Raw genomic sequence first — 127,079 nt, 5'->3', positions numbered from 1 at the left:
TGCATGCACACTTCTTAGGATACACTGAAACAGAAGTCACCAGACCCTTATATATAGGGGGAGGGTGGGGTGGGGTTTTTCTCACGAGGGTAGTAGGATATGTTTGATTGACTCAATGGTTATGGTAAACCTGTTGACGACTGATAATGACTGCAAATAGTTATTAGGTAATTAGTATGATAAACAGGTTTACCATACCCAGTGATCACTGCAGGTGGTGACAGCAGTTACGAAATTAACAGACGCCTGCTTCTTGGGAGAAAAGCAATGACAAACCTAGACAGCATCTTAAAAAGCAGAGACATCACCTTGCCAACAAAGGTCCGTATAGTTAAAACTATGGTTTTCCCAGTAGTGATGTATGGAAGTGAGAGCTGGACCATAAAGAAGGCTGATCGCCGAAGAATTGATGCTTTTGAATTATGGTGCTGGAGGAGACTCCTGAGAGTCCCATGGACTTCAAGAAGATCAAACCTCTCCATTCTTAAAGAAATCAGCCCTGAGTGCTCACTGGAAGGACAGATCCTGAAGCTGAGGCTCCAATACTTTGGCCACCTCATGAGAAGAGAAGACTCCCTGGAAAAGACCCTGATGTTTGGGAAAGATGGAGGGCACAAGGAGAAGGGGACAACAGAGGACGAGATGGTTGGACAGTGTTCTCGAAGCTACTAACATGAGTTTGACCAAACTGCGGGAGGCAGTGGAAGACAGGAGTGCCGGGTGTGCCCTGTTCCATGGGGTCACGAAGAGTCGGACATAACTAAACAACAACAACAAGGTGCTACTGGACAATTTTTTAAATATGTTTCGACTGCATCAGACCACAGCGACCTACCTGGGTTAAACATCGACAAGGAACGCTGAAGTTCTAAATAACTTGCACAGCTTTTTTTAATAATCAAAAAAGTGCACTATGTGGTCTCGGGGCAGTAATTGTGTGTCAGGTTCTGATCCCGCCATCTGCAAAATGGGAATTCTAGGTATACATTATGCATGGGGTCATTATCGAGATGAATAATTTACGCATACAAGCCCCTCAGTCCTTTCATTTGGAAACCGTGGTGTCAGAGTCTGCTTCGGAGTCTGGTTTCAAACAATTCGCTGGGTCCCCTGTACAGGGAAGGTCGTGTAAGGTCAATAACTTTTGATGACTACCCTGATGACTACGCTCGCTCCCGGCGTGTTCTCATTTTAGGTATGGTACTTTTTCAGTGCAGGGTATTTGTGTGCAGAAAAGATTTCAAGGGCAAACTCAGCCAGGAGATGGTTTGTATGAAAGCTGAATGAAAGAAGTTAATAACACTACACACAGAGAGAATTGCATTATATACTGTTTTGTTCTTCTGGATTATATAGATAACACAATTAGGTAAATCTAACCAATGGGGCTGCCTGATTGGTGAAAGTGTGTATCACAGCACCCCATTTTAGGAATATCAGAGAGAGAGAAAATACTAAGGCTTAAACTTGTTTCGACTCTTTTAGATATATTCTTGATGGAAAGATGGAAAAAACACATAATTACAAGTGCACAAAGCACATGAGTACTATTTCTTTTCTTTTTGTGTCTTAAACTGTGTTTCGACTCTGACGGCTTGTCAAAACTACGAGCTAAGAAGTGTTTGAGGAAACATGTTTTTGTGGAAAGCCCACCAGTCACCATTTCGTAGTGCTGTTTCAAAACTGCAACTCCCAGGGTTTTTGGGAGGGAGTCGACTGTGAAAATGCTTTCAGACTCCTCCTCGGTTGTAGTGAAGTTGTGCTCCCGAGTTCTGTTGTGCCCAAGTTATTTAGGACTTGGATCATAGTACAGTACAGATGTTGAAAGACTTGTGTGTGATGTATAGGAGGGGTAGACCACACTGCTGTGCTTTCAGGAGCTTCCAAGGAGATGTGAAATCAGTTCCACACTTGGGAAGTGAAAGAAAAGCAGTTTTGTTACTCTGCTAGCATCTCTTAAAAAAAAAAAATCACATCTGTTTTGCTGTTCTCCATAAACCACATTTGCCTCATTACATTTGTGTTGTCGCAGTGCTTGTGTAGTCCTGCTTTAAGTGTTTTGGTGATGCTTGCCATGGCAGCAGAGGTCTTCTCTAGGGCTGCAGTAGGGGCATTGGTGAACCCATCCCAAGCCCAAAAGAAATGCTGAAACTTGGAGTGGTGGGAAAATAAAGTTGAGGAAGCCACCGAAAAGACCTCTGCTTCCATTGAATGGCATGAAAGAAAGGAATGAATGGGTACAAGTGGGAGCAGTGAAATGTTGGATCCATTCATGCATCGGTGTGTTGGTTTCAGCATCAGGGGGAAACTGATACGGCTTTATTTGGTTCAATTTTTCATGGATTCCAAAGGAATCCCTGTTCCACACAGAGGGCATTTAAAATAGTCTCTCTCTGCTTGTTTCTTTAAGATCTCGTTGGATGTAGCTCAGTGGTAAGAGCATCTGTTTGCATGCAGGTTAAATCCCAGGCATGTCCAGGAAGGCCTGAAATCCTTCTGAGTTAAATGGACCAGTGGCCTGGGATGGGATAAAGGGATTTCCTGTGTTCCTATTTGTGTTCTGTTGCTTATGTTTGAATGATTTCATTCTTGCTTGGTTTATGCCTTGTGGCAGAAACAACGAATGAGAGTGTTGGTAACTGTCATAACACTGGTCCTGAGAGATTTGTATTGGCTCCCAGTACGTTTCCGAGCACAATTCAAAGTGTTGGTGTTGACCTTTAAAGCCCTCAACGGCCTTGGTCCAGGATACCCGAAGGAGCGTCTCCACCCTCATCATCCAGCCCGGACACTGAGGTTGAGCGCCGAGGGCCTTCTGGTGTCAAGGAAATAAGCAGCTATCTTCTCTTTAAAAGACATCTGAAGGCAGCCCTGTTTAGGGAAGTTTTTAATATTTAATGCTGTATTGTTTTTAACACTCAATTGGAAGCCGCCCTAGTGGCTACGGAAACTCAGCGAGATGGGCGGGATATAAATAATAAATTATTATTATTATTATTTATTAGTATGAAGGCATGAACTTGGCGGTAAACATGCAACTTAAAAAATAAAAAAAGTAAGAGTTGGTGAAAGGCTCTACTGCAACCTGCAGAAATGGATTTAGAAAGGTGTAAAAGCTGATTGGTCATAAGGATCTTCATATATAGAAAGAGGGGGGGTGGAGGAGTCTTAATTTAATTTAATTTTTTTTTTAAAAAAAGCCCAGCCACATTAAACCCATTCACACATTTTAACATCACTGCTGGTTTTCCATACGGGGGCAAGAAGGGAGATTTCATTCCAGCCCCCAAATAACCCCCAGAGGGGGACATCTGTGGCGAACTGTGAAGGTTGCCGATGGCCAAAGCATCTCTTGGGAGAGCCCCTTTAAACTAGTAAGATATGCAAGACACACCTATCGTAGGCTATACCAAATATATATTCAGATCATGTTCGGATTTGCTTATTCTTTTTGCTGCTCAGTCATCAGACAGTAATCCTCCCTATAAGAAGTGTGTGGATATATATAGGCTAACATGAAGAATGCACAATGATTTTCAAAGGCGCATATCGGGTGTTAGACTCATTACAATGGATTACTGTCAGACTCTTTTGACATCACAAGGTAAACAAGTGTTGTCACAACGAATGAAGGCCTGTTAAGACGAGGCTTGGGGAATAAACCTACAAGCTCTTTTGGCCTTGAAAAGAAGGTAGAGCAATATCTCCAACACATTTTCCAATCAGCTCGGTTGCATGCCGTTGTCATCCTATAGATGTATTCCATACTCTTTTTTTTTGCCGGTAGCCTTTAATTAGCATGTCAATCACAACTGCAGTTTAAGAATCTTTTTTCCCCTGATAGCATAAAGCAAGGCTCAGTAGCATAAAGTTGTGGGAAATGGCAAACTACTTTTAATGTGATGGAAAACTTTCCTCCTAGCTCATTATTACCATTAAGAAGCTACCTCCTAACAGGTCAAACTGTTTGCCCATCTAGTTCTACTCAAGACTGGCAGTGGCTCTCCAGATATCTTGAGCAGAGATCTTTCACATTGCCTGATCCTTTTGACTGGAAATGTACTGCACCTGAGATTTCTGTGCGCAAAACTTATTGGACGTTCGGCAGCAAGAATCATTCAGTTTGTAACTTTAGGGTCAACTCTGTTATCCGTCAGGCAGCTAGCCATGAGGAGGAGGAAGGGAGGTGTTGCTTAGCAACCAGTGAAGGTGGCATGATCTTTCGTGATGAAAAGCCTACTTCTGTTCAATTTCCCGGGGCAATAATACCTTTATTGTCAATGTACAACCTGTGTACAATGAAATTGCAAGGGGCAAGGCTGGTGTATTTGACAAATAGGGCACTGCCCTGCTAACCTCAGTTTGCCCTCAGCTAGTCCCAGACTGCCCCTTTTCTGCTTAAAAACCCGCTCCTCAGTCTTGGTGTAGTCATTGCAAAACTCAGCATTGCAAAACGTCATTGCAAAACTTGGTGCAGTCATTGCAAAACTCATTGTAAAAACTCAGCAGGGAGAATGGGGGCAAAACTCGCATTCGTTAGATCTGGCACCACCTAGTGTTTACCTCCCTGCTTTCCACTCCAGCACTTTTATGTCGGGCGGCTTTTGAAGACTTGCTGTTTGCTGGTAGCTGTTCGTGGTTTCTTGTATTGCTTTTTATGATTTAGGGGTTAGTTTGACAGCTTTCTAATGACTAGTTTCCTATTGGTGTATTGGTTCCTTTTGGAAGCTGGCTCTGATGAGACAGAGTTATGTGTTTTAATAAAATAATAAATAAATAGAGCGGGTTCCGTTTCTTTTCTAAACATGATTCTCAGTAAACTAATTATTGTGTTAATTATGGGAATGGGTTTTATAATCACAGCAGCTCCTGCAGCAATCATAGAGTGGCCTGCAGAGCCGCAAACTTCACTAGTAATTATTTTGCGGGAGCGCATTAAATGCAATGCTGAACAAATCTGCATACATTAGTAATTCCATCTCCCGCCCCATGTTTCTCGTATGACTTCTATTTCAATGACTATGTTAACTGACAGCCGGAAGTAATGGAGAAGAAATTGCATGCACTCTTTAAGCTGCATGTACTTCCATTTAAATTGACAGTGTTTATTTATCTTTTTTGTTGTTTTTGAATTGGCAGCAGAATTAAGCATTCTAAGCTATGTTCATTTCCCATAGGGGCACGCGAACCGCAGCAAGACTTTGGTCTAGATAGGCATCAAATGCAACTCTTAGTTACCGAAGGAGCGCTTGACACCTCTTGCTTAGAATGTCAGGTGAGCAGAGTGAGGTTATTCCATTTACGGAAGCATCGCCTCTAGAAAACTAGCTTATGCCGATTTGTAGGGCCTGCCCACCCATTAGGCAAGGCAAGGTGACTGCCTCCAGGCGGCAGGAGCCACAGATACAGTATTCCTCCTCTACATTGGCCTCTTTGTGACTGTGCTGCTGGTCTTCTCCCACCCTTGTTCCTGATTGTAGATAGTCACTTACCCCTTCTTGCCTGGCAATGCCATTTTGTGGTTTGCCTCAGGTGCCAAAATGTCTTGGGTCATCCCTGCTGATCTGTCCCTACACCAGTGTGGTGTAGTGGTTAAGAGCGGTAGACTCGTAATCTGGTGAACCGGGTTCGCTTCCCCGCTCCTCCACATGCATCTGCTGGGTGACCTTGGGCCAGTCACACTTCTCTGAAGTCTCTCAGCCCCACTCACCTCACAGAGTGTTTGTTGTGGGGCAGGAAGGGAAAGGAGAATGTTAGCTGCTTTGAGACGCCTTAGGGTAGTGATAAGGTGGGATATCAAATCCAAACTCCTCTTCTTCTTCCCTTCTACAAGTGCTTTGTTGAATGGAGGCCAGAGGCTATTAACTTTCCATTTGCTGAGTTTTTCCATCTCTTAACTCCTCCTCTGTATCGCTCATTTACAGCGAGAACAAAACGCAGAGGAAACAACTTATAAAATGACTTTCCCGTTGTCCTGTCACCCACTGTTAATTTGGGCTTGCATGAACTTAGCAAATCGATATTGCCCCTGTGACCCTGTGCAAACAGGTTCTGCACTCACCAAAGGTTTAAAGAAATGCCAAAGCATTTGCAAGAAGGAGGAAGAAATGAAGTCGCATTCACGGGTGAGAAAAACTTTTTGAGAACTGGGGGAAGGGGGCAGATATTGGCACAGCGTAGGAAGAAGAGCTTCAGGGAACTGGGTATAGTCTTCCTCTCTCAGCCTGAGTAGTTGTTGCTGAGAAAATCAGGAAAATTGGGTGCCATAGCCCCTTACATAGCTCCTGTATTTACTGCAAAATGGCTCAGTGAGATTAAGCAACGAAAGCTTTGATTGAGACTGGGCAGAGGGGTGGAGAGCATTGATTGTAATAGCCTTCTAATAGACTTCTGAATTATCGTTGCATGATCATCTCTTTACCTGCACTCAGCTACATTAATCAGCCAAATCTCTCTTATGTTAAGTGATAAAAGCAAACTAATTGAGGACGCAACTATGTTTCGGAGGTGTTGGCTATTACAGAAATGGGATTAAAAAGCAGCTACAGTGGTACCTCAGGTTAGGAACTTAATGCGTTCTGGAGGTCCGTTCTTAACCTGAAACTGTTCTTAACCTGAAGCACCACTTTAGCTAATGGGGCCTCCTGCTGCCGCCGCACTGCCGGAGCACGATTTCTGTTCTCATCCTGAAGCAAAGTTCTTAACCCGAGGTACTATGTCCTGGTTAGCGGAGTCTGTAACTTGAAGCGTCTGTAACCTGAAGCGTCTGTAACCAGAGGTACCACTGTACTAACATTTCCTTATTATAATGAGCACTGTCACTGTTTATTAAATTCGGAATCCCCTTAACTTTTTCTTCCACACAAGATGCTACGCTGAGACTTTAGAGGTGTGAACATAGGAGCCAACTACTAGGGGCTGAGGGCCTCCCCAGTCCTTGGCCTCCCCAGTAAAATATTTGGGCATTCCCATTCAAATGGTGTGTGTGCACTGCGCCATGTGGTTGATTATGCAGGGTGGGGCTTACCTGCCCTGCCCCCCACATTTTATTTAAGTTGCCAGCCCTCGGTGTGGATATGCAATGTTAAGAGAGATGATTCATCCACTATGCTCTGCAGCGTTGCTGGGGAACCTCCCAGATGTGGCCTCCCAGATGTTGTTGGACTTGCCCTCCCATCTTCCCTAGCCTGTGGCCACGGTGGCTGAATTTGATGGGAGTTGGGAGTCTAGCAAGGCCACAGATTTTAAGTGACTTCCTCCACAGAAATCAGTTGTCGAGACTGGTTTTAATTTTCTTGCTGCTGAGCAAAATTGCTGTATTTTTCCGTTTCATCTTAATAGTATTCCTGCTTAATTATTTTCAAGTAACAAAATTAGTGCAGCGGGTAATTTAACATTTGAAGCAAAAGGATCTAATTTTGCACGTCTTGGTTTAATATTTTTTTTTTTTTTAAAAAAAAACTATTTCCCTACGTTACACAATGCATTTGCCAACCAGAACAGCTTCAAGTTCATCCAACCTGCAATTAGCGTGTTTAATCATGACATAGTGAATTTGTGTGCAATTACATTATTTGTACAATTACAATGTTTCAGCATGTAGTAATAACATTTTTGCATAGGATAGTGGCCAACCTGCAGGTGTAAATAAATAGAGTGGATACTTTCCAGGCACTTGACAACCTGCCTGGATTTGCTGACAAAATTAAGGAATAAGATTATTTCAGATCCACAGCGATAAGTAAGAAGGGAAAAGAATTTGGCCAGCTGGAGCAGTTGCAACGACACATTGTGTGCTAATTCAGAAATAAAAATTGAATGTAGCATAAGCTTATTATCCAAGCTGCCAATGAGAGACCAAAGCAGTTTGGTTTCTCAGCCATTCTAATTTTTTTTTAACTCCTGCTCATGACAGAATCCTCTACGGGTGGCACTGTGGTCTAAACCACTGAGCCTCTTGGGCTTACTGCTCAGAAGGTTGGCGGTTTGAATCCCCGCGACGGGGTGAGCTCCCAATCCTCGGTCCCAGCTCCTGCCAACCTAGCAGTTCGAAAGCACGCCAGTGCAAGTAGATAAATAGGTACCACTGCAGTGGGAAGGTAAATGGTGTTTCTGTGTGCTCTGGTTTCCGTCACCGTGTTCCGTTTTGCCAGAAGTGGTTTAGTCATGCTAGCCACATGACCCAGAAAGCTGTCTGTGGACAAACGCCGGCTCCCTCGGCCTGAAAGCGAGATGAGCATAGCAACCCCATTGTCACCTTTGACTGGACGTAACCGTCCAGTGGTCCTTTACCTTTTAAGCTACACATCATTTCCTTGCTCATGTTGGTGGGTTAAAGTCTGGCAACAGAAAGGGCAGCAAAAGCAGGCATAGCAATTCCTGGAAGCACGCAAGATCTGAACTGTGGGTATAGAGCATCCATGCTTGTCCGTAAGGACTGTTCCAGACATTTAAATGGGGGTACAACCAAGGGGTGAAGAATGCACTCTCTCCCCTGCAGTGAATGACGGAAAGCCAGCTGACAAAGGGACTGAGCAGAATTTGTTGATATATTTCCATCCCACCTTTCCTGCGAGGAGCTCAAGGTGGAAAACATGGTCTTCCATCTCCCCGTTTTATCATCACAACAACTCATTGAGCTTCCTGTCTGAGTGGGGACTACAAAACAAGACAACAAAATAGCTTCTGAGTAGGTAAGTGAGAACAGTAGGCTCACCACCAGCACCCCAGGGCAGTATATATAAATTGATTTAATAATTAAATGGTAAGAAGGGGTCCATCAGAAGGAAACTTCCCCCGGGGCTTACTCAGGCCTAAAACTAGTTATGGGAAGCTGAGAAATATGTGAGGTCCCTCATTAACAAGTATCCAAGCTCAATTTTTATTTTTTAAAAAAGAAGAAATAGTCTGGATTGGTTTTTAAGAGTTATCAATGCCTTTTTATTCAAAGATTCAACTAAGAACACACATATTTTGCACATAATGTGCTGCTACAAAAAGCACTTCTAGACGATTTGTTACGCACTATACGTATCATCACATAGATCTCACAGAAGAAGGTAAAATACAGATCTCTAATAAATTAATCATTACACCATGCCTGCAAATATAGCAAAACTTCTACATACAGCAATGGAAGAACAAGACCATGAATTACAAAGCAATTGGTTAAAACACACTGTAATAAACAAATTAAATAGAATGGATTAAACCTAGTATGGGTCTTTTCAGCTTCACAAAAAGTATTTTACTGTAAAACTATGTCTCTAAATATTATGGACAAATTTCAACTTATTACACACCTATATTATTTTTTTTAGTGTAATCCCTCCAGTTATACTCTGCTCAAGTGAAATTTGATAGTTTTTACATCTTTAGAAACACACCAGTGGATGAATCAATACAGTAATCCTTACCTTAAATAGCCACACAGCATAAAAAAATACAACTCTAGGAGATATATACACACACATACACATGTGGAATTTATTTAACTTCAATAGGCCTCTAAAATGCTTAAGAAATACCTCGCTGATGTTTTAGCAGTAGAAATTTAATACAAACTGTCTTAGAAACTGTGTACAATCCCTCTGACCCAAGATAAAAAGAGAAAAGAATGACGTGTAAATTACAATAGGATGGATTCAGGCTAAATCACACTTGATGAACTTAGATCCCATTGAAATCATCATCCACTTTCCCCTCCATTTTAATGGTACCTAAGTAAAGTTAACTTAGTCCATTCACTTTAACTAATTTATAACAATATATGTTAGCAGTTAATGGGGGCCCATTTTTAGCATTCAGTTATCAGCCAATGACATATCAATGTTAGACACAAAATGTCTAGTTTTGAAAAGCACCGGCTCTTTATTACAAGCAAGGCTACAAAGAATTGACCACCACTTCTCCAGGCGTTCCTGGCAGTGGCTTCAGCCAGCTGGGCATTTATCTATGGATTACATGGTCTAATACCATTCATGTTGCAAACATTCTTACAGTACAACCCTAGACATGTCTACTCAAAGGTCAGTCCCCTAGAGTTCAAGGAGGCTTACTCCCAGAAAACTGGGTAGGGGGGTGGCTAACCTTTGGCCTTCCAGATATTGTCGGACCCCATCTCTCACCAGCCCCGGTCAGCATGGCCGATTGTCATGGATTATGGGAGTTGTAGTCCAGCAACATTTTGGAAGGCCACAGGTTGGGCGACAATGCCGTAAACTCTGCACAACTAAGGAAAGCCTAGCACTGTGAAGCATCAACTACAAGTCTTTGCCTAGTGAGTCAATCTCGTCGAGCAGGAAGTCCATGTCCTCTCGGCTCACCTGGGGGCTGATAATGACCTGGCGGAAGAAGTTGACTTTGCCACGATGCGGCTGGTAGCCCAACATCATGCTGCCTTTCTTCATCAATCTCTCTTTAATGATGGGTGCAACCTGAAGGGAGGAAGGAAGGAAGGGAGTCATATATTAAGAAGAAGAGAAGAGTTTGGATTTGATATCCCGCTTTATCACTACCCGAAGGAGTCTCAAAGCGGCTCACAATCTCCTTTTCCCTTCCTCCCCCACAACAAACACTCTGTGAGGTGAGTGGGGCCGAGAGACTTCAGAGAAGTGTGACTGGCCCAAGGTCACCCAGCAGCTGCATGTGGAGGAGCGGAGACGCGAACCCGGTTCCCCAGATTACGAGTCCACCGCTCTTAACCACTACACCACACTGGCTCTCCTGCAAAGTAGTACAAAGCAACAGTCTGTAAAGGGGCTCAAGTAGGCAAGAAAGAGTCGAAATCCTTTAAAAGAAATGAAATAAGGGGGAGAATTAATAATAATAATAATAGTAATAATAGAATTGATATACTTCCCTATACCCAGAGGTCTCAGGGTGGTTCACAGGGAAGAATCCACATGTATGTATCAAACCTTACATATGCTTGGTTTGATAAGAACCTGCAAGTTTGTACTGGCCTCCTTAAAATCTTAGGCTCTGCTTGTTTGCTCAACCAAATCTCCCCCTTCCACATTGCTTCTACATATGGAATTCTGTCCCACAAACACATCCTGGCTGGCTGGCGAACCCAGAAACTGACCTCCCTCCCACACACAGGGAGATTTGTGCACAACATCACATTGGCAGGATCATGCCTCATATCAGTTAGCAGAATTAAAAACTATGGTTTAGATAAAGGGAGAGGGGGGAAGTGCAACAAAGCAGCTAAAATTAACATTATATAACAAGCGCAATAAAATATACATGGTGCCCCTTTATGGGTGGTAGCATACATGTTCAAAAGCAAGAGGTGCTCACTGTTTAATACCCAACCCATTACGTTACAAAACTCAAAATAGTTCACTGTGGATCTGCATTGTCACTGGCAGAAAACGACAATTTTGCAACAAGCAGCTAGAACCTTATTGGCACCAAGGTGGAGAACAAGTCTAGTTCCCACCAAGGAAGGATGGCAGTGTAAAATGCTTGAATATGCTGAAGTGGCTAAGTCTGATGAACAGGGTAAGAGAAAACAAAGATAAGGAATATAAGGAGGAAGGGATAATATTTATTGAATATTTTAAGAACCAGTGTAGACAAATACATAGCTTAGCGAGTCTCGAGTAAATCCACCAGAGTTGAAATAGATGGAGTATTTAATAGATAACAAACTGGATGATTAAAAAGATGTGGATTATGCGGAGTAGTAGAAAAGCAAAGGAATCAGGGAAAGTGTGGAAGGGAAGTCATATGGTATGTGTATACATGCTGTATTTGGTATGAAGTTGTAAGTGGGACGGGGAGGGAAGGGTATGGGGGTTAAATATGCTCTGTTCCTGTTTTTGAAAATGCAAAAAAAATAAAAAATAGAATAACAAAATTTCTGGCGCACTGCTTATTTTATTACCTTTGGTTTTTTTCAGTCAAAAGAATACACACAAGTTACTCAATTAGTTAATGTATCGAGAAAGAAATGTTGGATTAAAACATATCACTTGAAAATGAGAACTACAAGGGTTAGATTCTGCTCCCTGATACAATCTCTCTTCAAAACAAGCAATGCTGCTTTAGATTTATGTGCGCATGTCAATGAAAAAGAACAACTGGCCTTACAAGAAGTGTAGTTTTGGGAGTGGGGTGTCGTATCTAATGGAATGGGACATTCCATAAGGGAGTCACCAATTTGGGGGGGTCCCATCTCTGCAATACGCGGAGTATAATGCCTCCTGGAGCACTGTACAGCTAAAGGCTGCCTCAGCTGAGGACAGCTGGTCCAATTTGTAATGTCTGGTAAAGGTGGAAGATGACGACCAGGTGGCTGCCCTACAAATGTCCAACATGCGCCAGAATGTGAGATGGACGGGGTAATTTAAGGGACTCGTTAAGCCATGGAAATATAGGCCTTAATCCACCTACCTAAGGTTGCTTTGGAAACTTTAACCCCTAATGTAGACAGTGAAAGGATACAAATAAAGAGTCCGTTTTCCTCCATGGCGGCCATTAAAACGGCAAAGATGCACGCACATAAACACACAGCCTCTGATTTTCACCAAATAAACACTCAACTCCTTTTGTCACACCGTGGACCGGGAGGAGGATTATAGAAATTCAGACCCAAAAGTCTCCGTTTGCCACTCCGTGGACCAGAAGAATAGGGGGCAAAAGCCTCGTGCCAAACCACTCAACTCCAATTGCCACACCGTGGACCAGGAGTGGGGGGAAACAGAAGCTAGACGCACACTCCCTGTCACACCAGGAGGGTAAGGATGAGGGCAGGCACTCCGTCAGCGCCAAAGCGAACCAGGAGGCACTCAGTCAGGGCTCAATTTCAAAGGCAAATGTAATAGGAACGCTCATTCCGTTGCCCGTGTTAAAACAGCGAACCGGGATTAGGTGGCCAAGTCGTTTTTAAATCAGAGCAAGAGAATGCGAATGCCACACCAGCAGTCACACAAGTAGCACACACACCAAAACGAAATAAATAAATACAGTTGTGACCCCAGAAAAATGGTGGCAGCCGTTGAGGGAAAGAAAAAGAGCGCGCCAGCAGAGGGCTGGCGCTCCTGAAGGCGGGAACGGCTGTTGGCACTGCGGCAAGGGCACCGGTTCTGGAGAATTGATCAATGGAAGTAAACAACTAAGGAATAAAAGAAGGGTGGCAAATAAGCAGAACGACCAAACGTAGAGAGCAAATGAAGGGGTTTGTTTGTTTGTGGGGGGAAATACAACACGCAGACGAAGAACTGTAAAACTAAAACGGGAATAAGGGAAATCTAAAGAAAAAAAAGGAGGGTTCAGAAACTAGTAAAAAAACTTAGGTGAGTCAGGAGAGCTGGGAGGAATGGACTGTCTGCATCTAGATAGGAGGAAAAACTGAGGGTTTAGCCTATTTCCCACAAGTCTTTGTTCCTGTCTAGTGTCTTGCGACATGGTGAACACCCATTCCACTGGATACGACGCCCCACAAACTAAAACTAGTATATAACTCAACCTCTCCCTTGTTCTTCACCACATTTACACACACAACCCAATTCACTTTACGAAGGCAACAAGCTGGTGGTAAATTCTTCTGATACACTCAAACCTTTCTCTCTTCGTGGCACAACTTTCAGATATAAATATTTCTGATAAGGAGGAAGGATTTCATGAAAGGAGAGGACACAGCCTCTTCCATTTTGCAAATTAAGTCCAAAATGACACGTAGCGCCATCTTCCACATGTTCAGGTTTACTCAGAGGATACTGAGTTTGTTGGGAACACTTCCAAGTGAGTGTGCTTTTAGGATTGCAGCTTCAGCATGTGATCTCAGGCATGTTGTTGATAACACAGGTGTTCCACAAATAATCATAGCACAGAAGTTCACCCAAGAGTAGCCACATCTAGGTCTTCCCAGACTATGCTGGAAATCTTGGCCTGACAAGTACTTATTTAGAAAATAAATACATGCCATATAACCCTAAAAAATACAGCCTCCATTCAACCTGCGCTGGGCTCCTTCCTATGAGCAAATATACTGCGTTCTGATTTTGAAACTCATTTGCTCAACCTCAAAAAGGCAGTGTCAGAATCTGCCGATCAATCGATACGATAAATATGATGATGCCTACCTTTACTTAATAGCATTCTTTCTCCTGCAACAAAGATACACTTCACTTGATAAAGCCCAGGTAATTAATTTTAATATAAATGTCAGAAAATTACTCAATATATTTCCCAACCTATCATATTGTACACACATCCCTCGCTATTTTAATATCTAATGTGCAAGTGAATGTTGGCTTGAAATCAATGTTAGATTCAAAAGATGGCATGTTTTCACCTGAACCTGCCTCTGCTCATTTCGATTTGCTTGTGCGGTAAGTCCTGCTTTTTTTTATTATAGGCCAACCACCTCTCTGGATATTAATTACACATCACAACATGACACAAGCACGAATCAATGAACACAAAACACAGAATGTGATACACGGCCCGAATATTCATTTCAATTTCAAAAGTAAGGAAAAATACGAGAGAGAGAGAAAGCAGATATTGTTAATAAGACGTGTGTTGCAAAAGAACTAGGGATAAATTTGGAAAATATATGGACAAGTGAAAATGATAATTAGAATTGTTGATACCTAATGGAATTCCTTTCGCCCCCTTAACCAGCCTTGTAGAAAAATTCACTAGACTGGAAAAAGAATTTTCCTACCATTTTTCTGTGCAGCCAGATGTGTCACTGGGCTGTTTGAAGTGGTAAGTTACACCTCTAAAAGGAATAAGAATAGCTATAACATTCTCTCTTCAGATGATGAATGTAACCTAAACCTTGTTTTTGTGTTTTATCCCAGACATGTTCATAATATTGCTGCTCAGTTCATAATCTCAACAATAGCTTGCTTTCTTCGTAAAAGATGTTCCTATACAGAAGAATGGGGATTTGCATAAAGCAATGTTGTTGCACAACCTAAATACTACAGTACTTTAAATAAAACCCATGTAAAAATTGAAGTGGCTTAGCTAAGTTTCTTTCCCGTGTCCTTGTTTTGAAATTTATAGGAACTTGGCCTAGTGACCTACTTGACCTAGGTCCAGGAACAGTAATTTATTCCTTACCTATTTTGGAGCAGAAGCTTAAATTAATTTGAATTTGGGGACATTTCGCTGGCCTACATGCCAATATTCAGTCTAGTGCTTGAGGACAACCCTGTGGCATTGTGAGATTCTCAGGAATAGATAAATGCTCATCTTGTAGGATGTGCTCTGGAACTTTGCAAACTGAAAAGATGGAAATGTTTGGGAGATTGCCAGTATTTATTTATTTTTTTACATAAGAGCAATTAAAAGGTATTACTTGGCTTTCCTCAGCCTTATGCTTTGCCCCCCCCCCCCCATGTCATTTGTATATCACAAAAATAGCAAAATAAATGTGGATAAATATCTACAACATACCGTATTTTTCGCTTTATAGGACGTACTTTTCCCCCTCCAAAAATGAAGGGGAAATGCGTGTGCGTCCTATGGAGCGAATGCAGGCTCCTTGGCTTCGCGGCGACGCGCCTGTCCTGGAAGCTGGAGGAGGAACAGAAGGGTCTCCTTCTGTTCCTTCTCCAGCTTCGCTGAAGGGTGCTGTGCCTTCTCCCTCTCTGCGCAGCACCTTTCCTGTGGAGGAGGGGCGCTGTACAGAGAGAGAGAAGGCGCAGTGCCCCTTCAGCGACGCGTCTGTCCTGGCTTCTGCTTTAGCCCTGCGCAGCCTCTTTGGGCAGGGGGAGCCTTCATCCCACTGCCCTGAAGAGGCTTGGCAGGGTTACCCCAGAAGCCAGAACAGCCACACGGTATCCCAGAAGCCAGATCCCTCTTGCTGTTCTGGCTTCTGGGGTTCAGAATAAGTTTTTCTTGTTTTCCGCCTCCCAAAACTAGGTGCGCCCTATGGTCCGGTGCGCCCTATGGTGCGAAAAATACGGTATGTTTCATTATTAGTGGTCAGTGTATGAGTTCTTGGTTTATGAATTGGTTTAAACAAGTAGGAAGAAGAAAAAAGGAAGAAGAGGGGGAGTGGCAGGGGGGTCTGGTGGTTATGCTTCTACTATTCTACTTAGTGTGTGTCAGTGTTACTTGTATGGGTTCTCGTACTATTCACTTGTTGCATGCATTGGGTTTTCTCTCTCAATATATATATCACTAATGTGATTCAAAAATTGTTCGCTCTGTAACATGATTTTTAAACATTGTGTTTGAGAGCTTACAAGTTCTGGAGGCTGTCACTTCAATACCCAAGTCTCTGACCCAGGCTTCCTCCACCTCGGCCCTCCAGATGTTTTTGGCCTACAACTCCCATGATCCCTAGCTAGCAGGGCCAGTGGTCGGGGATGCTGGGAATTGTAGTCTCAAAACATCTGGAGGGTCAAGGTTGAGGAAGCCTGCTCTTAACTCACATGGAAGAAAGAGCAAGCTTGTTTTCTCCTGCTCTAGAAGGTAGGACTTCAAACCAATGGCTTCAAGCTCCAAGAAAGGAGATTCTGACTAAACATCAGGTAAAACCTTCTGACGGTAAGAGCTGTTGGACAGTGGAACGATCTCCCTCTGGAGGTGTGGGCTCTCCTTCCTCGGAGGTTTTTAAGCAGAGGTTGGATGGCCATCTGTCATGGGTGCTTTAGATGAGATTCCTGCCTTGCAAGGTGTCAGATAATCCTTGCTGTCCCTTCCAACTCTACAATTCTAGGATCTCATAGCAGACTTTGCAGTTGTGAAACGGACTGTGGAGAGATGCCAATCATAAGGACATTTCCAACACAAAAACACCGAAACAAATCCTGTAGTAAATGGGTCAGTGAAATTCGCAAATGATTTCTTGCATTTACTGAGCTTTCCTTGACCTCTGAGAGTCTGTAAAAAAAAAGAAAAGAAGGCATCCTCTTTCGATTTCTGGACTGTGCCTTTCTCAGGATGTCTTCATGAAAGTGATATTACCATATATTACACAGCACAATTCAAAGTGTTGGCGCTGACCTTTAAAGCCCTAAACGGCCTCGGTCCTGTATACCTGAAGGAGCGTTTCCACCCCCATCGTTCAGCCCAGACACTGAGGTCCAGCTCCAAGGGCCTTCTGGCGGTTCCCTCATTGTGAGAAGTGAGGTTACAGAGAACCAGAGGGCCTTCTTGGTGGTGGCGCCCGCCCTGTGGAATGCCCTCCCATCAGGTGTCAAGGAAATAAACAACTATCAGACTTTTAGAAGACATCTGAAGGCAGCCCTGCTTAGGGAAGTTTTAAATATTTAATGCTGTTTTGTTTTTAACACTCGACTTGGAGCCACCCAGAGTGGCTGGGGAAACTCAGCCAGATGGGCGGGGTATAAATAATAAATTATTATTATTAGTAGTAGTAATAGTAGTAGTAGTAGATATTTGTGCTTTGCTTGCATTGTGTCTTTCAGTGTGTGAGAATGTAACTGAAATGTGGCGAGTGACACTGCTAAACCATGGCAACCTCATGCCCTCTAGCTGGCAGGGGGCATGATGGGAGTTGTAGTTCAAAACATCCACACATTTTGATTGAGGAAGGCGGGTTTAGTGTTGCATGTCCGTGCAGACATTGGCTTCCTAGACGTAATGACCTTTTCCATGATTAGCACTGCCATTCTGTGGAGAATTCTGACTTTGTATAGTATACTCTGTGGATAACGTGGCTGGACTCTGGTCACCCTCAGCCAGCGCGGCCAAGTGGCAGGGATGATGGGACTTGGGAGTCTAGCCACATCTGGAGGGCCACAGGTTCCCCATCTCCGCTGCACATTCTGCAAATCAATCATATTTGGGAATTCCTGCCACAGGCTTTTCTATGCTGAAATGCAACCCATGATACCACTACCATCATGTGTCAGCAAAATTGAGTTACCCACTCCCTTTCACTAGTCATCATTCTCACATGATTGAAAGGAGGGCAGATTCCGTTAATAACTTCTGAATACTTTTTTTAAAAAAAGAAAGAGATAAATTTAATTGAAATGAAGGGCAGCGTAGTTTTAGAAACCACTGCAGCCCCCAGAACACATTAGAGAATCAGATGCAACATACCAAATAATAGGTCTTAATTTCTGTCCTAGGAACTCATCACAACCCCATAACAGGCCATTGTTTCACGGTGTTAAAACTGCACCTTTCATTTACTGGCGTTAAAAAGAAAAAAATCAGTGAAATGCCACAAATACTTTGCTTGTTTATTGCTTTGTATTGTGAAATTGGTTGCAGATGAATGCAAAGGCTTTTTCCCCCCTCCTCATCTCCAGTGGTAATTAAAACCAAACCCAGGTCATTTGTCAGCTGTCACCCCGACTGGGATAAACGAAATACCAAATGTTGGCACTCCCAATTGCAGCTTTGGTCCTTTTGCCAAAGCAGTCTGTAAAAACCCAAACATGTTTTTCTTTTGTCTAGAATTTGTTCTGGGCCCACATCCCTAAACCACTAATAAATTATTGCTGCGCATGAGTGCACCAGAGTTTCCCTTGCACTGCATCGTACAACAAAATGGAGAGATAAAGGCATTTGTCAAAATAATTGTAGCCGCTTCCACATTCCTCAGAGCTACTGGATGTTATGAAGAGGAAGAAACAGATGCCTCCGTATTTGCCCAACCCGTTTCATTTATTGTGGGGATGGGGGACGGTTTCTGGCTTAGACATGTTTAGTCATAATTCCAAAGATGGCAGGTTCACCTCATTGACTTCACCACCAGGCACATAAGCCAGATGACCAGTCAAGTGTCATTGGTCTCTGTCAGCTACGATATGGGGAATTGCGGTCCTGAAACATTGTGACCGGAAAGCAGACTTGAGAAATACTGCAATTAGATAAATAAAAACTACGTAGGAAACCCAGGTTGTAAAACGCTAGGGCTGGAATCCAAAGCGATATTGCATAGGAGCAGCCATCCTGCTGTATTCTCCTGTGGTGCCCAAAAGCAGCTGCCAAAAGTCAGGATTAGGACTTGGGAAAGGAAAGGAAATTAGCAAAGCCCCATTAGGTGCACTGATGAGTTTCAATGTGCTCTGTATATATGGAAGGCTTACATATAATTGCTCTTCCAGGTAAATAAAGCTGGGAGACAAGGGTGCTTCGAGCATTCTTTTAGTCATGCTATTAACATCCCAAGGAGGAGGAGGGGGAGAAGAGAGATCTTGCTACCCTGCTGGCATGACCCTCTTGTTCCAGCCTCCATGAGATGACTGCAGGGAGAGGAGGGAGCCTGTGAGTTTTAGAACCATGGTCCTCCAGGCTTACAAAGTGAGCCTGCCAAGTAGAGAAGGCTCCTTGATGCACACAGATGGTGTCAAGCTGATGGAGAACAGAGGCAATTGGGGACGAGGGTGCTTGTTCCCTTCTCCTCCTACATGCAGAAAAGGTGTGTAGATAATAGCTACTGGCCAACATCTCCTTCAGAGCCTAGGACTTGCCGACGATCAGAAGGTTGGCGGTTTGAATCCCCGCAACGGGGTGAGCTCCCGTTGCTCGGTCCCTGCTCCTGCCAACCTAGCAGTTCGAAAGCATGTCAAAGTGCAAGTAGATAAATAGGTACCGCTCCAGTGGGAAGGTAAACAGCGTTTCCGTGCGCTGCTCTGGTTCGCCAGAAGCGGCTTAGTCAGGCTGGCCACATGACCCGGAAGCTGTACCCCGGCTTCCTCGGCCAATAAAGCGAGATGAGCTTTATTGCAACCCCAGAGTCGGTCACGACTGGACCTAATGGTCAGGGGTCCCTTTACCATTACCTAACATTTCCTTCAGCGAGAAGGAGAACCTTGAATACAAGCTCTAACTTCTATCTACTTCTTCCACACACTGGTTTTCATGCCACAATCACTCTTTCTATAATACGAGTAGCATTTAGCATTTAACGGGATTTATATAATAATAATAATAATAATAATAATTTTTTATTTATACCCCGCCCTCCCCAGCCAAGGCCGGGCTCAGAGCGGCTTACAAGCAATAATAAAAACAAGATGAGTGATTATAACTTAAAAACAAAAATAAAATACAACATTAAAATAATGGAACATTAAAATATTAAAATGGAGCCTCATTGCAGGAGAAGGAAAAGAAAAAAGAAAAAGGGGGCGGAGGGAATCAAATTGGCTCCAATCCAAAGGCCAGGCGGAACAACTCTGTCTTACAGGCCCTGCGGAAAGAGATCAGATCCTGCAGGGCCCTGGTCTCATGAGACAGAGCGTTCCACCAAGTTGGGGCCAGTGCTGAAAAGGCCCTGGCTCTGGTTGAAGCCAATCTAACTTCCTTAGGGCCTGGGACCACTAGGGTGTTGTTATTTATGGACCTTGAGGCTCTCCGTGGGGCATACCAGGCGAGGCGGTCCCGTAGGTACGAGGGTCCTAGGCCGTGAAGGGCTTTAAAGGTCAAAAGCAGCACCTTAAATCTGACCCTGTACTCCACCGGGAGCCAGTGCAGCTTGAAAAGCACTGGATGAATATGCTCCCATGGCAGAGACCCTGTGAGGAGCCTCGCTGCAGCATTCTGTACCCGCTGGAGTTTCTGGGACAGCTTCAAGGGCAGCCCCGCGTAGAGCGAGTTGCAGTAGTCAAGCCTGGAGATGACTGTTGCATGGATCACTGTGGCCAGGTCGGGGCGGGAAAGGTAAGGGACCAACTGCTTGATGCGGCGAAGGTGGAAAAATGTCGCCTTGGCTGTTGCTGTGACTTGCACCTCCATGGAAAGGGAGGCGTCAAGGATTACACCCAAACTCTTAACGGAAGGCAATGGCACTAATTGGGCCCCCGCAAGAGAAGGGAGTTGGTCCCTCATCCCCATGCTATCCCGACCTAGCCATAGGACCTCATATACCACTTAGTCACTCATAACGCCTAAGCGGTTTACATAAAAATAAACATTAAAAACACTGATAAGAAGCTAATGTCAAAAGCAAGTTAACATTGATCAAAAGCCAAGTAAAACCAGGTTTTTCTTTTTAAATGTACCGAATAAAATAAAATTGCTTGTTAAAACTGTATTACCCTAATGGGGCAAAATTAAACAAGAAAGTATTTAACAATGTAGCAAAGCTGGCTTCCTAATATCAAACCTTGCAATTACAAAGTACGAAGGTCACCAAGAGCACGGAAAATTAAAACTAAAGGTGGTCTATTAATTAGCAGGAGTGATCCTTATCATTGTAGTGAGTCCAGGTTGGTCAGATCAAAAGTACAAGAGCTACGGGTCTTAAAATCTATATCAATATCTATCTATAGTTATTTGTTTACATACAACTAGGTCCTTTACTTAATACTCATCTATAAAGCATGTCATTAAAATATTGTTCAGAGAACAGCCCCCAACCTCCTGCAAAGCGATTCCCCCGCCCCCAAAGTAAATAAATTGCAGCAAGGCATCTCAAAAGAATATTTTAAAGATCTTTTCATAGTTTGTGTGCACTGGGATGAGTTTTGTTTTTTGTTGCTCTCTTCCTCTAGGGGAACAAAAGAAACACAGTACAAATGTATGTTCAGTGGGCAAGCATTCATTATTTGATGATTGGCTATTAAAAGGAGAGAGAGAGTTGTACAGTACTGTAGAAAAATAAATGTCTCATGAGAGATTTGGAACGGCTCCCTATTATTCACACTGAATATTACCGTTATCTGAGCTAGCATGTGTGGCATCCTCCAGATTTGCATTGCAGTAGGGATTAAAGAGTTATAATGATAGTAGTGCCTCTGTTTTAGGTAGATCTAAAGGGAAGCATTAACATTTAAGCAAGCCCAAACTCTTGTATATGGTTTAGTACAAAATCATTGCAATGACCTTCAGATCAACTCCAAGGAAAGTAAAAGAATCAGCAAAATATACAGTGCTGCGTGGCCATACAACTTCATTAAAAAGAATTAGGGGAAACCTCTATTTCAAAAATCTATTATCCATGTTCTTTATTTCTGTGCCTTTCTCGGGGTTGTTTAAAATCGGTCTTTTATATCTCTGATATTTGAGCCAAGCAGATATAATTGAAAGGAACTTGCATGTGGCAGTCATGTATGGACCAAGGCTGTGCTGAAAATTTCTCTTGCATATATATTTTTTCCTTACCATTCTCTATCAATTTATGAGAAAAGAACATCTGAAATATCATGAAAGAGAGGATAACATTTTGCAGAAAGTTCATGGGCAAGGTATATTGCTTATTTCACTTTCAAGGTGGCCAGGGGTGTTTTTGAATGTCCTTCCTTTCATTCTCCAAAGCATCTTTCCAAAGGTCTACATTATGCAGCCTCCCTAGGTGCCCACATTTCTGGAAAACCTCATTACATCCTCACTTGGGCTTTCCTGTAAGCATGGTAAGGTGGGGAGGCTGCCTAATGTTTTCCAAACAGTGGTAAACTGTTAGTGTTATTTTATTTTATTTTTTTAAAAAAATATTATCATTTACCATCACCTCCTGGCAAATGGAAAGGGAAGAAATGGAGGCAGTGAGAGATTTTACTTTCTTGGGCTCCATGATCACTCCAGATGGTGACAGTCATGAAATTAAAAGACGCCTGCTTCTTGGGAGAAAAGCAATGACAAACCTAGAAAGCATCTTAAAAAGCAGAGACATCACCTTGCTGACAAAGGTCTGTATAGTTAAAGCTATGGTTTTCCTAGTAGTGATGTATGGAAGCGAGAGCTGGACCATAAAGAAGGCTGATCGCCGAAGAATTGATGCTTTTGAATTATGGTGCTGGAGGAGACTCTTGAGAGTCCCATGGACTGTAAGAAGATCAAACCTATCCAGGACGGCACAAGGAGAAGGGGACGACAGAGGACGAGATGGTTGGACAGTGTTCTTGAAGCTACAAACATGAGTTTGACCAAACTGCGGGAGGCAGTGGAAGACAGGAGTGCCTGGCGTGCTCTGGTCCAGGGGGTCACGAAGAGTTGGACACTACTAAAAGACTAAACAACTGCTAGCACATTTGCAAAGCTGGGTCTGGTACGGTTTCAAATTGGATGGGGGACCACTCGTTGAGATTCCTGCACTGCAGGGGGTTGGACTATGATCACAGCATAAAAATACAAAATGAGAATACAAAATAGGGAATAAAAACAAGACAATAGGGAATAAAACAATAAGGAATAAAAACAAGAACAAACCAGTAACCCCCACTTCCACAAACACATTTAAAATACCATAGAATGTTAGTCAGTCAAAGGCCCGGTTAAAGAGAAATGTCTTCACCTGGCGCCTAAAGATATGTAATGAAGGCGCCAGGCGAGCCTCCCTGGGGAGAGCATTCCACAAAGGGGAGCCACCACAGGAGAGGCCCTGTTTTTGTGTTGCCCCATACATCTCATGGAGGATGCACACAAAGAAAGGCCTTAGATGATGATCACAGGGTCTGAGCCGATTCATATGGGGAGAGGTTAGGGGGTGGCAGTCCATGAGGTATTGTGTTCCTGAGCCATTTAAGGCTTTATAGGTCAGAAACAGCACTTTGGGTTGGGCCTGGAAAACAACTGGCATACAGCATAGTTGGACCAGGATCAGTGCAACATGCTCAAACTGATTTGCCCTGGTAAGCAATCTGACACGTTGTAAATCAGGTTTTCTAAACTTAGTTTTTCCACCAAAAAAACTAGGCTACAAGCGCATTTATAATTTTTTTAGGCATTTATAAAATCTTTTGAGTGCTGGTGTATCCCCCCCCCCCGCCGAAATCCTCATCATTTTATTGAGCTCTGTGTAAACTTTCAAAGAGATCTGATCATTGGTTATGAAGGAAAAAAATTAAAACGTACTTAAGCGTATCTTGTGCCATGGGGAGACCCTTGGACAGACAACGCAGATTTAACGAAACTTCGAAGTGCTATAAAAGTAAAACCGTGTGAGATAGAGGGGGGAAATTTAAGGGGGTTTCTTTCAGCCACAAGGGAAGGGTGTACACCAAATTTCATCAACATCCGAGACGGAGGGTGACATGACCTCATTGGAATGACCCGCTTTTAAACTGATTGGTTAGCCATCTCTCAGGGTTTATTTAAGTGTGATTTCTACATTGCAGGGGGGACGGCGACTAGATGACTCTTTTAACTAGATGATTCCTTTCCAACTCTGCAATTCTACAATTCTATGGTTTGTTGGCAGCTTAAGATCCAAAATAGTTTTTAACACAGGTATTTCTCACAATATGCCTTTTTTAAGTGATCCCAGGGGTATTCACATTTTTTTTTAATGAGAGGTTATCTATGCATATTTTCCTGGGATAGTCTCATGTCAGTCTCATAATTCTAGCTGCAATGTGTTTTTAGGATTTGCCCTGGAAAAGCTGTGTAGCTCATCGTAACTTTTCCCACTTTTTCCCAATAAAATCTTCCTGGGAATACCAAACGTTACATTAGAATCAGTTCTAAATTAAGAGAAAATAACCATATCCGATGTCCACAGAATATTTCTGCTATTTCTTTCTTTTTCTTTCTTTCTTTGCTAAAAGGCAAAAGCTGTTCACCCGTTGGAATTCTAATTCTCTTTATAGCTATATTGCCAATAAACAATTTTATTAAATGCAGTTATATGGTTCTCATTAAATATTTTACAACTGCTCCAATAAAAACTTTAAAATTAATGCTTGCCCTAAAACGCAAAAGAGTAGTAACCTTTGTTATGTGAGAGCATCCCAATCCAAATATTATAATTAAAAATGAATAGCAATAAGCTTTCACCATTGATTAATTACTGATTAATATTTTAAGCAGAGTTAAGAGTTCACCTTACAGCACATTAATTCAGAAATTTTAAATCTAGAGTCTCTTCACTTTTTCCAGAAAGCCCAAGGGAATTAACAGTGGAAACAGTTTGCAGGGGCTTTAGATATCTGCTAATGTAAAAGGACATCTTTATTATTATTATTGCATTTTACAAATGACTTTGAAAACAAATGAGGGGGGAGGACACACAGTGATGACAATATGGGTCCTGAATTTTTTGTTTGGAACATGGTTATTAGGGGCGCAGGTGGCGCTGTGGTCTAAACCAGAGAGCCTAGGGCTTGCTGATTAGAAGGTAGGCGGTTCAAATCTCTGTGACGGGCTGAGTTCCCATTGCCTGGTCCCTGCTCCTGCCCACCTAGAAGTTCGAAAGCATGTCAAAGTGCAAGTAGATAAATAGGTACCGCTCTGGTGGGAAGGTAAACAGCGTTTCCGTGCACTGCTCTGGTTCGCCAGAAGCGGCTTAGTCATGCTGGCCACATGACCCGGAAGCTGTACGCCGGCTCCCTCGGCCAATAAAGCGAGACCCCAGAGTCGTCCGCAACTGGACCTGATGGTCAGGGTTCCCTTTACCTTTACCTATGGTTATTATTTATGGTCCATAAAATTATTATTTTTTTTAAAAAAAATGTTTTAACTACTGCGGAATGTTTTGCTGGCGTATTCACAATCAGAAACAAATCATGCTGTAATAATTTGTTGTGGTGGATGCACCATGAAGAATTTTCAGCCTTATTGTAACCACAACCAATGCTTAAAAAAGTGAGCACAGGGTCACAATCTGCCACATTACGTGCTCCCTCTTTATAGATGCTGCTCTTTATAGCAAAATTAATAAAATGCTGTGAGCTTTATTCAGAGCCAATTTTCAAACAGTGTTTTCCAGCTGTGTATTTAGTGGTTTCCACATGTCACATTTTAATACGCTGCTTAATACAAAAGTCTCAAAACCAGTGGAGAGCCAGCTTAGGGGGTAGGAGGAGTCGAGAAACACAGAAAAATTACAACTGAGCTGAAGTGTCTCGCAAACTATTTCCACTATTACAGTGGAAGGTCCCCCAAAACATGGTGATTTAGAGCACAGCTAGCCCAGAATCCCATGCCAGTCTATTTGCTGGAGAGGAGTGCAAGCTATCTACAGCGAATTAAAGAACAAATTAGTAACCATAATAATATTGGGTGCTGGTATCACATGAAATCAAGATTTAGAATTATAGTCATGAGCCTCAGGCTCCCCTTGCATGTAGGCCAATCAGGTTGTGGATTCATTTCCACCTGGAGTTGGATTGGGTGGCTCCTGTGGACCAATCAGACTGCTGCATTCTGGATCCTATTGTTCTAGGACCAGACTGCTGCATTCTGAATCCTATTGCTCTAGGACCAATCAGACTGCTGCATTTTGGATCCTATTCAACTCAGTACATAACAATCGGTTTGCAGGCAAATTATTGCACACATAAGTTTGGATGAAACAGCAAACTATGGTTTGCTCCTAAACTAGGATTGGGAACTCTTTAATCACCACATATGAGGTGGTGGAAAGAAGGGAAATGGAGATGAAGACCATGGTTTAGTGTCACATCTGAGTAGGGTCATTTTTAATAATGTTTCTTTATGCTGATTTCCGCCCTGTCAATTTAGTAATCACAAAACCTGACTTTTGAAGGAAAGGACTAGGATGCTTCCGTTTTGTAATCAGTAAGAAGACTCCTAATCTTCTCACTGATTTTTCAAACAGGGAGAAAGTAAAGGAGGTGGGCAGCTGAACTTCACAAACACTTACAGAGTCCTCTATATGGATTCAGGTGCCAGTTTAAGAGAAGGTCAGACATAAGATTTATTGACCTCATATTCTAGAGGCCAATATTTATTCAAAGAGCTATAAATCTCGCTGTTTTGGCTCTCTAACAGATGTTAATCCTCCTATTATTCAATCCGTTCTATTAGTGTTAATTAAATTCAGTACACTTGTGAGTCATGTGTCAATATTCATTACCACAACGCAAGTCGCAATTACCGTAGTCCTGATTATTAAATCTAATAATATTCAATATATCAAAATGTTAAAGTGTTGTTGCTGTTTTTTTAAATGACATCACTTGCATTTCTGAAACTAACTGTATTTATACTTTGTGGGTTTAGCTTTTCCTTATATCTGAGAAGAATATAGCATTAACATGACAGATGTGGAAAGTTAAGAATGCAGGCATCTATAAGCACACGTTGAGAATTAGAATGGTGTTAAAAATAAAATAATGAGAAATGACTTCGGTCTCTGGACCTGAAACCAAATGTTTCCTTTCTTTGAGATACTGTGGTTACAATACAGTCTCCTGCTCCCATGACTCCAGGATACATACCAAACAGTTGTCACAAGCAAGCACAATTCCTTACATCTTATTATACTGTATACACATTCAGTTTTACATTGCTGCATTATTACTTTTATGGAAATACCTGGGAATCAGAAGCGTTATTCTTTTACACCATCAGATGCATTCCAAACTGAATTAGGGCGATGGCATATTAATCTTCTCTACTGCTTAGCAGTCTGGGTGCATTCCCTGACGGCAGCAGATATCGCTAATGTACAAGTAGCAGCTAGCTTCGCCCTAAATTATTTTAGTTTACTTTCACACCTAGAATGAACGTTAGGCTCACTCTTTCTTTCTTTTTTTAAGCTAGCTGTTCATAACGTTCTGACAGTTTTGTGTAATTCTGATGCAGAAAGCCATGCCTTAATATAGCAGCTATGCTATCACTAGGGTTTTGACAGGGGTGAAATGGATGACATGGCAGAGAGAGGTAACAGCAAAGAAAGGTGTTTAATTCTGCTTGTTCTTCCATGTTTCAGAAATTCAGAAACCTAAAAGGTATCGGGCTTAATGGCTTACAAAAGCCTTTCCAGGGCCATTATGTTGGACACCTTTTACCATCTATAATAATACAGTCCGAGAGTCTGCCCAGTACATGGGACTTTGATATGTAGAATAAGTTTGTCAAAGCTTCAGATGAAGAATTGAAATTCCTTGCCTGGCTCTGGAGTTTGGAGTTGCCCTGGCCATTCATTATGGCTTCCATTCCAGTGGCCTCTCGTGCCACAATGTGCCACAGTCTTCTTATGACTTTCTTGTGTGTCTTTTAGCAAACCGGTGGCTGTATTTAGCATGCCCGGTTCCATTACGGGTGCCACAGCTGTACATACATACAGGTGCAGAATCGTGTCCTCAGAGGTCCACATTATTTTGAGACGAAAGTACTGTGACCTCCCTTGCTATTTTGGACAATACAAGTGGTTCAGTGGTAAAGTGAAATTGCCTTGGCTTTCCTGGGCACCTATGATAGGGGAGAACAGTATGAGCCAAGTTCTCTTATAACAAGGGATAGCTGCTCTTCGCTCAAAGGTGAACAGTGCTGGAGTGACGTATTCTCCTTCTGAAGACAATATGGGAGTAAAATACTGCCTGGACACTGAGGTCCAGCTCCGAGGGCTTTCTGGTGGTTCCCTCACTGCGAGATGTGAGGTTACAGGGAACCAGACAGAGAGCCTTCTTGGTAGTGGCACCTGCCCTGTGGAACGCCCTCCCATCAGATGTCAAGGAAATAAACAACTATCTGACTTTTATAAGACATCTGAAGGCAGCCCTGTTTAGGGAAGCTTTTAATATCTGATGTTTTAATGTATTTTTAATATTTTGCTGGAAGCCGCCCAGAGTGGCTGCAGAAACCCAGCCAGATGGGTGGGGTATAAATAAATTATTAATTAATTAATTAATTAATTATTATTATTATTATTATTATTATTATTATTATTATTATTATTATTATTATTAAAATACTGCTGTTAGCAAAGGCGGGTGTGAAAGAGGCGAAATGCTCCTCCGATAGCATAGTGATGCTCTGCTGCACAGAACACATCAGTCAATGATGTTTTGAGATCTCCATTGTCAAGATTATTGCATAAAATTATTCCATTACTCCTGTTGCAGTTGTGCCCTGCCACTGTATTAATTATTGGTTAAAAGTTGGTTGCATTACCGACAACTATATGAAACACATAAAGAAGACAGCAAGAAAGGATTCAGTTACACAAGATCTAGGTTTCAAACGGAAGTGATCGAAGGGAAAGTGAAATTACTGAAGGCCGCATATTATTAGAATGGGAGACGAAAGATGAAGAGGTAAAATCAGTTATGATTAAATGGGCACAAGATGTAGGTCACAACATTATGATGGAAGACTGGGAAAAATTATGGAAAACCAATTTAAAATTTACAGATTGTTCCCTACTGAAGGAGAATTACATGAAGATGATGTACAGATGGTACACGACACCAAGTGCAGTTAGGGAAAATGTACAAAACTAGTTCAAATATATGTTGGAAGTGTAAGGAAAAAGAAGGGACATTTTACCATATGAAGTGGGATTGTAATTAAAATTTTTTGGGAAATGATATACAATGAATTGAAGAAAATGTTCCATTTAACATTTGTTAAAAAACCTGAAGCATTTTTGTTAGGGATTGTAGGGAAAGACCTGCCAAAAAAGCTCAAAAACATCTTCATGTATGCGACAACGGCCGCGAGAGTTCTGGTAGCACAAGGATGGAAGACTGAAGAAACCCCAGCTAAAGAATCATGGCAAGAAAAATTGATGGACTATGCAGAACTGGCAAAATTGACACATAAGCTACGGGACAAGGATAACTGTGACTTTAAAGATGAATGGGAACCCTTTACAAAGTATCTGGAGACGCAACAAAGCGAACTGGACTCCTTGGCTGGCTTTGAATAAACATTCACAAACTTTTTTTATTGATGATACTCAGCTAAACAGTTTGAGGATCTATACAACTGTGTAACATGCAGAAAACAGCATTCTTAGAGAAATCAAAGACTGGAACTGAGGGAAGTCGAGAGGTGGGGGTGGGTGGGTTTTGTGTGGAGGGTGGGAGGAGGGAGGAAAAAATGGGGGTGGGAATAAGGATGATATATTTCTGGGTAATATGTTTTGTTTTAATTTTGAATTAAAAAAAAGTTTTTTAAAAAAATGTTGCCCTGCTGAGCTCCACGTTACATGTGCTGTGAAGACATGTTGGGCTGGTGTTTCCAAGTATATAAAAACCTGTTTGTTTTTTTATGACCTACAGTCAATATGAAATAAATAGCTACATTGTAAAGCTGCTCCATTTCATTTTCTCATCTTTTCCAGCAGGAAAAATATATATATATTATTTTCTGTAACAGTTCCAGTGACTGATACTACCACTACTACTTAAACATTTGTTTAGCTTTGGCAGCTTTCAAAGTGTTGGAACCAACACTCTGGAACTGTGAAGAGTTCCTGTGAAATATTACCATATAAAGTTTATGAGTCAGCCAGACAGATTTTTATTGTTTGTGCGCAATGGCCAGTACAATGTGACTCACAAAAAAACCCCACAACAAGATAATCCAAATGTAGTAAGTTAAAATGCAATGCAAAGTTCCCAGAATCATTTAGATTCAAAAATTCATCTTGGCAAATCAGCACTGCTTCTGGCCAAAAAGGGTAGCCCATAATTGTCTTACTGCTAATGTATATTATTACCCAACTGGTATCAAGTACAAACCCAAGCCAGCGACCATCTAATTTTGAAGTCCCCTGACGGATGAAATGAGCAGAGGAATCTATTGCTAGGTGAGTTGCATAAAGGACCACTTTTGGTTATCTGTTTTAACACAGATTGAGGAAAGGCCATAGCTCAGTGGTGGACATCTGCTTTGCATGCAGAAGGTGTCCGGTTCAACCCTTGAACCCAGGGAAGGATGCCTGGCGAAAAGCAGGGGTTGGACTAGATGACCCTCGTGGTTCCTTCCAACTCCACAATTATATGAAAAAGCAGCTCTTCCTACGTTTTCTACAACAGTTCCTCCACAGCAAGCCTACAACTAAGCAAGGAAAGTTAGCCAAAGACAGGGCAAATTGCTTTTCACATATGTAGTTATAATTCGGGAATTCTGACAGCTAAGGAGGTATTTACATAATATCTTCATGTATTAGGGACGCGGGTGGCGCTGTGGGTTAAACCACAGAGACTAGGACTTGTCGATCAGAAGATTGGCAGTTCGATTCCCCACGACGGGGTGAGCTCCCGTTGCTCGGTCCCTGCTCCTGCCAACCCAGCAGTTTGGAAACACGTCAAAGTGCAAGTAGATAAATAGGTGCTGCTCCGGCGGGAAGGTAAACGGCGTTTCCGTGCGCTGCTCTGGTTCGCCAGAAGCGGCTTAGTCATGCTGGCCACATGACCCGGAAGCTGTACCCTGGCTCCCTCAGCCAATAAAGTGAGATGAGCACCGCAATCCCAGAGTCGGCCATGACTGGACCTAATGGTCAGGGGTCCCTTTACCTTTATCTTCATGTATCTGAGAATCACGCTACCCCAAGACTGTCCATCTCCCCATAGCCCAGGCTGCTACTGCAACAACTATAAAACTTTTCTGCCCAGGTTTTGCTGCTTCCATATCCTTGGTTCCAGGTTCTGACAAGAGAAAGATAGAGAACCTTGTAAAAGGAGATAAGCCAACGAAGAGTTGCTCTCTTAACTGCCTTGGGAACCACTCAGAGCTTCCAGGATAGTTTGGCCTTGCTGCTATAGATTAATTCCTCTGTTACAAGAATAACAATCTAATTTTACCCCGCAGTTATGGGTCACTTTATTATGGTCAGCTGATAATGATAGGGAGAGAAATGGCTTCCTTTATGCTGTAAAATAAACAGCACGATAATTGCTGTAACAATAGCATGTAACGATTTAACAGTTCACCATCCCTCCAAACCTTCCCTTCCTAGCTTAATCGCCAAAAGGATTGTGGAAAAAAAGATTAATCTTTCTGGAAGTGGAAAGAAAAAGTTTAAATGCTTGGCAAAGGAGGTAGTCGATACGTTTTCATTTTCTGCTGGGTGACTGAAGGAAAAGAGGAGGGGGATATCATTTATGTTGCTTTTGATCTCCATCTAGCGAGTGAATTAAGGAACTGCGCACATGGCGGAGATAATTTCACAATGGACTGTCATCTCTACAACAGGATTGGGATAATTTTTCAGCACGTGCAGCCGGCTCCCTTGAAAGACTGGATGTTTTAAATGTGAAAGCCAGTATCTTCAAGTATCAGATGTCCAAGATATTTTGGGTAACAGAAGACAAAATCACAGGAACACAATTTAGCAAAAGTAAAAGCAATTATTGATAGAGACATAGACGAGGCAGCAGAAGAATACAATGGACTTCAAACAATACAAGCCAAGGCCATTAAATGAACACAAGCCATTATGTAAATAACATTATAGTTCTTCAGATATACAGGACTTGCACCTCTTTTCCTACTTTTTCAAATACCATTTGGAGACTATTCATGGGTGACAGCTATTAACCCCTTATTCAATCAATTATATATTCTCCCTCTTTCTTCCTTTCAGGAAAATATCATTCCTGTAAATCTTGCTTTGATTCTGTGGCATGCTCCTGGACATTTCAGGGCTTGTTACTCCAAACACGGTGGTCCAAAAATGAGTAAGCTTTCATTCATAGACGACAAGGTGAATTTATTTTATTTTTAAAAAAATCTGAGTATGTCAGCTCTTGTGTTTTATAACATTCTTTTTCATGCAAAAACAAAAACCCTTCTGCAAAATTTTGCAGTTGAGGGGGTGGCTGATCAGGTGTGATGGAGAGATCAATAAGCAAACTATGTGTCTGTATGTTGAAGGAGAAGGCAACTAGCTCTCTAGGGCAGGGATCAGCAAACTTTCAAGCAGGGGGTCGGTCCACTGTCCCTCAGATCTTGTGGGGGGCAGGACTATATGGGGGTGGGGAAAATGAACGAATTCCTATGCCCCACAAATAACCCAGAGGTGCATCTTAAATAAAAGCACACATTCTACTCCCGTAAGAACACCAGGCAGGCCCCACAAATAACCCAGAGATGTATTTTAAATAAAAGGACACATTCTACTCATGTAAAAACACACTGATTCCCAGACCATCTGCAGGCTGGATTTAGAAGGTGGGCCTTAGTTTGCCTACCCATGCTCTAGGGCTTTACTTGGCTTTTTCCCCCCAAGTCTAAAAAGGCTATGCTGGCTAATGTTATTTCCACAATTTGGAAAATGATGGATTTGTATAGAAATACCTAGTTAGAAATGGGTACGCTGCATCCCAGTACATCCTCAAAGTTTGCCTATATTATCCTTTTAATGGTAAAACTTAGGTTCTTCAGGATCTCTCTTTAGGATCTGCCCTTGCTTAAGTACATGAAGTCATCCTACCAGTGCTTTTTTTTCTTTTAAAAAATGTTTAGGGGTACTCTCATTTTGACTCAAGAAAATCACCATTTTATAGTTCAAATCGGGGAAAATAAATACAGTAAATGGACAAAAGTACAAAGATTTACAAAATGGGGTATATGTACCCCTGTGCCCCCCTGAAAAAAGCACTGCATCCTACCCAATAATATTGGACATACAGTGGTGCCCCGCAAGACGAATGCCTCGCAAGACGGAAAACCCGCTAGACGAAAGGGTTTTCCGTTTTTGAGCTGCTTCGCAAGACGAATTTCCCTATGGGCTTGCTTTGCAAGACGAAAACGTCTTGCAAGTGTTCCGATTTTTTTTTGCTTTCCCCCCCTTTTTCTAAGCCGCTAATAGCCTTTTAGCCGCTAATCCGCTAAGCCTTTAATAGCCGCTAATCCGCTAAGCCTTTAATAGCCACTAAGCCTTTAATAGCCGCTAAGCCTTTAATAGCCGCTAAACCGCTAATAGCGCTAATCCGCTAATAGGGTTGCTTCGCAAGGCGAAAAAACCGCTAGACGAAGAGGCTCGCGGAACGGATTAATTTCATCTTGCGAGGCACCACTGTATATAATTGCTATGTGGAAATACATCTACAAACCTTAATAAATAAATAAAAGAAAACTTCAGTGACTACTACTGTGAAGGCATCTTCAGATTAAAGTTCTGTTTAACAAGCAGGCAGGGAAATAACAGAGCGACACCCTCTCCTGTTTAATTTTACAAAACTATCCAATTTGCTAATGTTTTCTAAAGCATTGTTACTTTATCATGCAGCCTAACAGTGAATGGGGTGAGGATACCTTCAGTCAGCACTTTTTTCTGAATTAATATTAGGTGCATATTGACTTTTAACTTATGCAGTAGTAAGAAATGTCGACCCACGAAGCCCTCCTTTGTATCTCTGAATGAGTCACTGTTCTGGATATGTCTTCTGCTTTGAAGGAAGGGGGGGAAAGCCCAGGGACAACCTCTCTGCAATGGAGTGCAGAGACACAGTGAGCAGGCTCCCTTAAATCCAAGAAATTCTGTTACATCACTAAGTCGGGAGTGAGTGAATAATCCAGCCACTCCGATACAAAGACAACAGAATTAGCCCTCTTTGGGAGAGCATGGTAGGAAGAACTCAATGCCAGATTAGCAATGAATGTAAATATGCACTGGGCAGCCTCCTTTGCATTCACAGAAGACTTCAGAGACTAATTTTTTTCCTTTATAGCCCACTAATGTGTTCTCACACATTTGGCGAAATTAGGCCCTGATGTTTTCTGACCCTCTTTTAACAACTTCTGTCATCCTGCTGGCCCCCATCTTGTAAATACTATACTTTCCAACAAATAATACTTGTACTCAATTATAGTCAGATCAAATTTACTAATGTCCTGGGCAATCTTTCCTGCAAAATGAGAAGTTTATGATACGCTCACTGAATTTATACCTGCTAACAGCCAATATTTGTAGGCACTTTTCTCAGCTTCAATAAATAGACCTTTCCTATTTTACCAAAGCAATCCTTAAAAAACCTATTCTTACACAGGGATTTGTGTCCCATCACTTGACTCCTAAGAACCCTTACTAGGAAGCAAATCCAACTGAACAGTCTTTCTCTTTTTCTAAAAAAAAGAAGAAGATACGAATTAAAGACTCAGAATACTCCAAAAAATATAACCCAGTACATAAAGTCTCATATAAGAAAGGAGAACAGATATTTGCCTGATGGAAGGCGGAAGACAATACTAACAAGCTCTGAGTTATTCCCTGGTAGTAGCTTAGCTCCCCAGAAAAACAGATCATCCTATAAATGCACCAGAGGGGAAATATGCTGATGTTTAAAAATATATATTAAAAACTGGAGCAGACTTTTCTTTTAGATTAAGATTTGCATGATTGCACCAAGAAGAGATTAACAACATGCACACTAATTAGAAGTTTAAATACATTTCTGTTGCACTGAAAAAACCCTCTGTGGAAGGAGGGACATGACTTCCTTCCTCACCCTTCAGAAGAAAACAGTTACTGAAACCTTCATGCAGAACTACTCGTCTTCCTTTTCAAAGACAAAACAAAAGGAAGAACTGCAATATTTGCATCTACCTTGAAGCACCCACAAACTCCAGAGTGGAGTCTTACAATTTAGACATTCTCTCAGAAACATATGCACATACTACAATTGTCTCAAACAGATCATCCTATAAATGCACCAGAGGGGAAATATGCTGATGTTTAAAAATATATATTAAAAACTGGAGCAGACTTTTCTTTTAGATTAAGATTTGCATGATTGCACCAAGAAGAGATTAACAACATGCACACTAATTAGAAGTTTAAATACATTTCTGTTGCACTGGTGCCCCCTGATGGCCTATTCGTTCACTACTGGTCAAGACTGGTTTGATAAATGAAGTGGTTTTTTTGTGTGTGTGTGTTTGTCTTTTTTTTGTTAAAAGATGGGGTGATTTGAATAAAAATAAAAATAATTTTTTTGGGCATATTTCCTGTAACAGTTCACCCTCATTTAAAGCTGATGGAATTAAGAAGATAATTATGTGATGAGGAAAGTAGAAGGAAGAAGGCTTTCTTCTTTCAAAGATATGCTGGGATATATACAGTGGTTCCTTGGTTCTCAAGCTTAATCCATTCCGGACTTCCGTTCCAAAACCAAAGCGTTCCAAAACCAAGGGGCTTCCCATAGAAAGTAATGCAAAACGGATTAATCCATTCCAGACTTTTAAAAACAACCCCTAAAACAACAATTTAACATGCATTTTGCTATCTAATGAGACCACTGATCCATAAAATGTAAGCAATAAACAATGTACTGCAGTCACACAATCAATCAATCAATCAGTAGCTGAACTGGGTTCCACACAGTCACAAAAACCAAACAGAAAAAGAGCTACAAAAATGCAAAATAAATAGCAGGCAGACCTCAGCGTAACACTCAAAATGGAGCATGTTCGGCTTCCGCAAAAAGTTCACAAACCAGAACACTTACTTCCAGGTTTGCAGTGTTTGGGTTCCAAGTTGTTTGAGTACTGAGACGTTTGAGAACCAAGGTACCAATGTATTGGTTTTTTGCCAGCAACGGCTACTATGTGCCTTGCAATTTCTTTTTTGATTTTTGTAAAACCTGAGCTGCAGCTGCTTTAGGCTCTGGTGAAGTGGAACAATTCTGAAACACACGGACAGGATTACAGTGATTGCTTTCTGTTGGTGCGAAAGCCACTTGCCTCTGGTTTTATTTTCCCTGGCATTTTGGTAAAAGAACAGCAGTGGTTCCATGCTTCATTTATATGGTAACGAAGGGTTGTTGTAGCCAACGCTAGTCCTACTCACTGCAGACCCATTGAAATGCATGGTACTACTGTATTAAGAATTAAGGTCAGAATGCAAGATGCTCTGTTTTCATGAAGCAGCAATAATGAACTGGCTTCTAACAATGAACGCTTAATTTTGCATGTTAATGGTAATGCTGCTATGACAGACTGAGCAATTAATAGCAGCCTCCCCCTGCAAATGCACAACTTTCCCCTTCCCTTCTAACTTGGTCTTCTCCAGCCTGCTTCCCCCCAGATGTTCTGGACTACAACTTGTGTCTTTGCTGACAATTGGCCATGGTGGCTGGGGTTGATGGGGACTCTGTCTAGGGAGCCATTTTTGACGAGTGACGGCCACCTTTCCTATGCCTGATGTCAAATACATATACCAGGTACAAGAAACTTCAAGCTGCAGCTGCTGCAAAGGAAGAAACAGGAGTGTACATTTGTAGGCAAAATACGGTGCTTTTAAATTTTGTGCCTGTCAACCGGCAGGAAAAAGTGAATTTTGCCCACAAAGCACTGGGGGGGAGCGGTTCCTGCAAAGGAATAATCAGGAATATACTTTGAGTGAGCTCCTGGGTCTTCCTTACTAGCCACGACTTAATTTCCATAATAATTATATTATATATCCCAGCCCCTCGTTATGTCTGTAGTCAGCATACAAGGGACTCCTTGTGTTAGTGGATGATGGAAGCCAAATTGACCATCCTCACAAAAGTGTCCCAACGTAAAGCACTTTATTTTCTAGAACATCAGTGAATGTTTTGCTTTTCTTTTTGATGGGGCAAAGTAGAGAAGTCCCCTTAGGGACATTGTTGGGGAGGAGACAAAAACTGCCCCCTACTCATTGATAATCAAGCTGGTCTCTGTCAGCAGAATCCCAACCTGTTCCTTGGTAAAAGTACGGCAGAACTCTCGAAATTTTTTTTATCATATACAGATAGAGCAATATAGGAATGAACTCTCACAGCATGTGTGGTCTTTCTGAGGCACCTAGATCTGTACAGTGGTACCTCCGGTTACGAACTTAATTCATTCTGGAGGTCCGTTTGTAACCTCAAACCGTTCTTAACATGAGGCGCACTTTCGCTAATGGCGCCTCCCGCTGCTGCCGCGCCGCCAGCACGCGACTTCTGCTCGCATCCCGGGGCAAAGTTCGCAACCGGGAGCATCTACTTCCGGGTTAGCGGAGCTCGTAACCTGAAGCAGTCGTAAGGAGGGTGGTATGTAACACAAAGTTCCACTGCACAGTGGTACCTCAGGTTACATATGCTTCAGGTTACATACACTTCAGGTTACAGACTCCGCTAACCCAGAAATAGTACCTCGGGTTAAGAACTTTGCTTCAGGATGAGAACAGAAATCATGCAGCAGCGGTACAGCGGCAGCAGGAGGCCCCATTAGCTAAAGTGGTGCTTCAGGTTAAGAACAGTTTCAGGTTAAGAACGGACCTCCAGAACGAATTAAGTACTTAATCCGAGGTACCACTGTACTGAAATAACTCAACACACAGTATATTTCACAAAACACTGGTCTTCAGGCCAAAGACAGGAACGGGTCACACACTCTAATGGCAATTTATATGGGGCTGAGTCACTTCTACAATCCATCTCCATTGTGCAGGATTTGTCTTCGTAAAGTGTATGAAAGCACATATTTCAAGTTGATAGCATTTCACGGATGAAAGAAAGTAATGTTTGAATTTCAGCCCCAGACCCACAAATGCATGACACGGAGCAAAACACCATCTTTATAGCTCTCTATAGGTCACAAACTTCCCTTCCTGTTGGGTTTAATTGCATAATTCTTGTAAGTGAGAAGAAGAGAAAATTCCACCAGGGGGCATGTACAGTACTAGCAAAAGCAGTTCAAGGTTTATCCCACTATCTACAAAGCTACAGAAGTTTCAATTCAACAGTAGTTTTCATCATAAGGTTAGCAAAAATTACTTTCATATCTATAAACTGCTAGCTGTTTGTAACATTGGGTTTCCATTTGCCAGGTTATAGTTTTGCACAGACAGAAATGCTTTCCTTGTTTCTTACACCTGCATAATCACGCTTATTCAATGAGCCCTGTTTAGCAAAGGGATTCACGATTGCAGTCATCTAATTGCTCACAGCTAATTACAAGTGGCATAAGCTCTTAAGGGCAAATACTGATTACATCTAGGCTTTATCATAGTCACCATATTTATTTCATAAGGTAAACCAACATATATAATAGACGCGCTGAGCTCAAGTGTATGAATCAGTGCTTTAAGCACTTAACATCTTTTAAGGGAACCAAACCATCTACTGGGATTAGACATTCATAAAATTATTGGTTCCTTTTGAATCAACCTGAGACAGCCAGTTTAAGTTAAATGTGAAGCTGCAAATTGTACAGATTTGCTCTGTATGATATCAAGAGGGAGACAGGGAATAGGCTCATCCATCTTGGCCTCAGGGTAGCCAAAAAAAACAGGCAGTCAAATCCAGTTGGTTCTCCCCACTTTGACAAAGAAGCTAGGACTTTAATTGAGGAGTACAGATAAAATCCACAAGCAGCAACAGAGATCACTTCTTTCCATGTGAAACGAACAATGATAAGCAATGCATTCCATCATTTTAAGAAAACTTTACAACAGGTAGTAGATTAAGTCTGAAGTCCTAATCCCATTTACCTAGGTGCATGTCTCACTGAATTCAATAGGATTTGATTCTGAGTAGACATGGCTAGGATTGGAGTATTAGTGTATAAAGGTTGCCTTTAAATAACACTTCAGAAACAAGAACAGCAGAGCAGCACCTATACACATCAATTAATATGTAAATAATGTATATTGCAAAGCCATTTATGTATCAATTTACACATAATGTGTTCATGGTAAAAAGTAACCTTAATTGTACAGACCTACATTCAAAAGCTGCAACAGGGGGTGAATGGGCAGCCTGAAGGAAATTCACTTGATAATCCATTCTCAATGGATTCCTTTTACATCTTTAGTCCTTCAAGCTGTTGTTGTGAGTGATATCCACTCCCACCTGTCCTAGCCAGCATGACCCACAGTAAGTGATAATGAGAGATTAATCCAGCCACAGCAGAATCTAATATCCAGTAATACAGGACCAGAATTAACTACACATGTGCTCTGCTGTTGAATTTCAGCTACGTTGTTCTCCTTCCACTTTGGCTTTATATTCCAAGTGCTTACATCGCAAATAGGGACGCGGGTTGTGCTGTGTACAGGAAACAGATTTAATATACGTTGTAAGAAAATAAATACGATATATGGATTACAAGAGGGACGCGGGTGGCGCTGTGGGTTAAACCATAGAGCCTAGGACTTGTCGATCAGAAGGTCGGCAGTTTGAATCCCTGCGAGGGGGTGAGCTCCCGTTGCTCAGTCCCTGCTCCTGCCAACCTAGCAGTTTAAAAGCACGTCAAAGTGCAAGTAGATAAATAGGCACCGCTCTGGCGGAAAGGTAAACGGTGTTTCCACGCGCTGCTCTGGTTCGCCAGAAGTGGCTTAGTCATGCTGGCCACATGACCCGGAAGCAGTACGCCGGCTCCCTCTGCCAATAAAGCGAGATGAGTGCCGCAACCCCAGAGTCGGTCACGACTGGAACTAATGGTCAGGGGTCCCTTTACCTTTTATACAGCAAATATTAAAGATAGCAGGAAGAGGGGTGGCTGAAACAAGGCACAGTAAGCAGTATAAGCTATTCCGTATCCTGCTTATTGCAATTTTTTTTCTTCAATTAACTTGATGTTCAACACCTTTTATCAAAAGAACCAGTTACTAAATGTCCCCCCTCCTTTCCTCAAGCTCAGGCATTTTCTATCATTTATAAAGGCTAGCAAAAAAACCCTTTGCTATGAATTCTACCCCATTCTGATTTCTAATTCCAATTACAGGCTGTACCACCTAACCATGCTTACTAATAAGTCAAGTCCTATTGAATTTAATGGGGCTTACTCACAGGTAAGTGGGGCTGGGATTTCAGACTTAAGCTTTCCCCCGCCACCCCCTCGTATTATCCATTGATAATGCAGAGCAAGTTCCAAGGACAATGTTAAATGTCTAAAACAGGTAATGAATGCTCTGTCTAGACAATGGATGCAGGCACAGTTGTTCATCTTCGCTCAGGTCTGCCATCTGTTAGCAGCTTTGATAGCAAGCGGAAGGCTTGTATAATGTCTGCATCTATTATATTAAGGGGGAAACTTAATTAGCCTTGTCTAAACTGAGATCACGGCAAACTTTAGAATCCTGCAGATACCTATCTAGGTTCAAAATAACACTCTGAAGGTGAACCAGCTTGTGAGCACATGGCAAAAGCAGGTTTCACTTTTATTCCAATGCGTATCAGGAACAACCAGTGTACAGAACTGTGATTGCCAACTTCTTCCCTCCTGATAGGGCTCCTATGCCTTTAAGAGCTAGAGGACAAGCAGAAATCCAACAGATCAAGTTATTATCAACACACTGCATACTGGGAAAAGCACCACCTGCTGAGTGGTTAAGAGCGAAAGACTCGTAATCTGGTGAACTGGGTTCGTGTCTCCGCTCCTCCACATGCAGCTGCTGGGTGACCTTGGGCTAGTCACACTTCTCTGAAGTCTCTCAGCCCCACTCACCTCAGAGTGTTTGTTGTGGGGGAGGAAGGGAAAGGAGAATGTTAGCCGCTTTGAGACTCCTTCGGGTAGTGATAAAGTGGGATATCAAATCCAAACTCTTCTTCTTCTTCTTTCAGCTGGAACTCGCCGGAACTCAGTTCTGGCACCTCTCAGGTGGGCGACATTGCCATTATAAGAGAACAAGGGAGGTGTTCATGGAGAGTTCCGGAACCTCTTTCTCTAGAAAACTAGTGCTGCACACAACTGCTTAAAGCACAATATCAGAAATCCCATGAACAAAATACGGTACTCACACGATTGAGCTTCTCCCAGAACTCCTGCCCCTTTTCCATGTTTCTCAGACTAGGTGGAATGTACCAGAAGCAAATATTTGCATACTCCGGCTAAAGGAGAGAAACAATTTAAAGTTTTCAAGTTGCGTACGAAGAAAGTTGGCAAATCTACTCATTTTGTACATATACAAGAGTCAATATAGGAAGAGGGCAAATTCCACCTCACCCATGATCTTAATAATCAGCCTGGCCTGCCAATCTCATTAAATGTCATTAACTGCCAACCTCATTTAATATTTCTCTATAGGAACACAAAGGTTGACCTTTTACTTATTCCAGGTCTTTCATTCACCCGTAATTGCAGCGTGGGATTCCATTCTTTCAAGTAACGTGTGTGTATACATGCATGTACTAAAAACCCCACCCACACACACAAGAATTAAAGAATGAAATTCCCCTCTCTGGCTGGATCTAGACACATCAAAGAAGCGTTTCAGTTTAAAGCGTTGTAGATTTAAACAGGGAAACCAGGTAGAGAAAAGGGGGACTCCACATCGCCATCTGCAGGCACAACGGTATATTGCACAAACAACGCATATAATTCATTTTTTCTTCACCAGTCTAGCCGAGTCCTCTATCAACATTTTGGCTGGAAATATTTTGTAAAGGAACAATGGCAGCTGCAGCACATTTCCTCCCGCACATAGCCAGTTCTTTCTGAACACTTCTGATTAATAAAAGTTGGCGGGGGCGGGGGGAGAGAGAGACCATAATGGGCGAGGGAGGGCAGTATCTACAGCGCATTGTCATTTCCCCCCAGTGTGAACACTACCTCAATTACAGTTCTAATCTTCCTCCCAAGTGGGTAGAAACTACCAGCTGTGCTAAATTCTTTCATGAAAGGGCACTGGTTCTTTTCATAATATCATTTTCTGCCTTCCTTCAAAGAATGTATTAAATACGGTTTAATCATCAAGGAGAATACAGTTGTCAGCAGGAAGAGATCAGCAAGCATGCCACCTGCTGCTATGAAATGAGATGAAGTTAAGCTTTTCCTCTAGCACGAACTGGGCCCAGGTATGCTATGCATAGACTTGCTCTTGCTGAATACTGAATTTAGTTTTCAGGGAGAAGAAGGGAGAGCCCTATCGCCTGACTATTTTGCTAGCCACAGATAAGCCACTGGGTCATTTGGACTCAGACTTCCTGCCATACTAAGTAAAGCTTGTTCCTTATGGAGCAAGCAATCTGGGCCTATTCATTCAAGAAGAATTCACACTGTCAGTTTATGTTGTTAAAGTTTTGTTTTGGTTTTTTAGTTCTCGGACAGCAGCCCATTTAGCTGTAGAACTTACATTCTGCTCTCCCGGAAGCAATCAGGATGATGATTTTGAAATATGAATTCAATAAATAACAAAAACAACCATTGTAATAATAATAAACACTGCCTGCATCAACTAGCTTTGCACCACCAGTTTCAAAATGATTGGACATACACATTATTTGTATAGCATTTGGCACAAACCTCCAACAGCAGCTGGAATCCTTCTCTCTTCTTAATTTCATCCACTAGGTATCTGCAATTAAGCATAAAGATATACATGAATACACTAACTTTTGAGTTTTAAGATCCTGTCAACTGCCTACATTACTGAGTATGAGATGCATTGTTAAACACGCGGTTGGTATAAATTACTAAGCCTGACCATTAGCTACAAAATTTACCATGTCTTGCTCAATGTATACACGCATATCTAAAGAATATACATTTGCTTTGGGCTGAAAGACACAGAACTAATTCTCCAATTCTCACCATACCAAAGCAAAACTGGTCCAAGATGTAGAGAGAATTTATTTGCCTAAAATGACTACTGTATGCTTGGTGGGGCTTGCAAATGGAATATTGGTGGGCCCTTCTTATTGATCCTTCACGATGGAACTCAAAATGATGCAATGGTGACTGAACGTTTCTGCAGAATAACTTAATATTAAATCCCAAGGTACCCAAAATCTACAGTCATGAGAAGGTGTATTTTATTTAAGGAGAAAGAAGAGAAAGGGTGCAGGGAGTATTCTATCATATTCTTCTGGCATTCAGTGTTGCAACAAATGACTGCGAAGGCGCTCCAGTGATGGGCAAGCACCTGACAATTTCCCTTTTGGTATTAACAAGATGTTTATTTGGTTAACATGTAATAAATGAAAACAACCTATTTATTCTCAAGACCTATATTCCATTTTCTGCTGCTTTGTGTTTCACCCCACCCCAAAATTGCTCATCCCAAACTGCTAACTATTACCTGCATATACCCCACCTGTTCTCAACCTGGGGAGAAGAGCTAAAAATGTGTGTGTGTGTGTGTGTGTTTGTGTGTTATAATTATTTTATCATAATTTATTGTTTTGGGTAACCCAAGGAGCAAAGTATGTTAAAAATGGATGGCCCCAGTATGTGGTCTGTTCTTCACATCATGGCAGAAACAGTTTTGGGTTTTTTTAAATCAAAATACAGCCCCACATTAGCCAAAGAACAAGAGTCACAAACAAAAACTGAAATTCCTATGATGGCTACATCCAGAGCATTTCCAGGGAGATGCATTTCCACCAAAGGTGGGGGAAAGAACAATCTCTTTTAACAAGAATTAATCGTATCAGTCCACTGTTCCTGAATGGTTGTGTTCGTATTCTAGCTAAGGCCTAATGGCAGGAATATTGCAAGGTAACAGGCCTAACAGGCACTATGTCTAATTGCCTATATAGGGCCTCTGACTCAGCCTCCCCCCCCCCCCCCGCTTCTTTGAAGTAACTCTTAACACCTAAGTAGATTTACTGCCTATAGGACCAAGAATAGCCTAGCTGGGTATTCCATCCCACTCTGGCCAGTTCTGTATCCCCCTCCTGCACTAGGCAATATTGCCTTGATTCCTCTCTCCAAACTTACACTACCCTTCTTTTCACCTTCCCCAATTCCCACACCGCTTAACCACCTTTAGCTGTGCCAGCAGCAACCCACAATGGGGCCTAAGTTTGCCACGGAAAGACGGGTGGCTTACAAAATATAATTTTTAAAAAAAAATAATTGGCCACAATAAATTTGATGAATAATCGGAGGGGAAGCAAGCAGGAGGCACAGTCAATATTAAGCCCATGCAAAACTCTATAACCACTGGGGTTTTTTAATGGGGAGGGGACCGGCACAATTTCTGTTCCATTGTATTTTTGCAGTATGATTTTATATATATATATTTTAAAAATCATTATAGTATTCCTGTTCTCTGACTAGTGTTAAACTAAGGCTGTGCAGAAACATAGTATGAAAAAGGAGCCACTGCAGTTTCCCCCGGGGGACTTCTTCCTGCCATCACAATGAATGGCAGAAATATTTAGCAGTGATTCAGTTGCTGATTCCGTCATTTGTCTTGCCCTTTCCCCGTGCTGCAAGCAGGGAGTGTGGTGTGTGTGTGTTTTAAACTACTGCATGCACATTACTTGACTAAATGTGCATTTTGAACTACCGTATTTTTCGCTCTATGATGCACTTTTCCCCTCCTAAAAAATAAGGGGAAATGTGTGTGCATCTTACAGAGCGAATGCAGGCGGGAGGCTCTGCTCAACACTCCCTTTAAAGAGCCGCGTGGAGCGTGTATGCGGCTCTTGGGGGCTTTTCCCCGAGGAGGGAGAAGGCCTGCCCTTCTCCCGCCTCGGGGAAAAGCCCCCAAGAGCCGCACACACGCTCCGTGCGCTCTTTAAAGGGAGCGCGGCTCTTGGGGGAGCCTTCATCCCGCTGCCCGGGACAGGCTGCGCTCGGCAATCCCATAAGCCAGGACAGCAAGCAGGATCGCTGCGCAGCGATCCCGCTTGCTGTCCTGGCTTAGCCGTGCGCAGCCTCTTCAGGGCAGGGGGAGCCTTCATCCCGCTGCCCTGAAGAGGCTTTGCACGGCTATCCCAGAAGCCAGAACAGCAAGAGGCTGCTATCCCAGAAGCCAGATCCCTCTTGCTGTTCTGGCTTCTGGGATTCAGAATATTTTTTTTCTTGTTTTCCTCCTCCCAAAACTAGGTGCGTCTTATGGAGAGAAAAATACGGCACTTTCAATTTGTGGAGGACAGAAGAAATATCCAGTGGAATAATGTACACGTTATTGCTTTTGTGATGTTCCACGGTGTGCAACCCTGGTTGCCCAGATGACAAGACCCTCCCTCTCAGCCTCGCTGATGTGGTCCAAAGGAAAGCAGAGCAATATGTTTGTACGTGTAGCGCTTCAAATATTTAAAGAAACAGAGAGCCTGCCTTCCCTGCAGGGAGGTGGGTTTATGACATCACACGTCCCAGCCTATCAGCACTGAGCACAGCAGTTTTCTGCAGTAAACATACAGAAACCATTTCCCCCGAGCTTGATGAAAGGCTGCCAGAACCAGGTAAGCGGACTTCCACAATAGCCTTTCCTTTTACTGTCCTTTGGTGGCCTGGCTTTCACAGCAAACCCTCAAGCACAAGAAGCAAAGGATGAAGTCCGAGGCAAATAAGTAAAATGAAATACAACCTGGTTTAGAATGGTTCTGCACTTTCAGAATCATCCATGTATATGGCAGTAAAGAGATTTTTATCAAGACTGCCCAGGGAGTCAATGAAAGGAACACTCTACAGAGTGTTTATGTCAGAGCATGGGGAGTTGACAAGATGTTTATTGTTAACAAGACTTGCGCATGTGACTTCTTTCTCTTCGACGCATATCCATGCAACCAAGATTGCCATGGTGAACTGTTGCCACTAGCACCAACACTGTCTAAATGAATGCACTGCAACAAAAACGATAATTTCAACTCATGCTTATCATTGCATTAGTATCATTATAACCTTCAATTGCCTGGAATGTTCTTTTTCATTCCTTCTCAAAACACGCTGCACAGAAGGTTGCTATTATTCACATTGTGCAGAGCAAAAAAAGAAGGGAAGGCGAGCACACAACCAAGGAGTGCGCAGCGGCGATGCTATGCCACAAGCAGCGAGGCAAACATATATTTGGAACATATTGCTCTAAGCTCAAATTAACAAGTAGGTTTCTGCAGCACTGCTACAAAGCTCACAGTCTCCTTAGGGATCGGCTGAGCCCTCTGTCGCACTTATTCAAATGCTAAGGTCTTGTAAGGAAAATGGCTCAACACAAGTCTTGGATCTTCCATCTAATAAGAAGCTATGGAGCCCAATACTGCCCAGAAAGCATGGGGGAAATGCTAATAAATGGTGAAGGTGCACTGATGGTGCAAGACGTGAACCACACTGCAGCACGAGTTTAAAAAAACAACAAAAACATTTGCAATTCAGTCTGGCAATGGAAAAAATTCTTGACCTCAAGATATAAGGTCAGTAGGCTAGCTCCAGAATGAAGGCAAGTCTATATTCAGGGACCTTGAAATATTATCTCTGCAGCATCAGAGGGAAGCTTACTGTAACATATCCGGAAACATGCAGTACAGTTGGTCATGTAGCTAACCAACCTGGCTTATTGCCCAGAGAAACTGATGTTTCAGCTGTAAAGTCTTGGTGCCTAATGCTCCAGAGCTAGCTCCTGTGCTGAATATCGCTGCTGGTCATTATCAGATGAAGGCAATTTTCTTCTTTGGAAAACAATGCCACTTTTGCTTAGATACACCACTGGCTAAATGCTAACCATCAAAGGGAAGTATTGATCTCAACAGGATCATTAATCTGTATATTCTTAGCAAAGTGAACTTGGGGAGAGTGACCCTGATGAGCAATTCTTTTGCTGGTAGGGGGAATCAACCAACAGACTCTGAATATACACAGGGTAATAGGATGTGCCTCAAATGGTTTGTTCAGCAGGCTTCAAGGACATCTATCCCGCAAAACCACAACGGCTTTGTTTTTCAGAGTATTTGCCTCTACAGAACTTCATTTCTGGCTGAGTTCATGGTAACATTCTATATTGCGGAGTCTTTTCTGCAGCTGTAATCCTGGAGGGGGAAAACCAGGGTATTCCCAGATGAAATCAGAAACCACAGGATTGCTTCTGTAATTCTGTGAATGTTCCGGGGAAATACATTTTGGGGCCTTGAGGCGAACTACAAATTGACACACACACACCCCAGGACCAGTTTAGTGTGATGGAGGTGATGGTACAATTCCAGACTTCTAAACTCAACTCTGATACTCACCACCCTGTAACCCCCCAAACAATGAAGCACTAAAAAAAATCTAGGCATAGTGTTCTGTGCCCTCTGAAACTTTCAAGAGGTTACATTTTAGGGACTGTTTAGGGAAGCTTTTAATGTTGAATAGACCACTGTATTTTAATACTTTGTTGGAAGCCGCCCAGAGTGGCTGGGGAAACCCAGCCAGATGGGCGGGGTATTAATAATAATAATAATAATAATAATAATAATAATAATGGTTTATAAGACTAATATTATAATAACTGTACTGTGACAATTTGTTTCAGGATCTCTCATTTTCCCAGCTATACTTTCACATTAGGTAGGCTTGCCATACAGTGGTACCTCGGGTTAAGTACTTAATTCGTTCCGGAGGTCCGTACTTAACCTGAAACTGTTCGTAACCTGAAGCACCACTTTAGCTATTGGGGCCTCCTGCTGCTGCCGCGCCGCCGGAGCACGATTTCTGTTCTCATCCTGAAGCAAAGTTCTTAACCTGAAGCACTATTTCTGGGTTAGCAGAGTCTGTAACCTGAAGCGTATGTAACCTGAAGCGTATATAACCCGAGGTACCACTGTATTCCAAAAAGGAAAACACCAAAATTGTTGACCTTTTTTTATGAAAACGCCGAAAAATCCACAACTGACCCCTGCAAGAAGGCAGAGGAGGCGAGGCAGCACCCACTGCCCGCCCCACCATCACAGTTAACCCTTTCCGTGTAATAACGCAGCTGCCGTAACTGGTTCCCCTCGTTTCCCCAAAGCCCAATACCCAGCCTGGACCCCCTGCCTTCCTGCTTTCCTGGGCGGGCACTTCTGGCCATTGCTGCCCTGCTCTCTCTGAGGTTCCCCTTCAAATCCACTCTCCTTTCCCACTGTTGCCTGCAAGGCCCCACCCAGCCTCCTGCAACCATAGAGTCGCCTCAGGCTGAAAGGGGAGAGCCTATTCCGCTAAGGCTAGAGACCACCCAACCTCCCTGGATCGCAGAGCTCATGGAGAGTGAAACCAATGCTCTCGCTTCCAGTTTCTGGAATAACACACACACAGAGACACACACACATTTGCACACGAGCCCACGCTGCCTCCCATTTACCTGCAGGAGACGGTGGGAACTGTCGGGCAGGAGTGCTCACACCTTATTGGCTGGGTGGGCAGGCTCGGAGATGTAAAGGGTGGGTCCAGGGCCCTGGGAAAGGTTGCTAGGTGCTGGCACTGAAAGAGGCCGCCGTGCTCAGGACACTGTGCTGCTGCCACATGCTAAAGTGGTTCCCCGACAGACCGGCCGTGCACGTCCAAGCGAGGGAGGCAGCAGCCAGTGCCAACAGCAGTTGCGCCAAGGGTGGATGGAGCCTTCACAGTGCACTCCACGAAAAGCCCCCAGAAAAATATTCCCCATGGATGCCATTTTAGGCGTCCAATTTCCATACATGTCCAGAATTTTCCAGCAAGCCTACATTAGGGCACTTAGTAAAAATACATGTTAAGCTTAATAGATGGATCTTATTGCAACAACTCATCATGCCTTAACTTGACATGATTTTTTACACATGGTGTCAAAACCTTCAGAATTGAAAGGCAGTACCTGGCTAACGCCTGGACGCGGGTGGCGCTGTGGGTTATACCACACAGCCTAGGACTTGCCGATCAGAAGGTTGGCGGTTCGAATCGCCGTGAAGGGGTGAGCTCCTGTTGCTCGGTCCCTGCTCCTGCCAACCTAGCAGTCTGAAAGCACGTCAAAGTGCAAGTAGATAAATAGGTACCACTCTGGCGGGAATGTAAACGGCGTTTCCGTGTGCTGCTCTGGTTCGCCAGAAGCGGCTTAGTCATGCTGGCCACATGACCCGGAAGCTGTATGCCGGCTCCCTTGGCCAATAAAGCAAGATGAGCGCCGCAACCCCAGAGTCGGTCACGACTGGACCTAATGGTCAGGGGTCCCTTTACCTGGCTAACGCAAGGGCTCTGTTTACTCTCTCCTCCAGGCCAGTTGTGCCCAGGGCCTTCCAGGTCATCCAGAACTTGAACGCATCTGCTCTCCTGCTACACTGGATCGATTTGTCCCCTGTGTCGTAGCTGACGTCATAGAACTTGTCTTGCTGGAACAGGTAGGACGCGTTGGCAGAGTAGCATCGCTTAAGCAAGTCCTGTTATAAGAGGCAACATGAGATGAAACAGCATAAGTCTTACCTTTACAGTATTCATGACAGGTAATTAAAAATGCTGGAATGCAATAATGCAGCTGATGTTTCCTTTTTTTGTGTGCAGCATGAACCCTTTAAGTTTTGGCTTTGCTGTGGGAGCTACAGTTTCAAAATAGCAGCCATGGTTACCAAGATACCAGCAAAATGATGAGCTCAGCAATTCCAAATTCTTTGGAAAAAGGAGGAATATTTAAGGGGAATGAATTCGGGTAGCTGGTGGCTAACTTATCTCTGTCTGTATTAGGAACTGAATTTCATTCCATAAATTAGTAGGGCCTTGATTTTATTCACAAAGCAGGTTTGCTGTAATTTAAATTTAATGCAAGGCGATGGGTGTAATTACTTGGCACATTCAATCCCTACAAACATTGTGCTTGAACCGCACTATCCAATTCTGCATCTGTCCTATAGCTGGGAATAACTGCTATAAACGCTTTCCAGAAACTGACTCAACAATAGCCAATGAACTCCATGAATTTGTATTTAAAACACAGACACACAACATCTCCAAGTCACAGGGAACCAGGCAGAGTGCCTCCTCGGTAGTGGCACCCGCCCTGTGGAACGCCCTCCCACCAAATGTCAAAGAGAAAAACAACTAGAGTGGTACCTCGGGTTAAGAACTTAATTCGTTCTGGAGGTCCGTTCTTAACCTGAAACTGTTCTTAACCTGAAGCACCACTTTAGCTAATGGGGCCTCCTGCTGTTGCCGTGCCGCCGGAGCACAATTTCTGTTCTCATCCTGAAGCAAAGTTCTTAACCTGAAGCACTATTTCTAGGTTAGCGGAGTCTGTAACCTGAAGCGTATGTAACCTGAGATGCCACTGTACCAGACTTTTAGAAAACATCTGAAGGCAGCCCTTTTTAGAGAAGCTTTTAATGTTTACTAGACTATTGTATTTTAATATTCTGTTGGAAGCCGCCCAGAGTGGCTGGGGAAACCCAGCCAGATGGGCGGGGTATAAATTATTATTATTATTATTATTATTATTATTATTATTATTATTATTAATCTCAGGCCAGGATCTTTTTATGTTTGTCCCCCCCTCCCCCGTAATCCTATCCTCACTTACTTGAGAGCAGGCTCCATTGAACTCAGTAGGCCTTATTTCTGAGTAGACATGTATAGGATTGCACTGTTAAGTAAATTGTTGCTGAATCTTGTTCAAGGCTACATGATGTTTCTTTCACAATCCTCAGTGGTTTATGGGCTTCAGAGACAAATGACAGCCACATGCTCGAAGGTTTTCCACATTAGCACCTGCACCGCTGGGCAGTGAAATGTTTCATTATTACCATGCGCAGCCTCTAAATGTTATCATATAACTCTCTCACTCCGCACCATAAAGATAGTGAGCATCTCAAGAAGAGCATCAACTCTGATCTCTCTCTAAAATTCTATAGTGCTTCACATTTAAAACCAGGCAGCAGGGAGACCATTTTATTACATGATGATTCCAGCTTTAAAATGAAATTATTTCACTCAGTGATTCATTGGCTTTTTACTCTCCAAATTAATTCCATAGAAAATGCCATTGCAAAACACCTGAGTGGTGAAGAGCACTGGAATCTTAAACTACAATGAATGTGCCTTGAAAATGAATTTCAGGAACAACACCTGCAAACAGAATGCAGAAGGAATGGGAAACACAGGACTAAAAGTAAGAAATGTAAATGTGAGGTCTCTCAATAAACAGTCAATATAAAGCCTGTGGATAGCAGATACCTGCTATGCAATTTTTATTGGTTTCAGAAGGCCTGTGTGGTGGGGGGAGAAAGGAAAGAGGTGGAAAAAATATTAAGTATCCTGAGGCACTTTCAGGCGAATAGCGATTCCAGAGACTCGCACACAGGGCTTTGCGGCCTTGTGGTACACGATATGAACCACTTTTGAGGGGAACCTGGGTCACTCACTCCAGGTTATGCAGCTTGGAGAGGCCATGGATGGGGAACATCTGCCTTTAAGGGTGCGGAAGAGGGGAAAGAGTCGGGTTTAAGACCAGCTAGACACTATGTGGGGTGGGCTAGCCCATGGCCAGCAGGCTTAGGAGCTTAAGAAGCTTTCGGCATTTTCCTACACATGGTCTACCGTATTTTTCGCTCTGTAAGGCGCACTTTTTCCCTCCTAAAAGGGATAAATGTGTGTGCGACTTATGGAGCGAATGCAGGCTGTGCAGCTATCCCAGAAGCCAGAACAGCAAGAGGGATCGCTGCGCAGTGAAAGCAGCGATCCCTCTTGCTGTTCTGGCTTCTGGGATTCAGAATATTTTTTTTCTTGTTTTCTTCCTCCAAAAACTAGGTCTTATGTAAGATCTGTTTCACCAGGCTTCCTCAAACTCAGTCCTCCAGATGTTTTGGGACTACAATTCCCATCGTCCCTGACCACTGGTCCTGCTAGCTAGGGATCATGGGAGGTGTAGGCCAAAAACATCTGGAGGGCCAAGTTTGAGGAAACCTGTGTTTGACAGTAGTACGGACTCCCTTGGGAAGTGGTGGACTCTCCTTCCTTGAAGGTTTCTAAGAAGAAGTTGGGATGACCATCTGTCAGGGATGCTTTAGTTGAGATTGCTGCATCGCAAGAGGTGGGACTAGATGGCCGCCAGGGTCTCTTGCAACTCTACAATTCTACAATTGTGTGAAAGTGGCTCTAGTTTATCCCACAACCTGTGTCTTTGCCTCTTTCTTTCTCATCTCCTAACGCAAAACATCTGAGTAGTGATGAGCACTGTAGAAGTAAACCACAATGAATGTGTCTTGAAAATGAATTTCAAGGACAGCAAAAATCACCCAATATAGGTATGTAAAGAGCAAGCTGAAGGAATGAGAAACACAGGGCTAAAAATAAGCTGCTCAGATTAAAAGGTGAGATGTCTCAATTGCTATGCAATTTTTATTGGTTTCAGAAGCTTTTTTAGGATTCTGACAGTCTAACCTTTGGTATTTTCTCGCATGGTTGTACAGAAGATTGTTGGAAGAAGAAAAAGAAAGGCCCTCCCATCCCCAGCCTCAAACTATAACATTTTATTAACCTAGGATTTCTAAGACTACGTCTTGAACTTAACAATTTAGGTTTAGGGATCCACAGATAACATTCTAATAACTGTTGTGGGCTGGTACAAAAACCTTTTCAGCAGAGAACCTCAACTGAGATGCCAGCAGAGGAATATTTAATGCTACTATCATTTTTGTGCACAGAAAATGTCCCCCCCCCAAAAAAAAAATCAAATCGATGAGACCTCTGGGTATAGGGCGGTATATAAATTCAATAAATAATAATTACAAGTAGCTTCTGACAGATGTGAACTATGGGCCAGATTCAAATCTCACATCTTAGCCACCAAACTACACCATATCTGATCCCTTGCATAGAATCTGCCTTTTTCACAGCAGCCCGACACTGAGTTTACATCTTCACCGAACTATCCTTGAAAAAATAAATTTAAAAAAATGTTTATTGATACTTATTGAAAGATATACAAAAATACATGCCCATTACAAAGTATCTTTTTTATAACACACTAAGATAAAACAGCTACTTCGTCTAAAAGAGAACAAAGCCAGAAGGGAGAAAAAGACAAGGAAAGGAGAAACCGAAAGAAAGAGAAAGCGAGATACTGTAAAAGGAAAATAAAGAAAAAACCAATGTGGAAGGACATGTGACTCCAGAATTGGCCTCCACAGTCACTTACGGACTCACTGTTAAAACCGTGTTTATGGAAGACAATCTTACTTGGCTATGAGTGATCGCCAAAGAAGAAGATCACTCAGGGAGCTACTGGTCCCCATGTTTCCCAAGATGCTAAGTTCTGACCACTGAGTCACAAAACTGAGCACATGAAAAAGTGAGAAATGATAGAGAAGGGCTTGAAAGTGTAAAAGGATGAGTAGAAGCAAAGTTTCTGCATCAATCAGGTACGAATTCTGCACCAAGGAACACTAAATGTTTTGACTACGAAATCCTGCACACATATGGAAGTATGGAAATATTTGGAAATGCATTAGAGAGAGGCACACAGGTCAGAATGGAAAGTTGTGGGAGAAGGATACAGATTGATAACTGGGCAAGAGGTGCTGAGCAAAAAAGTCACTGGAAGCATGTAGTCAGAAGGCGCTGGGGAGAAACAGAAGAGCTAGAAAAGAGAATTAAAGCCAGTAATGGGGGCGATTTCAATTCTGATTCAGCTCTGTCCAATAAGTTGCTTTTGGAAATATAATTGGCCTGCAAGCCAGTGTTCCGGTTAAAGATATCCCGCCCAATTTCCCAGCAGAGCGTGAAGGCTATAGAACCGCACACCGATTCATAATGATATTGCCGAATATCATCTCACAACAGAGCACACAATCCACTTTAAAATTGAATATAGAAGATGTCCACTGTGAACAGACAGAAAATAAGTTTAGTATTTGATGGCACTTCTCTGCACCTCTTCTTGCCTGTCTGCTGCAGGAAAGGGTTTACAAGGACTCTGACATTATGCCTAATGAAAGTGTCTGTATTTCTGTAACTGAATGTGCAGCCGTTAATCTGCATTACAATATAGCACAGATAGCTCTGTCAAGCTTATAATAAAACAGAGGGGGGAATATGTCAAGGCAAAACCTAAAACATATGCATACCAGACACAAGCTATTCAGCATCATGTACAAAACACAAGTCCTGGATTGAAAAGGAGCCAATTTTCTCATCTATGGGTACTGACAGGTTGGAACAGGCTTCCTCTCTGTGTATCTATCTTTTCAATATTCATCTACTAAAACATTTAAACCCCGCATTTCCTCAACAAGGAAGCAGAGTGAATTAAAGCAATAACTTAAGCATTTCTAAAACCATTCACAATAATAATAATTACCTAAAGCAGCTATAAAGCACTAAAACAGCACACAATAGTAAAAGTACAAACAGCTTAAAAAAATTTTTTAGCCAGACAGCTTCTGACAATTAAAGCTACTTAAGGAAGAGAGGGGTGTGTGGGTAGCGCTGTGGTCTAAACCACAGAGCCTAGGACTTGCCTATCAGAAGGTCGGCGGTTCGAATCCCCGCAACCGAGTGAGCTCCCATTGCTCGGTCCCTGCTCCTACCAACCTAGCAGTTCAAAAGCATGTCAAAGTGCAAGTAGATAAATAGGTACCGCTCCGGCGGGAAGGTAAATGGCGTTTCTGTGCGCTGCTCTGGTTTGCCAGAAGCGGCAGAGTCATGCTGGCCAAATGACCTGGAAGCTGTACGCTGGCTCCCTCGGCCAATAAAGCGAGATGAGCGCCGCAACTCCAGAGTCGGCCACGACTGAACCTAATGGTCAGGGGTCCCTTTACCTTTACTTTAAGGAAGAGAGGAGCCATTTATAGTGCTAAAAGGGAAAGTTTTAACAATCCTTTAGGGAGGCCATTGGAGAGAGAAGACTGGATGTCAATCGGTCTTCTTCTAAATTTAGCATCACTAAGGGAAAAGGTTTAAAAGATGCAAAACACCCATATGCAAGGTAACAAAAGAGCCTGCCCACCCCCTATTCTAAATCAGCATCCCGATTCTACTGTGGCCGACCAGTTGCCTTTGTTGACCCAAACACAGCACATGATAGCAATATCCCTCTCCGACAGTTCCGCAGAAAGTGGCATTCAGAGGCATCCTTCCCATCCTAGAGGCAGCATGCAGCCATTGTGACCAGCAGCCATGGATAACCTTAACTTCCACGGGTTTGTCTTCTCAGCTCTTTTAAAATCCACCTATCCACCTATCACTACATCACATGGAAGCAAATTCCACCAGTTTAACTATGTGCTTGAATGTCAGGGACTGGACTGAAGGGGACGAGATGGAGGAGGAATGGTGGCGGTCGCAGCCCCACTTCTCCTGAAGCTTCCAGAGAAGAGGAAGGCAGCGTTGAATTACAGCAGTGGTTGGAGGAAGGTCACAGCTCAGAGACAGACGGACAGAAGAGTTGGAAGAAAGGAGGGGGAAGACAGAGCCAGGGGAGGCAGAGCAGCCAGCTGACACGTTCTCACTGGAGAGTATTTCTGAACCCCTTTTTCCCAGAACTCGGCGTTTGTTGAGAGTGCAAGAGCAAAAGACTCAGAGAAAATTAGCCCCTGGCAGCCACCGTAAGGGGAGGTGCTTTGTTGCTTGGAAGGGAGGGGAAAGGAGCACAGTTGGAGCGACGCCATTAACGGGAGACGGACTGCCTTCCTTCATCTCTCGCTGTGATGATTGAATAAACTCATTAAGAACTCTTTTTTGTTTTTCTATCTATTCTATGCTTCTTGTTGCGACCGGGGGAGGTATAGAATTCCCCAAAGCCTGACATTGAACAAGATAGATAGATCAATGGAAGTCTCTAGGAGAATATTTATATATCTATTGATTTAAAAATAATAATATTTATATACCACTGTACAGTGGTACCTCAGGTTAAGTACTTAATTCGTTCTGGAGGTCTGTTCTTAACCTGAAATTGTTCTTAACCTCAAGCACCACTTTAGCTAATGGGGCCTCCTGCTGCCACTGCGCTGCCGCTGCACGATTTCTATTCTCATCCTGAAGCAAAGTTCTTAATCCGCGGTAATATTTCTGGGTTAGTAGAGTCTGTAACCTGAAGCGTATGCAACCTGAAACATATGTAACCTGAGGTACCACTGTATCGGGGGGGGGGGAATCACAGCCGTTTACAGCAGTATGAAAACAGAAAAACCGGTCGATAAAATCATAAAAAGTTAACAGCAGAAAGAAATTAAAAACGAACACCAACTGACCATTGTGGGGGTGTACTCTTAATTGCCTAGCAGAACAGGAAAGTTTTCAGCAGACACTTAATATCCATGTGCAGTTTGACATCTCACAAATGGGTGGCTTGCGGAGACTCCACGGGCACCACAATTCTAAGCAATTTGTGTGACAACCTCCCTGATCCTGTGATTTTAACCAGGGTTGTCATAAGATGGAAGAAATCTCTGCTGATTAAGCAAGGATTTTAGACCTTGATGCATATAAGTTTGCGTTACAGTGGTATCTCAGGTTACATACGCTTCAGGTTACATATGCTTCAGGTTACAGACTCCGCTAACCCAGAAATAGTGCTTCAGGTTAAGAACCTTGCTTCAGGATGAGAACAGAAATTGTGCTCCGGCGGCGCGGCAACAGCAGGAGGCCCCATTAGCTAAAGTGGTGCTTCAGGTTACGAACAGTTTCAGGTTAAGTACGGACCTCCGGAACGAATTACGTACTTAACCTGAGGTACCACTGTATTTGAAAAATAGTTCTAACGGAAAAACAAGACACATTCTCTGTTTTCAGATGATGTATCACAGCAGGTAGCATCTTGGAAGAATAACTTCTCTCTTTTCTCTCACCCGGGAAGCAATGCCTCTCTTTATCTACACTTTTTAGAGCTGACAGGTGGGCCTTTTCATCTACAGGGTTTTTTATAGTAGTATTATAGTAGTATTACGAGATTTGCTGCCGGGTTAACTGAGGACCTTTTTTTTTTCAGTCAATCAAAATGTTTTCAAACAATTCACCTAACCAATTAACTGACTAAACATTGCAGCCCACCCCATCAAACTGACAAATAATTATGCATGGAAATTAAGAATGAGCAACACTTTGCCAGCAAGAAGCGACTAATCTTCCTCATGAAGACGGATGGCTGCAGTAGAGTGATTAACAATGCAATCCTAGACATGTCACCTGGAAGTTAAGGCCTCATGTATTCAATGTGTCTGGCTCCCTATTATGTTTGTGGGTTGCAGTATCAGGAAATGAGCTTGGAGCCACCAAGTCCTCTGGCTGAAATCTCACTTCAGCAGTGAGCTCATGGCGGCCTGAGGCAAGTCCTAACCCCTTAGCCTTAACCCAAGAGGAAATAAACGAAGAAATCGAAACATTGACTCAGGAAATGGAGCCTGCAGATTGAATGGCAAAAAGAAGGAAAAGATAGGCGAATATATCAGGCATGTCCATAGTCCATTTCAGGGGCCTAATCCGGCCTGCCGGTTGGTTTAATCCAGCCCCCGTGGCAGTTTACCTCCTGGGGTAAAACCCCCTAAAAAAAGCTCAACAACTTCAATCCTAAAAACAGGTCAATAACTGGTTGGCCCTTTGGTCGCCCCTCACGGCCCTTCACTTCATCAAATCTGGCCCTCTTTGAAAAAAAATTGGACATCACTTGTTGAATGGTTTATTTAAATATTAAGGTTCTGTATAGCAGATGCTGTTAAATTGTGTTAATTAAGCTGTGTCAGCAATTGGGTATAGTATATAAAGAGCAGCGTGTGCCTCTCTCAGTACCCTGGCGAATGGGTCGATGGATGGGTCATACTCATAGATTTAATGTAAGAGGAGTTTTTGTTTTTGTAATTAAAGCCAAGCAAAAGATATTTTTGCGTTTCTTCGTTGTTTCCTGAACGTGTGGTCTCCCCAGCACGCTTTCTGCAGCGCAATTAATCTGCTAAATACGCAACGCCGCTGACTTAGATAATTATCTCAAAACTGCAGGAATTCAACATGTGTGTACTTTCTTTTTTTTATAATATTTATTGCTTTTATAACAATTTAAACACTTACAAAAGAAAAAACAAAGAAAAAACAATACATCATAATACAAAAACACTACATAAAAATTAACAAAACAAAACAAAAACAATTTAAAAACACATCAAAAGAAAGAAGGGGGGAAAAGAAAAGAAAAAAAGAAAAAGAAAAAAGAAAAAACTTCCAATATCTTATCTTTCTTTCCCATATTTCCACGGCCTCCTCACACCTCCCTTTTTGTATTCCACTTCTATTAATTATTTCAGCAATTCCTTACCATCTTCCCGTGTTTTCTATCCTATAATTATCTTAACACCTTTTAACCTTATTTTCCTTTAATACTCTATTAATCTATTTATGCTTAATTCCTTATAACATTTCTACTGAAGCCATATAATTTCATTCCAACATTCTTCTAACATTCATTAATTTTACAATATTTCTATAAATAGTCTTTAAACTTTTCCCAGTCTTCTTCCACCGACTCTTCTCCCTGGTCTCGGATCTTGCCAATCTTTTCCGCCAATTCCGTCTAGTCCATCAACTTCATCTGCCATTATCAAACACTTCAGTGCTTTTAAGAGACAGCCATTCTCTCAGCCAGCAAAAAGCTGATGATTCACAACGAAGTTTAGGTGTCTGGCAGGGCAGGTCCACCTCCTTCCTAAGCATCCGTCAATATCTTAAGTTTTACTCGAGGCTTCCTGCCCTGCCAAACCAATCCAGAAACATCCCTCTGCCACCTCCTGAAACAATCCCTCCCATCCAAAACTTGCACTTTTTGACACAAGAGCAACATCCCCGGCAACACAGCAACCCTCATCCCCACCACAACAGCTCGGCCCAACCATAACAACTTCAGATTTGTCCATATTTCCCAATCCCCCTTCACTTCAATCCAACGTCCTTCACAGTTGCCCTTAAGTAAATTCACATTTTTGGCGGTCCTACTGACCCACAAAAATCTCTCTTTCTCAGCCGATGTTGATCCTGTCTCCTCCTGAAGCTCTGTCGAACTTTCCTTTCCCAGTTCTGGTGGGGTTCTGATCCTCAAATTCATCTGTTTTTCTTTAAGCTCCATCATAGCAAATGTCAGCTTATATTCGTCAAGTTGCTTTTGAATGTATGGGGCTCTCTCACACTCCAATTGTGTTGTTTTACATTCAGCAGCAAAGGTTTTCTCCCTGACTTCATCCGCAGTTTGCCGTATTAAAGTAGATTCCTGTGTCAATTTCTGGGTGGTTTCTGTGTTGGTGTTCACCTTTTGTCCCAGATTATTTAAACTTTCTACAATTAAATCAATTTTATTATTTGCAGCATCCGCTTTCACATTCATCACTTCTGTTTTCTTGTGAAGCTGTTCCAGCGAGTCATTTATTTTCAATAATGCGACCACTAAGGCCTCTTCTGTTAACATTTCATCTGTTCTTTCCTTTCCATTTGCCATAACACTTAAGAGATTCAAGGTCAATCCCAGAGTCACACTGTTTTTATCTTGCAGCTGGAAACTCCCCTAGCCCAGCTCTTATAAAGTAACCAATTTCAGAAACTTCCACTAGGGGGAAACAGTTTCTATTTATAATAATCAAGAATGTCACCTTTAAGCGCAACTCGTACAATCCAAAGTTAGTTTCAGTTTTCAGTTACTTTATTACTCCTTTTTAGAAGCAGCCGGAGACAGTAGAAACAATATATCTCTCTTATTTTGCTAGCTGTCAAGGAACATTCTAAGTGCTGTCAATGGACATTCCAAAACGTCAGTCCTACTAGCAGCCCGTTTCCAGGGTCAGAGCGGCAGTATTTTAACTCTCTTTACTCTCTCCTGCAGGCATACTCAGTCCACAACTTCCCCCCCTCTTCTCCTGCCTCCAAGGGGGATTTTATACTCTTTGCCGATGGAAATTTAATCTTTTACAAAAGGCTTTCCAAGACTTCAGCTTACAGACTCCTTGCCTCAGTCTATTTACAAATAGGGAAGGCGGACTTCCTGTTTTGAACCTCCCCGTTTCGATGCCCAATTAAATGTTTAAAATCCGATTCTCCCGTATCAACTCTATTCACGGGTAATTACTTTGGAGTCAAATTGTCCACAGGAAAAAGTCAGTGCTCTCCGGCAACAGCTATACGGCTTCACACCGTGGAAGAAGCAGACGATTCGAAGTACCGCGCCATTCACCCCACGTCGCTCCGGGTCCCCGAAATCGGGTTCCCCCGCGAGTAGGGGAGGCGCAAAAGGTGCCCGCCGAATCCCACGTTCACAGGCTTCTCCCGCCTGTGATTTTTACGGGTCTCCATCTTCGCTGTGGCGGTACAGACCCAAATTCCCACGGGGCAAATTCCTCCCGATCAGAGGAATTCAGCCATTGCCGGAGGCACCAACCCGAAGTCAACATGTGTGTACTTTCAACCAGTTCCAAGTATGGAAACATGTATCTTTTCAAAATACTGTATACCTTAAAGTTCTTCCCATCTTTCCTTTGCAAGTGCCTTGGTTGCAAGCAACTTTGGGTGAAGAATGAAGAATTGGGGGTATACGTATGAACCCAGCCTTACAGTGGCCATGGATGTATCTTCTTGTTTTGATTCCATGGCTATTGCTGCCCACCTGCCATCACTCCCTTCATCTCCCCCCCCCCCTACGACCTCAACACTGCAGAAAACTAAATTAGCAGTTCTCTGAGAAACTGTGTCTCGGAATACTAATTATGCAACATGGGAATTGGAAAGGTTTCCCGGTTTGCAAACATTATTCTCCAGTGTGGAACATGGCCTTTCAAAGTCGTGGAGCAGACTTCCTGATGCGATTTCTGTCACCCTTGTCAGTTAAGCTTGAGCCATATTGTGTTTCGATACATAACCATGTTTTCTTTTTCCACATAATGCTTTTTGTCCTTTTGTATCTGTACACCAGTGCATGAGTATCTCACATCTGCCTAGCCACTGGTATATGGGTATACAGACGTAGAATTAGGATGTAAACGAAAACTCAGCGATTCTAACGTGCTACCCAAAGCCTGCCGAAACAGGAGCTCACAACGCTCCTTACGATGCTGATGAACAATTCATGTACATTATGAACTATGTGCATGAAACATCTTCCCCTGCTAAAGTGAATATTCATGCACTATTTCTATATGTACATTCTGCTCTATGCCAGGACAGATCTACTGGATCCAAAATAATTACCAACTAATCATATGAAAAAATAACCTGGTCGCTGAATTTACAGAAATCTGGAACCTTTATATATTTGATGAACCAAGGTGGATAAAAATCAATGATTATTATTTTTTAAATTGGATTTTCTTTATTTAAATCAGATTTTTAAAATAAAATGCTTTTGGAGGAAAAATCTTCCTAAAGATAGTTTTCTATTTAAGTTATGTTATAGTCCAAAAGCTATTCATCAGGAAATGATTTAAGTTTTTCAAGTGCGCTAAAACGCAGTAAGTTTTTTTAAAAAATTGTTTAACCACATCAGTTAACAAATATGGATACATATGCTATACTGTTATTGTTTTAGTTAAATAAATTGTTTAAATTGTTATTAAGGAAATTATTATTTTTTCTCCTTCTATTAAAGTACAGCAGAAAAGTTATACAAATATAAGCAGTTAACTTACTAAACATCACAATAATTTCATAATTTTCTGTCAATGTATTTCTAATAGTATAAACAAATCAGTAATTTTTGATATATATGTAAAAACTACTCTGAAAATTTATCATTCCAAAAATGAAACCTATATCTGGTTGTAAATATTAAGATTATACCAGCAAGAATGAATCTTTCTGTAAAAAAAAGATTTAAATCCAGCCTTACTGACTAGTGATTTAAATCGTGATTTAAATCGATTTGATTTAAGTCAAATCCACCCTATGATGAACAATGTTGTGATTTGGAGATGCTATCAAACATCAACTTTTGGTATATATTTTTAAATGACATTACATCTATATCATGTTTTTTCAGTACAGTGAACATTTTATTTGCTAAAGGATCTCAAACATATAAAGGCTGCATGCCAGCCGAGTTGGTTATGATTCTCCTAGCTAAACAGGCAGACACTAAAATGCAAGCTTGTGGTGACAGGGTTCATTTAGGGAAAGGTTTATTTTAACAGGACAGCCTGGGAGACAGTGTGATCTTCCCCAGCGCTTCCTGTCAACGTAAGAGGACACCCAGCAATTGCTTTGATTGATCTGTGCTTTTACAATGGATTTACTAATCTCTGCATTTCACTGCCTCTGCATTCCAAGAGCTTACTTTCCCATTTCAATCAATTTAAAAACCCTCTCACCTTCCCCCAACTTTTTTTTTTGTTAATTCAATGACATTCCAACATGCCCTCCCATATTTTCCTAAGTCCTATTCATTTAAGTCATTTTTTGCCCACTAATGCATTTAACTTCTAAACACTTCCTAATCCCGTTGATTTGGAAAAGAATGAATATATATATATATATAAAAGAGAATGATAAAATGTTAACTGTATCTATATTTGTAGGCTCCAATATACATTTCTTAAATTTGATCCGGATCCAAACCTATTTAAAGTCATGCAATGTATTGCTAAGGGGCGCGGGTGGCGCTGTGGGTTAAACCACAGAGCCTAAGACTTGCCGATCAGAAGGTCGGCGGTTCGAATCCCCGCGACGGGGTGAGCTCCCGTTGCTCGGTCCCTGCTCCTGCCAACCTAGCATTTCGAAAGCACGTCAAAGTGCAAGTAGATAAATAGGTACGGCTCCAGCGGGAAGATAAACGGCGTTTCCGTGCGCTGCTTTGGTTCGCCAGATGTGGCTTAGTCATGCTGGCCACATGACCCGGAAGCTGTACGCCGGCTCCTTCGGCCAGTAAAGTGAGATGAGCGCTGCAACCCCAGATTCGGCCATGACTGGACCTAATGGTCAGGAGTCCCTTTACCTTTACCTTAATCTGTTACTACTTGAAATGGGCATGCGCACACTCCTAAATTAGCTAATCAGAGCTGCTAATTTTAAAATACAGTGGTACCTCGGGTTACATACGCTTCAGGTTACAGACTCCGCTAACCCAGAAATATTACCTCAGGTTAAGAACTTTGCTTCAGGATGAGAACAGAAATCATGCTCTGGCGGCGCGGCAGCAGCAGGAGGCCCCATTAGCTAAAGTGGTGCTTCAGGTTAAGAACAGTTTCAGGTTAAGTACGGACCTCCGGAATGAATTAAGTACTTAATCCGAGGTACCACTGTACTGGCAAATAAGTAGATGTTTGGGTGTCATTCTCATGCAGAAATCAGGTATTTCCTGTCACCCCTTATCAGCACCTCATGCACCATTTGCATTGTCTGCAATGTTATGGTTTTGTATTGGAAAACCTAAGTTAATCTATCTATTTTCTCAATGCAGCAAAAACACACTTCAGTTGCATTTGGGAAATTAAAAAAAGAAGACTTACGGAACTGTCTTTCACCAGAAGGGCACAACACTGGATCCCTGCCATTAGCATCTTATGAGGATTCCATGCCACCGAATTAGCCCTATGAAAGTGATAAATGGACAGAAGCAGAAAATTACTTTGCAATTGCAGTGTGATTGCATATGATAAAGCAGAATTTTCTTCATTTTTTTCCAGGTTTCCAATCACCATCCTCATAGTGAGCATGACACAATCTATCCAAAACGAAACGTGAGTGTCTGTGGTTTCAGTGAGAAATGATGGTCTCCCTGAAGTCAATGGGACTTCAAAAATGCTTGCATTTGACTTTAATTATCCCCTTTCCAAATTAAACGTCATCTACCTGTGGATGCCTTGCAGAAGTTTGCGGTGCTTCCTTGACAGCAAAGCTGAGCCTCCCCACGATGCCTGTGGAGATATTTATTAAAAGTTATAAAGTGTTAGTTCAGCACTGTATAATTTAATTATTACTCTCATTAGAGGGTTTTAAAAGTTTAGACGGCAGGGATGGTACGGACTGGATTCTCTTGACTGCGCCACTCATTTCAAAGAATCCAAAAGAAGACATATATACTGGCTTGAATAAGGCCCCGCTTACACAAACACAGTATGTAGCTGTTAAGTACCTTCTCTGAGCTATATACGTACGTACATCAGTCTAAAGTTTGTTTGAAATTTTTAGAAACATTTTACTATTGTTCTGCCAGCAGACTAAGTTACGGAACACTGAATAGCTGAATAAAACCAAAGGTGTTTGTTTACATGAGTAATCATGGAAACTAACCATAACTAGTGAGAATCTTCAAAATGAATTCTGGAAGATTTAGATTCCCATCTCTTTATCTGTTGCATACATTCAAGCAGAGTGAAATCTAGCAATTATTCTATCTAACTTGATATTACATAGCCTCCAACATTCTTTCAATGAAAATGGGCGGCTGCCAACTTATGTAAAAACATAACGAAACATTAAACATTTAAAAACTTCCCTATGCAGGGAAGTTAGTTAGTTAGTTAGTTAGTTAGTTAGTTAGTTATCTCTTTGGCTCAGGGGTTGCATAACCCCATACCTTCCAACATGAAAAAAGCGGCGTCCTAAGGAAAAGGGACGCGGGTGGCGCTGTGGGTTAAATCACAGAGCCTAGGACTCGCCGATCAGAAGGCTGGCGGTTCGAATACCCGCGATGGGGTGAGCTCCCGTTGCTTGGTCCCAGCTCCTGCCAACCTAGCAGTTCGAAAGCACGTCAAAGTGCAAGTAGATAAATAGGTACCGCTCCGGTGGGAAGGTAAACGGCGTTTCCATGTGCTGCTCTCGTTCACCAGAAGCGGCTTAGTCATGCTGGCCACATGACCTGGAAGATGTACGCCGGCTCCCTCTGCCAATAAAGCGAGATGAGCGCCGCAACCCCAGAGTCGGCCACGACTGGACCTAATGGTCAGGGGTCCCTTTACCTTACTAAGGAAAAGAGGGACATTCTGGGATCAAATCAGAAACTGGGACGGCTTCTTTACATCCAGGACTGTCCCTGGAAAATAGGGACACTTGGAGGTTCTGGAATTATTGTCAGTTTCAGGAATAATTGTGACCCTGGACTGCTTTAGGAGGAAGGGAAGAATTAAAATTTAATAAATAAATTTAATAAATTATAAAATAACCAGACGACACACATAGCCACTACTGAAGCTGCTATGCCATCATGGAATTTGCTCTGAAGTTGTGGAATACTCATAAGTATTCTAGTTGCACAAGGAGAATTCAGAACATGTGGAAGGTGAAAGGCCGTTTCAGCAGAAAAGGGTGTTTCACGGGATTTAGGAACAAGAGAGCAGACACATATAGGATCACGCTGCATATAGCCTTGGGTCATAAGTAACAGCCTATATTTGGTGATCTGAATGTGTTCCCAAGCCACTGCAAATTTAGCACATTTTATATATAGCTTTTTCTCAGGAGGCCTGGACAGAAGAGTGTGATAAATTACAGCAGACATGCCCTTGATAGACTCTGCATCCATCCCTCTGGGATCAGCTCATACCTGGAAGACATTTTTTCCACATCCTTAAACACACAAAGAGACTACTTGGGCCAACTCTTGTAGAGAAATCTTCCCACCACAATTATGAATGGTGCCTCTTCTTCCCAAGGGAATCAAATAACATCCCTACGACAGCTAGATCAGCCGATGACATGAAACGTAATATTAGGGAAGCAATTTATTTTTAGCTTCTCCAAATGATTTACTCTGAAGAAATAAAGAGCCTTATCAAAGGCATTATTGCCAAGCAATCAACAGCTCACTGATTCCGAAAGAAGGCACTTTTAACAACAAAAAGATTTGCATATTTCCAATAACCCATCTGCAAGAAGATCAGGAAAATAGCAAAAACTCTCAGGTTTTTTTGGGGGGTGGGGGTGGGGGAAGCTTACCAAACTTTCATGTTATGTTAATCCTCCTTAGCTGTGTTTGCAAAAACTGCTTTACTGAAAGCCTACAGTAATACCACTTAGGTAATTGAAAATTATTTAGTCACTCCCCATGAGTGGATATTTCTGCAAGTCATACAGTTTTGGAATCTTTAGATGTTAAGCAAACAGAACTGTGCTGGAATTCCCATAGCGAAACCTACTGGACGAAATCATGATAACAAACTTTATATATATATATATAAAAGAATGGAAATGGTTTGTTGGATATTTACAGATAAATTGTAAACAGATAAGAATACTGGCAGGATTATTGTAATAACCTGCAGCTATATAAGGGCGTGTGTGTGTGTGTGTGTGATAGATAAATAAATAAATGAGTAGGTTAATTTGGATTTGCAGAAGATATTAAAAATAAATTTAAGGAACCTCAGAAAGAGGGGAAGGAAGTTAAGTTTTAAAACTGAAATCAGTGAAAAGTATATATCTGAAAAGTATAATTCTTTTTAAAGGAATTCCCACAGAGAAACAATGTATTGCTAAAGGATAATACCACCGGCACAGAAATGGAAATCCTGGAGTCATTCTAGATATTTAGGATAAATAACTCAACATTCACGAAACAATAGGATAATAACCTCCCAACCACCATCGTCCTGAACTCAGGAGACCAATGGCTCAGCCAACCAGACTAATATTTTCTGACTAATTTTTTCAGGAGTTCGAACAGACATGGGGAATTGCTCCCACTGGGAGATTGCAAGCAGTCTTCAGGCTTCAGAGCTTTCCCCTAATCCTCTCATAATGGAAGGGGAACACAGTGCCTGGAAGAAGTCCCCCTCAAACTCCCCTTCTTCCACTAAGGAGCCTACGAAAGAACCACGAGCACCTTGGAGGAATAATAAAACAAAAGGTTATGTTATGCCGAAGCCAACACAACCTTTGAGGAAAAGTCCAAGTCTACAAAAATCAACACCCTGAAGATTCTGGGCCCCATAGAGATTAGACTGGCCTTGACCAGAGACAGGGCCTTTTCGGCCGTGGCCCCGGCCTGGTGGAACGCTCTCTCACACAGGAAACCAGGGCCCTGCGAGATTTGACATCCTTCCGCAGGGCCTGCAAGATGGAGATGTTCCACCAGGCCTTTGGTCAGGGTTAAGTCTGAGACATTTCTCTTTGTATATGAACAAGCACAAAGGAGGTTTCCCAGCCCGCTCACAGGTCCTTATAATATCCGTGGAAATAGTTGGTCCTGGCGAGTATTAATCGCTTTCAATTTTAACCTGAGGATTGTCATTTGTCCAGTTTTAAGTTTAATTTATTTGAATTAATTTTGGGATGCATTTTAGTCGATTTATTGCCTGTTTTTATTGTATTATTTATATGATGTTAGCCACTCTGATGCCAGCTCCGGCTGGGGTTATTATTATTATTATTATGCAGGCAAGCTCTTAATATTACACAATGAAAAACTAATGTAATGTGGTACAGGGCTTAGACAGTGAAAGTTACCAAATATGTCTGGGCAAAACAACCTCTCAAGCTAAGCTACATCAAAATAAAGATACTCTGAACTCTTCAGAGAGAGACAGTCCACAGATTTATGCATTAAACAAAATGTAGTTCGGCTTTTAGAACACCACTAGTTGGGTTTGCAAAATCAGCTGCACTTTCCCCCCCAGCATGTGTGAGAACGGCTCCGCGGTTAAAAGGAAGGCTTAATAAAGTGAAACAATGAACAAATGTTAATAAAACTAACTTACATCAACATGCAGCCAAAGGTCATGTTTCTCGCAGATGTCGGCAATTTCATCCAGAGGATCAAACGCTCCCAGGACTGTGGTGCCAGCTGTAGCGCTGACAAAAAATGGTGCTGAACCCTGTGGAATGATCCAAAACAAAAGATTGTTTGCACTGTTCAAATTCTCCAGTGAGGGCGACATGCTAAATACAATAAGGTCTGGGAATCTAGGACAAGACTAACAATGTCTACATTTTACATTCTCAGCAGCAAACTGGTCTTTTAAAAGTATTCTTTCCGAAACGTTGGAAAAACCTGGGTTACTTAAGTGCCAGAGTGTCAAACATCGACTGTCAATGATCAATGCTCTCTCGCGGTCTGTGTAAATCTTTACACATATGTCACTGGAAGCAAACTGATTCTCTCTCTTTCTCTAAATTCAGGTTGGAAAGATTTCCGTTATGGCAGGGCTAGCTTAAGACATTTGCGGTACCTGAAGGGGAAAATCCAGACTGCAGCCTAAGCAATGGTTCACCCTCCCAAGCAGTGGAAAATATAACCAAATAAACAACTGACAATTTCCTGCCTTTCAGATGGTACCAAAGAACACCCCCTGCCCCCCCAGAAAATAACCTGATGGTGCTGGCAGGTTCTGCTTCGTGGCAAGGCAAGGCCAGCCTGGCACAAGACTACTGCGATATTTAAGATAGTTCAACCGATTGGTTGGGTCAACTTTAAAGGAGAAGTGGGTTCTTCTGTAAGGGACAAGTTGTGCCTGGCATTTATGCCTTTCTGAATTTACTGTGAATCAAAACCAGCAACTGAGGCATGTGGGGGTGAGTACCCAAACCTTTCCTCCACTGTTATGGTCCTAATAAACCTGCCCCCCTCCCCAGATTGCAATTTGCTTCACGGGGGAAGGGTGATATTCAGCAAGCTCACAGCATGGGAGACAAGGGTCAATTGCTTTTAAATGGAAAAAATAATAAACCATCCCCTTCCTGTGTGCCATGATCCTGATCTGAATCAGAAATCCGAGGGGCTATTTCAGATTCCCCCCCCTAAAGGTCACATTGCATGCAGTAACTAAGGGGGTGCATGTCCCAAAAGAGCCTTGATTCTTTGTGAGCGCTCCAAACACAAATGGACTAGCCATTCTAAGCAAGTGAGCACAAAAGGGATTTATCCACTATAAGGGGAAAGTGCCCTCCAGCTCCTCAAGGAAATATCACATTGCCACCAATGAGGGCAGGTTCAGTAAGGGTCCCAGTGCTGATTGATAGACCAAACCCCAAGAGTGCTCACTAATGGTTCCTCGTCATCCTGTGACAAGTGGGGTGCCACAGGGTTCTGTCCTGGGCCCATTGTTGTTCAATGTCTTTATAAAGTCAGGCATAGGCAAACTCGGCCCTCCAGATGTTTTGGGACTGCAACATCATCCCTGACCACTGGTCCTGTTAGCTAGGGATGATGGGAGTTGTAGTCCCAAAACATCTGGAGGGCCGAGTTTGCCTATGCCTGATAATGCACTTGAGTAAAGGTATTAAAGGTAAAGGGACCCCTGACCATTAGGTCCAGTCGTGACCGACTCTGGGCTCATCTCGCTTTATTGGCTGAGGGAGCTGGCATTTGTCCACAGACCGCTTCCAGGCCATGTGGCCAGCATGACTAAGCCACTTCTGGCAAACCAGAGCAACGCACAGAAATGCCGTTTACCTTCCCGCCCGAGCGGTACCTATTTATCTACTTGCACTTTGACGTGTTTTCGAACTGCTAGGTTGGCAGGAGCAGGGACCGAGCAACGGGAGCTCACCCCGTCGCGGGTATTCGAACCACCGACCTTCTGATTGGCAAGTCCTAGGCTCAGTGGTTTAACCCACAGTGCCACCCACATCCCGAATAAAGGTACTGGGGGGATGCTAATAAAATTTGCAGGTGATATCAAACTGGGAGGGGTAGCTAATGCCACAGATAACAGAATTGAGATTGAAGAGGACCTTAACAGATTGCAGAACTGGACACAAACTAACAAAATGAATTTCAACAGAGAAATGTCAAGTTCCACACTTAGACAGGAAGAACCAGCTGCACAAATATAAGGTGGGGGACACCTGGCTTGCCAGTAGTACATATGAAAATGATCTAGGGGTCTTAGTAGACCACAAGCTTAGCACGAGTCAACAGTCTGATGCAGCAGCAAAAAAAAGGCCAATGCTATTCTGGGCTGTGGGGACAAAAGTATAGTGTCCTGATCAAGGGAAGTCACAGTAAAGCTCCAGTCTGCCTTGGTCAGACTACGCCTGGAGTGATGTGCCCAGTTTGGGGCATTACAATTTAAGAAGAATATTGACAAGTTGAACATGTGCAGAGGAGGGCAACCAAGATGACCAAGCCTTATGAGGAACAGTTGAGGGTGCTGGGTATGTTGAGCATAGAAAAGAGGAGACAGGGGAGGGGAGAGATATGATAGCAATCTTCAAATATCTAAAGGGCTGTCACACGGAAGATGAACACGTTTGTTTCCTCCTGCTCTGGAGGCTAGGACCTGAACCAATGGATTCGAGTTAGAAGAAAGGAGATTCCGACTCAACTTCAAGAAGAACTTTCTGACAGTAAGAGCCATTTGAGGGTGGAACGGTCTTCCTCAGGTGGTGGCGGACTCGCCTTCCTTGGAAATTTTGAAGAAAAGATTGGGTGGCCATCTGTTACGTATGCTTTACTTGAGATTCCTGCATTGCTGGGTGTTGGCACTTAGGTGACCCTTCCAACTATGATTCTATGAAGGATAAGTCCTTGGCACAAATGGACCTGGTGCACAAATGGTGCACTGGGGAATGTAGTATTTGTGCCCTATTTTGCAGAAACATATGGTTTTCCCAGTAGTGATGTATGGAAGTGAGAACTGGACCATAAAGAAGGCTGATCGCCGAAGAATTGATGCTTTTGAATTATGGTGCTGGAGGAGACTCTTGAGAGTCCCGTGGACTGCAAGAAGATCAAACCTATCCATTCTGAAGGAAATCAGCCCTGAGTGCTCACTGGAAGGACAGATCCTGAAGCTGAGACTCCAATATTTTGGCCACCTCATGAGAAGAGAAGACTCCCTGGAAAAGACCCGGATGTTGGGAAAGATGGAGGGTACAAGGAGAAGGGGACGACAGAGGACGAGATGGTTGGACAGTGTTCTCAAAGCTACTAACACGAGTTTGACCAAACTGTGGGAGGCAGCGGAAGACAGGAGTGCCTGGCGTGCTCTGGTCCATGGGGTCACGAAGAGTCAGACATGACTAAACGACTAAACAACAACAACACAGCTCCATTGCCCCTGCTGCTACTGCTGCCCCCTTCCTCTTCTCTTTCTCCACGTAAATTTGGAAGCTTGATGGGAGCGGCAAAGCAAGGAGTGGTATGGGTTCAAGATGTATACAGACCTTTTCTCAAATAATGAACCAGAGGCACTTACTGTTATAAGCACCTTCTGACTATTAACACATTTAAAGAAATGCAGAGTGTAGCCTCGAATTTCACCGTTGTCAGAGACCATAACGTAAACAGATGACAGCATAACTAGGTAGGGTGCTACTACTACTACCTTGCCATAGCCATGCCTTTCTATAGCATAGCTATCTTTCTCCCTTCCCTGTTACTTCTGAACTAAGAGTAGGAAGAGTCCCTGGTATTAAATGCTAATAACAACATTCAGCTGATGATAGTACTAATTAGCTCAGCTAGGAGGCTACTCATGCAAGGAAGAGATTCCTCACCTTCTCAGGGGATCTTACCTGCATTACATAATTAGTGCTTATTTTTCCTGCCATCAACAATCTGAATCTGCCGCCAAATGTGGATAGAAGGTCTACAAAAGGACAGGATGTATGTGCGGCAATTTCCCACGCAGTAGCAGGAGACCATGTGCATGAGAAGTGGACAAGACAGGCCCAGAGGGGCAGGACACACCAAAAGCACATATCCCACCAGGCACAAGGTGTGGAACCACCATAGACTGAAGCTACTGGGATGAGTAGACTGCAGGGATTGGATGTGTGGCAACTTCACATGCAAACCCCTCCAGAACTACAGTTATGAATGAGCCCTGACCCAATGACATATTAATCACAATGGGTGGGATCTTGAGGGAGGGAAAGCCCTGCTACTAGGTAGGATTTGTAAACAGGTAGCTGCATCCTGTGGTCCAAATGGTCACACAAGGAATACGTAGCAGGGCTATGAAGTAGCCCCTTTTGACCATTGTGTGCCATAACCCAACTCTCTCCACACTTCAGGAGTAGCAGCAGACAAAACGTTAGGGGCTGCAGTTGGAAAGCAAAAATCAGATAATACAGATGTGCATAAACTCGTTGGGTCTCCGTCTCAACAATGGCATCGTTATCACGCAAGTTTTCATCAATCTGCTGGAAAAGACTTCCCACCCAAAGTATTAAGCTTGCAACAGGAAGCAGGGTTTCTGTTATTTGTTTCCAAAGGCATGAGTCTCAATTGCCGTATAGAACTAAAACTAAAATTTCAAAGTGCACGCTATGGCCTGGTTTACACAACACAGTAAGCCAAACTATGGTTTACAGGGACCGTGCAAACCATGGTTTAGTGTGTCACCTGAACAGAGTCTTACATTTAAGCTCTCTCCTCACTAATCATGAGCTGCAGTAAGGTTTCTTCAAGTGACCATACTAAGCCAGGCATGGGGAACCTTTGGCTGCCCAGATGTTGCTGAACTCTAAATCTCATCTTCGCTGGCTATTGGCCATGCTTGCTAGCGATACAGTTAAACAACGTCTGGAAAGTCAAAGATTCCCCACACTTGCAGTAAGCCACATTTTGGGCTTACCTCCGTGTTGTGCAGGAGCAAAAAGAAACGGGGAGAAACAAAGAAGCTGCAAACTCTTATCTGGGAGCCTGCATCTTTCTGCAGTCCCAGAAAGTCATAATTTCATTTACTGTACTGTGCAAACTAGGCCATTATATGCAGTTGTTTGTGAACAGGAGTGAGTGAGCCTTATATTGCATTTATACATATGCTGAAGCTATGGGAGCTAACAACCTAACCATCTGCAATACTTAGGACCTTTCTTTTAAATTATTCTCACTGCAGTATCTTAAGAAACACTATCTCCTGAAAAGCCAAACACAAAAAAACCGCTAAGTAACATTTTCCTCCCAAAGCAACAGCTGTAAGTTTTCATTACGCTGAACTATTGATTAAAGTGACTTTCAGGTTACAAACTTAAAACGCTGAACAACAAAAAAAAACCCAAAATAATTTCTCCTGCAGCCAATGGAACAGCCTCATAAATCCCACTAAACTGGATTCTTTTGGCTTTGATGAGACTTTAAATAGGTTTTTAGCTTAACATTGGGGGGAAAGGAGGAGTACTTCTCAGAAATTGTCTTTTCACTTTGCCATGAGACTCTGGAGCTAGCTGAAATGATTGCCAAACGCATTTTCAGTGGGAAATATTTTTTTAATGCTTCAATGATATTGACATGCATTCGGGCAGAAGGAACGGAAGGGGAGACATCCCGTGCATTAAACGGGCTTCCCCACCCCTCTTCCTTCTTTCTCTCCACACTTCATTCTGGATAATTTAAATGTGAATTTAAAACCATAATCTTCCATGAATGTCAGGCTAAAATAAAATCATACTTGCTGCAGTCCAGTGATTTCTTCTGGGGAAAGGTAGCTTCACCGGCAGCTTTATTCAAACAGACAGAAGGATTCGTAGAGAGAATGACACATTGCCTTTGAAAAGCACCTAGAGATTTCAACTGGTGCAGAGTATAATGGCCCAGTTATTAACAGGGGCTGGTCACCACAGCCAGCGTCTAGTGAATGTTTTCACAGATGGAACAGTTGCTTCTGGACGCAAACCAAAGTGCTCATGCCATACCTTCCAACATTTCTCTGAGGAAAATAAGGACGTTCCATTCCATTTTACTATTTATACTCCCCCCCCCACGTCTTCCTGGGTTGCCCCAGCCACTCTGGGCAGCTTCCAACATATATAAAAACATTATAAAACTTTAAACATTAAAAAAAACCTTCCCTATACAGTGGTACCTTGGTTTAAGAACAGCTTAGTTCATGAACAACTTGGATTAAGAAAGCTGCAAACCCGGAAGTAGGTGTTTTGGTTTGTGAACTTTGCCTTGGAATAAGAACATGTTTCGCTTCCTGTTGAGTGTGTTCCATTTGTCAATTGAGTCCCCTGCTGCTATGGGAAAGCACATCTTGGTTTAAGAACGCTTTAGTTTAAGAACGGACTTCCGTAACAGATTAAGTTCGTAAACCAAGGTACCACTGTACAGGGTTGCCTTCAGACGGCTCGGAAGTTGGATAACTCCATACCCTCCAACATTTCTCCAGTGAAAATAGGGACATCCTAAAAAAAAGCAGGACATTCTCCAAGTCAGGGACGTCCCTGGAAAATAGGGACACTTGGAGGGTCTGTCATGTTCACCACTAAAGCTAAGTGGCTGACCAGGATCTGGATATAAAAAAACCCAACTTCTTTCAGAGGGATCATTCTACCAATTAAGATTCTCTTCAGAAATCCTCCCCTGGATGTCCGTGTCTTCAAAAGTTGGAGGTGACTCAAGAAGGCCTTTTCAGTGGTGGCACCCAAATTCACTTGGCACCACCACTGTTGTCCTTTAGGTGCCTGTCAAAGTCTATGCTATTCTCAGATGCTTTTAATAGTGCTGGAGCTATTTATATTTTCTCAGCTCGCTTCACTGGCTCCTGCAAATTGCTTCTTACCTGTTCTATTTATTGTGGATTATTATAATTTGTTTTTTTTTTACTGCAAGCTGCCTTGAGGCTCTTTTGGGAAAGGAGGGGGTACACATACCTTAAAGAAAAGAAAAGAAAATGCTGTTCCTCCATTGAAGTGAATGAGAAAGCAGGGAGCTCTGTGTGCGCATTGCAACAAATGAAGAACTCTGGAACCGTGTTAGGGAGCAACCCTAACCCATCACAACACGGACAGAATACCCCATCATGAAGATACACACAACAGTTCTTTTCTACCCAATCCCACAACAAAAAATGGTAATGACACTACAGCCTTTGTGGGGTGAGGATGGGGGAGGGTTAGATAGCTATTACAACCATCAAGGCCAATCAATATGAAAACGATAGGATCAAAATAAAAACTACCATATTTTTCACCCTATAGGATGCACCAGACCACAAGACACACCTAGTTTTTGGAGGAGGAAAACAAGAAAAAAATTATTCTGAATCTCACAGGCCAGAACAGCAAGAGGGATCGCTGCGCAGCGAAAGCAGCAATCCCTCTTGCTGTTCTGGCTTCTGGGATAGCTGCACAGCCTGCATTCACTCCATAAGACGCAGACACATTTCCCCTTACTTTTCAGGAGGGAAAAAGTGAGTCTTATAGAGCAAAAAATACGTTATTTCAAGCTGCAGTTTGCTTCTTTTAGTATTTTAAAGCCTCTATTTCTGCCAGACCAAGATTGTGCGTATCATACTAATTCTGTTTCTACCGTTCTGCAACTTTAAAAAATATTATTCGGCACATAAAAGTACCTGAGGGGAAAAAAAACCCTCACAAAATTTGCATTTATAGGAAAACCTGTTGAACAAATTATACACCATAACAAATTTTGTTTTCATGGGGCAAGGTCTCCATAACTGGACTGTGTATCCATCTTGTATTTTCTCTAATGTTTGAAGAGGAAGTTACATTCAGGAACCTGCCCTTGAGACTATCACGAGCTGAGGAACCAAAAATATGTTTCCCATGTCTTTGCATCTATGGATCTCCTTCCAAACATTATGAATCTGTTCCGTGAATACCCTGTGAAAACACAGGCACCAATCTTTTTCTGCAATCTGTGAAGCACTGCACAGCAAAGCAGAGAAGATAGGACGCCTCCCACACCAAACACTGTTATCGAATGGAACTCAGCAGAGACACTTGCAAACATGAAATGAGATAAGAGAACATTTCAAATGCTTATAGTCTTCACTTCAAGGAAATGAAACCATATTAAGCACAGATGGACGCATCTGCAAGGATAGTTTTTAAAAGAAGAGTGCAAGACGAGAAGCTATAGCCAAGTACTGTTTTCACTTTAAAATCAAAGCAGATTTTATCATCAATAATCCATTTAAACAATGAAGGGAATGCTGTTTGCTTGTCAATAGTTGTTTTGCCCAGAAAATAGCAGCTGATCTTTTATTCATGAACAGATTTATTTTAATTCTATTCCACATTTCTCCTATCTGCCCAAACTGAATGAAATGTCTGATAAAATGCCATAGGCATTAAGCATATACTGTATCCTGAAGATACTACTGGCCTACTAAAGCTGGGGTGTTCCTTAATTTTGAGCACGATTATAGATATAATCTCAGTGAGAAGCATAATGAGAATGGCCCAGGTTTGCAGTGCAAGAGTTATTCTTTGATGCCATTTTGTGAGTTCTAGCGCTATTATTTTTTAAGCGATGAACTAAAATACCTGGGGATCACACTGCTGGTTCACAACTTACCGTGCAATCTGTGGCAAAGCAGACTGGACCTGAAACATTTGCAACACAAGAAGCTACCCTGTTTTAACTTCCATTCACGTTCATTCACCCTTTTTCCATTCTAACAACGCCACCAAAAATTGAATTTATGATTTTTGTTGTTGTTGTGACCATCACAGCCTTTCAACCACCGCTAAAAAAGAAATATATGCATACTATACAAAATATACACCATTACAATGTAGTATCGCCCTATTTGTACATATATATATGTGTATTGTATATACAGTGATATAAAAATACAAGCTGAGACAAATAAGCTTCCAAAATTCATTTCCGATCAGATCTTTACAGCCCATCATATTATCCTTAATGCACCTTCTCAATTTTTGAGCAGCAGCTGCAGCTGCAAACCTCGCGACGTTGTGTTGCAAGATTCACATGCATGATCCGACGAAAGAGGCTGAGGAGGAGAGCCAGGGCAGGCCACGATTTATCCCCCTGGGAGCGGGCCAGGGCGGCACTCATTGGCCGGCTGGGCCCACCCCACCCCCAGGACGCACCTGCCCGAAACCAGCCAGCATTGGTCAATCACCAGGTGGCAGCCATCCAGCTCAGCCATTCGCCAGATCACTCCCGTGGTCCGGGCGCAACACTGCCCCCCATTGGAGCAGACTGCCATACACAAATGCACATCAGGTATGCCTTTCACAGGGCACACAGACTCTCTCTTGCTCTCTCACTCTCTCTCCCCCTCTCACCTCTTTCCTTGCCCGCTGGACTTGTTTCTCCAGTTCCTCAGGTATCATCTTACCTCTATGGGACACAGATTTAAAACTTTTCAGTTATGTAATAGGTTACTCGCTTTCAGCACTACTTCAGCATTTTAAAAGGATCATCAGTCGGCCTCGACGGCTTCGGTCGCCTTACCTTTCGTCACTTTTGACGAAGTAAACGTTTTGTGTGCCGATCCCCAAGAATGACGCTGCCTTCTTCACGGAATAATGACACTGAGTAAGGGTAAAAATCCAACAATTAACGGCAGACATATCGCCAAATAAGTTTCCTGAGGCACACTCGTTGCCGGTTTTGGGCAAAAACCAAGGCTTCACAAAACCAGTGACAGCCACAGAATTGCAAAATAGGCGAGCATTATCCTCCCCTCTCAAAGTAGGGGAGGGGGGGAATTCTGAGCTTTTTGAACCTTAAATTTAGTTAAGCACTGGACATAAACCTCTGGTTTCATGGCTCAAAGTAATTGCTCTACTGACTGAGCTATCTAGAAAAATTTAGGAGGGCTTGTTTATTTTAGTAGAATGATAATAATAAAATAGGGAGGAATAAGAAACTGGAGCAAATTGTTATGTTATTTAAGGGTTAAATTAATATATTTGCCAGCCACCCTGAAAACGCCTTAAATTGTTCCTTCGCATACCAGGTGGTTAATTAATTCAGTTTTCTTCAAGAGAGTTCACACAAATGCAGTTAAGGAGGAACATAATTATGAAAAATACTGCACTATATTAAAGGTATCCAATCCTGTCACACTTTTTCTGATGAGATGGATCGCCCCACCTTTTTGACAGGGCTTATCCCCCCCCCCATTTTTAACTAAATGCACAGAAGATACCACCAGCTACCACCAGCCAATCTTTTCTAACATGGCACATTCACAAAGGCTTTAGAATCCATTCAATCAGAGAGTTGTGTGAATAATAACATACATAGGTGGATAATTAATCTTCTGGTACATTGAATTACATCAATAATGAAATACGTGTGCAAAGGTACAATGTGGCACTCACTAGAGATTTGGGCTCTTAAGCAGCAAGGTTTCATTCGAACTGCAAGTGATTCTCACAAAACAGCTCCTTATTAGTAAGCTATGAGTCACTTATTAAGCTCAATCAAAGGGAGTGTGACATTGAATTACTAGAAAATGTCAAACCTCTCCGGGCTCAGAAAATAATAGATCAGCAAAATCTCCAAAGTGGGCAGGGGGGTGGGGGGACAAAGGCAGCACAATGAATCACAGCTCTTGTTATGAACAGTATAGAAGTATGAGAAGATGACAGTTAAGGGCCCACGATAATTTGGTCCCGACTTTGTTCTAATTTCAGTTAGCTAAAACAAACAATGGAGCTCTCAAGAGTACAGAAATAATGGAGAACTGTGGTTGGTCCAAAAGTGGGAGTTTTCAAGAGAGAAAGGTCATGCAACCTTTGGGACCTACGGGACCGCCTCTCCCAGTATGCCCCACGGAGAGCCTCAAGGTCCATAAATAGCAACACCCTAGTGGTCCCGGGCCCTAAGGAAGTTAGATTAGCTTCAACCAGAGCCAGGGCCTTTTCAACATTGGCTCCGGCCTGGTGGAACGCTCTGCCTCATGAGACCAGGGCCCTGCAGGGTCTGATTTCTTTCCGCAGGGCCTGTAAGACAGAGTTGTTCCACCTGGCCTTTGGCTTGGAGCCAATTTGATGCCCTCCCCCTTTCTTTTTTCCCTTTCCCCTCCTGTGATGAGGCTGCATTTTAATGTTTCAATATTTTAATTGTTGTATTTTAATCTTGTTTTTAAGTTGTGTTCATTCAACTTGTTTTTATTATTGCTTGTTAGCCGCCCTGAGCCCGCGGGGCCTTGGCTGGGGAGGGCGGGGTATAAATAAAAATTATTATTATTATTATGTAGCCACATTACCACAACAACCAACCATGGCTTGTCATTACATCCATACCTGGTCAAAGTCCCCTCAAATTTACTCCCATGATTTACTAAGCAGACCAAAGTAGGCGGTTAATAGAAGTGTTTCAATGAAGTATTCAGTCTGGCATTTTTCTTACGTTTTGATCTGATGAAACTACCTGTACATATGAGGTGGGGAAAGGTTGTTCTCTCATTGAATGGAAATAAGCTGGGTAGCTGACAGCAGCCCCTATCTGTTCCTGGGACAAAATGTCCCTGAGAATGAGGCAATGCCATAGTGTTTGCCAAGGGCATCCTTGATGGCAAAAGGTGGCTGCCCCCATAATATAGCATTATTCATCCCAGTAACAAAACAAACCCTTGACCATCTCTTACTTGAAAGGTAAAGGATTCAACCTCCTTCCCACCCACAAATTCTTAGAGTGCACCTTCCCTGCAAAAAGACATTGACTATCCTAGACACGCTTCTACACAGGATAAATGGTCCCACAAATGTGGGGGAAACATTTCGTCCAGTTTTTAAATTGTTTTGCCATGGGGGGGGGGAATGCAGATTACTGCAAATTGCTGTTAAAATACAATCACTGAAGAACACAACACTCCATTTACATCAGCTTGAAATAATAAATTCCAAACAATGCATTTCAATTTGTTCCTGGACTAGATTATTCCCTCTTGACAAACCATTTAAGAACAGGCTTTGGGGGGGGGGTCACTTTTAGGGAGATGTGATTTGTCATTATCAGTTGAGTAGCGTGTAATAATCAAGCAAAGAAAGCCCCTTGAAGTAAAAAACAGATGTTTTTGTTGTGCCGTTGTTATTTTTTATTTTAACTGAGAAATGAGCGTGGAACCGTTCTGCTGTCATTTAAAACAGTATCTCTCTACTCCCAACACTGGAGCGGTGGGTGAAAATAAATGAATGTTTCATCTCTTAACTCACTGTAGGAAAGCTATCTCCAAGGGAGAGGAATACAGCAAGGAACAGAAAGACTGCAGGTAAGCAGACAGGTGCGTGTCCCCCACCCACAATGTAAATAAAGTCTATCAATAGGCTTCTCACTGGGGGCAAAACTTGTAGGGAGCAAGAGTGCAGAGCAAGTGAAGTGGTGCTGAAACAGCATATTGTCTACTACATGAGCTTAGAAAAGAGCAGAAGAGATACAGTTCTGGAAGGATTTCCAATGAGACTTCTTACAATTATATTTTATTTTTTTTTGCTAACTGGGCTATGCACACACTTCCATTTACTCTGCATCCAGTGTGATCCCACCAAGTGCCGGATTTACGTATAAGCTAAACAAGCTATAGCTTAGGGTCCCACTCTCTTGGGGCCCCCCACAAAAAATTAAAGGGAAATAAACCTGGGTGTACATTTCCAAAATAAAAAACAAAAAACCAAATGAAATAAAACCTACATACAGCAACAGTGTTTGGTGTTGTGTAGGCTCCTACAATGGTACCTCGGGTTACATACGCTTCAGGTTACATTCGCTTCAGGTTACAGACTCCGCTAACCCAGAAATAGTGCTTCAGGTTAAGAACTTTGCTTCACGATGAGAACAGAAAATGTGCTCCGGCGGCACGGCAGCAGCAGGAGGCCCCATTAGCTAAAGTGGTGCTTCAGGTTAAGAACAGTTTCAGGTTAAGTACAGACCCCCAGAACGAATTAAGTACTTAACCTGAGGTACCACTGTATAGTTAAAGCTATGGTTTTCCCAGTAGTGATTTATGGAAGTGAGAGCTGGACCACAAAGAAGGCTGATCGCCGAAGAATTGATGCTTTTGAATTCTGGTGCTGGAGGAGACTCTTGAGAGTCCCATGGACTGCAAGAAGATCCAACCGATCCATTCTGAAGGAAATCAGCCCTGAGTGCTCACTGGAAGGACAGATCCCGAAGCTGAGGCTCCAATACTTTGGCCACCTCATGAGAAGAGAAGACTCCCTGGAAAAGACCCTGATGTTGGGAAAGATGGAGGGCACAAGGAGAAGGGGACGACAAAGGACGAGATGGTTGGACAGTGTTCTTGAAGCTACCAGCATGCGTTTGACCAAACTGCGGGAGGCAGTGGAAGACAGGAGTGCCTGGCATGCTCTGGTCCATGGGGTCACGAAGAGTCGGACACAACTAAACGACTAAGCAACAACAACAGGCTCCTATGATGTAAGTCATGGACCCCGCCTGCTATATAAAGGGCCCCATTACCTTCAGTAGCTTAGGGCCTCATCAAACCTAAATCCGGCCCTGATCCCACCAACACAATCCATATCAATCCTGCCGTTTCTTATGAAATACTGTGTTTCCACGCATTTCCCCCTCAACTAACTTTCCATCCAAATTGAGAACCGAGCTGTGTTTTAACCGGGTAATGCGTACACAGCCTCAGAGATTCAGAAGCGGACAGAACCAGTTCAAGCCTGGACCCTAGACCAGCACTGATTCTCTATGCTAGTGGTAAGCCTTTTATGCTTGCTATAACAAATACATTTTCTCGAACAGGGCCAGATTTAGGTTTGATGAGGCCCTAAGCTACTGAAGGTAATGGGGCCCTTTATATGTCCAGCTGACCTTTGTCAACAACAAATTGTCGCTGTCTTGAATATATGCTATATGGCCATTTATGAACCTAATAGGTATCTAAAGCCATTTGCACATGTTGCCATGCAACTAGTCCATGCAGAATGTAGGCACCCTATATATAGAAATGAGCAAACCAGTGATATTTTAGGGAGCAGGCTTACAGGCAGGGCCTGTTACTTACATCATAGGAGCCTACACAACACAAAAATATGTTGCTGTATGTAGGTTTTATTTTATTTGTTTTTTATCTTATATTTTGGAAATGTACATCCAGGTTTTTTTCCCTTTAATTTTTTTTGGGAGGCCCCAAGAGAGTGGGGCCCTAAGCTATAGCTTGCTTGGCTTATATGTAAATCCAGCATAATGTACTGTTTGAATAATTACAAAGGAGGAAGGTTGGTTACCTCTTCTGACGTAAATACCACCAGTCGAGGCATCCCTGAAAGGCCCCTTTCCTTTATGTCAGGGCAGTATCTGTATCTTGCTAAGTTCATCGCATACATATTAGAAACAGAGCCACCTTTAAAAAAGGAAAAGGAAAAAATTCATGCAACACTCATACTCATGAACACTTCACATTTCCAATTTATAAGCACTGAGGTGCCCAATGTTCAGGTGTGGACATTTGCCATGTCAGCGAAGGGTTACCAGCAAAAATTAGCCACATCAAGGTACAACTTTCTGAATGTTTAACAGGATTTATATACCACATATGATTAAAAAAACCTCTAAGCTGCTCACATGAAACCATATGAAATATGCATTTAAATTATCAATAAAATCAGGTGTTAAAACAAGTTGACCTAATTTTTGTAAGGTAAATAAAATCTGAAGTTTTAAAAATATATACACAGTAATACATTTAAAAGATGAAAGCTTTTAACAGTGCGTGAAAAAAAGTTTAAAAGCATTTTGAAATTAAAATAAATATATCTGGGCTTTTGGTTACCATGAGGTTCCAATGGTAACCTTGTCAAAAATGCTTTCAAGGAGATGAGTGAATAACAACAACAACAACAATAATAATTTTATTATTATTATTTGTACCCCGCCAATCCCCGACTGGGATTGCCCCAGTCAGCTTCCAGCATATACTAAAACTTCCCTATATAGGGCTGCTTTCAAATGTCTTCTAAAGGTTGTATAGTTCCTTATCTCCTTGTCATCTGATGGGAGGGCATTCCACAGGGTGGGCACCACTACCGAGAAGGCCCTGTAACCTCGCTTGCCTGGTTCCCTGTAACCTCACTTCTTGCAGTGAGGATCATATTTGGAAGATCATTTGAACATTGGTAGCACATTTGAACTTCAGAGTACACAGAAATAGTACGGGTCTGGCCTCATATTTCACTGCTGTTCACACAGCAGGAGGAAGCACCATGAACTATATAACATAAATTGCGTCTATCCCTCTGTAAAAACCAGGCTGCCCAAGCAGGGGAATGTACTTGCCTAAAGCAAGGCAACTCCTGTATGGACATTGCCTAAGAACCACTCGTGACCTAACGAAGGCTTTACTCCAATACATGGCACTGGCAAAAGCAGTAAAATATAACTTTAAATTAGACGGCATGCAAGACAAAAAAGGGGGGGGGATACCTTCTTACCTGGATTAAATATACCGTCACCTTCTTCCCACCCAATGAATTCAATCATTTTCTTTAGGACTGCTTCTTCCACTAACAAAAACACTGGGGACACTTCATAGGTATATCTGAATATATATAAACGTGACATAAAAGGCAACTGTGTGAACAATGCTTTGACAAAATGTGTTTAAGAAAATTGAATGAAAAGGTAGTGAGGTAGAGAGCATGAATAGCTGAACAAAGAAGAATACGAGCTAAATGATGGATCCCTTCCTTGAGTGTAGTCAGTATTCCAGGGTACCAGGGATAACAGCAGTCAAGCCCACGTGAGGTTTTATAGTGGACGCAGGTGGCGCTGTGGATTAAACCACAGAGCCTAGGACTTGCCGATCAGAAGGTCGGCAGTTCGAATCCCCGCGACGGGGTGAGCTCCCGTTGCTCGGTCCCTGCTCCTGCCAACCTAGCAGTTCGAAAGCACGTCAAAGTGCAAGTAGATAAATAGGTACTGCTCTGGCGGGAAGGTAAACGGCGTTTCTGTGCACTGCTCTGGTTCTTCACCAGAAGCAGTTTGGTCATGCTGGCCACATGACCCAGAAAGTTGTCTGTGGACAAACGCCGGCTCCCTTGGTTAGAAAGTGAGATGAGCGCTGCACCCCATAGTCACATTTGGCAGGACTTAATCTTCCAGGGGTCCTTTCCCTTTCCCATCCATAGCCTTAATAATAATAATAATAATAATAATAATAATAATAATAATAATAATAATTTATACCCCACCCATCTGGCTGAGTTTCCCCTGCCACTCTGGGCGGGTTCCAATAGAGGGTTAAAAACAACACAGCATTAAATATTAAAAACTTCCCTAAACAGGGCTGCCATCGGAGGCAGCATAATACCAATTGTTTGGGAACATGAAGAAGAAGAAGAAGAAGAGGAAGAGTTTGGATTTGATATCCCGCTTTATCACTACCCTAAGGAGTCTCAAAGCGGCTAACAATCTCCTTTCCCTTCCTCCCCCACAACAAAGACTCTGTGAGGTGAGTGGGGCTGAGAGACTTCAGAGAAGTGTGACTGGCCCAAGGTCACCCAGCAGCTGCATGTGGAGGAGCGGAGACGCGAACCCGGTTCCCCAGATTGCAAGACTACCGCTCTTAACCACTACACCACACTGATATTCCTTGTGAGCGTAGGGTTGGATCCTATGCAAACAGAGGGTTGGACTAGTGTTTGGTCTGATCTAACATGGGTCTTCTAACATTCTTAAGCCAAGAGTTTCCTCTACTTCTTCACTTGAGTGTCTATACTGAACTTACAATATGACAAAATAAGCTTTAACTCATCCGACATCTGAAAAACCCCACCCCACCATCAATGCTGTTAACGCACATGGAAATCTGCAGGAAATAAGAATTTGTTGCACTGAAACAGCATGGCAGACCCAGCAGATCAATTAAAAATAAAGAGCACTTACACACTCGGGTTTAATGCTTCAGTAATGAAACGCGCTGCTAAAGAGTAATAATCAATACCAGCGTACAACTGATTAAAAAATCTTGGGTGATCTGTAGATTAAAAAGACATAAATCTGGTTAGCGTAAGTGGTGCAGGAAAACCAATGCGCAAGCCCTCCTCTCAGTTTCAGCTAGAGATGATGTTCAGCTCTTCCTGATAAATATCAGAGGGCAGAGGATGTTCGTATCACTTGCTTGAAAAGGGAGGATTTTTAAGTCCCACAAGTACCTGCAGGAAGAGATACACTGTGTATCCCTTGCAGCCTCTTCTGAACAGATAGAAGCTCTGCACTGACTGTTAACCCTTCCCCCCCCCCCGGCTCCAGGCTTTTTCCTTTGCCTGAGAGATGGACTGTCAGGGAGGGACAAAGTTAGCGCACAGGACCCCTGCGAAGCTAAATTTGAGCCAGGCCTCTTCAAGGCACACCTGCTTATTGATACACCTGTGTCCCCTTAGAATTGGGTCTGATCTATTTGATGGGGTGGAACGCCTCTCCAAATGAAAGAATAACCCCAACTCTACTTCTAACTACAGAAGTAGAGAGATCTCTAAATAGAAACTGGGTGGCATAAAGACAAAAAGATAGTTTCTTGTTTTAGTATTTTTTAGGGGGTGGGGGGGTTGTCTCCGTTTCGTCGCTAAGAAGGTAAACCTCTACACACCTAATTGCAGGGGTCCTGGGGAAAAAATTGAGCATTTGAAATTTCTATTATCTGCCCTCACTTTCTATATACAATGAGGACAAGTTTACCCAATAGGAATAGTGGATATATAGAGCACATAGGGCTTAAAAAACCTGCATGGAAAATTATGGCGACTTAGTGAAGACCTTCCCCTTTTAACAAACCTTTGAAGGAGTGGTCTTTCCTAGTCTCCATCTGTACTAGAATTGTTTTTACATGTTTTAATTGTTTCATCACTTGAGAGGAAGGGTGGGATATAAATTTTAATATTATATTGTTGTTGCAGTTTTATCACTGATGTTTATGCTCTTCACAGCAAGTGTATTTTTTTCTTAACATAAGGTAAAGGTACCCCTGCCCGTACGGGCCAGTCGTGACCGACTCTACGGTTGCGCGCTCATCTCGCTCAAGAGGCCGGGAGCTGGTGCCGTCCGAAGACACTTCCGGGTCACATGACCAGCGTGACGAAGCTGCAGCTGGCAAGCCAGCACCAGCGCAACACACGGAAACGCCGTTTACCTTCCCGCTAGAAAGCGGTACCTATTTATCTACTTGCACTTAGGGGTGCTTTCGAACAGCTAGGTGGGCAGGAGCTGGGACCGAACGACGGGAGCTCACCCCGCCACGGGGATTCGAACCGCCGACCTTACGATCAGCAAGTCCTAGGCACTGAGGTTTTACCCACAGCGCCACCCGCGTCCCTGTTTTCTTAACGTAGGCAGTATATAATTTCTTGCAAATAAATATATTATTACACTGCCCATAATTTAGGGGGGGGGGGATTCTCCAAAAGTTTCAGAAAGGTATTTTCTCCCTTTATCTATACTTTTAAACTTATGCTGTCCCCTTTAAGAGACACACAAGAGGCTCTGTTAAAAGACAAATAATTAAAAGCTTATCAGAGTTTGTTATCTTACATGGGAATAGTTCAAGCTGCATAAGCAATAGGTAAACAGCATCAATAATGAAAAAGAGCATATTAAAGCTATCTAGCATTCTGTGATAAAAAGAGTTAGAATTAGATCCATCATATGGGATGTTAGAACATTAATGCACACTTGGGAATTTTACCTCTGAAGCTTTCATAAGTATTGATTAGCTACAACCAGTGCTTTTTTCTTCTTCTAGAAAAATAGGTGCTAGCATTCACCATGAAGTTGTTATAGTAAGTGCCACACTTTTTAACAACAACAAAAAGAGGTGCCGGTTCTGCGTACCCTTAAGTGAGCCCTGAAATAAAGAACTGGCTGGAAGTCCTAGAAGACCTGTTCCCTGAATTGCCGGTCTTTTTCCACCTGGCATGGGAAGGAGGGGCCTGGATTGACTCCAGCTACAAAATCAATCAGTACTTGATTCTCTTGCTAATTATGCTGTTTTAAATGTGCATTTTATATTCCTTTAGTAATGTTTTCTTTTGAAATGCTTAAGATAAATTTTTTGTTATCTTTGCTGCACTATATGTGCATTCTGTAGTTGACCTCCTTTGTAATGTATTATCTTTAAGATAATATTTTAGTTTCCATTTAGTTATGTTGCTTTGAATGTATACTTTATATCTGGCTTTCTTCAGTAATGTTTAATTCTGGATAGTTTTATTTGATGTTTTAAAGTAGGTTGTAAACCACCTTGAGATTCATCCCCCTCTTAAAAAATATAAAGCGATATAGAAATGAAATTAATAATAATAGCAATAGATTAACATTTACTGTGGGCTCTGTCTGCACATTTATTTTCCTCCCACACCCCTACATAATAAAAGCTTTAGAAGAAGCCGTAATATTCATTTGTTCATAAAGTTAGGTTTAAACTTAATTATACCATGATTTGCATTTGCATTTTACAGGAATGTTGTCCAATATATTCCTTACCAATAAGTCTTGACATCTTGAGAAAAAAATATCCTCAGTCTGTGCTATGATATTATACAATGTGAACCAGGGTCATCATGTACTGATTTTTTCTGCCACAACAGCTGACTGCCAATTGCATAATGGCAGGGAAATTCATTTCATGATGTTCCCAATTCATACAGTAAGTGCAGAATGACATTAAGGCAAGACATAGAAAACTCACCCACAGATGTCAGTTTTCAGGAACTGCCCCAGAGCAACAGTAAAATAAACTCTTACAGACTTAGGTTCCTGGCTTCATAAACCACAGTTTATGGAGTCAAGAACGAATACTTGAACCATGCTCTTCTTCCTGTTTTCCATTTCCACACCAACTTCAGCATTAGGATGTTGCTTTGTTTAAGCCAGAAAACTCTGGTTTAATGTTGGTTAACCAACCAGAATATTATGCCGCAGGGGTGAGCATCAGGAGGTGATGGACAAGCGCACAGCCCTGATGCTCAATCACAAATTCATAAACCATGGCTTATGAAGCTGGTGTCGTACATCCAAAATGGGCCTTACGGGTCTTTCTGGTTTGACATAGCAGAAAATGAAGAATCTGTCAAACTGTCACCTTGTTTGTCAGACAGCAAAAGCAAGAACAGCCTGACGTTCCGAAAACCTATTTCAAAGAGCATCATAGTATTTAATGGAATAAAAACAGTAGATAATAGACATAGGATCCGTACTGGTTTTGACACTGAAACGTATAATATCCTGGCAAAACTGCAGGAGTCTCTGATGGGTCTCTCCGGTGTCTTTCAATTCCAAATCAAGCATCGTTTTCAGCTTTTCAGGAGGGTGCCACTCACACACCTAATTTGGGGAAAATATCGGGTTAGTGGAAAGAAACTTGCCAAGGACACAGCATTCATATATTATCTCCCACTATAGACCCTCAGTTAAATACACAAATGTAAATAACTGAAAATAAGTCTTTAAAGAAGAACTGTGCCAAATTTTAATCACATACAGTCATACCTTGGAAGTCCAATGGAATCCATTACGGAAGTCCTTTCGCTTTCCAAAACTTTCGGAAACCAAAGCACGGCTTCTGATTGGCTGCAGGAAGCTCCTGCAGCCAATCAGAAGCCACGAAAGCCCCATCGGACGTTCGGCTTCCAAAAATAGTTCGCAAACCGGAACAGTCACTTCCAGGTTTGCGGTATTCGAGAGTCAAACCATTCGAGAACTAAGCTGTTCGAAAACCAAGGTACGGCCGTACTAGGAAAAAAATGGCTTCTCGTTTAGGATAATGGCATGTGAGGGATGAGGAAAGTGAGAGTTTATTGTGAATTATGTACTGAAAAGTATTACATTTGAGATCACTACCTTTTCTGTTACATCCGCAGCTTTCTTTATCACTTCCTCCATTATGATCTTGCTGGCCTCTTCCACAAATTTCTCTCCTGCTTTTGCATCTGCCACTGGGCCGTTTAAAATTACGCCATCCACTAAGATTGCGTTCTTCTTTCTCTGCAGTGCTTCCCGCTGGTTATTCATTTTAGCTGTAAATTAGTAAGATAAAATGGGAAAAAACAGTGACAATTGCATCATGCACTGAATTAAACTATATATAAGACTGTCACAACTATAATTGCAAAATGGCAGGCAAAGCTCTGTGAGAAAGATGACAGGCTTATAAGTATTTGCTGATCCTTTTTTATATACCATATTTTCCAGTGCATTGGATGCCCTCATGTATACGACGCCCATTTTTGAGGACTCCAAATTAAGAAAATGTGGGGAAATTGCCCTGACTTGTTGAAATTGGGGGGGGGGGAGGATTGCCCAGAGGCTAACAGCCCCACGTGTCTAACAGGCTGCCTATCAGCTGTTCCCTTGCCGGCAATCGCTGAGCTGGGGGGGGGGGCAGAGTTGAGCTTTTGATGGGTGGGAGAGTGAAGCTTTTTTAAAATTACTTTCAGCACACTATTGGGGTGTGTGGAGCGTTGTGATCAATAAAATGTGTGTGTTACTCATGTGAACGTCCAAATATGCAAAACATCTGGATTTTTCTCATCCTCTTCGGCAGCAGAGCATGAAAAAGGATGTGTGCGCATGTGTCCTTGTGCATGTGCATGCATATATACAAAAATAGTGCATACATGCAGAGTCAGAGAGAGAGAGAGAGAGAGAGTGAAAGAGACTGATTGTGCACTGTAAAATAAAAAATTAAGAAAGAGTACCGTCGGGTGTTTCACAATAAAAATAGAGCAATAACTCACAAAAAGGGGATGGGCGCTTGGTGCTAGACAAACTGTCCCTCCATACAGAAGACCAAACTTCACTCGCTTAGTCAGATGGGTACATGAATTGCAAACTGACGCAAGAGAGGCTCAGCAAACAGGAGCAGATCAGTCATGTGATCAGCACATCCTGGCCTCTGCCATCAGCCAGGGGACCAATAGTCACCGGGCAGCTGTACTCCCTGCCTCCCAGTGAGAGCATCATGGCAACCTGGTCCCATCCATCAGCCAAAAAGTTGGCTCCTCCCTGCCTGAAAGGAAACTAGCTTCCAGGGGACCCTGCGGCTGGCAGAAGCAAGGGGAAATGGCTCTCTGCTGAAGAGACAATGGCACCAGTTGACAGACGACCAATCAAAGAAAATCAGGCTGGCTCAAACTGGGTGTCAGGGAACTGACATCAGAGCGAGAGGCGAAGGGGAGGCTCCCAGATTCCGCAGGCGAAGGACCCAGCAGCAGGGGGAGAAGCAGCTCGGTAGAGGAGGAAGGAGATCAGCGCAACACCAGGGAGAAAGGGGGGCAAGTGGGGGAAGCGGAGGGAGAGCTCCGGGATTCTTCTCTGGACATCAGTGAGGAGAGCACAGGTCCTCCACCACCCACGCCCTCCCTGCGCAGAAGATTCCCGCGCAGTGAGAGGAGGAGGCGACTGGGAGTCAGACAGCTTCTATGCTGGAAAAGGTTTAAGAAACGCCCACAGACAGATTCTGCTAGCGACTGAGGCAGCCACGCTGAGATGGGCTGTGCAGTCAGAACGGTTTAACCAAGGCAATTAAGCCTAGAACGACGGCAGTTTACGCACGAGTAACTCAAACCCATTACACTGGGCATAAGTGCTTTTAGCTCAACACTTTGTTCTGGCTTTAAAGAGCTGGTTTCCCACCGCTACCTGTTACTCCCCTTTCCTTGTGCGTCTTGTCATTTTTTTTAGTTTGTAAGCCTGGTGGCAGAATTCTCTCTCTTTGTCTCTCTCTCTATTGATACGAGCTGCTTTGAGAAACAGCAATTGTCTGCAAAGAGGGGTAAAAATATAGTAAGTAAATAATTGAATGCAGTGGTATTAGAACTATGCATATTTAGAGCATCAACATCTCTTAAAATATCACTATCCTTCATTACTTATTCATGGTAACTGCCAAGAGAAACAGACAGCGCTTCAGAATAGATCTCCTGTTGTACCAATTAAATTTTAAAGACGAACCACAATGATTTTAAGCTGAATGCACTACAAGGAATATTGGTTTGTTGCCATCGTACCGTGCATTGTGTTCAAAAGCTTATATCATTATTTATGAATGGCAGGGAATTCACTTCTCATGCTGATTTCGTATAGTCGCCACTCTGTGAATTCACACTATTAAAATAATGGTCAGTCTCAAGATGAAACAAATACATTTCTCCACAGTAAATCTATTTTGTGTATTTGTCAAGCTACAAAGAAGAAAGTTTTGTCGACGGCAGTGTAGCTCCCAGCATGCAGCGTTCTGAAGTTTTCTAACGTGGTCAGAAATTTGCAATGCAGAAAAGTTAAGATTCCATGTGCACAGAAATAGCAGATGAAATACTTCTTTTTCCAGACTACATTGTTTTACTGGTGAGAAATTATGTGTCTGAATTGTTGTTGACATCTGTCTGTCTCGAGAAACAATGGAGTGTGCCTCCAGGGGTAAAGTCAAACTACTGTGTTAGCAGCACAGAAGGGACCTCCCTGGGGCATAAGCCTGAGCAGGGTCCTAGCCCAGATGTCAAGATCCAGCCTTACCTGTGTGGTCCAAAAGTAAGTAGAGAAAGATGTTTGGCATCAGCTGGCTGCAGGAGCTACCGGAAGGAGGCGCACAGGGTGCCATTCAACCATTTTAGGGACCCTTCTCCCAAAGATATTCCTACAAGGCCACAGAGGCTTAGGATCAGAGTTTTTCTTCTCCCAGATAGACCACCATCCCAGGTTGACATGCCCCATCTAAATGTGTCTGAATGCCAGGGGCGTAGTGTCTGGGGTGGCAGGGAGGGCCAGGGCTCCAGGCACACAATTTTTGTGGGGGCATGAACCAGGTACCTCCACATAGGCAACTCCAGCCTGGCCCAGCCCAGTGCTCCTCTCCAGCTGCCAAGGGCCACATCAGCAAGGTGGGCTCCCTCCTACGTGGGTGGGCAGGCGGCTCAGTGCAGCCCCACTTTGCTCTGGTGGGAGTGGGGCCACTCCAGCAGCATCACGGTCCCAGGAAACCATGGCTAGGTTTACCCTGGCATGCATATTCAGATACAAGCGCAACTTAGTCCACATTACCAGTACAGGATTATAGGGTAGTGGTGGTTGTAAATCAGATTAAAATGGAATAATCTGGGAAGGAATTTTGGTTAAGAGTGTTATGTGGCTGCTGTGCAAAACTAAAACGTGCACGATCAGCAGCGATACCACAACAAACTGCAGTGCGGAAGTGCACACATTTAAAAAATAAGAATGTCTAAAATTACAAGCAACAGTAGAGGTTGTTTCACCTCTTACATAACACGGGATAAAAGTCCCAAGAATAAATACTAGGTAATCCTCATGTATCCACTGTATAATGGAATTTCAATAAAACTGCAAACTCTCGATGCTAGAGAACTCACAAATTATGATACAAGAGCAGCTAAAAAAATGTTTAAAACAATTGCTTTGTTTAGCTGTTGCAACGGGATTTTAGAGACTTCCAAAACATGCAATGCAATACTAAACATTTTTACTCAGAAGTAACCAACTAAAATTTCAGAGAATACTGCCCCCCCAATGAAAGTATACATGGAACTGCAGCATTTTAGCACAATTCTATGCATGTTTACTCTGAAGGAAGTCCAAGTCTGTTCAATGGGGTATACTCCCCAGTAAATGTTAGATCCTATTCAGATGTGTGCAAATCATCTTTTTTTATTTATTTAAAATATTTATATAGCGCATTTCCACTGGAGAGCTTACAAGCCTACACAATTCAGATAACACACGTCAAAACAAGTCAATCCTAACAAACAGCAGCAGCTACAAATGTAAGCTCTTGGTTACCTTTCAAATAAATCCATTTTAACTTCATTAACATCATAAGCAGCCATAATATAGTAAGAAGCCATAATACTGTGTTCCAAGAACCTGCATTTATCAATCCCTGTGGCATGTTTCCCCGACCTCAATCTACAAACTTCAGACTTATGTGACATCATTGCTTGCACAAGCAGATTATGCAACAGGTCAATGCTTGAACAAGCACACAGTGCAACATGAAAAAATATGCACAAGTGAAAAAATAAATTTTGGTATCACCCCTTTGGGGAGTCAATTTTTCAAACTGAGCTCCTGGAGCTCTGGAAATTTCTCAGGAGTTCTTCAATAAGAAATTAAATACAGTGGTACCTTGGTTCTCAAACGCCTTGGTACTCAAAGAACTTGGAACCCAAACACTGCAAAGCCGGAAGTAAGTGTTCCGGTTTGCAAACTTTTTTCAGAAGCCAAACGTGCTCCGTTTTGAGTGTTACACTTCCAATCTGAGTGCCACACTTCTGTTTTGAGCGTTATGCTGAGGACTGTCTGTTTTTGCTATTTATTTTGCGTTTCTGTGGCTCTTTTTTGTGACTGTTTGAAACCCAGGCCAGCTACTGATTGGTTGATTGACTGATTGTGTGACTGCAGTACATTGTTTATTGCTTTCATTTTAAGGATCAATGATCCCGTTAGAAAGTAAAATTCATGTTAAATTGCTGTTTTAGGAATTGTTTTTAAAAGTCTGGAATGGATTAATCCGTTTTGCATTACTTTCTATGGGAAAGCGCACCTTGGTTTTGGAATGCTTTGGTTTTGGAACGGACTTCCGGAACGGATTAAGTTTGAGAACCAAGGTACCACTGTAATGGCAGTGCTTCTCCCTCAAGGCTGCCTGCCACCCCTGATCTTGCCCTGCAGGGTTTAGCATTGGAGAGAGGTTTTGCTGCATTCAATGCATTCACAGAGTTCACAGTGGGCTGCGATGTGGCCTAAGAATCCTGGCCTGGTTGCTTGCATCTTGCAATTTTTGGGCTACTCAGGCATGCAACCTAAAACATTCCTCAGGACTTTTCTAACGGGCAAGAATTTTGTGGCAGATGCACTGAGATTCTTTGGCAGAAAAACCAATATGGGAAGAGTTCCCTGAAAGCAGAAAAGTGGGGGACATAATACAAGGGAAACTGCCAGAGGCGAGCAGAAATCATAAGCAAAACAGGGAATGAGCCACTCTAGTTGTTTTAATATTCTCAGTTATTTAAGATATAATTTGAAAAATTAAAAACTGAACCGTGACTTCTTCTGACATTATAATGGCCAAATATATCACAGGAAGTTGCCTTATACCAAGACCCATATCTCTTTCCCAGCAACAGCCAGGGTGCTGTTATCTGGCTGCCACCCACAGGATAATTAATCATTCAGACATAAAGCTTTTCTTCAGGAGAGGCCTGGAAGCCATTTGCTGCCGATTCCTGTTTTGGATTACTTTTAAATGAACTGCTGTAGTTTTCCATACTTTAGTGCTTGGTGTTCCACACATAACCACTGACTTTTACCAAGACACAAATCCTACACACACACACACACAAAGGGGGTGGGGAATTAGCTTGAATTACTTAAAGCAGAAGAGAGAGAAAAATCTGGCACATAAAATACAGCTTGTCTAATAAGCATGAAAAATTGAGTTAATGTGCAACAACGATCCCAATGCATTAATGTGATAGCAATTTCGGAAGCTTAATTGACAAGATAGTTTAATGAAGTATAGGATGTTAATTTGTCATTCGTCGTAAGTTTTCCTTAATACCATCTCGCTAACATTTACTAGAAAAATGTAAAATGGAGGATTTCCCCCCATTATACACATTCTTGATATACATACATTTCTTTGTCCACTGTTCAGCTGGTACAGTCATACCTTGGAAGTCGAACAGAATCCGTTACGGAAGTCCTTTCGACTTCCAAAACGTTCGGAAACCAAAGCGCAGCTTCTGATTGGCTGCGGGAAGCTCCCACAGCCAATCAGAAGCTGCGGAAGCCCCGTTGGACATTCGAGTTCCAAAGAACGTTCGCAAACCGGAACAGCCACTTCCGGGTTTGCGGCATTTGGGAGCCAAAACGTCCGAGTACCAAGGCGTTTGGGATCCAAGGTATGACAGATGGACACCATTAGCTATACTTCCTAGGTATAAGAAGTATGCCTAAGTATACCTTAGGTAAGACCCATGTATAGTGAAGCCATGACAAACTCACGTTTGTTGGCAATGAAGCTCTGCTCAGAAAAGACCCACTCAAATTAACGAATGCAAGTTAGTCCATTCGTTTCAATGGGCCTAATTCTTGCATATGGCTAGCACTGGACACAACAACCCTGTTCTGTGGGGTCTTGACGTGCATTCAAAAAGCAAGAGATTTAGCCAGGTTCAGTTCAGCAGATCACAGTTCTGTAGCCCTGCGGCTAGAACCATGACTCCCTGCACACATTTCTCGTTTCTGGAAATGCCACCTAATATCCTTGATTCTGGGTTCTCTAGTTCTCTGTAACAAAGACACATAAACCTATGGTAAAGTTCACGGCTCAAACTGGTTGCAGCACTCAAGGCTTTGTTCATGGTAGCAACTATTTGATGGAGGGAAGCCGTTCACTCTTGCCATGGGTGAACCTCACAGCCAAGTGGGGCCTGTTTTAAGACTTCCTGGAAATTGCAGCTAGTTCAAGATGCTGGTGCGGCCTGCTAACTAGAAACAAACATTGAGTGCTGCTTTTTAAAGCTTTGCCCTATATGCTTGGGGCCAGTTATGCTGAAGGATAATTTGCCTTCATGTCAGCCTGCCTGTCTGTTAAGATCTTTTTTGAGGTCCACCTCCAGGTGCCCCCCAACATCTGAAGCGAGGTGGCAGATCATACCAGTGGTGGCCCACTTGTAAAATGATCTCCTTTGGCACGTACTTCGCCATATTTCTTTTCCCAGGCCATCAAATGCTTCTACTCATTCTGGTACTGGTGTTGTGCTGCTTCTGTTCATTATGTAAAGTTCTTTTTTGTGTGTGTTTTAAAGTGTTCTGTTTTATTTACTCTGCTGTAAGCAGCTCACCTCTCCATCATTACTCGACGGAAGCAATTATGTGGCAAATTTAATGCACCTGTACAGCTGATCTAGTCCGAAGATCAACCCATAGTAAAATCCAGTAAGTTCCTTCAATGACTTATCCTTCACTGCGAGAAGTGAAGCTACAAGGAACCAGGCAGAGGGCCTTCTTGGTGGTGGCACCCGCCCTGTGTAACACCCTCCTATCAGATGTCAAAGAGATAAACAATTACACAACCTTTTGAAGACATCTAAAGGCAACCCAGTATCAGGAAGTTTTTGATGTCTAGTTGTGTTTTTATACTACGCTGGAACTCACCCATAGTGGCTAGGGCAACGCAGTCAGATGGGATATAAATAAAATAATAATAACTATTATTATTGTTGTTGTTGTTGTTGTTATTAGGGATAAGAACAACATTTGTGGGATGGGTGTTTGTTTTTTAAAGCTCTCTGGAGGGTTATGCCCATTAATTTGCCCTTTTAGGAACAATAAATCTCTTTCCAAATTACACTTCTCTCCAAGAAGACACAGACTATGTCCCTGTTACGTCTGCATCTATATTTAGCTTATATAGAAAAGGTCACTTTTACAGACTGACCCATACTTGGAGCTCACACTTCAGGGCAAGCGTGAGCTTTCTGTGACAAAAGGCCCCTTGTCAGAGTCACTGGGCATTCAAGCATTTGTACTGAAATTAAATATGGGCACTGCTTGAGTAAGCACACGGCCTGGATATCTTGCAGCACCGAGTTTCCAAAAACAGTAACTTTCTGAACAGAAGCTGTTACCCGATGCAACTTAAGTTAACCCAAAGAAAAAATGCTTTGCCCTGCTGGAAACTCTGCAAAGAGAAAAAGCAATATTACAAGTGTCTTATTCTTTTATTTGGGGGCTGGCACAGGATAGGGCAAGGGTGGCATACCAAAGAGTCAAACGCAACTGGCCCCAAGGATTCCCCCTAGCTGACCTTTTTTTTTTTTTTTGCACCCACCTCAAAAGCGTTTGCTTGGCCGGAATGAGTCTCTGTGATAAACTGATCTTGCTCGCTGATGGGACAATGGAGAGATGCGTGGGCAAGTATAGAAACCGCTGGCTCTGATGCACAGTGTACTATACAAAGGTAAGAATCATTAAAAATCTTACATTTTTATCTCACTCGTCTGGAGCAGGGTTGATAGTTTTCCTCTACTTATCCTCCCAACAGCCCTGAGAGGTAGGCTAGACTGAAAGAGAGGCTAGCTAGCCATAAGCCAATGAGAACCTTCACGATGGAGCAAGGGTCTCCTTGGTACAATACTAGTAATCACAATGCTAGTAGTGTTCAAATTTCCTTTTGCCCTATGCAGCATGTTTCTTAACACCTCCAAAAAAATGGAGGGTAGTCTTTGCTATCCCATCACCATTGCAGGAAAGCAAGGAGAGCCTTCAACTATAAATGAAGGAAGGTGAGGACAGGTGACCTCACCTAGGCCCGAAGTCACCCCCCACCAAAGCAGGCTCAAAGCTTCTCAAAGCTTTTCAAAATCATTTTCTCAGCAGCTAAGCATCAGAAACATTCCGCTCTGCTGTAACATAGGTAGAGAACAGTCCATTGTTTCTCAGGCCTTTCTCATGCCTTCTGGCCTTGCTAAAGAACCACATTGCAACTTGCTTTCTGTCTGGGAACCATGCCAGAACAAGAGATTGAAACATATCTGAACACTCTGAAACCCCTTTCCTGGGAAGGGCACCAAGAGTCCAAAATAGTCCCAAGAAAGCTTTCTGTTCATGCTCAAAGGAACTCATGGGGCAGGGCTCTGGAAGGAGGAGAAAGGAGGAGGGAACTGGAATGGGTATATAAACTCTGTGCACATGATTGTGAACTCGTGCATGCTTTTTGTGACTTATCACACTTGCTCCTTCTACCAGTTCATGGATGGTAGAAATAAAACCTTTTTCTCCGAAACTATTCCTTGAGTGTCTGTTGACTCCCACTTCCCTTTCCCAGGCACAATATTTTTCCCACCCGAGGGCAAAGCCTCATAAGGCTACATAAAGACTTGATTTAATTGCTAAGGTATGGAAAGGAGATTCTACTTCCTCAAAACTAGACTGGAAGAATAAAATGTTAGAATATGCAGAGATAGCAAGATTGACAGCAAGGTTTTGAGACCACACAGATCAAATACTTAATAGAGAGTGGAATATTTACTAAAGGATTGGTTTTCACCATCTAAAAGCGTTGAACCCCCCCCCCCCCTTCGGTAGCAGGAGAAGAAGGGGGATCTCTTTTTTGGACTGTTTAAACCTGCAGAAGTGAGTTTAAAGTAAAGTAACTTTCCACCGTCCCGACCCTGGAGCGGGGTGTCAGAATTGACGTTTTGAAGCTCATTGACCAGAGACAAATGTTTTTGACAGATAGTTAAAAGAAGAGTAACATTGTGATCCCACTGTTTCCTTTCGCATTTTAAAGGAACAAATACTCACAAAATATCTTAAAAAAAGAAACTTTGTTGCTATTGTTCTTAAAAGAAAGAACAACCAGAAGTTTCCCCCTAGAGGGGGACTGGGAAACTGTAACCAATTCTAGCGAGCTTGCAGCTGCCAGATTACAACCGTGGGAAAGGACTTGTGACCTTGTAGGACAATGTTTTTAGAAGCACTGTTGGGTGCTTTCTGTAAAATAAATGCCCTATTGGATCAGTTAAGTCAGAAGACGGATTTGATGACTAATGCGGCCAGAACATTTGAACAGGTAGTGGGAAATTATATGGAGCCCACCCAGGAACTTAAACAGGAGTGTGTCCTGACAGAGCAGATGATAGAAGAGGATGTTGCAGAATCTTGGGCGCCAGAGATGGAGGGACTTTTGGCCCAGCAGGAAAATGAGCCTTTGGATTTGACAAATGAACTTGGAAAAAACCAGATTTGGAAAGACAAAGTTTGGATTGACTTGGAAATGGGGGGTTGGACTGACCCCCCTATGCAGGGATGTTCGGACTTTCCAAGTCTGGCAATGGGCCGTCAGAGGTTTGGAGCTGTTGGGACTTCCAACTTTGGAGGGAATTTGAAATATGTCTTAAAATACCACATGGAGTCTAGTCTGGACTATGGGAAAGGGGCTGATTTGTTGAAAAGGGTCAAAAACACTACCAAGCTGGAGTTCCCACGAGTGAAAGGAAAATATGAAGAAGAGCTGCGGAAGGGACATGGAAGAGATTTGAAGGCCTCGGATAGAAGATCACCAGGTTAATGTGCCAGACCAATGGGACAAAAAGGACTGACAATCCCGGGACCGGGGGAGGGGACGCTGGAAGAAGATTGGATTGTTTTTATTCTTTTTCTTTATCATTAGAAATGCTTTATGAACGTTGGGAAAATGTTGAAATGAAATTACTTGGCTCTTGTAAAAATGTTTAAAGAATTAGGTAAAAAGGTAATGGTTATGAGAAGCTGGTAAAAATAAGATTTAAGTTTAAGTTTTAAGGTTTTTTATAAAATAATATGAAAATAGAGTAAGGTAATGTAATGACAGAATATTATGAATTATGGAAAGGATTGCTGTGACAATTATTAATCAAGATACAAGAGATGGGAGGAGGAGGAGGTCATGGAAAGAAGGTAATGAAAGTGGAGAATTTCAAAATGATGGTTTTATTTTTTATTTTTATTTTTCTGTTTTCTGTTTTTGTCTTTTTTCTTTGTAATTTTAAAAAAAGAGAGTGGAATATTTACAGAGAACGCTTAAAAGAACATTGCAATAATCTAAATTCTTTGGTAGGCCTGGGTTGATTTCTGCATGAAATAAGAGAACATTACAAAATTAACACAACCGAATAACCTAGGAGAGATAAAGTTAAGTGTGCAGTTGTAATGTAAATTAGGAATCACAACGGGGGGGGGGGGGAGGTTGGCATTCGTGACATGTGAATTCAATCTTTTCTTTTCTTTTGTAATGAGTGTTGACCTTGGATTGCCTTTTGTTGATGGTTGTGTATTGTTGGTTTTGTAATTGTTTTTAAAACCAATAAAGCATTTATTTATTTTTTAATGATTTCAACTCAACCCAACCTAAAATTCAACACTTTCCATTACAAACTATATAGCCTAACTCTTCTGGCAGTGCACACTTTGCCCGTGTTCAACACACAGCAGCCACATCTTCCAGTACATAGTTTGGACTGCAAACCTATCCAAATAAACTTTTTCGGGAGTGAGCCCCATCGAATGCAAGTTAAGTTTGCTTTCAAATAACCCTGCACAGAATTACTCTGCCTGTCAACCTTTTATGAAGTTTAAGTGCTTTCTTAGGTCTCACAGAAGCACAGTTTTAAGTTATTTTCTACCTTTTCAGTTTGATGTGCCTCAATGTCATTGTGTCCATAGCTATTTGAGTCATATATGATCATCATGGTTAGATTATTTAAGTAGTCCTACCACTAAAACAGCTGGGAAGAATGCTCCAGTACAGGAAACTGATTTAATATACATTATAAGAAAATAGATTACAAGCAGGGATAGGCAACCTAAGGCCCATGGGCCACAATCGGCCCACGGGGGTCGTTTAACCGCCGCCCCCCCGAGCCGCCCCCGAACCAAGCCACTTGCTTGGCAAGTCCCCGCACGCTGCGCTAAACAGTGCAGGGACTCACTTCCGTGGGGCTGAAAATTGCATATGTGCAGACGCAGACACTGGAAATTGTGTCTGCACAGACGCCAGAAATCGCGGGCACGTGAGCAGGATCCGGCCCACAGAGGGTTCTCCGCTGGAATGAACCGGCCCAGGCAAGTTAAACCTTGCCTACCGCTGGATTACAGGGTACACAAGTTTCATTGTTCATTTAGATTGAATCACTGCTTAGATCTAAGGTATGGAATAACTCACTAACTCCTTGTTGGGGGGGGGGAGAGTAACAGTTCAATTGGTGCCAAGGGATCATTCCAAACTGTGTGTGCCTGCCTGAGGGATGGTCATCAATATGTCTAGTTTTTGTACAGAAAGAAGAAAAGAAAAAAGCCATGTTGGCTATAAATTATTTTAAGCAGCTCACTCTGTGTGCCTGTCTCAGACAGCACTCTTAAAATCATGATGATTTCCCCATAGTTTTAAACCAAAGCTTCTCCAATTGCAAATCTTCAGGATCCAAATAAACGAATTTAAGTTACAGTACTGTACAATCGGGTGGTGCTGTGGGTTAAACCACAGAGCCTAGGACTTGCTGATCAGAAGGTCGACGGTTCGAAACCCCGCGACGGGGTGAGCTCCCGTTGCTCAGTCCCTTCTCCTGTCAACCTAGAGTTCGAAAGCACGTCTAAGTGCAAGTAGATAAATAGGCACTGCTCTGGCGGGAAGGTAAACGGCGTTTCCGTGCGCTGCTCTGGTTCACCAGAAGTGGCTTAGTCATGCTGGCCACATGACCCGGAAGCTGTACGCCAGATCCCTCGGCCAATAAAGCGAGATGAGCACCGCAACCCCAGAGTTGGCCACGACTGGACCTAATGGTCAGGGGTCTCTTTACCTTTAATGTACAATCTAATGAGGAGCCAGGGTGGAGCTACCTTTGTGTTTGCTTCTAATTCTCTTTTTGCTGCACCAGCTTGAAGTTAGCATGGCGGAGGGAGCCAGATTGGGCTTTTTCACCTAGAAATTGGCAGGTTTTTAAGCCAATGAATCAATAACTGGCCCTGCTCCTCCACAAGACGTTTAACACTCCATCTTGGGAACCTTGTGTTAGTTACTGCAACCACCCACATTCTCAGCAGGTGTAGCAGAGTTCACTATCAGCAGAGGGACCCGCCTCTCGGGACCCTAACTCCTTCCAGGAGCAGTTAGGACTGCATGATTAACTTAAGTCCATTGATTTTATTGGTCTGTCCATAGTAAGACTTAATTGGATTCAACTCAGTATTTTCAACCTCACACTGTTTTATTGAGCATTCATCTCAGTTTGTTTGAAGGGAGGTTAGATGATGCTGAATCTAAAAAGAGGGTCACAAGTTTTATCTCACCCTTCCCAGTGCATTTCCACATCACACTCCTCATCAGAAAAAGTCTGATATTTTGTGGGAAATGATTTTTTTTTTTTTTTGCAAGACTCCCCGGTGACTTGTGCAATCTTAATTTGCCAGAAAGTGATCGAATCCCATAATTCGGAAAAGTGATAGTTTCCTCGCCTACGGCTTTTTATCTGGACGAAATCTAGTCAGTTGAAAGAAGCAGAATAAGTACCTTTGACACCAGCATGGACTAAACGGAACTTAATTTTATAAGATTATTACTTTGCATTCATATTTTTCCATCAAAGAAAGCTGACATCAGCAGGAACATTAAATAGATCTATCTGGGCTAATTCATTCTTCACTGGCACACAGAACTGTAATATATTAAAGGGGCATGCTGTGCCAGGCAATAATATGATTTAATTTACTTGTTATATGTTTAACAAACATTAAAAGCAAAGCTAAACTGATATTTTAACTACATTTGTGTTCAAACAAGACTCTTGAGTGTACAGTAAGAGACGCCAAGATAGTAACTTTTCCAGCTGTATGTAAAAGAGATTAAGTTTTCGTGCATGGACAAAAAAATCCAAACCCCCCAAAATGGGTTATTTATTTTGTAAACGCAAAGGATGGCACCTTGGCAACAACAGGGAGCACTTGTGCAAGAGATATGCCATGAAACTGGACATGCAATATTCAAGGGAGGGGCCACAACTCAACAGTACAGTCATAACTTGGTTCTCGAACACTGTGGTACTCTTAGGTTTTGGCTCCCGAATGCTGAAAACCCGGAAGTAAGTGTTCCGGTTTTCTAACGTTTTTCGGAAGCCAAATGTCTGACGCGGCTTCCACTTGAGTGCAGGAAGCTCCTGCAGCCAATCGGAAGCCGCGCCTTGGTTTTTGAATGTTTCAGAAGTCAACCGGACTTCCAGAATGGATTACGTTCCAGAACCAAGGCCAAGGTTGCCATACGTTCAGAATTTCCTGGACATAGCAAGAATACAGCTATAAAAAATAGTGTCCGGGCGAAAATCGCCAAAATGACCAGGAAAATCTGGACGCTTGGCAACCCATGAAGTGTAGATTATGGCAAAAACTTCATTTTTTAAAGATATTTTGCAAAAAAACTCCAACCAATTCAACCTACAACTTTGCCAAAAAAAAAAAGCTCAACATCTTTTGTGTCTGGATCTTCCCTTTCTGAAATATGGCAACCCTAAACAAGGCACATGCTTTGAGTTCAATCCCTGGAAACGCCATAAAGGTAAAGAGACCCCTGACCATTAGGTCCAGTTGTGGCCGACTCTGGGGTTGCGGCGCTCATCTCGCTTTATTGGCCGAGGGAGTTGGCGTACAGTTTCCGGGTCATGTGGCCAGCATGACTAAGCCACTTCTGGCGAACCAGAGCAGCGCACGGAAACGCCGTTTACCTTCCCGCCAGAGCAGTACCCATTTATCTACTTGCACTGGCATGCTTTCAGACTGCTAGGTTGGCAGGAGCAGGGACCGAGCAACGGGAGCTCACCCCGTAGCGGGGATTCGAACCGCCAACCTTCTAATCAGCAAGTCCTAGGCTCTGTGGTTTAACCCGCAGCGCCACCCGCGTCCCTGGAAACACCATGCAGGGTAGGAAAGATTGTCATCTGAAACCCTTGACAGCTACTGCCATAGTGGCCTGGTTTGCACAACCACACTGGGCCACACCATGGCTCAGAACAAACTTACAGGCACCTGAAGAAGAGGAACACACCCGCCCCATACATGTAAATCATCATGTCTTCCCACAAAGAGTCCTGGGAACTGTTTTTTGCTAAGGGTGCTAGGAATTGCAGTTCTGTGAGGGGTCCCAGATATCTTTGGGGTACGCCATGACTGTTACAGTGGCGCAAGAATGCTTTAAATGCATGACCAAGATCACAGCTGCTTTTACTCATCCCTGGTCATTCTGCTGCACCATGCTGATCTAAGCCATTGAAGGACAGTGGGTTGTCTGAACTGGATTCAAAGTTCAGCGCTCCCAAACAAACCATGCACTTCAAACCATAGGGTAAACCTTGGCCTATGGTTTGCATATGAAATACCCGAGTGTGAATTTTTACGAAACTCGCTGGATGACCAGTGCTTTATCATTATGTCTCTGAGCAAGCTACTGAATTGGGAACACGGATGCGTGGAGAAAGAGAAGAATCACGGAATAAGTTCCTTAAAGGAAGGAGAGGGAAATAAAGCATGTGGCTACATTGTGCTGCTAAACTAGCAATAAGGGCTTTCATCAGCAACGTTTTTGAAAGGCTGTTTACCAAAATTAAAGTTAGTAAAGGAAAACGTTCACACTGCTGAAAGAAAGCTCCACACACTCTGGGAAATACCTGGAAAACTCATTTGTATTTCTCAGTTTTTCACTATCTCTAACCTTTTGAAAGCTTAATCTTCCTATGTGTGCAGTATGAGCAATACAATGTTATACTGAATTACCGTATTTTTTGCACCATAACACTTTTTCCCTCCTAGAAAGTAAGGGGAAATGTTTGTGCGTGTTATGGAGCGAATGCCTGCGGGTGGCGGGGGGGGGGATCTGCTGCAGTCGTGAGCAGAGGATCCATGGTTCCCCTTCCTTCCTTCCTCCGTGGTTACAAAGCATGGATCCACATGGATCCTCAGGATTTTTGCATTGGGCTACTCCAAACTCATTGTCAGATCACATGTCTGTGGCCACAGCATGAACCACAAAAATCATATATCCACTATTTCATTTAGAATATATTTTTTCTTGTTTTCCTCCTCTAAAAACTACGTGCGTGTTATGGTCTGGTGCGTGTTATAGAGCGAAAAATACGGTAGGTGCTCCAAGTCCATGGAAACCGATGGCTTGGGCACACCCAACTCTACCTAAGACTGCAGCCTACACCTGCAAGTGTGTTCACCTCTTATAATACATTTCCTCAAACAGGTTTCATCCTCATGCTACAAGTCAACTTTTGGGCCAATCCTACCCACAGCCAGGCAAAGCTGCTAAAAACTAGATGGAGCTCTCCATTTCTCCAATGGATCAAAGACCTGACTACACTTGCTACCTGTAAGCAGGTTGCTTATAGATGGACAAATATGCTTATTGCATGGAATTTTGGTATAATGGAATTTGGAACTCATTTTTGCAAAATACAATAGGTTAAAAATGTGATCAATTGTTATAGCAATATACTATACCCTGTTCTCCCCTTTTCCCTCCCCCCCCCTTTTAAAACTTTTTAAATGTATTTAAATAATAATAAAAAAGAACTGGATGGAGCTACCTGGCAGCTAAACTCAAGCAAGCCCCACGAAATTTTAAAGGGGCTTACACTTAAGTCGATTGTGACTAGGATCACTGCTCAACTCTTGAGGATGCCAGTGTGGTTAAATGCAAGAACTATTTACATGGCCTTAAAACACTGGCAGTCCATATAGGTTCCGTGTAAAATAACGCCATAAACTTTATGCTGCCGTCTTCTCTTTGCTGCGACTGTATTGTATAAAATAAGAAAAATTAAAATATCCGAAGAAGTGTGCATGCACACGAAAGCTTATATCACAACAAACTTAGTTGGTCTATAAGGTGCTACTGGACAATTTTTTCATTTTATTTATTTTATTTTTATTTCGACTGCGTCAGACCAACACAGATACCTACCTCAATCTAAAAATAAAAACGCAAAAACTTTGGATCTGCCAGGCTTCATTGCCAGTTGCATTCTGATAAAAGCACTGGACTTTTTTTTTTTAACCATCTCCTCTGGGGCGTTTCGCTAAGAACTTCATTTTTGTGCCCATCGCAATGTGAATACGTTTTATTGCACTACATCATCATCATTATTGCTGCTGCTGCTCATTATTTAAAAAGGACACGCCCACTTGCTAAAAACTGGGTGAATTGTGGGCAAAGTTTTGGGTTGCTGGGTTCTCTTCCCCCCCACTCCCCCCCCCGCCTTTGAGGGTGTGCGTTTGTTTATACTAAGTGGGTGGCGGCGTGTTTGGGTTTCCCCTCCCAAGCGCCCTTGCAAAGCCAGAAGTTAATGGTGGCGACTGATAAGCGCAGGAGCACCATTAGTCACTTGCTGCTGGGGAGAGATGCCGGCTTCCTCCTCCTCCTCCCCCCCCCCCGCATGCCTGACTCCCACACACGCACAGTCCTCCCCCCCCCCGAGGAATTCTTGGGAAAAGTCTGCCCCGTTTCACCTCAAGCTCTCCATTTAACTTTGCTCGCGCGCCACCGAGGATGCTACTGCTGCTGCCCAGGGAGGCGCAGCCGGGAGAGTCAGGTTGGCGGGCAGAAGGAACATCAAAAGCGCCACACACACACAACCACGCACACCAAAAGCGCCACACACACACACACACACACACACACAAAACCACACAAATACTCAATAAAGCATCCAGAACAAAGAAGCGTCCCTGGGCCGGTGCAGTTCTGCCTGCCGCCTAAAGGCACCGTCCGCCTCAGGAGCGCACAAACGCAACCCCAGCGCGCGCGCGAAAGGGCGGCGGGAGCGCACGACTTCGCTCCTGCTGAATCCCTCAAAAAGGAGGGTTTTGAACCTCCGCATTACGAGAAATAAAGCCTCGGGGCCAGTTTGCTTCTTTACCCTCCTCCTCCTCCTCCATCATCATCCCGCCTTCGCCGCCGGCGTTGCCGTTCATTGGGAAAGAAAGGCGCCACTCCTTTTGGTCAGGGAAAGAAAGGCGGAGAGGCGCGGCGGTGGTGGCAGCCGGTGTCGCCGGGGCTCCGCGCTGTCGCCTAGCCGCCGAAGCCGCGACGCAAATGGCTGCAGGTGGAATTATAGCCGGGCTCCTCTGCGCGCCGTGCCCGCCCCGGAGCTGCGCTCGGCTCCGCCCTCAGGCGCTCGGCTGGACTCCTGGTGCCGCTGCCGGATTGTAGCGCAAGGCCGGCTATAAATACCTCACACGAAGGCGCGGAGACCCTCCTGCCTGCTGCCTGGCCGGGGGCGGGGGCGGGTTGAGCTGAGGGGACGCTGAGGGCAGAATTCAGGGGGCGCCACAAGAGATATAGATATTTCCATTATTTCCTTCGGAAATTTGACCAGTCCCCAGAGGCAGGAACTAGCCCTCTCAATAAATACATTTTTAACCCCTCTTCCGTGTCTCACGTGCAAATACACAAAAAGGAAAAGTTGCATGGAGAGGGTCAGCTGTCCTCCCCACGTCAAATTTGGGGGAGTATTTCCCCCAAAAAACATTTTTTTGCAAGAAAATTACGGGGGGAGAGGGGCAAACCCCTGAAGTGGTTGAAATTTGGAGACATAATGAAAGTGCATTATGCAGGTGACACTATCCTAAGGACTGTGTTGCAGGTCTTCTATATGAAGTCTGCAATGTGCCCAGGGTGGATTCTAACAGGGTTTCGTTAAGAAATGCTTTTCATCTATTTATCTTGGCTATATATTAGGTTAACAGGCCTATAATTTATTGACGCCCCCTAGCTCCCTTTCGAAAAGTACTGTATGTGCTAACACTAGCTGCCTCTGGAAAGTAACATCTTGCTGGCTTTTTTTGTTTGAAAACCAGCGGTTTTCCTGGGTGCCTGCTGAAAAACTACTACGAGTTTATTCCCCCTCCTTTGGGTGGGGGGTCTACCTACCATTTTTCGGTGTAAGTGTATATTTGTGTGGGCTTCTATTTGTTTGTTTGTTTATTTATTATATCTATCTATCTTAGGGCAGTTTACAACACCAAATTGCAATATAAAAAACTACAAAATGGAGAGTACAAATAACAAACAACCAATAACACCCCCCAACACATTTAAAACGACATCGGATGTCAATCCACCAAAGGCCTGGTTGAAGAGGAAGGTTTTTGCCTGGTGCCTAAATGTGTAAAATGAAGGCACTAGTTGAACATACCCAGCGAGAGCATTCCACAAATGGGGGGGCCACTGCAGAAAAGGCCTGGTGTCAAGTCGCCACCCTCTGGATCTCTCGTGGAGGAGGCACGCGAAGAAGGGCCTCAGACGATGATCTTAGAGACCGGCTAGGTTCATATGGAGAGAGGCAGTCCTTGCAGTCCCGAGCCATTTAAGGCTTTATAGGTCAAAATCAGCACTTTGAATTGGGCCAGGAAACTAATTGGTAGCCAGTGCAGTAGGACCAAGATCGGTCTAATATGCTCAAACCATCTTGCCCGGTGAGCAACCTGGCTGCTGAATTCTGCATTAGGTGAAGTTTCCAAATCATCTTCAGAGGCAACCCTACTGTATAATGCATTGCAGTAATAATCTAACCTAGAGGTTACCAGAGCACAGAATGCCACTTCTGAAATGAAGCATTTCTTGCCTGCTACAGCTTCATTTTACTATCTGTATTTTAATAGATTTGTTTTATAACCAAAGGCTTTCACTGGTTGTTGTTGTTTTTCCGCAGCATGACCCCTGTGACTAGAAATGAAGGCTGCGAGCACATTATCATTTACTCCAGCTCCAGTGCACTCCCACTCCTGGTGTTGGAAGCACATGATGTTAGCCAAAACTCATATCTACCTGTTGGAAACATACACCTGAAACCACCTTCCATTCAATTTGAAGATGTAAGCCACATTCACTTTGCAGTTAAGGTGGGGTGTATACATTTCAGACAGCTGCTGCGCATGACCAAATGACAACCGGGGCCAGCCCCCCACATGAGGCAATGTGAGGAGACCACTCAGGCAGCAGGATCCACAGGGGCAGCAGATCCTGATGTAGATCTTTATTCCCCCCCCCCTTGTTCCTGATGTAAATCTTCACTCATCCCTTCTTTCCTGGCAGGGAGGGAATGCCATTTTGTGGTTCGCCTCAGGTGCCAAAATGTATTGGGCCGGCCTTGATGACAACACATGTTTAGATGGTAATTTCACAAATAAGGAGAGCGAGGGTTGCAGGTGCAGGGAAACCAACAGGTAAGATGCTTTGCATGAATACACCACTGCCCTTCTCTGGTGTGTACAGCAATGTGCAAATGCAAATTGAAACTTGAGGGTGAGGAACAATCTGATTGCTTCTGAAGCTGCAGGTTCTGCCTTGCAGCTCAGTTGGTGGGATGGGGTGAACTTGAATCCTAAAAGATGAATTGCTCCCATTTATATTTTAGAGGCATGGGCCTAAAATGCTGAAATAGTAACTCGCTCAAAGTCGCCCAATCCCCCTGTTGCAGAACTGCAAAGATGCCATGTGGGTAAGAATGATTACTATCTTAACACTCAAGGAAATGTGATGGGGAGATGTACCCCACTTGTCCCTTTTGAGTGGATAAGGATGTCGAGACTAAATAAGTGTGACTGATTCGCCAATCAGTATTTTCCCCCTCAAGGCTGGGGAAGGCACACATGCAGATAAATTAGGTGGAAGAATGCTGAGATGGTGAAATGGACTATAACTCTTCAGGCAGAAGACGTAGGATAACCCCTAATGCTTCCCCATGTTTGTTTACTTTAAATCCCTGCAAACAGAAAAAACTAACACCAGAGAGAAAGGTTGCAAGCCAGCCCTTCACTGGCTCCGGCCTGGTGGAATGCATTGTCCCATGAGACTAGGGCCCTTCAGGATTTAACCTCCTTCTGTCAGGCCTGTAAGACAGAGCTATTCCGCCTGGCCTTTAATTTGGATTCAGCCTGATCTTTTATTTCCCTTCTCTTCCCTCCCCCTCCCCTTTTACGAAGATTACCCGCTCTGAGACCCCACAGCTAATTCTCCCCTGGCCTCCTCCCTGGCCCAAGTAGGACTAATTCAGCCAGCTAGCCCTGGTGACTATCTAATGCTTATTAGATGGATTTCCCCCAAATTGATTTCTGAAGTTTGAATTTTTTTGTTAGTCATGTATTTTATGCTGCTTCTACAATTAAGTGTTCTAAATTTGTTATTAGCCGCCCTGAGCCCTGTTTTCTGAACCAGGAAGGGCGGGGTATAAATAAAAAATTATTATTTATTATTATTATTATTATTACTGTGCTAGCTGTTTGTTGTGATGGAGTTAATGCAGGGCTATACTGCAACTCCCACCAACCCTGCAAATTGACCCTAGTGGCATGGACTGATGGGAAATGGAGTCCAATCACATGTGGCGAACTACAGGTTCCTCACCCCTGACACAGTGGTGGGCATTAACGTGATCTTTCATTTGCAGACTATAGTGGTTCAGAACATCCTAGCACAGCATGCTACTCCTTTAATGTTCCGCATCTGTGTAGACTTTTGCCCCTGCAAGCAAAAAATATTGCAAGTCCAGATCTTATCATAACGGCTCAATCAAATATAAAGTAAGGTTTAAGTCACTAATCTCATTTATTGGCTCGGAAACTGAGATTGAACTGGAATGACTTGCTCAAGATGCCTGCCCGATACTATTTTCCTTCCATAACAATGGCAGAGCTGCAGTCTCCTACACATGAGCAAGTCCCACTGAATTCAGTATGTCTGAGTACATGAGATTTCATGAGATTTCAGTGTTGGGCACTCTGACCAAACAGCAATTGTTCACAGACACTTGCCGCCCCCGCCCACTGTTCCACCATGAGTTCTTCAAACAAATATTCTGGAGGGGGCAGCTTGCATTCCACCCTTTTGTGAGTGGGCATTGAAGAAACAAGTGCGGCATTCTTTTCGAGGATGTTTGTAGAATTTGCAGCTAAATTAGTAGGTAACAACAGTCTCAAAGCAACTTAAATGAGGGCCTGTGGAAATGAAAGAAGAGGGAAAAAAACACCAAGAGTGTGATTGCAGCTGAGTGATTGAAAACACACACAAAGCAAAAGTCCTTCATCACCAGGGAAGAAAGCTTGCCTTTAAATTAATCCCAGATGAGACATTCTACCTCCCTCTGAGCTAGCTGGTAACTGCCTCAGGAAAACGTAGCAGCACCATCCTTCAGCATAACTGATGCTGTTTTCCCTCTTAAACCAGCTTAAAAAAACACATTGCAGATTATAGATATTGCTCTTTTCTTATCAGAGAAAGGGGTTGAGGATTTTGCGGCTTTGGGAGGCAAGCACACGGATCTAGGCTAGAAAGTTCTTTGTCAACAGTTTCTTACCTCAAAGTGCTTAGTTCTTCCCTGCTGATTGATTCACCAAATATTTCAGAAAATGCCTTCTTCCTTAATTTTACTGACTCCCCCTCAGTCAACACATTTCACTAATATGTAACAAAAGAACCCTGAGCTGCTTTTATGTGTATACTAAATGCTTGCTTGCCACATTTTTAACACTCTGGCCCGATTTGGACACAACAATAAACCATGGTTTGTGTTACATACACAAGTCATGGCAAGCCTTTGAAACATGTTCTCCCCCACCCCCTCTTCTCCCCACCTCCTTTCCGTGTGAGGCCAGGAAATTAGAAGATTCTCCGTTGTTGTTTTGCAAACAAATAGGGGAGAAGCTGTTGACAAACTACAGTTCCATATATATGGATAAAATGAAAAACTGCACTTTGTTACAAACCGCAAATAAAAGCAGTCAATATACAGCGGTACCTCGGAAGTCAAACGGAATCCGTTTCGGAAGTCCATTCCACTTCCAAAATGTTCAGAAACCAAGGTGTGGCTTCTGATTGGCTGCGGAAGCCACGTCGGATGTTTGGGTTCCAAAGAACGTTTGAAAACAAGAACAATCACTTCCGGTTTTCGATTGTTTGGGAGCCAAAACGTACGAGGATGAGTTCCGAGGTGCGACTGCACTCGCCTTATGCCTCTGCCAGGTTGTGGTGGGGAGGTCTTCGAACCCCTTATTGGAGTCCCCCATTCGTATATACATCAGCTGCTCTACTCTTCTCCCTCCTTGCAGCTAAGGTGAGGGAGGGCCTACGCTACGTACTTTATTTCAATGCACAATGGGGGGTTCGTTTTATTTTTAAAAATGCTTAAGTAAAGGCATGCGCAGCACTCTAATCACAGCAGCACACAGCAGTCATGCAAGCTTCCAGCGCAGCAGCACTTCCTGGGATGCCCATGAGACTATGCAATGTTGTGCAGTCCTAAAGGCATCTCAGGAAAAACGCTTCTGAGCTGGGAAGCTTGCATGAACACTCCATGCTGCAAGTGAGCATGGTGCTTTTATATACTGAAGACCTCCTCAGTCGCAGCACTGTTGGGGTGTTCAATACAGCACTGGCCAGCCCAAAGCCCTCAGCTTCACAAGGCGCCATACCTGCACCTGCTAGTCATGGCACCCCTACATGCAGAACAAGGGGCACATAAGCCCAAGGCTTGCTACAGTTCATCCACACATAACAACATACCAGGCTGAACCAGGTTTATATGTTTGTGTTTATTTATTTTATTTTATTTTTAAAAAACCACTATTATTAGTTCCACCGGTCCAAAGCTTAATTAAAATAAGGCAATGACACTATAGGTTATGTTCCCTGTGTCAGAGCCAAGGGGGTCAACTTGAATAAAATATTGGCAGGGGCGCTGGTGAGCGCCACCCCACATAACTGACCACAAGATGCAGAGCACACACACCATTTAAATGGCAACGCCCACCAACTTTTAGGGCTCCTCGGCTCCCTCAATTAGGTTAGGGGGCACGTGCGAAGCTACCTCAGCCTCTAAGAGTTGGCTCCTATTTCAGAAACAAATGTTCTTAAGCAGCCATCTTTGGCCAAACCAGTGCTGTTTCTCTAGAGAAAGATGTTGGAGCTCACCACGAACTTCTCCCTTGTTCTCTTAGGAGGGCAATGGCGCCCACTTGAGAGGGGCCAGAGCTGAGCTCCTGCGGGCGCTGGCTGGAAAAAAGCCTTGGGCCAAACCTTTAGTGGGCTGTTTAACTTCACAAAGGAAATCGGGTTCTCTTCCTCACTCTTCTATTTTTTTAAATAATATTTTTATTAATTTTAACATATAAATTATAAAATGTACCACAAAACTTATCACTTATACAATCTTTTTGCACTTCCATCAGCACCTCTGATGATCCACCGTTTTAACCACTTCTTATGCATTTCTTAACTTTATATTGCCTTTACGTCTCTTAACAAATCATCCTCCCCCTTATCCATTTTTACAATACTTCTAATAATACTCCTCACAAAACTTCTTGCAACCCTACAAACGTCGTCTGTTCTTCACAATTACTTTTAAAATAGTCCGTAAATTTACTCCAGTCTTCTGTGAATTTCTGGTCTCGCCGGTTTCGAATACTTCCTGTTAGTTTATCTAATTCTGCATAGTCCATTAACTTCATCCTCCATTCTTCAATCGACGGTAACTCTTCTTGCTTCCATTTTCGGGCCTATAATATTCTTCCTCACTCTTCTAATCCTTTCTCGTCAACAGAACACAGCCTTCAAATCTACACAAGTTTCTTTCGTCCCTTCCCTATTCGAACAACTCAGTCTCCCCACCCACCTAGCCTATGAAGGATACATTCCATTCTTTCCCTAGGCATTGGGGGAGATATTTCCCCATCCTTCGTCTGCCTCCTCCGTTCCCTAGCGCTCAGCCTCCTTCACTGATCATATATTGCCTCCTGTCCCTATTCTGTGTTGAGATTTATCTTACTTGTCTCTTCCACGCCCTACTCCCCAAGATCTCTCCCCAGATCATGGCACGCAGGCCTAGCACTCCTGCAGTATATCACCCCAATTGCACTTCGATCCTGTGTGAGAGGTTTTCTCCCAGCCAAGCCGACGATGCACTTCCCTCATAATGGTTGCCAACAACATTTCCGTATCCCCTTCAGCAGTAAGAGTGTTCTGAACTCTATAGCCATTATTGCTAGGGGTGGGGGAAGGGCAGTGCAGAACGAGGGGTACAGAGAGAAGGAATAATGGGTAGCAGCTGGGTGCTAAACAAACGATGGCAATGCTAGTGAATACCTGTTGGTAAAATGTTAGGGAATTACAGTGCCAAAGCATTCGGAGATTACTATATTTTGCTAGCAGGGGATGAAGATAACCGGACGTGGGTGTTGATGGTGTTTTGAAGGTAGAAGATACTTTACGAAAACATTCTTTTATAACGGTAGCTTGGCAGTGGAATCAAAGGAATGGAATTTAAAATAAAGAGTGTGTTTAGTGTGAACAGCGCTATTGTATTATTTTAGAGCAGAGTGAGGTAAATACGGATACGCTTTAGCAAAATGTCTACAGACAAGAGAAGGGAAAGTTGCCATACTGGCCTGTGAACAGGATCAAGGGCTGTTTAGGACAGATGGGTTACAGGATGAATGTCTCTGGCCTGGGTAGTTCTTTCTAAGCAATTAGCCACATTTCCCCCCTCATTTTATTTTCTCGCATGCTCGTATTGAGTCCGTAGCATTTACGGTACTCCCAGGCAGTTGGTACCTTTCTGGCGTAATTAAAAACAGACAGCCTCCACCATGTGGAAGTATAGCAAGTAAGGAAATAAACAACCAAATCAATCTGGCTACCTGATTCATCTTCTGCTATTCAGGTTGTACATAATTCTTGTGCGCAACGCCTTTTATAATAGTATTATATTCCAACAGCAGGGGTTCTTACTTTTTATCGTTTTAAATTAATATTGCTAAACATTTTTGACTGCTTTACAAAATAAGTTGAGCATGAAAGAACTTGTTATGTACTGAGTTGAATAGGATCCAAAATGCAGCAGTCTGATTGGTCCTAGAACAATAGGATTCAGAATGCAGCAGTCTGATTGGTCCTAGAACAATAGGATCCAGAATGCAGCAGTCTAATTGGTCCACAGGAGCCACCCAATCCAGCTCCAGGTAGAAGTGAATCCGCAACCTGATTGGCCTACAGGAGAATCCCAGAATTAGCCAATCACGTGGGGCCCATTGTGTAAATAATGTATATAAAGCAGACATTCTAGGGGAACTTCCATTCCTCCTCACCACTATGAAATGAATAAAGAACATGAAATCCACTCTCGACTCCGAGTATATTTCAGAACTAATAATCATATTCAAGGCTAGATGAACCTAAGGGCAAATGGGACATTTCCTTCTGGGACGGCCTGTCCTATTTTCGCTGCCTGAGGTGAAATGGGAATGGGACGCCCTCGCTGAAGACTCACTTACCAGGGCTATGAAGTGATGGCTTCCAGTTAAATCATGCGAAAGTTCTCTAGTTGGTATCTTGTCACTTTTTCACTTTTGGGCTACAAGTATCCTGGCCGCCATTGTAGCATACATGAAATTTTTCTTCTTCTCTTTTGGGAGATCTTGACCTGTAATGGCAAGACAAATTGATGGACTACGTCAAAATGGCCAAATTGACTGAGAGACTAAGAGATAAAGACAATGGGGACTTTAAAAAAGAATGGGAACCATTTATGATGTATTTACAGAAATATTGTAAAGAAATGAACTCACTAGCAGAATTTGACACTTACAATTGCAAAACAGAAAAGAGAAAGGACTCAATTTAGAGAATACGGTATTAAGGTATAATTAAAAAGCAGGGAAATCACTATACAACAAACCAGAAGAGGAAGTTGAGGGAAGTCGTAGGGGGGTAATTATGTCTGTGTGTATATTTGAGATGATAAGATTGTGATAAATATAAAAATGTAAAAATCCATTTTTAAAGAAAATTGTGCAAACGTTCCGCAAGATCTCCTTGGAACCTACCACTGCTGCAGCCACACAACCCCAGAAGTGGAAGGGATGGCAGGTGACATGGAGCCCCTACCCTAAGGAATTCCACCACCCAAGGTAGCTGCACACTATTAACTCCATCCATGCCCTCCACTTCCCAGTGGCACGCGGGAATAATAGCTTCATTCTGCTGCTGCTGCCGTCATTGCCGAGGCTAAATTTTGTACATTCTGAACATTAGTTTTATATCTGTAAAATGGAAATAATAATAATTATCTCACTATTTTGTTCTGTGAAAGACTGGAAGGCTGTAATACCTTACATTTTATTTATTTAGAAAATGTTTAGACTGTTCCTTCATCCAAAAATGGATTTCAGGGCAGTATGCTTAAGAATTTAAAATCTACAAAGTGGTTTTGAAGCAATACAAAAGATTATGCAACCATACGGTAAAAATGAGAGGAATAAAACTACTTAATTAGTTAAAAATACAATAATTTAAAATGCCTGGAGGTGTTGTTGTTTTTTTTAAAAAAAAGTTTTAACCTGGTGCCTGAAAAATCATCTCCACCCCCATCATTCAGCCCAGACACTGAGGTCCAGCTCTGAGGACGTTCTGGTGGTTCCCTCACTGCAAGAAGTGAGGTTACAGGGAATCAGGCAGAGGGCCTTCTCGGTAGTGGTGCCCGCCCTGTGGAACGCCCTCCCATCAGATGTCAAGGAAATAAACAACTATCGGACTTTTAGAAGATATCTGAAGGCAGCCCTGTTTAGGGAAGTCTTTAATGTTTGAAGTTTTATCGTGTTTTTAATATTCTCTTGGGAGCTGCCCAGAGTGGCTGGGGAAACCAGATGGGTGGGGTATTATTAATAATAATAATAATAATAATAATAATAATAATAATAATAATAAACATTAGTGTAATGCGTAACTTCCTTGGGAGCGCGTTCCACAGATTAGGTTCCACCCCAGGTAAAGGTAAAGGGACCCCTGACCATTAGGTCCAGTCGTGGCCAACTCTTGGGTTGCGGCATTCATCTCGCTTTATTGGCCGAGGGAGCCGGCTTACAGCTTCCGGGTCATGTAGCCAGCATGACTAAGCCGCTTCTGGCGAACTAGAGCAGTGCACGGAAATGCCGTTTACCTTCCCGCAGGAGTGGTACCGATTTATCTATTTGCACTTTGACATGCTTTCGAACTGCTAGGTGGGCAGGAGCAGGGACTGAGCAACGGGAGCTCACCCTGTCACGGGGATTCGAACCGCTGACCTTCTGATCGGCAAGTCCTAGGCTCTGTGGTTTAACCCACAGCGCCACCCGCGCCACCCCAGAGAAGAGCCTATTTTGTGCATGTACAATGCAATTTCCCAATAGATAAACCATTGAGAAAGGACTCCCTTCATGATACTATACAGGAAGATTGATGTGGAATGGCACAGTCTTTCAGATATGTGGCGCCCAAACCATTTATGGCTTTAAAGCACCTTGAACTGGGCTTGGCAGCATATAGGCAGTCAACGTTGTTCCTTCGGAACTGACGTAACAGGCTCCATCTAGAGTCAGAATCCTTGCAGCCAGATGCTGCACTTTAAAGATACTATAGCAATTGTTACGAAACTCGAGTGCTTTTCTGAAAAGGCATTTAGAATAAATCTTCCTTGTGAGCACATATTAAAATAGGGTTAAAGCACGAGAATTAAGGGCCAATTAAGAACATTAAGGAATAAATGGAGTGTTGTTGCGGACTTTTAAAATTACTATTACGAATCCCGAGTCAAGACAATCGCGTAGTTTTGTCTCATTATGCTAAGCTGGCTGGATTTCACTTTGGCTGGAAGAGCTTAAGGAGGAGCTGTAGGAGGTGGCTGGTAGCACAAAGCAGAATTAAAGAGATGCGGCCCCAGCCTTCACAAGTGCTGCTAGACAGAAGCTGATAGTTAATTCTATAATGCAATATTACACTAGTAAATAAGCACCTATTTAAAATATTTATGTGCAGCTTGCTTAACTTGTGCATTAATGGATTGAGTTACTGCTGCTGCTTTAGCTGTGATCCTGCATAATGAGATCAGCTATGCAACAGAGACTTAACAGGGGTTGACTCTGAGAAGTAATACCTTACTGCTGGGAAACAAACGGCGCTGCCCAGCTGAATTATGTTGCTGCTATGTAAAATAACGCTGGCAAAATAATAAACACTCCGGCTGCACTTGGCAATTTATTTCCAAGGCGGTAGCTGCGCTAATCTGTTGCACTAAAAGCAACAAGGAATCCTGTAGTACTTTTAAAAGCAGGCGCTGGCCACCTTGGGGGGGGGGCTGGTGGGATTTGGGGGAAATGCCATGGGTAAAGGTAAAGGGACCCCTGACCATTAGGTCCAGTCGTGGCCGACTCTGGGGTTGCAGCGCTCATCTCGCTTTATTGGCCGAGGGAGCCGGCGTACAGCTTCTGGGTCATGTGGCCAGCATGACTAAGCCACTTCTGGCGCACGGAAACGCCGTTTACCCTCCCGCCGGAGCGGTACCTATTTATCTACTTGCACTGCTGTGCTTTCGAACTGCTAGGTTGGCAGGAGCAGGGACCGAGCAACAGGAGCTCACCCTGTTGCAGGGATTCAAACTGCCAAGCTTCTGATTGGCAAGTCCTAGGCTCTGTGGTTTAAAACACAGCGCCACCTTTGTTCCATAATGCCATGGGTAAAGGGACCCCTGACCATTAGGTCCAGTCGTGACCGACTCTGGGGTTGCGGCGCTCATCTCGCTTTATTGGCCGAGGGAGCCGGCGTACAGCTTCCGGGTCATGTGGCCAGCATGACTAAGCCACTTCTGGTGAACCAGAGCAGCGCACAGAAACACCGTTTACCTTCCTGCCGGAGTGGTACCTATTTATCTATTTGCACTGGCGTGCTTTCGAACTGCTAGGTTGGCAGGAGCAAGGACCAAGCAACGGGAGCTCACCCCGTCACAGGGATTTGAACCGCCGACCTTCTGATCGGCAAGTCTTAGGCTCTGTGGTTTAACCCACAGCGCCACCCGCATCCCATAATGCCATGCGTACCAGTTGCTAAATGACTGCCATGCAGGCGTGGCATGACACAAAATAGCTGGTTTACCTAAAATGTCAGAAAATAAGACATGGGCCCACCCAGCGCTGCTTTTCTAGAAAAAGAGGTGCTTGAACTCATCATGAACACCTCCCTCGTTCTATTATAATGCCAATGGCGCCCACCTGAGTGGTCCAGTGAGTTCCAGCTGGATAAAAAGCCCTGGAAATGGTGTTATTAGAAAAATTAACAAATAAGATGAGGATTGGACGTAGTGTATAATATTTGTTTTGACAGCCATTATATGTTTTTTTCTTTTTATGTATTTTAAATTTTGATAAAGTTTAATTTAAAAAAGAAAAGAAGGAAGGAAGGAATTACAGTGGTACCTCGTGTTAAGAACTTAATTCATTCTGGAGGTCCCTTCTTAACCTGAAACTTTTTCTTAACTTGAGGTACTAGTTTAGCTAATGGGGCCTCCCGTTGCTGCTGCACCGCTGGCATGCAATTTCTCTTCTCATCCTGAAGCAAAGTTCTTTACCCAAGGTACTATTTCTGGGTTAGCGGAGTCCGTAACCTGAAATGTCTGTAAGCCAAGGTACCACTGTATTTGTACATCACCTCAAAACACATGTGAGGGTGTTTAACGCACTCAGTGAAATGTGGGCATGTTTAAGGAAGCCTGTTCAATGGGGGAGAGTGAAGCTGTACAAAGAGGAGGTGAAAGAGGCAGAGCAAACAATGTCTCATGCATTGTGGATATTTGAGGATCCATTTACTTTCACAGGTACCACAGGAGGTCCCAGCAGAAACACGGTACCCATAGATGTTGCATGAGCAACCCCTGCTTAAAGAGGAGCAAATTTATTATGGCACAAGCTTGCTGTTAGTCTTTAAGGTGCCACAAGACCCTTTATTGTTTTCACAAATGATGTGTAATAAGATTGTTCATCCTTTTTGTGGAGATTATCTGAGCACACAGGGCAAGTGTCATGTGTGGACCGATCCTAGGATTCCTACAGTTAAGGCACCTTGCTAACAATCACTTTTCATTTCTGGCCTTAATACCTTATTTTGTCACGTCTCAGATATTTGCTCGCCATAATTTTCTCCATCAAATCATCCTGTACGAAGTTCACAGACGAAAGCAAGTACCGGTAACTGAGAAAGAGGACGAGCCAGAGAAAGCAAAGGATAGGAGAATCTTCTCATGCCAAGAGAAGCTGTGTTGTTATGACAATGAAGGTCAACTAAAGGTGAAGGTAGCTCACGGTGCACCGTAAACGGAATAAATGGCTATCAAGTTCCTTTGGCACCTTTGGTTCCACTTACTTCTGCCGTTGAATGTGAAAGAACGCATCTCTGTCGGAAAAGTACCAGGAAGCTGTCGGAAAAGTACCAGGAAGCTTGTGCCTCAAGAACAGCAGAGATCACATATACCGATCTGAATGCCACAAGTTAATTTGATGAGAACTGTGTTCCCAGTTGCCTATTCAAGCATGGGATGTGGATATCTGGTTGCTCCAGGTACACTTATCATGGTGTGAGCATAAACACTTGGCAAGCTGGTCACGTGTCACAAGCGATGAGAACTTCACCATATCTTATTCCCTGGCCTTCTGTTGGTCATAGATGTCTGGTTTAAAAAATTCCATTAGCAGACGAGGAGAACAATGGCAATAGCCAACTTACCAGTTTATGGTATGCTGGTACATGGCTGTATTTTCCCAGTTAATGCATGCAACTTAAGCAGATGCGCAGTCAATGCAAAATTCAGTGCATTTCAAAGCAGCAATCTGGGTTTGCAAATTGGGAGTGCTCTGTGGGATGCATTGGACGGGCTCACTTCTGAGGGCACATTTTAAAATTATTCAGATTTGTCTGCCGCACCTATATAGGGCCCAATCCTAAATACCCGTTCATAAGCAAGATGTCTTATTTTCAATACATTCCGTTTGGAAAAGAAACTGTTTATCTAGCAGCTTCATTTCACACACTTGGGACAGGTTAACAGTATATTACAAACAAGCTTGTTGTTGTTTATTAGTTGTTTAGTCGTGTCCGATTCTTCGTGACCCCATGGACCAGAGCACTCCAGGCACTTCTGTCTTCCACTGCCTCCCGCAGTTTGGTCAAACTCATGCTGGTAACTTCGAGAACACTCCAACCATCTCGTCCTCTGTCGTCCCCTTCTCCTTGTACCCTCATCTTTCCCAACATCAGGGTCTTTTCCAGGGACTCTTCTCATGAGGTGGCCAAAGTATTGGAGCCTCAGCTTCACGGTCTGTCCTTCCAGTGAGGACTCAGGGCTGATTCCCTTAAGAATGGATAGGTTTGATCTTCTTGAAGTCCATGGGACTCTCAAGAGTCTCCCCCAGCACCAGAATTCAAAAGCATCAATTCTTTGGCGATCAGCCTTCTTTATGGTCCAGCTCTCACTTCCATACATCACTACTGGGAAAACCATAGCTTTAACTATGCAGACCTTTGTTGGCAAGGTGATGTCTCTGCTTTTTAAGACGTTGTCTAGGTTTGTCATTGCTTTTCTCCCAAGAAGTATGCATCTTTTCAATTTTGTGGCTGCTGTCACCATCTGATTACTTGTCATTGTCTTGAACAAGGGGCTTCAATAACTCAGAGAAGCTATGAACTATGCCGACCAGCAAGCCACTCCAGTATCCCTGCCAAGAAAACTCCATGGACAAAGACAACAGGCATATTACAAACATAGTGCTATATAAATTAAGGTGATGGTGTTGATTGGTCTAGAGAAGTGCCTTGTCGAGCGCCAGGACTTTGGGCTGTTCAGCAGAACTTCCCTTCTCTCTCTGGTCATTGCATGCCCCCTAAATTTGTTCTGAGGGTTTGCCCAACCCTCCAGAGCATATTGTTTTGTGGGGAGGAGAAGTCCCATTACACAAGCCACTATTCTTGCAGAAGCACTTCTTTGGATATGGCATATTATTATTATTATCATCATTATTATTATCACCATCATCATTATTATTAAAACATTAGACCAGTCATAACCCTAATTATGGGATCTGGATGGTGCTGTGGGTTAAACCACAGAGCCTAGGACTTGCCAATCAGAAGGCTGGCGGTTCGAATCTCCGCGACGGGGTGAGCTCCCATTGCTCAGTCCCTGCTCCTGCCAACCTAGCAGTTCGAAAGCACATCTGAGTGCAAGTAGATAAATAGGAACCGCTCCGGCGGGAAGTTAAACAGTGTTTTCGTGTGGTGCTCTGGTTCGCCAGAAGCGGCTTAGTCATGCTGACCACATGACCCGGAAGCTGTACACCAGCTCCCTCGGCCAGTAAAGCGAGATGAGCACCGCAACCCCAGAGTCAGCCATGACTGGACCTAATGGTCAGGGGTCCCTTTACCTTTACCCCTAATTATCAAAAGCCAGTCCAAATAAAATGTCTTATCCTGTTTCCAAACTATGCTTGGGTTGTGGCTCACTTCCTTGGTATGAAGGATTCAAAACTGAAGTGCCGCCACATTCAGTAAGTGAGGTGATAGCTGGAGACAGTTAAAAGTATATTTTGCTCATCTGTTGATCACCCCTTTACAACATAAGAAAACCAGCCTAATTATGACGGCAAATGACAAAACAGTAATTTAAAAAGTAAGCAAATTTACAGGTACAGCACCTCCAATACTCCACGTAAATGCTCTCATCTCTATCAGCCTAACAAAAGCTCCATTAACCCTATTGGAAGATGGCAATGCCATGTACACATTCCTTTAGAATCATCCGCATTCTCTACTGAGATGAATGGGCACATTTGCATTTGTAAGATATAATCACTTGAGCACACATGAGACTCCAGATGGGGGTATTTGCACTTGGGTACGTTGTAGAAAATAATCATATTTTGAGTCAGTAGGTGCCACTGTGATAAAATAAAAACAAGTAGCAGAAGAAAAGCTGGTTAATTATTCCACTGTGTAAATGCAAAATGCATTATTTAGATAAATGGCAATTCTTTAACCTACAGAAGCTGATCAAAAACAACACATTATTTATTTGGATCTGCAGGAGAAAAATAGACCAAGAATACATTTTTATGCCCTTTTAGAAATACATAATGGAAGGTTTCATTCATGAGAGTTAGATGTGTTATTTATGCAAATAATAATCAGGCTCTGTTGTGGCCGCTCTGTTCCAAAGAATATTATAGAGACTTCTGCAGTCACAATTCTCCAGGGGCCAAAGTGTTGCAATACATTAGGGGAAAACAGGTGTGCCTAGAATCTTCCATTCACAATCTAATGTATATTTTAGCACTAGGAACGAGAGTCCGAGAAGTTTATTTGCTTTCTGCATCAGGCCGTCAGTTTGTTTTCACATTATTCTTGTAGCTAGACCAGGGATTCTCAAACTGCCTTAGTGAGACTCCGTAAGTAAGTGTCTAATCTTCAATAATGCACAGCTGAGACATGTTTCTCAGGCCGTGTCCTGACCCGAGAGAGGCAAGCAGGGCAAAAGGAACAGAGTTATGTTGTGTCATTAAACCAGACCTTTGTACAAAGACAGCCCATTGGCCATGTAAGCTCTCAATAATTCCCCCAAACTATGAAACCAGGTGGAGAGGTTTACTTAGCCATACATGGTTGATAGACAGTTCTTGACTTGACGGTCACAAGTTGACCAGGTCTGCCTTAAGGTCATGGCAAAAGGAGAGGCGCTTCAGTACAAACAACAGAATTTCCTACAGTGGCTTGTCACAGTGCTACAACAAGGGGTGAACACACAGAAGCAGATACAGTGGTACCTCAGGTTAAGTACTTAATTCGTTCCGGAGGTCTGTACTTAACCTGAAACTGTTCTTAACCTGAAGCACCACTTTAGCTAATGGGGCCTCCTGCTGCCGCCGCGCCGCTAGAGCCCGATTTCTGTTCTTATCCTGAAGCAAAGTTCTTAACCTGAAGCATTATTTCTAGGTTAGCGGAGTGTGTAACCTGAAGCGCCTGTAACCTGAAGCATATGTAACCCGAGGTACCACTGTACACTGAGCAAGCCTCACAGTGAAGAGCACATTCAGGAGAATTTCTATTTTCTTTTTCCAACTTCTACATCTGCCTAAAGAACGCTGTTTCACACAGAACTATTGTGCTTTTTCTTTAATAAAAAAACCCCTCTTAATCTAATCTTATGGTGGATTTGATTAAGCCTGCTCTGGATCGCTAGATTGGTTTGTATTTCTGCATTGTTGCTGTTTAAACTATGGTGCTCTTAATTGTGTTTTATTGTCTTAAATGTCATGTCATTTTGCATACGTACAATCATAGAATTGTAGAGTTGGAAATGACCCCGAGGGGGTCCAACCCCCTGCAACCCAGGAATCTCAACTAAAGCATCCATGACAGATGGCCATCCAATCTCTGCCTAAAAATCTTCAAGGAAGGAGAGTCCACTACTTTCCGAGCGAGACTATTCCACTATCCAACAGCTCTTACCATCAACTCTTACCATTCTTCCTGATGTTTAGTCGGACTCTCCTTTCTTGTAACTTGAATCCATAGGTTCAGGTCCTAGCCTCAGGAGCAGGAGAAAACAAGCTTGCTCCGTCTTCCATGTGATAGCCCTTTAGATATTTGAATATTTGTTATCATATATATACATACATAATTGTATTTGTATGCCGCCTTTCCATCGTTAAAACCATGCTCAACGCTGCTTACAACAAGATTTATTTATTTTTTACACAATCACAATTATAACAAAAGTAGTAATCAACATTAAATAAGCCAGCAAAACCATTTTGTTGATTATGCTGGAATGACCACTCCCCACACTAAATGGGGGGCACCCTTTGCTTGGTGGCGCGCAGCCCCCTGGACCCTATGTGGCACCATTAACACAGGCTTGGCTTCGCCTTCCCCAGGTGGGATACCTGGAGGTCTCCACCTACCTCAGCCAGCTGCCTAATCCCGCCTGGGGAGGCGTTGCCAAGGTGATCACTCCAGGTAGGGGGAGGGACCACCCTGCACACACAATAGGGGGAGGATCTTACCTGGGAATTGTCAATTGGCTCCAGAGCTTCTCTCACCCTCCCCTCCCTCAGTTAAGTTTTCTTTTGCAGGTTAACCTCTTCTCCACAGGTACGCAGGCGCTGCTACGTCAAGGTCGCTGTTGAAGGGCCGGAAAGGAATGCTCCTGCATTGGCAGGTTTGCCTTTCCCGTAGCAAAACGTCACAACTTTGGTGGTATCAGGCCTTGGGCGGAATCCTTTATCTTCCCTAAATTGGGGGCGGGCGTTTAGCGTGACTCACCCCCCCTTCTCTTTGTGGCGGTGATCCCAGGCTTCCCCATTAAAGGGGTTGTTTTGAGGGGAGGCTTTGGCCGTACGCCAAGAGGTTGTCATTGCTCTCCACTGCGATGGTGGCGTAACGGGGGCGGGCTCTCTCTGCTTGAACATATATTCTCCAGACCAGCCCATCCACCCCCCTCTGGATAACCCTGATGTTCCCCAGATCCCCAGTGGAAGGGATAAATGGCCAAAGCACGAGCCAAGGTATACTCACATCTGAAACCTAATAATGTTGTGGCCAATTTTAATCCCATAGCACGTTGTCTTGAGTCGTTATTCCACACAGGGGACACCTAGGGTTTTGGGGACTCCGCCTGTCCAGGCAAATATCTTTGTAGCTTTGTGTGTGTGTGTGTGTGTGTGTGTGTGTGTGTGTGTGTGCAGTTTATAAATGCTGAAAATAAATAAATAAATAAAAATGCATCACATCTTTATTCCAACCTTTTAAACTTTTTTAAAAACACAACCACCACCCAAGTAACGCCACCTTTCCACAGAAAATTAGACAGCTGCTAATAGCCACTTGCGCGCTAACAATTAAGACTTGAAAGCTGCAGTTCAAAGTACAGCATCTTTCAGATGAATTATGCAGATTCTTTCTGATAAAGTGTAATGGGAATAGTAGGGCCAGGGCAGAAAGTAGTATTCAGAAAAATGTGCTTTCCCATAGATCAAAAACTCGAAGTGACTTCAGTTCTGCAATCTCTTTGTTTCGCTCCAGGGGGGCTTGCGATTCAGAGTTTAAAGAATTCTACCGCTTTGTTGCTCTTTGGGACACTCTGGATTGAATAAGCACAGAGCGAAAGACACAATCATTCATCACCAACTGAAGGAGGCTTATTTACAAGGAGGTAAAACTGATAACTATGTCCACAGGTCAGAGAATCAGTGTAGGCAGAATAAACACAATTACTCTGCACAACAAATGAGGAAGGAAAGTGCTGATTACTTAAGAGCAGAGCTTGCCAGGGATGCAATAAACATTCAGAGTAACACGGTTGCTGGCATCGTTCAGCAAAGCAAACTCAAACGGAGGGAAGATATTGTACGTGTGTTAAAATAACTTAAAATGCGTGAAAAATGTATCAATACGTGTAATGGAACAATCCAGTTCTCAGCCAAGGATTACAGGAATGTGACAGGTCTGCATTTAAGTGCCCTTGTGCTGGAACAATACCCCAAATGCCAAATTAGACTTGATGTTAGAGTAAATGGGTGCCTAAAAACCACTAGGGATGGAGTGATTTGGATCAGGACTATTAGCTGAAAAGGGGAAAGCACGACACCACCTTGCCCAGGTCAAAGTGCACAATACTTACCTTAGGACAAGTACATAAGTATACAGTGGTATCTCAGGTTAAGTACTTAATTCGTTCCGGAGGTCTGTTCTTAACCTGAAACTGTTCTTAACCTGAAGCACCACTTTAGCTAATGGGGCCTCCTGCTGCTGCTGCGCCGCTGCTGCACGATTTCTGTTCTCATCCTGAAGCAAAGTTCTTAACCTGAGGTACTATTTCTGGGTTAGCGGAGTCTGTAACCTGAAGCGTTTGTAACCTGAAGCGTATGTAACCCGAGGTACCACTGTATTGTTATAATATGTTAAAGTATACTGAAAGGTCACATTAACTAACACACACACACACAGAGAGAGAGAGAGAGAGAGAGAGAGAGAGAGAGAGAGAGAGAGAGAGAGAGACAGACAGACAGACAGACCGACAGACCAGTCTTCTGGGAGAGAGTTTCTCTTGCAAAGATATCAGAAGCCTGCTCTGCAGTATATTGCAGCAGCGCCTTTTGTGTGGCTGCCCCTTTTCTGTGGAATAGCATTCTCGTCCAGATACAACAGGGAAGAGCACTGGAAACTGGTGAAAAATGAAAAGGCACAGCTCCATTCTACAAAAGACACACACTTTTGCCAACCGTCAGACAAACCACCGAGTCAAAACATTAATATAAGACAGGCAGGTCTCTCCAAAAGTTGAATCAGATAAAACTAGGAAAGGTGAAGGCAGGGAAAGGAAGGAAAGAAAGAAAATACATGGTCAGAATTTTCTCATGGGCTTCTGGGAATGAACACCTCCTAGACTGAATATCTGATCCTATTGTTTTAACTGTTTTTTACTGGTTTTCATTATTATAGATTGCTTTGTTGTATATTTATATTAAGGATGTATTAAGGACTCAGGGGTTAGTCCATTTTAGTTATGTATTGATTTTATAGTTGTAAAGCGCTTAGAAGCCATTTTGGCATACAAGTGGTGTATGACTTAGAATCATAGAATCATAGAATCATAGAGTTGGAAGAGACCACAAGGGCCATCGAGTCCAACCCCCTGCCAAGCAGGAAACACCATCAGAGCACTCCTGACATATGGTTGTCAAGCCTCTGCTTAAAGACCTCCAAAGAAGGAGACGCTACCACACTCCTTGGCAGCAAATTCCACTGTCAAACAGCTCTTACTGTCAGGAAGTTCTTCCTAATGTTTAGGTACTTATTATTGTTAGTTATTAAATTCCTATCCTGTCCTTCATCAGAGGATCACAGGGTGATTTGCAACATAAAAACATGAAAATACACAAGATAGTAGCAAACAAAACAATACGGTAA

The 127,079-nt window shown here is 43.0% G+C and overlaps 1 protein-coding gene and 2 long non-coding RNA genes across 7 annotated transcripts; 2 read left to right on the top strand and 1 right to left on the bottom strand.

Moving 5' to 3' along the window:
* Nucleotides 1–9,740: 9,740 nt before the first annotated feature.
* GADL1 (glutamate decarboxylase like 1) lies at nt 9,741–106,404 on the bottom strand. 3 transcript variants are annotated; one of them, XM_081164677.1, is made up of 15 exons: nt 106,180–106,404; nt 88,556–88,731; nt 87,913–88,039; nt 84,608–84,698; nt 83,155–83,261; nt 81,952–82,067; nt 77,195–77,274; nt 77,026–77,080; nt 67,773–67,889; nt 63,928–63,992; nt 63,585–63,666; nt 49,369–49,568; nt 42,781–42,832; nt 41,277–41,366; nt 9,741–10,436 (listed from the first exon to the last, which is right to left on the bottom strand). In XM_081164677.1, the coding sequence occupies exons 1-15, from the start codon at nt 106,232–106,234 to the stop codon at nt 10,263–10,265; spliced, it is 1,587 nt and encodes a 528-aa protein (XP_081020803.1). In that variant the 5' UTR covers nt 106,235–106,404; the 3' UTR covers nt 9,741–10,262. The 3 variants fall into 3 exon arrangements, with proteins under 3 accessions (XP_081020803.1, XP_081020802.1, XP_081020804.1); XM_081164676.1 differs by lacking the exon at nt 106,180–106,404 and adding an exon at nt 92,507–92,549; XM_081164678.1 differs by lacking the exon at nt 106,180–106,404 and adding an exon at nt 90,356–90,476.
* LOC308570288 lies at nt 49,528–67,442 on the top strand. 3 transcript variants are annotated; one of them, XR_014001080.1, is made up of 4 exons: nt 49,528–49,631; nt 51,152–51,286; nt 63,762–63,815; nt 66,728–67,442. It is a non-coding gene; the product is annotated as an uncharacterized lncRNA (long non-coding RNA). The 3 variants fall into 3 exon arrangements; XR_014001081.1 differs by having other exon boundaries at nt 49,614–49,834; XR_014001082.1 differs by lacking the exons at nt 49,528–49,631; nt 51,152–51,286 and adding an exon at nt 56,911–57,012.
* LOC308570329 lies at nt 67,896–73,312 on the top strand. Its single transcript, XR_014001130.1, has 2 exons — nt 67,896–69,290; nt 69,656–73,312. It is a non-coding gene; the product is annotated as an uncharacterized lncRNA (long non-coding RNA).
* Nucleotides 106,405–127,079: the final 20,675 nt, after the last annotated feature.

This window comes from Podarcis bocagei, assembly GCF_964188305.1.
Source record: "Podarcis bocagei genome assembly, chromosome: 12".
In the NCBI taxonomy this organism is placed as follows: Eukaryota; Metazoa; Chordata; class Lepidosauria; order Squamata; family Lacertidae; genus Podarcis; species Podarcis bocagei.
The sequence above is the reverse complement of the archived record's forward strand: the minus strand, read 5'-3'. Positions and strand labels throughout refer to the sequence as shown.

Coding starts and splice junctions, on each gene's coding strand:
- GADL1 (XM_081164677.1), bottom strand. CDS start 106,234: ATGAACGGCAACGCCGGCGGCGAAGGCGGGATGATGATGGAGGAGGAG. Junction 88,732..106,179: donor GATGGAGGAGGAGGAGGAGG/GTAAAGAAGCAA, acceptor ACTAATTTACAG/CTAAAATGAATAACCAGCGG. Junction 42,833..49,368: donor AGAGCCCTTGCGTTAGCCAG/GTAAAGGGACCC, acceptor GCTTAATTGCAG/ATACCTAGTGGATGAAATTA.